General features: G+C 42.2%; 5 protein-coding genes across 12 annotated transcripts; 3 read left to right on the top strand and 2 right to left on the bottom strand.

The window, feature by feature from the left end:
* The first annotated feature begins 8492 nt into the window (after positions 1 to 8492).
* DHX32 (DEAH-box helicase 32 (putative)) lies at positions 8493 to 35995 on the top strand. Of its 3 annotated transcripts, none has more exons than XM_062635192.1 (11): positions 8493 to 9482; positions 12218 to 12411; positions 13660 to 14032; positions 16305 to 16550; positions 18924 to 19023; positions 19135 to 19293; positions 30021 to 30212; positions 31870 to 32019; positions 33165 to 33355; positions 34202 to 34383; positions 35693 to 35995. In XM_062635192.1, exons 1-11 carry the CDS (start codon positions 9213 to 9215, stop codon positions 35877 to 35879), a joined length of 2244 nt encoding a protein of 747 aa, XP_062491176.1. In that variant the 5' UTR covers positions 8493 to 9212; the 3' UTR covers positions 35880 to 35995. The 3 variants fall into 3 exon arrangements, with proteins under 3 accessions (XP_062491176.1, XP_062491177.1, XP_062491178.1); XM_062635193.1 differs by having other exon boundaries at positions 31906 to 32019; XM_062635194.1 differs by lacking the exon at positions 12218 to 12411 and having other exon boundaries at positions 9325 to 9482.
* Positions 35849 to 47625, bottom strand: BCCIP (BRCA2 and CDKN1A interacting protein). 2 transcript variants are annotated; one of them, XM_062635195.1, is made up of 7 exons: positions 47442 to 47625; positions 43915 to 43989; positions 43202 to 43282; positions 41996 to 42085; positions 41267 to 41454; positions 40388 to 40565; positions 35849 to 36511 (listed from the first exon to the last, which is right to left on the bottom strand). In XM_062635195.1, exons 1-7 carry the CDS (start codon positions 47577 to 47579, stop codon positions 36341 to 36343), a joined length of 921 nt encoding a protein of 306 aa, XP_062491179.1. In that variant the 5' UTR covers positions 47580 to 47625; the 3' UTR covers positions 35849 to 36340. The 2 variants fall into 2 exon arrangements, with proteins under 2 accessions (XP_062491179.1, XP_062491180.1); XM_062635196.1 differs by lacking the exon at positions 47442 to 47625 and adding an exon at positions 45830 to 45934.
* Positions 47626 to 47776: 151 nt separating this feature from the next.
* Positions 47777 to 60237, top strand: UROS (uroporphyrinogen III synthase). 2 transcript variants are annotated; one of them, XM_062635239.1, is made up of 11 exons: positions 47779 to 47916; positions 48770 to 48837; positions 49424 to 49513; positions 50306 to 50389; positions 51263 to 51359; positions 53054 to 53128; positions 54538 to 54612; positions 57670 to 57753; positions 58232 to 58317; positions 58933 to 59031; positions 59443 to 60237. In XM_062635239.1, exons 3-11 carry the CDS (start codon positions 49451 to 49453, stop codon positions 59587 to 59589), a joined length of 810 nt encoding a protein of 269 aa, XP_062491223.1. In that variant the 5' UTR covers positions 47779 to 47916; positions 48770 to 48837; positions 49424 to 49450; the 3' UTR covers positions 59590 to 60237. The 2 variants fall into 2 exon arrangements, with proteins under 2 accessions (XP_062491224.1, XP_062491223.1); XM_062635240.1 differs by lacking the exon at positions 54538 to 54612 and having other exon boundaries at positions 47777 to 47916.
* Positions 60238 to 61317: 1080 nt separating this feature from the next.
* EDRF1 (erythroid differentiation regulatory factor 1) lies at positions 61318 to 89355 on the bottom strand. 3 transcript variants are annotated; one of them, XM_062635216.1, is made up of 25 exons: positions 89242 to 89355; positions 87761 to 87969; positions 86250 to 86316; positions 85240 to 85365; positions 83909 to 84033; positions 83300 to 83459; positions 81790 to 81891; positions 81377 to 81498; positions 79955 to 80066; positions 78757 to 78904; positions 78574 to 78682; positions 78175 to 78286; positions 76120 to 76380; positions 75393 to 75464; positions 74614 to 74764; positions 71334 to 71522; positions 70099 to 70299; positions 69531 to 69753; positions 67966 to 68185; positions 67255 to 67413; positions 66835 to 66984; positions 65842 to 65995; positions 65467 to 65582; positions 64286 to 64449; positions 61318 to 62139 (listed from the first exon to the last, which is right to left on the bottom strand). In XM_062635216.1, the coding sequence occupies exons 1-25, from the start codon at positions 89305 to 89307 to the stop codon at positions 61968 to 61970; spliced, it is 3690 nt and encodes a 1229-aa protein (XP_062491200.1). In that variant the 5' UTR covers positions 89308 to 89355; the 3' UTR covers positions 61318 to 61967. The 3 variants fall into 3 exon arrangements, with proteins under 3 accessions (XP_062491200.1, XP_062491199.1, XP_062491201.1); XM_062635215.1 differs by having other exon boundaries at positions 67966 to 68189; positions 69535 to 69753; positions 89242 to 89349; XM_062635217.1 differs by lacking the exon at positions 81790 to 81891 and having other exon boundaries at positions 67966 to 68189; positions 69535 to 69753.
* A 2004-nt stretch (positions 89356 to 91359) lies between these two features.
* TEX36 (testis expressed 36) lies at positions 91360 to 98248 on the top strand. Of its 2 annotated transcripts, XM_062635243.1 has the most exons (4): positions 91360 to 91505; positions 92608 to 92736; positions 95785 to 95865; positions 97409 to 98248. In XM_062635243.1, exons 1-4 carry the CDS (start codon positions 91455 to 91457, stop codon positions 97655 to 97657), a joined length of 510 nt encoding a protein of 169 aa, XP_062491227.1. In that variant the 5' UTR covers positions 91360 to 91454; the 3' UTR covers positions 97658 to 98248. The 2 variants fall into 2 exon arrangements, with proteins under 2 accessions (XP_062491227.1, XP_062491228.1); XM_062635244.1 differs by lacking the exon at positions 95785 to 95865.
* The last annotated feature ends 45082 nt before the right edge of the window (positions 98249 to 143330 follow it).

Raw genomic sequence — 143330 nt, forward strand, 5'->3', positions numbered from 1 at the left:
ATTTAATTCATCCAATTATATTCTGATGTGCAAAAGAAAATGCCACCTTTACAAAGGACACTGTATTTGCCTCCCATTTTAGAGGCTCTAATTTATTTTTATTGAAGTATGTATTGTTATAAGAGCTACCAGGCTTCATTACCATGACCATGTAGCCCTTCCTAACCTACTGCAAAAAGGTTCTAGTGCTGCAGTTTGCTTTAAGCACTATAAAAGGGAAAAGTCAAAGTTGTCTTCCTGGAAACTTCCAAAGTTAAGGTGACATAAAAGGTGACATTTTCTCAGAAGAAGCAACATAGTTATTGAGAATGAAGAAAAATAATAAAGCAGATACATGTGAAATTGTATTTGTTTTCTTCTACAGAGGTAAAAGGAAATTCAAGATCAAGAGATCACTCATTATCTAATGCTTACTTGTTTTTCTTGCATCTGAAAGCTATAACCCCTCATAAAGGATTATTCTACCTTGAGAAAATAAGCTACATTTCCACAATTCTTTTAACCACACATAATTCTTTTAACTTACAGATGTATTAACAACATTTTCTAGAAGAAAATTTGGCTTGATTTATATCAATGGCAAAAATCCCATTAAATTCAAAGGCCAAACGTTTAGTTCTGCATTTGCAAAGAAGCAGACATTCATATTAAATATTATCTTCTTATACAACAAGAAAGACTTGATTTGGCAGGGTATAGCCGTGCCAATTCGTGTTGACTTCCCTAATATTTTGGCTAGAATAATGACTGTAGGGTAAGAGCCAAAGAATGAAGACTGACTACATTTATGTCTGCAACAAAGCTCCTATTGACCTGATTTGGGCTGGAAAACTGTAACACCTCAGGCAAAATCAATGCAAAATGGTGGCCAAAGCAATGACATTGGATGTTCTGGGTCTCAGGTCAACAGTTACAGCATTACAACAGCTCTGTAATGAAACCCAACAGCGGCAATGACCAAATGCAGCTGAGAGGCACAAAGCCAGGGCAGTGTCACATGAAAACAATCTCCTGATGTCAAAACAAAACCAAGTTTTATTTGGGAGCACATTGATCCTTGCCAGTTCCCAGTGACAGTAACTGTGTGACGAGAGGAAAACAGCCCTGTCAACTCCAGCTCAAACAGTACTTGAAGAAAAACATTCAGCCCCAGTGAGCAGAGTCAGCCCTTCACAAAGGCAAAGTTCTCATCCCGTTGCCTCAGGTTTTATTTGCAGTACTGCAGCATTGTGTTTTGCGGGAGCACAGTATTCATTTCTCGGAAGACATTCGTAATGCGCAACACTTTCACATCTCATGCTTCATTAAGTAAGTTATTAAGTTACAAGTTCCTTAAATGTTAGTCAGGATAAACAAGGAATAGGTACAAGTTACTCCTGCGAAGATTCTGGTTGGACATCATTAGACGATAACTTTTCACAATGAGAACAATCAGCCACTGGAATGGTTTCCCCAGGGAAGTGGTGGCCTCCCCAGTGTTGGACTCTTAAGATTTGACTGGACAATCCTCACCTAAAAAACATAACAAAGGCTGCTGGGACATCTAGTCTAGATCATGTTTTGCCTTAAAAGGTTGGACCACATGATCCTTGAGATACCTTCCAACGTGGTGTTCTGTGATTAATAAATGGAAAATTCTGGAATGTGAAACAAATCCATAAAAGTCGTCTTAAAAAGTAGCCACAAAAATATATTTCCTTTTATAGTAAGAAATAAACCAGATGAATTTATGCATGCTTTTTCCATTCCGCAGGCTCTAAAGCTATCGAAATCTGTACCCACAGAGAAAGGAATAAACCTCAATGTAGAGAAAGGCAGACACCTGTGACATAAAAACACTTGGGGGGTGTGTGTGTAATATATTTTATGGGGCAAATATAAAACCCAGCCACATCAATCAAACCCTAAAGAGGTGCTCGGAATACCTTAGAATACAGAAGATTAATTCTATGAAGAGACTTCTCATTCTCTCATCCATCAGAGCAGCAATGACCACTCTGTTTCGCGCCGGCTGCCAAATGCTGTAAGCCATGAATTCACACAGCAGCAGCTCAGGCACACTCTGCTGACCCAGCAGCTCTGCTCGTCTCTGCAGTAACCTCTCCTCAGTCACAAACATCTCCTGAGTTTGAGGCAGGTCATTTGAATAACCCATATAGCTCCTTCTCAGCCTCTTCGGGTTAAATCATGGCTCCTTTTCATCACCTGCAGAAGCCTGCTGACTGCTGGGTGACTATAGGTTTGCCTTCCACTTGATCCCCTGTCAGGTGCCCATAAATCTATCACTACCACTGTTTACCACTATCTCTAAATGCTTCACCTTGTTCATCTTCCATTATATCACACACCTTCCTCTTTCATTGCTCAACATCCCTTCCATATGCTCCATTTGACCTCCCCAAAATCCAGAATTCATATTCCAAGCCATAAAAATATTTCAGCCGTCTCATACAATGGAAATATAACCACATCACCAGTATTTTCACACACACAGTTCCCAGCTTGTTCCAAGAGACTTTCCAGAGAGCATTTTCATCAGCTTATAAAGCAAAAGCACTCTGTGACAAACAGCCTGATGTTCGTCTATTCCCTGCACTGCTACAGCACTAGTTTTTGTTGCCGCCCCATCAGACATTCTGGCCTCTGCCCAATCTTCTTGTCTGTAGCTCCTTTCATCTGGAACAAACTGTACTAATACTGTCTAGCTGACTCTTCATCTCATTTCAAATCCAAGTTCTAAATATCCTTTATTCTCTTCCATGAGAATTATCTCTATTTTTTCTTGCTCCTGCTGTTCCAGCTCTGGAAAGTGTTAGGTATACAGTATTCATGAATATTACACTAATGAATCGAAAAAAGAATGCTGGTCTTGCTTTTCTAAACATCATCAAGTGAATAGAAAACAGATGAAGATATCCCATTGCATCAAAAAACACTAATAAATTAGAATAAAAATCCACTTAGGCCTCCCATCGTCTATCTTCTTAAGATGTATGGGCATTTAAATAACACTTAAAGCCATTCTCTGAAACAGCTCAGGAGAAAAAGTACTTGCAAAAGATACGTATGGCTACTACTTTGCTTTCCATATCACCATTCAAATGAAGAGTAAACAAACAGATCTGATGCCTGGCTGACAGTTTTGTGGAAGATGCCCTAACATAGCTATAGTACAGATGAGATAGGCAATGGTGTTAGTAAGCGCATGGGGATGATAAATACGGCAATATACAAGTAAAACTTGGTTTGGGCTGTCTTTTCTTTTTAATAATAAAAGTTAAGGACATTCAGCCTGTGCCTCGTACCAAGCAAGGCCTTTGCTGGAGATGACCTGGGGACACAGGGTTGTACAGTAACCTTCCAACCTCTTCCTTCACCACCCCATCCCCTAAAGGGACCGACAAGAAACCTGGAGAGGGGCTTTGGACAAGGGCCTGCAGGGACAGGCCAAGGGGAATGGCTTTAACCTGCCAGAGGGGAGACTGAGATGAGCTCTTAGGCAGAAGCTCTTCCCTGTGAGGGTGCTGAGGCGCTGGCACAGGGTGCCCAGAGAAGCTGGGGCTGCCCCATCCCTGGCAGTGTTCAAGGCCAGGTTGGACACAGGGGCTTGGAGCAAGCTGCTCCAGTGGAAGGTGTCCCTGCCCGTGGCAGGGGTTGGAACTGGAGGAGCTTTGAGGTCTCTTCTAACACAAACCAGGCTGGGATTCTGTGATTATACTGAGAACTTGCTGGAATGGTAAAACAGCTTCTGACCATTAAAGACTCCACATGAAAAGTGAGTATTTTCTTGGTTTGAAACCTGTAGGTTTATGCTAATCTGAAACCATCCTATCATGTCATTAGCCCACACTTCCTTGTCTTAATAAATCTGAATGGAATTGTAAAATATTTTAATTTTCTTATTATATTCAATATTATTTAACTATGTAAATGTAAAACAATTACATTGTGATTTTAAATAAATTTCAATTTCATAGAATCATAGAATAGTTAGGGTTGGAAAGGACCTTAAGATCATCCAGTTCCAACCCCCCTGCCATGGGCAGGGACACCTCACACTAAACCATATCACCCAAGGCTCTGTCCAGCCTGGTCTTGAACACCACCAGGGATGGAGCATTCACAACCTCCCTGGGCAACCCATTCCAGTGCCTCACCACCCTTACAGGAAAGAATTTCCTCCTTATATCCAATCTAAACTTCTCCTGTTTCAGTTTGAACCCATTACCCCTTGTCCTGTCACTACAGTCCCTAATGAAGAGTCCCTCCCCAGCATCCCTATAGGCCCCCTTCAGATACTGGAAGGCTGCTCTGAGGTCTCCACGCAGCCTTCTCTTCTCCAGGCTAAATCCACAATTAACATTTCAATCCACAATTAACAAACAAGAAAAAACAAGAGCCTTACATAAGTTTCCTTCCCACTCACATAGATGTGAAAATAACGAATATCAAAACAACTAAATATTTTGCTTACACACGCACAGTTTCAGCTCAAAACCCACAACGCTTTCATTTAATCCTGGGCAACTGGTGAGTTAAAACTTGATTCTTTCTATTTTTATTTGGGGACTTGAAAGCGTTTGTTCTACACCAATCTATCACTGACTGTCAGGAATTTTAACAGCAGTAATGCAAAACTAATAGTATTTTACCAGCCAACAAAACCCTAAGTGGAAATTAAAACACAATAGGAGTGTGACTCCTCCGTGCTGCTACAGTCTTTCTACGATGGAAATTCTCTGTTTTAGCTTTCCAGTTTGCTCAATAAACAGTAATATAGTTACAGTATAACCAAGGTTAAATGTTGCTGTCAGTAGGCTAACGGAGAAGCTGTCTTCATATGAGAGGGCCTTTTATTTCCCACGTTTGCTGCCTGTTGGCCAGGCAGCAAGATTTCATATTCATAGCAGTATAAAAAGCAACCAGAAAAGAAAAAAATCCTGCCGAGACTATTAAAGTGTCATTTTTAGTAATAGGACTCTATAAATCATGGTGATGTTCTCACCTCCAGATTCTACTAGTGCTTGGCACTGCCTCCCCCCGCAATCTGCTGCAGCGGGTTGATGCATACAGGTTAGGTTTCAATGTTTATTACAGACAAGGACACTTCTGTCTCCATCCCCTGCCCTACTCAGGTCTTCAAAGAGGATTTAACTTGGGTCAAAATCTAGGTATTGCCCAGTTGTCTTTCCTCCAACACCTGCCCTGGCATGCGGGCTGCCCTTGGTGCAGCACCACAGTATTGGGGATGGTCCAGGGGCAGCCTTTGTTTCTTCCTGTCCCAGACATGTTTGTGACACTGGAATCCCACAGCTGAGGCCACCAGCCTCAGGCCATGGGAAACCAGAGGTGGCTCAGAAAGATAATGCAGTCCTAGGGAATCAACTAAGCTATCTGCACGGGTAAAAGAGAAAGATGTCTGCTTTTGGAGGCTGGCTGTCTTCTGAACTGCATCAGCTCCATATAATCCTCATTTGGTCTCATTAAGAAAAACAGTTCAAACAGATCATAGAATCTTGGAATGGTTTCTGTTGGAAGGGACCTTAAAGCTCCCCCAGCTCCAACCCCTGCCACGGGCAGGGACACCTTCCACTAGAGCAGCTTGCTCCAAGCCCCTGTGTCCAACCTGGCCTTGAGCACTGCCAGGGATGGGGCAGCCACAGCTTCTCTGGGCACCCTGTGCCAGCGCCTCAGCACCCTCACAGGGAAGCTCCTCACAGTGAAGCACCCTCAGAGCCCCTGGTCTAAAGGGTAGGGGAGAGGAATAATTGGGTGTTTTACCAGCATACATCTTTCTTTATGCTAAAAGGGAGAATTAGAAAACCACCAGGACAAATGGAACTCAAGGTTAGGAACAGTCCATCTACTTTCAGCTGTAAAGATGCAGTTCCATGTCCCAGTGGACATACACGAGTGCTGGAAGGATTTGGTATCAAAAGATTTTGTGCTGGAAAATAGGGTAGAAAGAGGAACTGTTCTTGACAGCATCTGCTGGTTCTCATCTACCAAGAATAAACTATAATTTTGCTTTTCCAAATGTCATATATTTCACGTTCATATTTCATAGGCTTCATTTGCTTCATTATGAAGCAAATTTAATCTGACACCCTCTATTTAAACAACGTTCTTGGGGAAAAAAGGAAGTGATACCCTTGAATTCCCACTCCTATTGCTGCCAAAATGGGGGAAGAAAAATGGAACAGAGAAGAAAGAACTCTGCAATACCACTGATATTACAAATCCAAATTCTGTATAAATTACCCATAGAAAATCCTCCTCCTCTGAAAGATTTAATAGCCAAGCTGCATAGAGTACCTATATATTAACAGGGCTTTATTAAAGACACAGAATATGTTATGTAGTATTTACTGCTTTCCTACAGCACATTATCATAAGCACTTGCACAACAACATATAATTTAAATCAATAGCAAAGTTCTCATTGATATCTTTGAAAGCAGCTTATACCCTAATTTACTAAAAGCACTCATTTGCAGTGAGTGTTTCTGTTATTTGTTGGAATTAATTAAATCCTTCTGTATTATGTTAAAATGTATAGCTTGTAAATCCCGAGGGGCTGGCTATAATGACAGCAATGAAGAGATGATCAAGAAGCCTTGTCACGAAAAGGTGCAACACTCCAAAGGGAAGAAGAGATCTTGCTCAATAGCAAAGCCAAAGCCAAGAACAACTGCATGGGCACTACAGGTGACATTCAAAGGCAGGCGGAAGGACCAGGATAGACAGAGATCATGAGGTCAAAATCAAGGACTGAAGGAGGCAAGACTAGAAACTAGTAGTCTGGAAGAAAATGGCAGAGGTAAAGCAATGAGGCGTATTGAGTAGCACAGGGCTACAGCTTTAATGTCTTCATTTACAAAGGCAATGCTCAATCATGCTCCTAACCCAGTGCTTGGCTTAGCTCATTAGACCCCTCGATTGCCAGAGAAGATGCCTGCAGAGAGCTGTTGGGCTGATGCTCTAGGAAGAGGCTCAAAGTACTCAATCACATACCTGGCTGAAGATCAAGATAAAGCTTGAACACAGCCCTTTTTAGCAAAGATAAATAATGTAAATCACTTAACAGCCTGTTCTGTTAAAACATTCATTAACACGGAAGGAATTTCAGTTTCATAATATTTAGGTGCCAAATAGCAAACATCCTTCTTGGATTGGTAACATTTAAACTGGCTCTCTTCCATCACAGGTACCAAAAGGAAAAACAAAAGAATTGCTGTGTTATGACCATTCATATTTGTTTAATGAACCAGAAAATACTGCTGTCCAAGTCTTAATGTTCTGAAGACAAGCCTATACTGCAACTGAGGAAAGCAGAGAGCATGTACTGCTACTAAACACGGGAAAACCAAGTAGAACACAGGATAATAGCAATTCACCTGTTTGTGCCATGTCGTTTTAAGATGAATTTCACAGAAGACATCCTCTGTAGGACTGCACTTTCAGTCCTCTCTTGACATTTATGCCCTGTTGAGGGATTTCAACCACATTTGAGAAAGGCAGAGACCTCAATGGCAGTTAACTTACAACAATAAATCAAGAAGGATGTAACACAGAATCAGATAAAACATTACGTATTAAGGGATCCACCAAGGTCACTGGAAGGAGTGTTTTCCAAGTTCAGCTAAATGTGACCTAATTCAGTGTTACTGAGCATGAAAACCAGACTCCTGCCATCTTCACAGGTATTATAGAACCCTGGAATGGTTTGGGTTGGAAGGAACCTTAAAGCTCCAGCCCCCTGCCAGAGACAGGGACACCTTCCCTAGACCCATCAGGTACATCCCCACTGGTGGTTAATCCAGTGTGTATTTTGCAGTACCATAAGACTAGATAATGGGCAAGTAAGTCCCGTGGTCCTTTTGCCTTTCAGAAATGCTCTTCCAGAAGATCACGTTTGGTTTTGGCCTTCAAACCGGTCAATCTGTCAGTCTTTGCTGCCAGCCACTCTAAGTGCCAAGAATCAGCCTGTTTTGTGAGCACCATGTAATTAGACTTATCTCATTTGGATTTAGATATCCAGACTGCTGAACAAAAGAGTTTCTCCTACTTCTTTTTGATGGTTTTCTATGCTGCTGTCATCAGAGAATTCATTAATAGCACTGCAGCCAATATGGTCCAAAGCTACGAAACAAGAAAAATCTGTAAGAAGAGGCAATAACTTTTATTATATTACTTAGTGCAGAAAAAGCTCGATAAAGAAAAAGCACACAAGCATTGTGCTCACAGTCTGTTCATCAAGACATGATCAGAGCCATTGTTCAAGAGGACACTTGCCTCTGGAACTAAAATAAACGATGTTATTCAATACTTGTGGTACAGCACAGATCAGTCAAGACCAGGAAACTATTTTGCTACTTTTGAGTCCTAAGTGTTGCCGTTACTTTACGTCAGTAGTTTTTTCTTCCCTCATCTTTCAAGGCCACTTCTGGTGCCCTTGAAGGGTTTGAATTGGCCTCGCTCTGCGATGTTTGAATGTATTAAGTGTATTTCAGGTTTTTAATCGCAGCAGAAGCTGTTAAAATATTTCCAAGTAGAGTTGATAGAGGATATAAAATGACTCTTTACCACCCTGTCTTTCTAAAGCACCGCAAAGAACTTCAGATAAAGAGCGGCTGTTCCCGATGGACGCTTTCACGCAGCCGCCACCTCCCGATTTCACTGCACCCAGGAGTGAATGCCATTGTGCTGGGATTAGCTGGCCACGTTAACATCTCTGCAATCACAACAATCGCTCCAGAGCCTCCTATTCAAGCAGCCGGGAGTGATAAAGGTCAGGCTCAGCGTGCTCTTTCCCAATTATTCTCCAGCCTGGCCGAGCAGTAGCAGCCAAGAGCAAACACACTGGCCAGTGCTCACGGGCTGGCTTGAACGTGCTGCTAGAGTGCAAAAGCTGCTCAGCTTCTCTTTAACATCTTTCAGTTTAATCATTGCTATTTTTAAGAGTTTGGATGATTGTTTAAAATCTATTTCCTCGGGGCTCATTTTGGTGATTGAACCACTTGAAGGGTGACAAACAGACCACAAAGGAGGCAGCTGGACTGAACTTTAAAACTGAAGAGCTGGGAAATACTAATCCTAGAGCAAGCAGAAATGGATTTCAACAGGTTTAGGGGGGCTGAATGATCAATCAGTGCACAAAGGACTCTTTCCATCACTAATGTGGTTTTGCTGGGAATAATATATGTAAGAAAAATGGAGGTTTTAAGCCTTTCTCCAGAGATCCACTGCTTCTCAGAATTGCTTGACTGCAGCGATGGTGATGAAGAGGAAATACTAGTATGTGGAGAAGATTTTGAGCTTAATCCTTTTGATGGCTTGCCTTACTCTTCCCGTTATTATAAACTCCTGAAAGAAAGAGAAGAACTCCCAGTATGGAAAGAGAAACAGACTTTTCTGGAAAGTTTGCTTCATAATCAAGTTGTGATTGTGTCAGGACATGCTAAGACTGGCAAGAGCTCCCAGGTCAGTACAACACACTTGGCTGGGGGGGTGCGTTTAATTATTACTAGAACATTTAATGTTGCACACTTACTATTATTATTTCACTGACATTACATATTTTGAAAACAGCAAAACCTTTTTGCCATGAATTCACTATTCACAGCTGTTGTCCTTTACTTGTATCAATATCTAGATTTATATTCTACTAGTATCTGCTTTCTGTTAGAAGTGGGCTATTGCTATGCTGAGTACAGTATGGTATTGCCCTACAAGAACCTCCAGTTAAGAGTTCAGCCACCGTGTATGTACATACTGACTTCAGGAGATCTCAGTGTAGAAACAGATGTGCAGCCATTTGTTGTAATCTGAGGTATTAAGGCCAGAGAGGGAAAGTGAACTACAGAAGGTGAACAAAGATTAATGTGGACAAAACCAGATTTAAAATATAAGAGCATGTATTTAAATAACATCCTGCAAATTCTCACCAACAGTTGACACTGACTACATTTTTCCCTTGCAAACCATTTTTATTTGGTCGATGATGTCTTCTGAGCTTAAGGGCAAGCTGAGCAGTGAAGAATGACATTTCTCAGGCTCGAATTGTCCGAAACAGTGTCATAAGCCACCAACAAAAATCTCAAACTACAACTTCTTTATTACTAAATACTAAACTTACAAATCTCGACCCTTTTCTGAACACTAAAGACCAAATGCACTAACTACTACAGCTTAAAATTCAGAACCAAATACACACATAACCTGAGAAAAATCCTGTATAAAACATTATTGCATCTACCTGTATGTGCCCTGTACATTTTTGCTCGGTGTACCACATCACATCTCAACTTGAAAACCTATCCAACACATGCTTTCAAGTGTAATACAGAATGTATCAGCTGAAATCCTTCTCGACTGAAATTACAGCTGTGTTTCCTTCAGAGAGGCCAAGGCTAAGTGTAAAATATTCAGGACTCACTGGTAAAATAGTAATGCAACCTGAAATAAATCTTTCCTTCTACATTTGGCTGGGCACTATTTTGCTCGTTTGGAGAATTTCCTTGCCTTCTCCTTAACAATGACAAGTCATAGAATCATAAATGATTCGGATTGGAAGGGACTCCAAACATCATCTAGTTCAACCCCCTTCCACAAGCAGAGATACCTTCCACCCTCATAGTAAAGAGATTCTTCCTAATGTCTAAACTTCTTAAGTGTAAGCTTGCCATTTTATCCTTTTTTTGCCCACCATCACCCTGAACCCCGAGTGCAAATTATCAACTCCGCAATGCCTGTCTTGGATTCAATACATACTCTTAATTAGAAAGTGTGTTTGGGTTCTGATTAATGCTAAATCAGGAAAGAAATACAGTGGATTTGCAGGCAGGTCATAAGAGAAGGTGAAAAAAGTCCTCAGGAAATGAAGGACTGAAACCAGTATGGCTCCTTCGCAGGGAGAAGTAATGGCCTTTCCCTCACTACAGCCAAGAGCAAATGCTTTTTCAGAGGATACACACTTTACAGAACTCAGGTTAAAAGACATCACTGAAGCCAAGATCTCAATTTACCCTAAACACACAAACAGCCACTAGGACTTATCAAGTTCTGCTGTAATAATATAGAAGAACCTAAGTCTGTTACCATAGTAAGCAGAGAATTCTCAAGCGTTGTAAGTTGGAATACTGTTTATGAGTGGGATCAGGAGAAAACTTCCCTGCAGGTAAAGCTGCAGGATAACTACTGCTGCAGGGCATCTCATATCTGCCAGAGACTTTGTGCTGGACACTGCTAGAGATTACATATGGAACCAGAGACATCCATCTCACTGGAAATTCTGCATTCCTATAAAATGGATACACACCTATCTCGTGCTGGGAATATTTTTTGGAGTGCAAAGTCTTCACCCCTTGTAATTGACTTTAATTTATACAAAACAAACTTTGTGTAACACTAAACTCCTTGCTAAGAAAGGGCAGCCATTTAAATCATCCTTAAACAAGTTTAACGCATTGCTGGCTGAGTTTTAGACATTTCTAGAAACATAAGTAGCTATAGAGGAATAAGTGATATGTGACTCATGCACTCAGGTTATGTATGTTGATTAAGTCAAGGATTTGAAACCTAATGCTTTCACTACAATAATATTTATAATGTAATTTTACTTTCTCTTGACACATTCATATTTTCTAGTGTGTATTTTCTACTGTAACTATATAAGTTAGACAGCCACTCTATGCATTTCTGGAGCAGCTCAGTTTAAGCTGTCTTTGCTTAGAGAGTAATTAATCCGAAGTTACATATATTTCCTATGGCATTTGTCAGTTTAAAATCCTCTTCTTCCCAGGACATGTTTCTCATGTCAAGCACCTGAATAGGATATGGCACAGGCAAATTTACTGCTGAGCCAGCTGAGAAACCCCCGATAACAACTGCACTAAGATTGCTGGATCCATCAGCAGATGCTTAAGGATGACACTGCCAGTGCTAGATGCTGCTCAGAGGCCAATTCTGTCCCTTCTGCTCTATATTCAAACTAATCTGAGTCCAGCTGAGAAATAAGAAATTCCCAGGAGAACCTCCAACACTTGACTACGGAAGAAAGTCTAGGTCTTGACATGTAACAGGGCAGATCATTTCTGTTAAGTGCAGCAGTCACACAATGGGAGCTCAGGTTGTTCTAGTTCTGTCTACTTCTTTTGCATTACAGTCCCTGCTAAGCACATCAAATAGCAGATATATCTTTTCTTATTTATTCCCAGATCCCTCAGTGGTGTGCTGAGTACTGCCTCTCTGCCTGCTATCAACACGGTGTAGTTGTATGCACCCAGGTTCACAAGCAGACAGCGGTGCGGCTGGCGCTGCGCGTAGCTGATGAAATGGATGTCAATGTTGGCCATGAAGTGGGGTATTTCATCCCGTTTGAAAGCTGCTGCACAACAGAAACTATCCTGAGGTTTGTGCTTGGGTTTTAATTCAAACTAACCTGTAGCTTAGAGTTGTTTGCAGCTGACAGCACTCCAGCCCTTCATTGCACTGCTCTACTAACGTGGTCGGGACAGACAACCTAACAATCATGGGGGAACACTGCTGCAGCTGCCAAAGATCTTTGCATACAGTATGAAAACAAAATAACCCCCCAACATTGCTTTGTAAAGTTGTGTCTAATATTGTAAAGTGCAGATACTGAAGATCTAGTGATGAATCATAAGCTGTAAAAGGCTTGAAGGATGTATTCTGTGCTAAACTGTAGTAGAGATTTAAGTGGGCAAGGCTATCATCTGTGCAAATCTTCATTAAGCACCTCAGTAACCCCCGTATCATTCTACTTGTGTTTTCTCTATTTTCCAGGAGTCTTCATTGCCATAAGAGAACATGGGATAATCTATCACTAAGTAAAGCTGGAATTTAAAAGTAACCAAAAATCACAGCTAGAGAAGGGTATATTCAGTAACAAGGGGAAAAAAAATCATTTAGGAGGATTTTTAAGAGATAAGAAATGCACTTCATATATTAAATATAGGCAGGTGACAGCAGCAACAGAGGGAGATTCAGATTTTTAGCTTCTCTGAAAGTTAGGAGATTCATTTTCCCTGCTTCCTTAATATGTCAGGCACAAACTCTAAGATCTAGGTCCTAAACCAGCCACTGATTACCAGTGGAGAAGAGGATACTCACCACTTCTGAAAGCTCAGGTTCGACTGCTCTTCCTTTTGTGTGTCCTTTACGAACCACTCTGTAAACCTCATCGTGCAGCACATCTTCTTGCAGCTGCTCCTGATATGAAAGGGAAACAAATCCTATCCTCTCACGCATCGCAACCCGGTTCAAGAATCCAAAATCCTGCTGAGCAAGAGCAAAAAATATTAGAATTAAAACATTTTCAGTATCAGTGGGAATAAAAAGGATAAAGTGAGGAGAGCCTTACGGTGTGAGAATGATTTGGGTTGGAAGGGACCTTAAAGCTTACCTAGTTCTAACCCCTTGCCAGTGGCTGGGACATCTTCCATTAGACCAGGTAGCTCACATTTAAACACGTAGTTGAGACTGTGATAACATCTACAGAATAGACTCTCTGTTCTTAGCAAATCTTTCTTGTTGAACAGAAAGGACCAAACTGTCTCCAAGATCCTGAGTTAATTTCTTACAGCCACATCCGGATATTCCAAGCAACTTTGCAGAGTTTTCTGTTTGTTTGTTACAGATACTGTACAGATGATATGCTACAAAGGGAAATGATGTCTACGCCTCTTCTGAACTATTACGGTGTTATCATCTTGGATGATGTGCATGAAAGAACTGTTGCAACAGATGCGCTACTTGCCCTCCTTAAAGATGTCTTGCTATCAAGACCAGAACTAAGGCTGGTAATACTCACTGCCCCTCACATGTCCAGCAAACTGCAACAATATTATGGCAGCATCCCCCTCATAAGAGTGGAAAGCAAACACCAAGCAGAGGTTGTCTACTCTTGCAGCATTCAGAAAGACCCCTTCCTGTCTGCACTAAGACTGCTCTTTGAGATACACCACTCAAAAGAGAAGGGAGACATTGTCGTCTTTCTGGCATGTGAACGAGTAAGTTATTAACCAATTCCAATATGTCCGATTTTAATCAGGAAATTATTTACATCTGTGTTTTTATAGGATCTATAATATTTGATACCAGTATGGAAGACACCAGACACTGCCAGCAGGTTTTATCATTTCAGGTTTTTCCTACAAAGAAGTTATGGTATACATAACAGTGTATTATCTGTACAGAATACATTAATACAAAGAACTATCAGATTTTCTGTAGCCTTAAGGAAACACCATCAACCTCCTGTGTGATAAAAAAAGCAGCAAAGTCAATATACAGGGACAAGGGTACAGATGCAGGAGTTAATATATTGCAGCTATTCTGACATTGGGCATAAGGCACTTCTTGTTATCCCTGTTCTGCAGGAAGGGACACGGGTCCAGTTTGTACAAATGTCCTTCTGCTCAGGAATGCTTTTACCTTACACGTGCCTACAAGGATTTTCCGTGTGTATTCTCCTTTATGGCTGCAAACTTCCCAACCATTTGTGTACACAACAGCAGGAGGCAAATATCACTTTGGAGGTGCTGCAGATGATCCAGGAATCTGCATGGGCTTGACTATTCTAAATAAGAGCATCCCTGAACCCCTAAAGACAGCACTGACACTCTAAATTCACTGCTGCCAGGACTGCACAATCAGGTCCTTTATAGATGTCAAAGCAATCTGCCCATCAAGTATATATTTTAAGACTTAAAATTATGATAAATTTAACACTATTATTATCTATCTCTTGATAGTGATCTCCAGCCTTCCACTTTGTATTATTGAACCTGCTTTAGAACAACAAATTCACCTTAGCTCCAGTAGATAATGACTTTTCACAAGCAAAGATAAACTACCATAAACAACCCAGATACTATTGTTTTTCATTGCAAAGAGGGGGGTGGGTATGTAGCACTTGTAATAGTGTTAATAATCAATTGTAAACTTTATAGACACAAATTTTACAGCTGATAAACTAATACATTTTCTGTATCTGTTCCCCTGTTTAAAATAGGGGTAATGTTAGAGAGAAAACAGTCTTTCCACTTCAAAGAACTGGGAGGAAAGTTTTATTTCTGCTTCAACTGATGGGCAAATCCCCCACAATACTAAAATAATAATTCCTGTCTTGTTGTTTGTTAAGAGATTACATAGTTTTCTCTCTCACAAAGAATAGAACAGTCATTATGAACTGTTACCACACAGTTCACATCCCGTGCCTTCCTGCTGAACTGTGATTTGAAGTTTCATTCCGCTAACGGCTCACTGTTCCCCAGCACTCAGCTGTCTTTTAAACTGAACAAAGATATGAATAAACTAAGAACATAGAATCATAGAATAGTTAGGGTTGGAAAGGACCTTAAGATCATCCAGTTCCAACCCCCCTGCCATGGCCAGGGACACCTCACACTAAACCATGGTACCCAAGGCTCTGTCCAAGTCGGGCTTGAACACTGCCAGGGATGGAGCATTCACAACCTCCCTGGGCAACCCATTCCAGTGCCTCACCACCCTCACAGGAAAGAATTTCCTCCTTATATCCAATCTAAACTTCCCCTGTTTCAGTTTTAACCCGTTACCCCTTGTCCTGTCACTACAGTCCCTAATGAAGAGTCCCTCCCCAGCATCCCTATAGCCCCCTTCAGATACTGGAAGACTGCTATGAATCCCATTGCCTCACTGGGGCGCACTATGCACATATAGAGAGCTGCCACTCAGGGCACCCCATGTACCTAACTTTGGTTAGGTACAGAAGATAAATCACTTTGGGCACACCAGTGTGGCACCTGACTAACTGCTACAGCATTGATCAGCCCTACACGCATATAAACTTGCACCAAACTCCTTGGCACTAAATCACTGATGTGGATGCATCCTATATGTCTATAGGTGTAAAGTTTAGTGCCTGTTTCATCATTTCTCAGCCTTGCTACTCTGGCACTGTGTTTGTAACATATCTATCTTCACCTGGAGGTTGGTTTGGATATGATTAAAGCTAGAGAAGACTATGTTTTAACTTGCAGAAGGAAAAAAGACATTTCATAAAACAGTTCAACTTTTCCCTGGTCTATGGTTAGGGGATACAGCCAGTAAATTCTCATACGTAGTTCTCTTCCCTTCCTTTTTTCCCTTTAATTATTAATCAGGTAAGATTTAAATGTTATAGTTTGATACATAGTTAAAATTAATTTTAGAATAAAAGAGTTGCTTTAAAATTAAATACTGAGATTTGCTTTTCATACTCACGAGGAAACTAAAAATGAATCTTTCTCCTGATTACAGGAAATAGAAAAAGCTCACCAAATGATCAGGCAGGAACAGTCCAATTTAAACCCTGACCTTGGAGAACTCATCCCAGTTCCTCTATACCCCATAAAACAAGACCTAATTCCCAAACCACATCAAGACAAGCAGAAAGCCTGCAAAAAGTACAGAAGGAAAGTGCTGCTCACCACAAGCTTTGGAGAGTCTCTGATTCGGATTAAAAATGTAACCTTTGTCATCGACGGCGGTGTGGGGACAAGGAAGGTTAGTTGAGTTAACCAGAATCAGTATGCCAAAGATGAACTATGCATAATGTTTGTTTCAGGGTGGGGGAAAGGGAAATGTGCAGCTGATAGATAGAATCAAATGGTTTCTAGAGGACCAAATATGTCTCTGTTCTTTCATAAATCAGATTCTATCACATTTTTAACATTCAAGTCAACGAAATTGAAATCACTTTAATGGGCATCTCACACACACAAAAAAAAACCAAGCAAGAAATCACAGTTACTTCCTAAATTCAGTAAGAAAGAAAAATTTCAGGTTTCTAAACCCCAATTAACCCTCCCAGCTGAAGCTGTCACTCATTTGGGCACCAAACCAATGACATTTCATTTGCAAACTATACCTCACCTTAATTTTGGCCAATCAGTCCTCATTATCTCTACAGTATCTTACAGATAGCCAAGAACCAATTGCGTTTTGCTCTATCTCTTGGCAGACTACCTGGTTTAATAGACTAACTTCATCCTTTGTTTAATAATTTAGTAATCAGTGTAGTGCCACAGCTCATTTAACATCAAGGGATGCTCACACAGGGAACCACTCCCTTTTAATGCTGTTTGTTCTCCTTCCATCCAAGTACCTCAAAACACTGCAATTGATCTTGATCTTTTACAGTTCATTTTAAGTATTATAAGTGTGTCCTCAGTTCTTGTTTCCTACTCCATCCTAGGAAGGATTATTGCTGCTGTAAAAACAAGCTCTCTCGCTTCTTTCATTTATACAAAACTGATGTCCTAAAGAATGAGTAATTATGTAGGAGCAAGTCATTACTTAAATCAGAAAGCTGCACTACTACAGGCTTTGTAACTGTCCTATGTGTTTTGCTAGTCAAAATAAATATTCCAGTAATGGGCAAAAGAACCAATATAACAAAGTTTCATGATTTAATCCAGAACGGAATCACCAAAATATAAGTTAAGTCTTCCTAAAATTCTGGATCAGGGATCATTAATCCTGATCAGCCTTGAAAGAAGTTCAGGAGAAGGCTTGGGAACTACCAGTACTTTCCATTTTCATTGCAAGAAATCAGTGCCTAACGCTGATAAATTAAAGGTTCTCATATGGGGGTTATAAACTAACTCGGATTCAACTAAAGGAAAAAAACTTGTCTTATACAAACAAAAGACTACAAGGGTTTCAATGAGACCATGCATAACTCCACTTACCTGTGAAATGACAGTCATCCTGGGTGATGGAAATGAATCTCACTTCCATGGTAACCTGAAGTCAAAAGTAAAATTCAGTGCTTCCAGTCTCCTGTGAATCAGAAATATGAAGTAATAGGAATAAATCAGTTTCAAGACAGTCCTGATGGACTTCAAACCAAATCACCTCTATCAGTTATGCAATTTTTACACTTTAATTCAATTAAATTAATTAGGTCCTAACAGCTGAAATGTAGTCCCCTCACATTCATTCCTCAACAGGTCAAATTCACATCCAATCTATATGGATGTGGAAGTCAGCTGAACACAGAGGGACCAGGAAAAGTTTTGTGCAGAACAAAATCCTACATAACTCTTGCAGCTGGGATTTATCATAAATTTATCTGTAGGAAAACAAATTTGTCCCCTGAAACACATTTTATCTTATTTATTAAAACCCTGATTAAAGTAGACAAAGTTGATTCAGATGGCATAACCAGATGCCTTATCCAGAAGTTATATTTCTATCCAGAATCATAGAATATTTTGGGTTGGAAGGGACCTTAAAGCTCATCCAGTTCCAACCCCTGCCACAGGCAGGGACACCTTCCACTAGAGCAGCTTGCTCCAAGCCCCTGTGTCCAACCTGGCCTTGAACACTGCCAGGGATGGGGCAGCCACAGCTTCTCTGGGCAACCAGTTCTAATGTCTCACTTATGAACATCATGGTGGTCAGAACGATGACTGAATCAGCTCCTCAGCTTAATTACAATAAAGTACAATTAACAAGAATAAAATGGGGCATTGTACATCTTTGATACAGTCCTCGTCTCCTGCACTGAAGTGACAGATTTCAGTATTGAGACAAAAATCTGGAGTAATGGAACAAAATGTTATCAGAATATGGAAGAAATATATTATCTTTTTTGATGCTATACATTTTGTGCTCTGGTAAGGTACATTTCTTCAGAAAAACACATTTACCTTTGAGTCTACTTACAGAGTTATCGAAAACTTAAGTGTCTATCGATTGATCAAAGTGCTGATTGCTCTCATTTCCAAGCAGGTGACATAGGCAGTATAAAAAGAAATGAACCTGTTACTATGCTTTCTGTAAAATGACTTAAACAAAAATTCAGTACAGACCATTCTTATTTTTGTAGTCTTCGCTTATTTATCTGATGCTTGATATCTCTTTCATTTAAAGGTGTACAATCCTAGAATCAGAGCAGACTCTGTTATAACGCAGCCTATCAGCAAAAGTCAAGCAGAGATGCATAAACAAATTCTGGGCATGTCTTCATCAGGTAGAATTATTAGCTCAAAATTTACATCCATTAGCTCAAACTATTCATAGAATCAATGCAAAGCAAAAAAAAAAAAATAAAATAAGGTGATTTTCCTGAAATCTTTTCCAGGAAAAATCTTCTGCTTGTACCCTGAAGAATTTACATACAAAGAAATGAAACCGCATCTACCGGCCAAAATACAGGAATCAAACCTAAGGAGCACGGTGCTCTTCCTCAAGAGGATGGATATAGCAGGCTTTGGACACTGTGACTTCATAAGCAGGCCAGGTAATGATGTTGCACCAATTTTCCATGGTTTTATTATTACTTTTGCAGTTAAAGATTAATTTTTTCTTGTAATTCCCATTACTGTTCCTTACTGAAGGACTTGTAGCAACATTGCCACTGCTTTTACCACTTACCTGCTAGAACAGTACACAGTACCACAGTTGCACTTAGAAAAATGGCAGGGTGTATGAACTGTTTGCTCAGGAAAAGGCCATAAAGTATCTGAACGGAATTGGAATAAAAAAAACCTCAAATTTAAGAAAATCAATATTCCAAGTATCTTCTCATCGGGGTTTTGATATTATTTTCTTTGGACCAATAAAGAAAATTTGTGCCCCGTTGTACAAAGCCTCATACAGATATCTAAGAAAATACATTCCTTTAATCAAAAGTTGACAACACAAACAAACTACTGCTGTTACCTAGGAGATACACTTGGAGGAAATCAGCTTTCTTCTTATCCTCCAGCATCTCCCACCTCATACTGACAATAAGCTGTTACTTAGGGACAATATTGCTCGTAACATAAACCCGAATAAACTTTCAATGTTAGACAGAGAATAATATGTTGAATTTTGAGAGGAGAATGTGAAGAAAGTGGTTGCTTATTTTCTTCATTTTTCTGAGTTAATATTTCAGGGCTTTTCCTATAGTAAGGTATTCTCCTCTGTTCTGACCTACCACAAAACCTAAGCAAGTCCTGCTGTTGATTTGAAGCCCATTAAAGCGAAGGGAATAGCACTGATTTCACTGGTTTCATGTGACCTATTGCTGCCTTCATTTATGATGATTTTCCAGTGCAAATAGGAATAATCCTTATATTATCCTTCCTTTCCTCATCTACATACACGAAATTAGAATGATCGCTTGTCTTCGACATGTTGTGCACTGCAATTCCTGATAAAGAGTTTAATCCCTGCTGTTGTGATAGATTGTAAGTGGAATTTTTAAGTAGAATTTATTCCACTTTTCCCTGTCTGCCTGTTTAGCAGAAACATTCCCAAAAGAAATGTGAAAATACGTTGCCGGTCTTAGTGGTAACTAATCCATGATGATGAGGATCAGAGTAAATGGGCCTTGTGAGTGTCACCTCCTGTATTGAATTTCGGAAACCTTCATGGAAAATGGTTGTGGAATACAGTTGGCTTCCACTCAAATGCATAAAGTGTGCTACTAAATGAAAGAAAATATATTTTAAGATGCAGTGCTTTGATTGGATAAAGAAAGTTGTTCTTTAGAACGAATTAGTGAAGTTACATTAGGAAAAGCATGTGGTGGTTTTGGATTTAGAAGCATAGAATAGTTCGGGTTGGAAAGGACCTTAAGATCATCCAGTTCCAATGCCCCTGCCATGGGCAGGGACACCTCACACTAAACCATGGCACCCAAGGCTTCATCCAACCTGGCCTTGAACACCACCAGGGGTGGAGCATTCACAGCTTCCCTGGGCAACCCATTCCAGTGCCTCACCACCCTAACAAGAAAGAATTTCCTCCTTATATCCTATCTAAACTTCCCCTGTTTAAGTTTTAACTTTAAGTTTAAAGGCACAATGGAGGCAGTTGGCATTCAGAGAGAATGAAATGTTAGAGGCACTTGAGGATTTCACAGATGTAGGAATTCTCTCTGTATTTTTGAGATAATGCAGCTGAAGAAAGCATCTTGCTGACACGGACAAAACTGTAAAGACATATGAAAGCACCGGCTTTACTTGGATGGACATCAGATATGAGAAAGTTTTTGCTAACCAAATCAAAAGTGTAAGGTCAGGGTACTGTAAAGTGTGAGGAATTATTGAAACAATGTGAGGAAAGTTAGACAAAGTGCTTGAACAAAAAGTCCCACAAACACTGTAGGGGGTCCACAGAAAGGAGATGAGAAAGTACCCAGTTTCCTGCTCTTCTCCCCGTCTTAAGGCCCCACACCATTAAACATTTGAAAGTGTCTAGTACAACTCTTCCTTTATCCCAGGAGAGATCACATATGGGCTTTCCTTGCCTTGGGACTTCCTTTTTCCACTTCCAAGCAGGCAACTTCTTTCCTACTAACACTTAAGCTCTATCCCTACCCCAGTTCTCCAGAGATGACCATAAAGCTCACACTATCAGAATACACAGTTTGAAGTACCTGGTGTGAAACAGGTTTGAAAGAAACAGGAATGCTGAAGTAAGTGAATGCATAAGGGGAGTTAGTTATTGTACTAGGCCAACTTACAGAACTCAAAACACATTTCAAGCTTTCAAGCACATAAAACCTCCTTTTGGACTCTTCAACCTCCCGAGAGCTCTGGCCCAAGGATCTCAGCCAGGGAAAGCCCAGGTTTTCTCATTCTGTGCTGAGATAGACCCAACCTGCTGCACACACTCAGTGGTGCACTGGTCTCCAGGGGCTAAAGCACAACATCCTCCAGCAGAGGCAGAGACTGACCCTAAAGTCACACCATGAAGCCCCTGCTGCCCAGCTCTGGTACCCAGTTGAAGGGTAGCCCTGAAGTTTTTCTTTGCTAGTTGTAAGGTCAAATAGATGTTACACCTTTCTGAATCGTGTACTGCAGGAGTATTGCAGAGGAGGCAAAGAGAAGAGCTTTCAGAGGAGGAAAGCATCCTCTCTCAAGCAAGAGATTTCAGCTTTCCAAAAGGCTTCATTATCTTTGCTGCAGTCAGCTTAATTGCACAAGCCTCCTTTAACCTGATGAAAAAGGCTGAGGAAGGGTCTCCGAGATGGTATACAGACCTAACTGAAATAGATGAGCAACCGAGCTCACAAAACAAGCACGGTGGCTTTTCTGACCCTAAGAAAACTCTTGGGCAGAACAGTTCTTACATTTACCACCAAGGTATACAAAGCCAATTTGCCCACTCTCAACCAAACATGGCACAAGATCAGCTGGACGAGAAAAAAAACCCCACAAACAAGCAAACAAGGCTTTCTGTGTGCTCTGGTTTGACCTGGCCTAACACCAAGTGCTGTTCAGAGCATACAGATAATAAAACACCACAAATTATCCTTTCTGTTTCTCACCAGCACAGCTTGTCCTGGGCTTGCCTATTCCGTATCTCTTTGCCTCCTTGGACTTCATTTCCCTATGAGTAGAGGGTGTAAACGCGTTGCAACCTGCCCCACGTGCCACACATCCCACAGGCTTTCCTATGCTTGGTAACCCAGTATTTAAAGTGTGGCCACAAAGAAGATGAGGCTCCCTTTACACAGAGAGTCCCATGGAAAAGATGAGGGGTGATGGGCACAAGTTACTCCTGGGGAGATTCCAACTGGACACAAGAGGAAAATTCCTCACAATGAGAACAACCAATGATTGGACAGTGTTAAGATCTGGCTGAACAAGGTGCTGGGGTATCTAGTGTAGGTCCTGCTTTGCCTAGATAGGTTGGACCAGATGATCCTTGAGGTCCCTTCAGCCTGGTTTCGATGACTCTGTGCACCGTTTCTGCTCAGCAAACATTCTCAAGTTCTCTTTGCATTGAAACAGGTGGAGAATTTGGGGTTTTCTTTTAACCCAAGTTGAATTTCTCCTAAGCAAAATACTGTCTTCACTGAGATGACAGAGTCACATATGGCCATGCACAAGCGAGCAAACATACCTGAAGTACACTGAAATTCATAGCAAGAATCCAAAGAGAAATGTACTTCACGGTCCGTTCCCTGCACATGAAGGAGCGAACACACAGCAGATAAGTAAAGAAACAAAACTCACATCAGTAAAACATTTTCTTTCTGCTCAGCAACAATGTCCATGAGGGGTTTTTCCTGATGCTCTTTGAGGAAAAACAAAAGCCTGGGTTAACTCTGACTCACTACAGCATTATGAAAGCAACAGACGTGTCAGGCTTACAGCTGCTGTGTTTAATTCACGCTATCATCGAGATGAGTAAATGCAGCAGCCCTGTTCCCCTTTTCAGAATCCATGAGCCATAGGAAACGTATTTGGCTCTGCAGTTCTGAAGAGCATCATTCGAATTCCTGTGCCACTGCCCTCAGGATGTGGTTAAGTTTTTATCAGTTAATCAGCCACGTCTTTACTGCGTGGTATAATGGGACAAAAGAGCTCCTTTCCCCTGGATGGCAGCAACATTGTGTGGTTTTGTAAATCACTGGAAAAGTCCTTATTTAAACTATGAAAATCAGTACAAGGATGAAGCCACGGAAAAATTCTGTAAGAAATCAAGGTGAAGGCAGTTTGCAGCTTCTGCATTTGTGCAGATTTATCTTACACAATTTTCAGCTTAAACAATCAGTGGATGGTCATGGGTACCGTGACATTTGAGAGCTATGCTATTATAACGCCACTGAGAACAATATCCATAATAATAACAGTTGTACAAACAGGTATAACTTCAAATGGTTTCAGCAACAAAAGTCATTTGTGTATTTGTTCATTAGAAACAGACTGTCAAAGACAGAAAACGTGCTGTGTAAGATCTGCTCACCAGAGATCAAGGCAGATTTAGTATCTTAAGTTCACTTGTTGATTCTGTGATGTTTTAATTTCTCAATTTAGTGCATTAAATTGTATTATGTATCTCCCAATGAAAGGCTCTTTAATAGCATGGACATGGCCACGTACTTCATAGTCTGTACTGCACAAATTAGTGGAAAAGCATAAAAGGAATTGAATAAGATAAGAAATAGACAGCAAATATCCCTCAGGAAGCAAACTATAGGCTGGACACCCTGCCCTTTAGCAGCAGTCCCATATCCATGCGACGAGGGGCATCAGGAATGGGAATCAGGGCAGTATGTATAGCGCAGTAGCTGAGCACATACCACACTCAACATAGCCAATTGGTTAGAACAGGGCACTGGTACCATAAAGGGCATCCCTAAACTGAGAAGGGGTAGCCCAGTGCTGTTAAAGCTGGACTCTCAAGTCATTTACAAAGAGCAATAAAAGAAACCAAACTGATTAAAAATATCTTTTATGCTATTTTATAATAATCTTTAAATGTCAAGGCCAGGTTGGACACAGGGGCTTGGAGCAAGCTGCTCTAGTGGAAGGTGTCCCTGCCTATGGCAGCAGTTGGAACTGGATGAGCTTCCAACTCCATTCCAACACCACAACCCATTCTGTGATTCTATGATGAATGTAAAGACTGCAAAGAAAAGTAATTTTTAATGATCAACGATAATGTCAAAGAATGGTTATAGAATTGGTGGCTTCAGAGCATGACAGACTCCTAAAAACCCTACCTCAGAAGATATAGGGGGGGAAAGGAGAATCGAGATGAAATCGGCGCACAGAAGCTGGTCCTTGCAGAATGAAAACCTTTGGCACTCAATTTCGCCATATCTTCAGTTTGCTATCCAAGCAGCAGTGTTAAAACACAGTAACAGAATAAGCCATTCCCCTTACTTTGGCAGTTCCTCAAGCTGTTAAGCCTAACAGAAGCTGGAAAAACCTGTGGTTTGCCAGGCAGTGAATCAGCTCTTTAAAGACAACATCCTTTCACCTGACATTCATGTCAGCTTGAACTTTATAACAGTTATTTCTCTGGAAAGCAAAGATCCATCAAAGAGAAGGTATTTTACAAACTCAACATTTTCATAAGGTAGGAGACCAGAACACAGGACCTATAGACCTATGTATAGCACAATGCAGTGGTTGAATGGATTATTAAAAAACATGGAATTCATGATCATAGAATCATAGAATAGTTAGGGTTGGAAAGGACCTTAAGATCACCTAGTTCCAACCCCACCTGCCATGGGCAGGGACACCTCACACTAAACCATGGCACCCAAGGCTCTGTCCAACCTGGCCTTGAACACCGCCAGGGATGGAGCATTCACAACTTCCTTGGGCAACCCATTCCAGTGCCTCACCACCCTAACAGGAAAGAATTTCCTCCTTATATCCAATCTAAACTTCCCCTGTTTCAGTTTTAACCCGTTACCCCTTGTCCTGTCGCTACAGTCCCTAATGAAGAGTCCCTCCCCAGCATCCCTATAGGCCCCCTTCAGATACTGGAAGGCTGCTTGAGGTCTCCACGCAGCCTTCTCTTCTCCAGGCTGAACAGCCCTAACTTCCTCAGCCTGTCTTCATACAGGAGGTGCTCCAGTCCCTGATCATCCTCGTGGCCTCCTCTGGACTTGTTCCAACAGTTCCATGTCCTTTTTATGTTGAGGACACCAGAACTGCACACAATGCTCCAGGTGAGGTCTCACAGGAGCAGAGCAGAGGGGCAGGATCACCTCCTTGGACCTGCTGGTCACGCTCCTTTTGATGCAGCCCAGGATATGGTTGCTTTCCGGGCTGCGAGCGCACACTGAAGCCAGCTCATGCTCATGATCTCCAATCCCTGTCTCCAATATTCACGTATTACAGAACTTTGGGCAAAGTCACTGAATCCCTTGGTTCCTTATGCACCAAGAATAATACTTCTGTATTTATTTTATGACACCTTAAGCACTTCAATTTCAGCCATGTAGGATGTGATACTGGAAAGACTAAAGGCACAGCTACCTGCAGAAACATAGTTGTCATGTCAAAGTTACAAGGAACTGTGAAATGAAGAGTATCATTTTAAATCAGCTTGAAACTTTCAGATAAACGATTTGAGCCCTAATATTTAGTTACATATTTGCTTTAGTAAGCCGCAGAATGACCAAGAGTAGGATGTGTATATAGAAACTGGTTGGGTTCCCTGAAACAAGTCCAGAGCAGCCCAGTCTTAACCAGCCAAAGAACACAGGCAAGGGAAAGGAAATATCAGATAAGAAGATACCTTTTAAACTCCCAGGGATGTGACAGTTTCTTGTTGAAAGCATAGGATGCATCTTCAAAGCTTGGTTTTAACTCTGCTCCCATGAAAGCAGCAGTCAATTCGCAAAGCCCTCTATGGCAGCAGTAGCTGGCGTTGGCAAGGACACCTGAAAATGATGATGCTTGCTAGAAATCATTATAGGAGAATACAGGTTTCTGTTATTTGAAGAAGAGCTTTTCCCACCTAAATATTTGCACTACTTTTGTTTTATCACAGTTTTGATTTAAATAGGAACGATTCCATAAAGAACTCTCAAATGAGCGCTTGCTGCTCTTACAATGCCTTTTTATTGACCTAGTCCCTCAAAAACACAGACCCATACTTGAAAGCTCTATTTCTTTGTTACTGCTCCTTCACCTGCTCTAATCTTGCTTTACTATCTTGTCCTTTCTACCACAATAAAACACCAGGAGTCTTCTTTTCCTTTTCTTTATAACACTCACAGCAAACTAGGGAAGTAATTTGTGCTTATAAATCTCAAGGCAACCAACTCTAGGGCATAAACACGCAAATTACTGATGCTATCAGGGGACTGAAATTGGCTGCCATATAACCATCTATTTTGTGAGTTCTAGCACAAACCACTCTGTTGGTTTCTGGAAATTAGCTTCCCATGATTTCCTAGTAATTACTCTATGTCTGAATGACTGTTCTTAATCTCCCTGTATTTTCACTCACCGATACGCATTTCCTGTCACTGACTCTTATTCTTCATCAGCTGTTACTTTTAATTCCTTTAAACTCCCTCAGCATTTTCTTCTCAGATGCCTTAGTTTTGGCAAGGGCCCATCTTTTATCCCACTAAACCTCGTGTGCATGGTAACGTTCTCTCTAGACAAAAACCCCGCATGCTGTGCAGGCAGAGATATAAACTCTAATAAAGAAATGAAGCAGATCCACAGTTGTAACAGGAATTTACAGACTCCTGCGAGAATTTAGCTGAAAACTAATAGGAAGTGTTTCAAAATCAAGTGAAGTCACAACACTAATAGATTTACACACTGGAGAAGCTCTGGAGAAGCTCATATAAGGAGAATTAACAAACTATCTTTTCCCTTCACATTAGTACAAGGGCCTGCAGGGACAGGCCAAGGGGAATGGCTTTATGGGGAGACTGAGATGAGCTCTTAGGCAGAAGCTCTTCCCTGGGAGGGTGCTGAGGCGCTGGCACAGGGTGCCCAGAGAAGCTGTGGCTGCCCCATCCCTGGCAGTGGTCAAGGCCAGGTTGGACACAGGGGCTTGGAGCAAGCTGCTCTAGTGGAAGGTGTCCCTGCCCGTGGCAGGGGCTGGAACTGGGTGAGACTTAAGGTTCCTTCCAACCCAAACCAGGCTGGGAGTCTGTGAAAAGGGTTAAAACCAGCAGGTCCTTCCTTGCTTCCCATTTACTTTTGTATTGATTTCATTATAAGTAGTCGATTACAGAGTGATGGCAACAGACTGCCAGTTCACTGCCAACAAAGGAAAAACCCAAACTCAAGACTTTCTTGCAGGAAGGCAGAGTGCCTGAAGCATGGCGTTATGGTTAAATGTGACCTACCAGCTCCTTACAGGCTTGATTTGCTTTTCATCTTCATGATGCTGGAGTAGCCTGCCAAAGAGAGGCTCCCTTTCATAATTAGCTCAAGCAAGAACTTCTTCCTAGCCCTACGCTAACGAAGATACAAGAACAAACACGCACCCTGCCTGGGGGGATAGCTGTGGCTGTGGTTTGATTTTTTGTTATTAGACTTTTTGGACAGTAATATGCAAATTGAAGCAGCCCACAGAAGCCTGTAAGATTGCCAGTGCCGTCAGTAGTATCCCCAGTGCTGGGTATGACAGGCTGGGGATGAAGCCAAGTCCCGCTGTAGTGGAATTTTTGCTACCAATTTCAATACTAGAATTTAACTTGTTAAGAGAAAATATCCAACAGTTCCTGAAACTGGAATAAGGAGAAAGTTGCTGCAGTGATAGGAGAGCAGTTATGAATTTAAATGAGCTGGCACCCCTTGAAAATATTGACCATTACAATGAGAACTGGCATAGAAATCTACCTTTAGAAAGAGCTGGGAGGAAAGAGCCTTCACACTTCAAGAGTTCCCAAGCTTCAATCAATGTCTTCCATGCTGTAGCTACACTTCCAAGAGTGTAGGCTTGACAACTTCTACTCAGCTTTCAGGTTCACCCTCTGTAGTCCCAGGCCTGCAGCTACCATGGTTGTACATAAAGCTCTTCTATGCTTGTTTTGCCAAAGGGACCTACTTCCATCAACAACATATTTCATGCAGACCTGCTCAAGTTCTCATTTTAAGTACTGATTCGCTTAATCCTGTCCTTTCAGACATGTTTTCTTATCATGCAGTTGTGAAGGAATGTTCTTTCAGTAGAACAAAGTGTGGCTGAGAAAACACGTCAATTAATTCCTTTCAAAATCTGAAGAAAAATCATAGAATAAGGCTTCACATTCTTCTGGCACCATTTACCAAAAGAAAAAGCAGTCATTAACAGTAAAGGGCTAGGGGATACAATAAGCTGATTCTGTCTGCAACTGCTTCAGATGCAGCAAAGCACGAAGCAGTGGGAAAAAGGTGGTAAAGGAGAAATTCAGGAAGATGCTTAATGAGAAAGAAGAGTGTCAAACTCCTCTGTTATTTACTCCCATCCAGTTGAGAGATTCAGAAGAGCTATTACAAATGCCACCTTTTGGCATACTGAGAAACATCTGATGAGATGCAATGGTGGCTGATTAAAAACACGTATTCATGTCTGTGTGTATAAGCCATTTTCTTCAAATCTTGTTGATTTCATTCACCCTCATCCGTGAAAGAGGAAAAAAATACTATGACTTATGGACTCATAGAATAAACTAAATATACCATTGATCAAAACTGAATCAATTGCACAATTAACTGAATTCATTGCTGGTACTCCAGCAGTCTTTAGAGAAAGCACACGTGGACCACTTTATCCTGAAAGCTCAGTGTTCAACGTGTGCAGAAGATCTCCCTACTCAATACTCCTGGCAGGCCTCTACTTGGGTTTATCTAACATCTAAGATACAAACCTCATCACTTCAGTCTTCATTCTCCTCTGCTTTCACTGCTCAGACGCCCATCTTTAACTCATGATTTCCTTTATGTTTGCCTCTGTTCAGTGTCTCTTACTCATGCTCCTTGCACATTGTGTGGCCCAAATTCATTTATTTCCTACTTTTTACCCAAATTAGTCTCTCAGCCTACCTAATTATTTTCCTGTATTCACTCAGTGTTTTTTCTGCCTCACTGTTCTCACTTCTACCTATGGATCTTGTAAGAAAGTTATAACCTATAATAAGGGAAAATGGAACATTGAATTTTATGCAGTGAGAAAGTACAGCCACTTGCTGGGGAGAGATTGTCTTTTACTATGTCCCCATTCTTTTCTGATATCATGAGAAACTCTGTAAACCAATAATAACTACAAAAAGGCAACCAAGTGAACTCCAGACACCTGCAAGAACAATGAGACAGCTACAAGTGCTGCAAATGGCTGTCTTCTGGATATAATCCTCTTTCCTAGAGCTGTTGTGTATCCCTCAGCCCCCCTCAAATGCGACCACCCCTCTTTAAACAGAACGAACATGCACACACAGAAATACCTGGAGAATGCCAATAGTGGGAGGAGGTTTTGACATGGGGTGCAAGTATCCAATGCTGTGTCTGACTTCAGACAGAACCTGCTCTGACACAAAGAAGACCAACAAAGTTGTTTGCAGCCCTGTAATTGTTACCCCTTATTTTCTTCCTCCAAAACATTCCCATCCCATTCATCTCATTTATTACTTTTCATCTCGCTCATTGTCAAATGATAGAAGCTGACTTTATCATTTTCACACAGGAATTACACAGCTGAAAAACTGCAATGAGAATTCGGCCCCTCATTCATATGCAGTCGTTCTCAAGGATTTAAATGATCTTTCCTTTTCATCAGCTCCTGAAAGCCTGATGCAGGCTCTGGAAGACCTCGATTATCTTGCAGCCCTGGATAATGATGGAAACCTCTCTGAATTTGGAATTATTATGTCGGAATTTCCTCTGGATCCACAGCTGTCCAAGTCAATTCTGGCTTCGTGTGAATTTGAGTGTGTTGATGAAATGCTCACCATCGCGGCCATGGTAACAGGTAAATCACATCTTACTGCTTGGCTTTTGTCCCCTTCATACAAGTGCAAGCCAAAGACTAACTTCTGTTATTCACATCCTGCTTATTTCAAGTAAATTAATATCTTTGGCTGTTTAAGTCTTGACTTTAAGCATGCATTGAAAAGCAAGTAATGAATTTATATGTAGCACACCATTTCCATGCTCTGGCTGCCCCATTAGCTTCCAGCCATCTGTCAGAAAGCACAACATCCCTTCAAAATGAACCTTCTTATCTCATATTCATGTACATTTGTTACTGACTAGAGCAGCAAATTAGAGGAAGTTCTAATGATGAACAACATTGAACTGTTGACCCACAAAGAATTACTTTGTGATCTTGTTTCTTCACATCAGATATTTTATACAAATAACACAACCTTAAGCATCCATACCATTCCTTCCTGATGGATCCTCTGCTCTTACACTGCGAGACAAACAAGCTGGCCCCAAAGGCTGCGCACATGAAGTCTGGGTAGGGTTGTTATCTATAGAGCTTTCCATTAGATGTGAGAGAGCTTTCAAACCAACACATAAACCCCACATATTTATAACTTACTCGTATTGCAAATGCTGCCATTGAAATCTTAATACATCAAAGATGCATAAAATCAAAGATTTTAGGATAACTGAGAGGACAATGGCTCCAGAAATTCAAACAGCAAATAATGATGGTGACCTCTTGGGATCCCACCAGACAGTGCAGGACAGCGCAGACAGAATCCCAGCCTGGTTTGTGTTGGAAGGGACCTTAAAGCTCATCCAACTCCAACCCCTGCCACAGGCAGGGACACCTTCCACTAGAGCAGCTTGCTCCAAGCCCCTGTGTCCAACCTGGCCTTGAACACTGCCAGGGATGGGGCAGCCACAGCTTCTCTGGGCACCCTGTGCCAGCGCCTCAGCACCCTCACAGGGAAGAGCTTCTGCCTAGTATCTAATACCTGAGAGCTATTGACTGCTCAACACCCACTTAACCTTGCCTGTATTTTGGTCTGGCATTACTTTGCTCTACCCACATGGGATATCCTAGACCCAGAAACCAGTCTTAGGCAGCAAGGACATGAACCTGCAGGGCACCAAGCTGCTTTAGCTGTTTTTATGGAACAACTTGGTTCTATGCCCAAGCTGGCTTGATTTTCAACAGTGGGGCAAAACATGTATAATGTTTTTAAGCACATACAACAAATGTCAATGACTGTGCACGGGCACACCTCGGTTTTCATAAAGCCAAACTATCTTGAAAGACACAATTATGCTGCACAGCACTACATGTAAAATGCACTGAGAGGCACAAATTTCAACACACAGCCCCAAATTAAGGCGTTACATCCATAGATTGTTTCTTTCTACATTAAAGAAACCACATGCTTGGATTATGCATAAGTTGGATCATGCCATTATGAAGCATTTTGGCAGGAGAAAGCTGCTCACCTTCATTTGTGTTTAGGGCACAAATTAAGATTGAAAGGACATCCATATAAATAAGACCTTAGTGAATGCAACAGATTCAGCTCTCCATCAGCAATCCAACACTGAAGGTTAAAAGGAACTGAGGAAGCCAAATAAGAATTCCAGTGGAGTTCGTCCTTGTGCATGCACCTATGTGCCTTAATAACCACTGCTTTGATGTTTTTCCTAAGCTCCTCACTGCTTCTTATACGCACCTCCTGGAACAGAAGAGATTGCTCTTACTTGTTGGCGAAAGTTCTCCCACCCTGCAGGAGACCACTTTACTCTCATCAACGTCTTCAACGCCTTCAAGGAAGCCAGCACAAACTCCACAAGCCAATGTAAGTGTACCCAGAGCATTCGACGTGAAGCAAGTTGTAAGCAATTTGGAACAAACCCAAAACCTGAGCTGTCATTGTTGGCACTTAGTTCATAGGCCCTCTTTGAATGACTCCATCCAGAATTGCTGACTTGCAGGGAGAAACCAAAGATAGAATAAATAGAACAGTTTGGGTTGGAAGGGACCTTAAAGCTCACCCACTTCCAACCCCCTGCCACAGGCAGGGCCGCTTTCCACTAGAGCAGGTTGCTCCAAGTCCCATCCAACCTGGCCTAACCAGTACAAAGGAATATTAGTTTCAGGTTTTTAACTAGCTGAAAATGACCTAGGACAGCATACATCACCCAACAAGGATACCTAAACACTATTACAATGGTCACTTGAAGTGACATTGTACAAAACCAGAATGATGGTTCCTCTTGTAACAGCAGATAATCCAGGTTTAAAATGTAAAACACCACAAACACAGTTGAGGAGGGGCTGGATTCCCCCAGCAGCTGCACAATTCTGGTGGCTTTCTGATAGCCTTCAACTTAAAGTTTAAAGGGTAAAAAAATCAAAGTTCAGATTTACAGGAAACCAAATAGAAGTCAGGAGACAGAAGCTCTTCACAGCATTTCCCTGTGTGCAAGCATCTTGCTCAGGTTCATTTAGCCTAAGCCCAGTAATTAGGCAGAGGAGTGATGAATTTGCCTATACTAAGCAAAAGCTTAAAGGACAGTAGGGTTCCTTCATGTTCAGTCATGTTAAATGCTGGAGAGGTGCAAGAGAACCTGTCTTTTCCCAGCATGCAGGATCATCACTAGCACTATAGGTGCGATTCCAGTTCCATACCCTGAAAGCCTGGAAACACAGCTGCTACTCCTTTTACCCTTTACAGACCAAATAAGAGATGTTGCACAGTTTTATTCAAAGATATAGTTTCAAATCAGTAAACTTAAGGGTATCAATTACTGCCCCTCACTTCACAACATCAGTGAACCCAAGCTGTCCATACAGCTCTTGCTACCTTAATATTGCCAGCTCTGACACAGCCACTCTGTTTTGATCTATTGCACCAAAGAGCATTTCACAGAGCAGTATCTCTATGGATAGTACCCATCACAAAGACTTTGCTTTAAGCCAAACCTCTTTGTTCCTCCACAGACTACAGCACTGAGAAATGGTGTCGTGATTATTTTCTAAGCAGCTCTGCCCTGAGGATGGCAGAAATTATCAGAGCTGAACTAGTGGAGATAATGAAGCGAATTGAACTTCCCATCTCAGAACCGGACTTTGGATCCAAAGAAAATATACTCAGCATTAAGAAATCTCTCTTATCTGGTTACTTTATGCACGTAAGGAAAAATGCTGTGGTTTCATCTTACTGCATTATGTTAGACAGAATGCTTTCAGAGAAGTTAAGTTAGGTAATGAAACCTTGCTCAGCAGAAAGGATAAAAGCCATTTTTTCCAGCGTATCAAACACTTGTGCCAATTCCAATCTTCTCTCTGGGGTTCAGCTATCACAGCATGAAGCCCACACACTTCACTGCAAGAGGAAAACTGTCAATATGCCTTTCACTCAAAGAACTATTTTCCTTCAGAAACCTCTTTGACTTGTAATATTCTCTCAGACGTTGAAAGTTGTTGCTGTGAAAACACCCTGGAAAACAAGAACCAACTTAGTATGTTTAGGCACACGTAACACACAGCTTTCTTCATCTCAGCCAAAGGAGGTACACTAACTGTAACTGAACACATAAATAAGATTGACTTATTCCCACTTTAAGACATGCTTTCCTTCACATCACTACGCTCCACCTAATAAAATGACCCGTGCGACCTACCCTACTACAAGGGCTGCACATTGTATTTTAAAGCCTTCCAATCCTTTAATACATCAGTTTCCATACAGACCCTTCAAAGGCAAGTTCAGATACTTACTGTATAAGCCTGCCCTCATCTACTGCAGTTTCAACTATACAGATGAACAATTTCTTTAACTCCAAGCCTCATTTCACAGTATCCAGATATTTCTTTCCCACAGATATTTGGGAAGAATACTGATATTGAGGCTCTCTAGTTCAAAGTATCTGAACGCAAGTTTAATTCCTGGTTTTAATACAATAGGCAAATACTGATCTATGCATCTTGTACAATCAATGAAGTAATGGACAACCCCTTGCATATTTGTTTTTTAGATTGCTCGTGATGTGGATGGCTCAGGCAACTACTTAATGTTAACACACAGACAAGTGGCCCAGCTTCATCCTTTCTCATCTTATTATAACAGCAGAAAGATTCCAGAGTGGGTTTTGTTCCACGAGTTTAGTATATCAGAAGACAATTCCATCCGAGTAGTCTCCGAGATATCACCTGATCTGTAAGTTAACAATGATGAAACTGTTTCTTCAGCCATACCTCTAGCACAAAAGCACAACTTAAGTCACAAAATTGTTAAAGATATGTGCTGTACATTGAGAACAACGCTTGGAGCAAGCAGCTCCCTTACCTGTCATAAAAACTACCCAGTCAGAATCCCAGCCTGGTTTGTATTGGAAGGGCCCTTAAAGCTCACCCAGCTCCAGCCCCTGCCACGGGCAGGGACCCCTTCCACTAGAGCAGCTTGCTCCAAGCCCCTGTGTCCAACCTGGCCTTGAACACTGCCAGGGATGGGGCAGCCACAGCTTCTCTGGGCACCCTGTGCCAGCGCCTCAGCACCCTCAGAGGGAAAAGCTTTTGCCTAAGATCTAATAGCTAAGCTGTCATCACTGGAGGGATGAAGAAATGGTTGCTTTTCACGCTTTTCATATTCCCTAGTGAATATATGTGGGATAAATGTAATTTCATTGTTGCCAGTATTGTTCTGTCACTGTGTGTAGCTTTGCTTGATGTCTGTCTGCCCTGTCATTCAGAACACTCACTGCATTAGAGCTCACATCTGTTAAAAAAGGGAAGAACTGTGATCTCACCCCATCACTATTCTTTTCATGCAAACCAAAACATCATGTAAGCCAGCCTTTTGTATTTCCTAACGTGCTGATCTGTTCAGGTACTGCCACTGCAACTGTAATCAATGCATCCACTGAATAAACACCTGACAAGTGGCAAAAGTTACTTAGAAGGTAAAATATAAGGCAAAAAAAAAAAACATTAAGGAAGAGTTAACAGAGCTGTGTACTCATAGATTAATCTTACTGGAAAACTCTGTTCCCTGAAAACCGATTTTGCAGCAAATCTTTCTCTTGACATATCTTATGTACCCAGCCACCTAAATCATTCCGTATCAACTGTTTATGGATTCAAGAGAAGACTACAGTCTTCCTTCTGAAAAAATCTCTTTACATCAAGAATATACATTTCACTGTCCTATCTTTTCTATTTCCAATGCCTCTAAGAAAGCCTTTTTCATCATTTTATTGAACCACAAATATGTTCAAATGCAGAAAAGTTACTATTTAATTCAATCTGCAGCACTGAGGCCTGAATGAACGTCACCTGAAGTATGGACTGAGTACATTGCCAGTCTCCCAAAACCACACACTATTACTACATCTTGCAGATTCTGTGTTTGAGTTGAAGCGCCAGCACCATGCTGCTGCTGTCTTTTGTACAAGCCTGGAAATAGCTATTCAAACATTTCCAATTCAATTAAAAGATATTCACAATGTTTTGTCTTATTTCCTCACCAGGTTCGTGGAGCTGGTTCCTCAGTACTACTTTAGCAACCTTCCTCCCAGTGAAAGCAAGGATATTCTGCAGGAGGTGATCAATCACTTGTCACCTGCTTCAGCCATGAAGGAGGAACAGAAAACTAATGATGACAAAGAAAATGAACAATTTCCCACTCCCACTGAACAAAGATGTACTATTCAGTGAATTTAGACCGAACCATCATACATCAGACAAATACAAATAAAAGCAGTACATGAAATATCCATCTCCATCTTAACCAAAGAAATCATTTCAAACTTTTGAAATAAATGTATTTAACAGAAGAAACATACAGAAAAAAGCTTTTTCTTCCTTATGTATGTGTTATTTCATAACAAAAATATACAATTTAGTTTTGGTTAAAAACATATTGAGCAGATCTTGACATTTTCTTGTTACACTTTTTTTATTGACTGTTTAATGGTGATAACAATATATCATAAAACAGAATATTTAAAAATATTAATTTCATAGATATTTTTATTTGTACCATCTCCTTGTCTTCTAAATGTACAGAGGAAGCATTTGAGCAGCAGAAAACCATTAATACCACAGCAGCCTTCTGAAAACCCTAAAGTCATAGTTCTGCATGGCTGCTTTATAAAACCCAGTGTTTATAGGAAATCTCAGACTGAGAGATAGTCTTTCAGTTTATCCATAATGGCATGAATTCCATCAGCTGGAACTATCATAACAGTACGCAAGGGTTTCATTGGTACATCATCAAAGGACCATCTGCCACCCAAACAAGTGTCGCTTTCCTCTTGCACAGAGTAGTTGAACTTCAGAAGGGCTTTCTAAACAACAGAAAGAGATGTGTTAGGATCCAATTTTGTCATTGGAATGAAGATAATACATCATCAAAGTAAAAACAATGACCCTATTGATGCACACACTTATTAAGAAGTTATTTTCTTCCCTTTCAGAAGGTCCACCAAAAAAACCTTCAAGAGAACCCACTGTTAAGTGTTTCAAACTATTTGCTTTCCACAGGATTTATATCATTCATACTAAACTCTAAAATGATTGCTATTATTATAGTTTGGTATCAGAAAAAAGACCTAAGGGGCAGAGAGAAAGCCCCTTCATTATGCTTACTCTGCCTACTTTTAGGTGGTTTTAATACAACATCTTATTCCCTATTATCACATTAAGAAACGCTGACCCTTAGAAGCTTTTGTGCCAACTAGCAGGTATCCTTGACCAGTAACAGGAATATCAGGCCTTTAAACAGACCTTCAGACCCAGAACACGAACAAATCAGTAGCTGGGTAATTTTGAGCCTTAGGAGATCAGCCAAAAGCCAGATAAAAGGAACAGGGAGAGAGTGAACATGGAGTAGAGCCTTCCCTAAAGATGACAGCTTGGTGTGGGTAACAGAGGTCTGTAGCACCGAACAGGCTCTGCTATTTCCATGGCCTATTCTAAAACTGCTCCTAAAATTAATGTTATCTGTAAGAATATGTGGTACAGCAATCCCCTCTTTCACACTGCCACTAGAAATGAAGCATTAAGGGAATGGGCATTGACATGAATCCTGAGTGGAATTTCGAAAGCTCTTGTAAAGCCTGTAGATGGCTGGAGCCACCAAAAGACATATTATAAATGACGATGCTTCAAATAGGTAGGTGTCCATAATGTGCATTATTTCATTCCAGTGATACATACTGCATACAGATCTAACAGTCCTTTTTTATTAGCTTTCCCAGGCAAAACGCCTGATGGAGAAGAAAAACTTATCTAACAAACGTTTGTAGTTCTCACACAAGTCAGATTAAGAAGCATGAGCTGAATTCCTAATTAGAAGAACTTATCTAACCTCTTCCCTTGGAGGGTAAGTTAAGCTCCAGTCTCCTTTTAGGTTTGCTATTTCCCAACAGTATCTCAAGGTTGTAAATTTGATTTCGGAAAACCCATCACGTTAATGGAGTGGCTTTGCTCAACAACAAACAATCTGAGCAATGGAGGCCCTAAACCTTTAATCAATTCCAGTCTGGTTATAGCAGAGCTTTTCTTCTGCTCCCTCAATAATGTTTTCAAGAACAGAATAAAGCACAGGGAACTGACAAGTGCAAAAAGGCTTCTCTCTGGTTTATATGGCTCCAAGTGTCTGCCTGACTGCACTTAATACTATTTTATTGCAATCTAATTAACATTATGCATGATCAGGGAGGATATACACACCAACACTAATATAACACATAAACATTATAAAGTCCAGAGAGCAAATTAATCTACTATCCTCCATAACATTCAAAATGAATTTGTTAAAAACACTAGAAAGGCTGTTAAAAAGAAAAGCATGTTCAGTTTGTGTCTACCCATTTGAGCTGAAAATTACTGCAGTTTAGATAAAAGTCTTTAAAATACCATCAAAATAACAAAACAGATAAATACAAAACAGGCCTCCAGGAACATAAGCCATAAGGACAAACGGGCATCACAGGCTTCTCCCCTTTTAGTTCTTCAATAACATGTTTACAGAGTTCAAGTCCAGTTGATAAAGATGCTGGGGCAGGAAAACAGAAAGCAAACCCGGAACTTGTTACTGCATAGAGGCTACATCAGTATTCCCTATAGCTAACAAGGAATTCATCCACTTCCATTTTTCTTCTTCCCAAGAAATAAAATTACAGCCATATCATAGCCTCCACCAGAGAATGCCGTGAATGATCACACAGAGGAAGCTTTGCCATTAAACATGATGCATGTGCAAGTATTTTATCCTGTAGGCACCGCCAGAAATGAGAAACAAGTCTCTTGACAAAGCAGCAATATTGTAGAATAATATTTTTAGTTCCATAAAAAAAAAAATCAAGAACAATGAAAAACTCTGTGCATTTCAAAGTATATTTTTGATTTCATTTCCTGCATCTTCCCCTCTCCTGATCTGACTTGGGACCAGTAGAATTGTGTAGACACGTTGCCTTAGGAAACAGGAAGTAATATTTTCATCTCAGTATTTTAGTACTTTTTATTAATATATTTGTCCTGAGTAGGATAGAGACAGGAAAGGAAGGTGACAGCTGCTTCTTCAGAGAATCAGCAGTTTGTATTCCGAGCATTTTTTGAAGGTAACTGGTATCCAAAAGAGAACAGATAAATCATCTTTCCACAGCAAAGAAAGTTGGGGCTGTTCAGCCTGGAGAAGAGAAGGCTGCGTGGAGACCCCATAGCAGCCTTCCAGTATCTGATGGGAACTACAAGGATGCTGGGGACGGACTCTTCATTAGGGACTGTAGTGATAGGACAAGGGGTAACGGGTTAAAACTGAAACCAGGGAAGTTTAGATTGGATATAAGGAAGAAGTTCTTTACTGTGAGGGTGGTGAGGCACTGGAATGGGTTGCCCAGGGAAGTTGTGAATGCTCCATCCCTGGTGGTGTTTAAAGCCAGGCTGGATGAAGTCTTGGGTGATATGGTTTAGTGTGAGGTGTCCCTGCCCATGGCAGGGGGGTTGGAACTGGATGATCTTAAGGTCCTTTCTGATCCAAACCATTCTATGACAGTGACAATAACACAAATGCAGAGCTTTGCATCTATTCAGTTGCTTAGGAAAAGATCTCAAGAGAAATGTGTTTAACTGCATTACCAAAAAAAAAAGCCTCAACAGCTGCTTTTTTTCTGACACAGGACTAACTATGTAGGGGCAAGCAAAAGAGATCTGTGTATTTAAGTATTACCATGCAGTGAGGATGCTGATGGAGACTCTAACAACAGAAATCCCCTGTATTTTTTTCCAATCTTTGCTCTTCTAAGCGCTTGAAGCTGTGACACATGATTAAGTTAGAGAACCCTGGCAAGCTACTACCTGTTGTTTGAGCTGCCACTCTCAAACACTTGTGTTGTAAACCACATTAGCTTGAATCCCACTGACAGATACTCAGCTAACCTGCACTTCCTGCAATTCACACACCCAGTCTTCTCTGTTCATCTGACACAGCAGTTTAACATGTCTTTCGAATTTTTATTATTCAGATTAAAGAAGACAACAGCAGCTCCCCCCATAAAAGGGATTTCAGACTTCTGTAAACTCAAAAAGCCTGAGACATGCTGCTAAATTCAATATCCAGGTTTATTACCAGTTGTTCATTCTAAAAATGTGGATATTCCATTCACAGTGTTTCAACAAGTCTGACCGTTACTACATTCAATTCAATCTCTTCAGCACTGCTATATGTGTAAAGAGAGATGAAGTTTCTTAATTCTTCAAGGCCAAGACACTGGCCTCAAACCAAAGTAAAACCTGATCTTTCCCCTGAAATCTCTGCTTATTCCAGGCATTCTCTGAAATTTTCCATTATCCTCATAGCACTGGAGACTCTATCATGTAGGAACACTGCCTGTGCCACACCATCCCATAGTCAGGTTCATTGTGACCTGATACAAGTAACATATTAGTAAATTCATGCCAATATAGAGGATCAATTTAATCATTTGGACTTATGGATGTCATACCTCTCCCTCATTCTCTAAATACAAAGGTGTTGGGTTCAATACAGAAAAGTAAGTTGCCTGCCCATCTCTCAACACTGCTCTAAAAAAAGATGGATCTAATTGAAACAATATGTGAACACACCTTTAAAAATCCTTCCCTGAATTATAAAGGGAAACACCTTTTCTGCTGACACGTAAAAAGCAAATAACCATTTTAAATTAAAAGAATCACGTTACCTCATAAAAGAATTCTTCCTCTGCATTTGCAAACATTAATTCCTCCTTTTGCTGATGTCTCCCTCCCTTCTTCTTAGAATTGCTCTTTGTGGCTTCTGTAAAGGTCTTGCCGATAAGGAGATAGTAGTGGCACTTTCCACATGGTTTGTTTGTTCTCTGTGCCTCACTCAACTCCTTCCTAAAGACAAATAAATGTTTACACATACTATTTAAAAATACATCTACATACACAATTCATACCCTCAACAGGAGTGTAACCAAACCTTACAGTGCATCAGAAGGTACATCACACTGTCACTTCATGAGGAACTGTAACTGAAGAGCCAGAAAATACTCTTGCCCACCCTTGTGTTAAACATGACACCACTGCAACACTCCAACCCCTGTAAGACAGAGGCTGAGATCTGAATTTGAGTTGTGACAAGTGTTGTACTAGTGGTAAACCTCAAAGCTAAGTTTCAAGCACCTAATTTATTTCTCTAAAAACCTTCCTGACCAACCCTATCTACACGTTTTCTTTCACTATCAGTGTGTTAATTCCTTAAAGGTCTCATTATCAGTATGCTATAAGAAGTTCTCAGTTTTAAGTTTTCCTAGATCAATGGGAAAACAATCTGCAAGACAAACTACAACATACACACAGCTATTTCTGCAGCAGAACAGCACACATTTTTCAATGATTCCCTGTGTCTTAAAGAGTTTGAAAAGCCTAAAGATATAAACAATTTTAAGAAATTAACTAAAGACCTTACATGAGATGAAAATACTTGTGTTCGTGCATTATTTATAGCTATACTATCACCTATCTTAACATAGTTCTACATACATAGATTGCTGAAAAAATATGAAGAAATCATGTCAAAACAACCCCAAACTTACTGAAGCTGCTGGTGCATGGGCAGAGCAATCTGTGGTGGTACATTAATGAATCTTTCACTCAGTATAAGACCCACAGGCTTAGTACTATCACTTAGGAGCTTATTCAGTTGTTCAACTACGTGCTGTTCACAGCTCTTCTCACACCGACTTAGAACCAGCTCTTTGATTTGTTCAACACACTGTGTATCCTGAAAGAAAGACACATGTATCTTTATATACTAAAATGTATATTTTCCTTACATTATACAACAACTATTAACACAAAGAAACTTGAATGTGAACTTCCAGGGAATACTCTACAGACCTACTGGTGATTTCTTTAAGCACTCTGTACAAGTTCTCTGGAATTATTTACCAACCCTGAAGCTGAGGGCACACAAAGGTTCTCAACTGACAGGAGAGCAGTGAGGAGTTGCAACACCAGTATACTCACCAGCAAAATTCAAGCTGCAAAAGATGACAGTGAAGAAACACAAGAGGCTGACAGCTCAGTTACCCTGGGCCTAGGGTAAGACCTAGTTTTAACTCTCTATTCCATTCCTGGCCTTATGTTTGACCTTGACCAATGAAAGCAAGCTATGTGATGTGCAACTTTTACGACCATAGTCCTCCATGGTGGAAATCAAAATCCTGATCCAGCTGCCCTAGGCTTGTTATACAAGGCAGAAAAGCAAGACACAGTCTCATTACTGTCTAGATGTCAATGAGGAATAACTAACCATAACATACCTTCCTTTCTGTTAAGTTTAAGCAGCTAATGAAACCAAAGACTTCATCATCATCTTCATCATCATCACTGTCTTCTTGGACTTCTGCTTGCTGTTTAATAATAGAAACAGAATGTCAATATGAGTTGTTGCTATTTCTACTCTGCAGCAAAAAATGGCTTTCTTTCCAAAAGATGCTCAGCAGATGAGAACCATCCACATAATCTCTACAAACACACAACCTACACATTCTGGTTACAGTCATTGAGCCTGTGTACTTAGAGCCAGCTCTAGAGACAGCCAGTTCATGTATCTTCCACAGCAGGATTTTTGGAAAGGCACTAAAATTTGATAGCTCACATTTAATAAGAGACAACTTGGTACAAGGCACGGCAATATCTTAAGCAAAACCAATTTCCTTCAGTTTCTAACATAGGGAATTAAACCTGCAAAGTCATAAAACCCACAGAGCAACAGGGCTTTGACAGTGAAACAAAAAGCTCCACAAAACTCTGCTGTGAAAAAAGCTGGGGAAAGAACTGGGGGTCATACAGCTGTAATGGAAGTGGGTGGAAAAGTGTAATGAATGTGGGTGGAAAAAACATTGTCACAGGACAAAAAGGGAATGTACAGCAATGACACCAAGCAACACGGTACAACAGCACCACTGTGCCACAGGGGTTGTCTGTCTGGGTTTGAAAGCAACATGGCCTTCACATCTTGAGCACTGTACAGTACTGAACAGCTTCCTTAGACAGGAATAACTCAGGAGCCCTGCAGAGTGCTCCACTGCCTTAGCAGAACCTGACCAGGACTCATTTTGGAATCCTTTCCTATATCCAGAGAATTCTGTGCAAAAGGAAATGGCATGCAGGATATTTCTTGTCTATATCTCTATACATCCTGAAATGACAAGGTCCTATTTCTTATGGAGATGACCACAAACTTCTCCATAACACTGTCAGCATTATTATTCTACTACACCAAAATTCAGAGGAAAAAGTGAAAAGGCTTCCACATGTAAAAAAGAAACCAGCCAAAATAATAAACCAAATTCCTTGTTTGGTTGAAAGTAGGCATGGAAAATTTCAGCTCCTAGAGAAGAATTCCTCTCAAAGCTAAAAAGAAAGCAAGCATACAAGGTACAGATCCAGAGTCCCCTTCTGAATGTTTGTTGTGTCATTTCAACATAACAAGTATAGTACTCCATTTACAAACTCTTTCTTACCTTGATAATACTTCCAATATGATTCTGTTGTATTAATATATCAGTTAATTCAGCAGTGTTAACAGGCGCTTTTAGAAACAACTGGAAAACAGGAAACAAGTATTAACAAGCTTTAGGTACTATGATACATCATGGGCCACTCTAGAAATTCAAGTCAGCAATTTCTCTAAGTAGAAATATTCCATTCCACTTTTAATTTCCATTTAGTGATATAATACTTCAATACAATACTGTAAAGACTAAAAATCAGCTTCTTGAAGCTCCTCAACCCTCCATACACTAGCATTTTGCATACCTGCTATCCTTTGAATTTGCTATGATCTGAATGCTTGCTGAGCAACAGAAACAGTCAAAAGAAGACTGGAAGCTGCCACATTAAGCAGACACATTACTTGTTTGTCTCTTTTTAAGGGCTGTCACCTACAGGAAGATCTCCAAGAAGTTGATTAACACTGAACAAGGTTTTCTGAGCAGCAAGCAACACAGTGAAGATGGAAAGATTATACACACTATGGAATAACAGCCCTACAGCTCACTGGGTAAATTTCTTGAAACTGTGGTATAGGAGACACGTGTTGACTATGGCTGTAATTCAATCTTCATCAGCTGAAGTACAGTAAAACTATGACACAAAACAGATTATGTGAACCGGTGACTTTAGATATTATTTATCAATGGCTATATCAACCAAGCTAACAAGAAGTCAAAAGTACCTGTTGTAGTAACTTCCTTATCCCGTTATAGTCACTGTCTGATATGGAATGTGCCTCAAATTCAATATTCACTTCCTGGGAAGAGGTAAAATAAGAGAATATCAAACATACTTGGCAAGAAGTTATATCAAAACAAAGCTAAACTATAACAAACCTGAAAAGAAGTATTAGTCAACATCAGAAATAGAACTTACTTCCATCTTTGAGTAATCTCAGCACCAGCTAGGGATTACCATTTCTTCTGCAATCTTTAGAGAGCATCTGTAAAAGTAACTTTTTAAACTAACTTACAAACTGTGCTGTGAACGAGCCTTTAACACTTAGTTCCTGCAATGTGGTTCACACAATTATGCTGACTGTAGCCACTTAAGACTTACTGTAGAGGCTTGATCCAGGCAGTTAAACTCTTGAAACTGTGGGATGGGAGTGTAATGCCTTGGCTAAAGATGAAAATTGCTGCACGTATTTAGGCAACTGCATCCAAAATGATGCTTCTGCTGTTTCCTCAAATCCTAATGGAAGTCTGCTCAGTAGCTGCATGATGAGACCCAAGCACAGCAAAATCAGAATGTGAACTCCTGCTTCTCCTTCCAGAACAAATGCTGTGCCTACAAAACATTTATACTGGTGTTCTGTACTAACAGTACTGCCTGCCAAGGTGGCTCTGCCTACCTGGTCTTCTGAGAACCACTGCTCAAGATGATCCAAATTTTGCCTTAGAGCTGGCAGTTAGTATTCCACTTTCTGACCAATCTAGACAACTGAACCTTACTTTTACCACCAGTTCAGACTCATAACTCTCTTCAACCCCATATCGTGGCCACGGTCTTTATTGTCCACTGGGAGAACAGCTTTAAAGCCCTGTTTATAATGTAGAAAACAAGTATATAGCCACCTGGGAGGGAGTAATAAAAATCAGGGGAGATGTTTGGATATTCTTCCATGGTCTAGCAAAGCAAGAACACTCTATAGAAGTAACTGAGAGCGTATGATTTATAAATGCAAGAAAACAGCTTATATCTTTGGCATATACAGCATTCAGTCCTAGCATCTAGGAACTTTCCAAGTACTTTAAAATCCAAGGATCCCACTGAATGATTAAGCCAGTAAATTCTGAACGAAACACAGCTTACAGTGGTTCTGAATACTGTGCAAATCATAGCCATAAAATCGATATAAATCGATTAATAAATCTGAATACTGTGCAAATCATAGCCATAAAATCGATGGGAGCAATAGATTTGCTAATACTGGTCTTGCTTCATGGCTTTTTCCACTACCCCAAATAATAGCTTGGTATGACAGAGTTTACAAACCCTCCATCTTTCATCTATTAAAAAACAAAACAGGCAAATAAAGACCCATCATATATTGTGGTTTGTTCAGTCTTGCTGCTGTGGGCTTATTTTCTTCCCTTCTGTTGCATCCAAAGCAAGAGCCTGCAAAGCAAACAGTAACATGCAACAATACTCGGCTACGTACAACACAGCAGTGAGCAAAGATCTATCTCAACAACCAAGCCCTGCCTGGCAATCATACTGCTGTCAGACTGGCAACAGAACCACATGCCCCCTTTAATGATGAGAACATCTGCATAAAAGAAGAGATTTTCCTTTTTCCACATGACGTGGGAAGTGGTGCAGGGAAAGGCTAATATGGCAAAAATAAAAAGGCTGAGAATTAGGGAGAAACAAATGGCCTTTAGCTATATGGCTTTACAAATCTCTGAGTTTCTACAGCTATGTCCAGTACATTAATACAGTTTGGAGCCATGTAGTCTAGGCCACGCTTTGCTGAGAAACGTTGGACTACATGATCCCTGAGTTCTCTTCCAAGCTGGTATTCTGTGATTCTGTGCATATTAGCAATGCACACCTTAATGCCTTACACAAGAATCTAGGAAAACCCAATATACCTTCAGATATCTTCCCTGTGAGGGTGCTGAGGCGCTGGCACAGGGTGCCCAGAGAAGCTGTGGCTGCCCCATCCCTGGCAGTGTTCAAGGCCAGGTTGGACACAGTGTTCAAGGCCAGGTTGGAGCAAGCTGCTCTAGTGGAAGGTGTCCCTGCCCGTGGCAGGGGTTGGAACTGGATGAGCTTTAAGGTCCCTTCCAACACAAACCATTCTATGATTCTATCAAGACTTCCAAACTGAAACATGTAATAGTACTACAGCATCCTCAAACATTGGACCACTAAGTTAAAATTAGCATTATACTGCGAATTTATCCAGCATACAAACAACTGTAAAAAGCACAGTCGCACATACCAGTGCAGGACACTCAGAACCGCCCCCAAACCCCATGACTGAAGACTCAAGAAACCCTGTCCGCAAACACAATGAAAACCACTGTCCTACCTACATTACACAGGAACACTGTGCACTTAAAGGAAAAAAAAGGGGCGGGGGGGATATTATTATTGCCATTAGCTTTAATTTCACAGTATTTACACAGTAATGCAACATCTTTTACGTGTTTATAAACACCGAACCGTACAGACAGTACCAGCAGTGGTAGTCAGCATCTTCATAAACAAGTTAGTACCCATTTAAAGCGGCACATGTTTATAGCCCACAGTAAATGCTCTTTTCCATCAGGGTAGTTTGACTGATTAACACGATTACCTCTCACTTTTCATCACGAGATAGTTTTTTACAAAGGCAGGGCTTGCTTTGTTGATCTACTAACAAAAGCTAAGGCTTCAGCTAAGAAAAGGGAAGCCCATGGACTCAAAGTGAAACCCTAGGGAAAACAAGTTAGCAAAACACTGAAGTTGGAATGTACTCAGTTAAAACAATCAATAATGCTACCATAGAATCACTGAATCCCAGCCTGGTTTGTGTTGGAAGGGACCTTAAAGCTCAGACAGCTCCAACCCCTGCCACGGGCAGGGACACCTTCCACCAGAGCAGCTTGATCCAAGCCCCTGTGCCCAACCTGGCCTTGAACACTGCCAGGGATGGGGCAGCCACAGCTTCTCCATTGACTCTTTTTGAGCCCTGTGAAAAATCAGAGATTGCTTTACCACCCGAACATCTTACTAAGAATTTACAGTCAGTGCGTATCTCCTCGTAGAAAAAAAAAGAGACTCCTCCCTCAGTGTCATGCTCCACAGCTAAGTAATGCATTTTCCCGCATGTCCGAAAGAGAGCTCAGAAAAAAAGACGTTAAAATCCTATTTCCGTGAATTCTGATGCTTTTTATTCTCCTTCCCCTCATTTTTCTCTTTCCTTCCTCCCCTTCCCCTTCCACACAAAGGAAACCGGAGCAAACCCTCTGCGGTGAAGGCATGGCATTCCAGCGTGCCACCGGCACACTCGGAAGGGCCCAGCCTAGGCTTGAGCACAGGAACCCACGGCCCCACGCTGGGCCCCGACCCACGACTGCCTCGAACGGGGTTTACAAAGGGAACCCCCCCCTTCGCCGGCACCTCCGCCACCACAGCCGCTTGTTTGTTCTCTTCAGCAGCCGGCTGAGGGGCAGCCGTGAGGGGAGGGCCCTGCTCCCCCCCCCCCACCCCGCTCACCTCATCGATCGCCTCCTCCTCCTCCTCTTCTTCCTCCTCCGAGTCCGACTCGCTCGACTCCGGCTCAGACCCGGACTCGGAGCCGCTCTCCTCGGCTGGGGGCTGCGGCTGGGCCCGCCGCTTGGCCGGCGTGGCCATGTCACCGCGGCGCGCAGGCGCTCGGTACCCGGAAGGCCGCGGCGGAGGCAGGCGCGGGGAGGCCCGGCTGCCGGCGCTGTGCGGCCCTCAGGGCCCTGGTGGGGCCGGGCCGGAGCAGCGCGGGGTGGGGGCAGTGTCCGGCACAGCTCTGCCGGCGGGAGGTGGGGTACGTCCGCAGGGAAAGGCCGTGGGGAGCTGGGAACGGGTCTGAGGCTTGCGAAGGGTGTTTGGGGCGCGGGGGAAGGGGGGTCCCGTGTCGCCCCTCTCCTAACCCTAACCTGGTGTAGGTGTGCGTCAAGTGTTGCAGCTCCCTGCCTGGCTGGAGCATCTGTCCTCGGTACATTAAACCCATTCCCCTTGGCCTGTCCCTACAGGCCCTTGTCCCAAGCCCCTCTCCAGGTTTCCTGCACCCCCTTCAGGCACTGGAGCTGCTCTCAGGTCTCCCCTTCAGGAGCCTTCTCTTCTCCAGGCTGCCCCAGCCCAGCTCTCTCAGCCTGTCAGTGCATATTTGAGCTTTAACTTCTTCGCTGTTTGAATGCATATGGGCATGGTTTTGGTTTGAAGATGTGCTTTGTCCCTCTTAGGGATGTTGTCAGCCTTCTCACTGCCTGGTGTCATTTTGGCTCGATCCCCAGTGATGTGTCTGCAGTGGTAGGGCGCACTTGCTAAGAAAGTGTTGGGTCTGAGGACCATTGGAAATGGGTTTATTCTACCCATTTTGATTTGGTCACATCTGTCACCAAATCTGTGTGAACCTTGTATGTGGAAAGGACAGAACAGTCTGGGAGGTTTATGGCTTGTAAGAAGTGATTTTTTCAGCAGTAAAACCAAAAGCAGCCACAGAATACTTGCAGATTAAAATACCTATTATTTGGGAATGCGCAAACTTAATGGATTCCCTGGGTCAAATCTGTCTTCTCATGGACATTGCAGCCCTTCTGTGGACTTGATAAACTCCCCAAGCCGAGTCTGTTTTGCCCATGCTGGTTTATTGGTGAGTGATCTCTCCCTGTCATTATCCCAAGCCACGAGTCTTTCCGTGTGTTTTCTCTCCCCTGTCCAGCTGAGGAAGGGAGTCTATAGGAAAGTAACAAGATAATTCAGGTAAATGGGCAGTTGGTGGGTTTCTGTTTATATTATTGCAGGTGTTTGCTTTGATGCTTGGTTTATTTGCTTATGTGTCCTTACAGGCTTTGATTTCAGCACCAAAGGCAGCTTTTAAGGAACTGAGAACAATCATTTTCCATGTAATGGCAGAGTATGTATTTTTCAGGCTTGTCTTGTTTCCTGTAGATATGTAAGAGAAGGCATATGAATACTGTATATATGATACTCCGATGTATAAATGGGTGTACATATACACATGTACATTTGTGGTTTTTAAACACTGCCCGGCGTGTTTTCCCCTTTGAAAAGGGGGAGAGCCAAATGCATCAAGTGAAATCCCTTGATACATAACCCCTTGTGTACTTGTTATGATGAGCATAAGGTGAAAACTAGCATGAAATGACTGAACAGAGTAAGTTTTTACAGATAGGAGCTTATTAGGTTGCTGCTCATGGCTGCATTGTAGGGGTTATTAATTCTTTTACAATGTATTCTCCTTGATGACTTTCATTACAGTTTCTCCCTTAAGCAATATTATCTAAAGGCAGCATGTTATTTGTTGGTCTTATCAGGGTGGATATTCCTGCCCAGAGAATGTACGTTAACTGCTGACTCATTGTGAAGAGAGCAGTGCAGCTGTTAGCAGCCCAGTTTCTTAGGAGCTGAGCTATTAAAGTCATTGTTCAGTAGAAAGTCCTCTAGATCTAATTTAGATAATTTCCATTATTGTATTTCAGAGTTCTGCTGCAATTATTTGGTAAACAATGAAGGTTCTGTTGCTGAAGGATCCCAAAGACAAAGAGTCGGGACCAGATCCCTATATTCAAGTGAGTAGACTTCAGGAAAAGTAAATGTGTCACTTCGCTGTTATCATGCATTCAGCAAGATGGATGGATTTAACTGTTTCAAATGAAAAACATGCTTAATCGAAATGAGGAGTGTGTGTCTGAAATGATATTTCATAGGAAAAATAATCAAAATGTATGTTTAAATAATCAAAATGTATGTTTCAATCATGCCAAGGAAAAAGTATGCTATAAAATTTGCTGTTACTGAAAAGATATCTTAGTTATAGGCCATGCACAATGAATTCAGTTTTAAAGTTCTCAGCAAAGCACTGATATTAAACCAATCTAATGAATTAATATTGGTTATGTTCATATGGATAGAATTAAGAATACACAATGTTAGTAATCTTACTGGGAATGTAATGTGAAAAAGAGGTTACCTGTTGCTGTGTTTCTTTGTGCTATTGCCTTTAGTCATGGGAGTAAGTCTTACTTGGAAGATTTAAAAGCACTTCAGGGAGGTACAGGAATATTTGCAGGACTGAGTGATCATTTGGCAATTAGGGACTTCAGACTTACATATGTAGTACATAACTCTATGCTGTAACTATTCAGTAGGAGGCCTCAGGTCCACAGCTGTTTGTATAGTATTCTGTTGCAATACTGAATAACTAGCAAAACCAACCTCGAGTCACTAGTAAAAGCAAATAAGATGCCTTTGTATCTTATTTTAGTAAAAAGGTATATTTGTGCTTAATCAGTTCTTTGACAAAGAAAAAAAAACCTACTGTTTGAAATCTATTTTAAAAGCTGTAAACCTTCTTTTGATAGGCGTTAGGATTGTACAGATTTGAAGCCACTTTGATTCCAGTTTTGTCATTTGAATTCATATCTCTTGAAAGCTTATTTGAAAAGGTAAGTTTCAAATTGTTTCATTTGTCTTATTTTCTACAGGGTTTGGTCATGGTTACCAAGATACTGTGTCTTATTTTGATCTGGTAGTGCCCTTTGTGGTAGCTCCTTTTGTGTTTCTACAAACACAGTTGTAAAAACCACAATATTGTATACAACACAAGACATTATTGTAGACAACATCAAATATGCTGCTCATACTTGTTAAAGAATTATGCTGGCCAGATAGAATTCATGTTTAGCTTGATGGACCATGGATCACCACAGGCTTTGGGGCATTTTGTCAGAATACAAGATTAGAAGAAGCTAGTGATGACTAAAGGTTACCTGAGGTTTGCCCTTACATTGTGCTGAAATTGTGCCCTGCACCTCCTAGTTACATGCAATAAAATTGCATAGTGCGTGTTCTCTTTCTGTTGGTTCTTCAATGTATGTGTTTCATTTTAAAATGAGGATGGTGAGGGGCTGGAGCAGCCTACTCTAGTGGAAGGTGTCCATGCCTGTGGCAGGGGTTGGAACTGGTTGAGCTTTAAGGTCCCTTCCAACACAAACCAGCCCAAGCCCCATCCAGTCTGGCCTTGAACACTGCCAGCGATGGAGCATTTACACTTCCCTGGGCACCCTGTGCCAGTGCCTCAGCACCCTCACAGTAAAGAACTTCTTCCTTATATCTAACCTGAACTTCCCCTGTTTCGGTTTAAACCCATCACCCCTTGTCCTGTCACTACAGTCCCTGATGAAAAGTACTGTCATATTTGCCCATTTCAGGCATTTATTGAAGCTGTTCTGTTCTTCACAAGATTATAAAAAATTGATCAACTAGATTTTTTAGATTTATTTATTCATTTATTTCTTAAATTTACTGTTTTTAAGTAGCTTTCTCATCCAGAATGCTATGGAGGCCTAATTTTTACTAGTCCAAGAGCATTAGAGGCCATCAAGATATGTTTAAAAGAGAAGAATAAAAATGAAGGTAAGCACATGTCTGTATTCCTTGGTCTTTCTGTTTCAGTATTTTCTGAAGTTTGTAATTTTATTTCACCCATAAGTAGGTGTCACAGTATACCTATATTAAAAAGCTGTTTCACAGTTCTTTCAGCATCATAAAGACCTCATGCTCAATTCAGCTTTTAAGGGTTGGGTTTTCTGCCCTTGTGCTGCTGTTAAAAATGAAAGGAAAGAGCTTTTGGTACAAACCACTCATTACTGTGAGCTTTTCCAGTTGTGCTTGTCTCATGTATAAGGAATACCTCGCTGCAGTCCCTAGTTTTGCTTGCTGACTACTTTCCTCCCTGAAAGAGAAGAACATGTTCAGTGCTCCTTCTATGCCTATATAATTCACATGAAGTCTTACAGAAACAGACATTTCTGTCTTGAATATAACATTTCTCAAGTGAATAAAGTATCAGCTAAAAAAGCAGTGAAGATACATTGAAACATAAAAGCCAACAGATTGGTTGTAAGAATCCTGCAGAGTGCTAAATAGAAATTACTGTACCAGTGATCTATCAAATACTTGTAAACTCTTCTAAATTCTTATGCTAAGTGATAACTTCTGGCCTCGAGTTTCTATGTACACTTAAATTGTTTTCTTACTTCATCTGCTCCGTATTTGGGCTGTAGGCATATGCAGTAAGGTTATGCTCACACGTAAGCAGTAATACACTGAGACTGTTAGCTTGCTTTAGCATTTTCAGCAGCAGGATTTTTGGTCAGATGTATCTAGAGTTCATCCCTAATCTTGATTAGGACTTTTAGGAGCTGCTGAAATACCTATTTTAATCAGTAAAATTAGGCTTTAGTTCCTATTTGGGTTCCTTTCAAAGGTACTTTGAATAAATCCTTAGATTTTTCTTTCTATCGAATAGTTTCCTCTAATTGCTTATTTTACTGTTGTAGTTTGTTTTTTCCCCCAAGAACACTGGAAAGGAACACAATATCCTGTGCTGCACTGTTTTAGAGCAAGATAGTAAAAGGCTTAGTGTATCTGTTTCTGACCCATTAGGATGTCAGGCCTAGGGATCAGGTAGCTGGAACCCTAACTTACTGCCTGAAGGAGGAAAACCATTTCCTAGTAATTTTGTTTTGGTCTTGGGTACATTTGATTTCTGAGTTGATAACTTGGTTTTGATGTATGTTCAAAACATAACCGGTTTCTCTTTTGTCTTCTGTAGGAAAGAGCTTATCGAGAACTGTAGTGCATGGATGTAGATTCTTACCCTTTTATTTGTTGGCATAGAATATTATATTGGTTGTTTTGCCTCAACCTTCAATGGCAAACCACCAGTTTGTATGCCTAAATCTCCCTTTGTACTACGTGCCTTTTCTCCTGTGAGTTTTGTTGAGTTCTTAATGCCAAAATATAAATGAACGTTGCAAGTTGCACGTCATCCACCATAGGGCAAGTGTACATTAAAAATGCTGCTTAACAAAAGCAGCTAAGAACAGTTTACTCAAATGAAGCTTTTAAAAACATGTTATAGACTGTTTACATTGAAAAAGCACATTAAAAATTCATGTAGTGCATCCAGATTTGCTGGAATGTAGTGGAGTATTAGTTGTTCTTATTTAGCTGTATTTGTAGATTTAACTGAAGTCCAGATACTCATTTAACATTCATATTTTGTTGCTACATGCTTAAATTTAATGTAATTTAATATTTTTCAGCCTGGTCAAAATCCCTTAAACAAAAGTGGGATACCAAACCAGTGTATGTGGTAGGAAAAGCAACAGCTTCTTTAGGTAAGTTGGGATTTAGGAATAGAAGTCTTAAATAAATCTCTCTTGTAAGTATGATTTTGTGAGTATTAGCTGCTGTTCGGGGGTGCTAAGAAAAAATACAGTGATAGGACATGAGGGAATGGGATCAAACTGAAACAGGGGAGGTTCAGGTTAAAGAAGTTCTTCCAGTGACGGTGCTGAGGCGCTGGCACAGGGTGCCCAGAGAAGTGGTGAATGCTCCATCCCAGGCAGTGTTCAGTGGACAGAGCCTTGGGCAACATGGTCTAGTTGAAGGTGTCCCTGCCCATGGCAGGGGGTTGGAACTGGAGGTCCTTTTCAACCTGAACCATTCTATGATATTATAAAGGGGTAATTTTGATGACAGGTAATTGTGTACAGATCAGAACTCTACGTGCCTACTTCAGCTAAGGACCCACCTTCTGGTTTCCCACTGGCTTTATTGTGATGTGGTGGTAACAACTTTAAAGATTTGGTCAAAAAAATGGCAAAACCCCCTTTGTACTTAATTTATGTGTGCTTTTTTTCTCATTCACTTTGGAAATGAAATTGGATGATGAGAATTATGACTGTATAAGGTTAAGTGCACTGGCCCTTCTTACCCTCAGTGTTCTTTGAGTTCTTTGCCAGGCAGAAGGCACCACTCTTACTTCCCATTCACTTCAGTGGTCCAGCTGCCTTGTTTATCTCAACACTGATTTTCATCTGGTGCAATACACCTTTTTGGTGCATAGCAAACATGCAACATAGATTGTACTTCATGAAAGCCTTTCTTGCTGTAAAATTGCATTGTAGCTTTAGCTTCCACTGAACTACACAGGGAATACCATGGAAAAACTGGGAAAATCTGGATGTTTTTCTGCTTCTACAAGAAGAAATATGGGAATGTCATGGTGTGTTTCTTCAGGCAGGCTGGTAGCAGCACTAGATCACCAACTAGTGACATCTAACATGCATCTTGAATCAGTCAAGTCCCAGACTAGTTAATTTCTAAGGGATTCATCTTATCCCCACGGATGTGCTTAAATAAGAGCAGATTTTCCAATTGGATTTCAGCCTTCATTAGAGAGGACAGTGATACTGCTCAGTGGGAAGCTACAACCAAACCATGCCAGGAACTGCAGCCCATGCATAGCCAGACAGTGCTTTCTGTTTCACTGTTTCAAGGACAAGAGTTTAAAAAGTCTCCCAAACAGCTTAGTTATCCCCAGAATTCCTCATTTCTACTTTTTCATGTATGTCTTCCTAGAGCAAAAATCACATTTTTCATAACATATCACTACTATTTTTTTTTTGCTTTTCAAAGAAGTATTTGTGTGTTAGGATCAAGTTGTGTCTCTGTGTTTCTGTGACTGTAAATGTGAATTGCTCTCATTGATTTCAATAGTTTTCTTTGCTGCTTCTGGTTCTAGTGGAAGAAATCGGCCTTACTCCACAGGGAGAAAAGTCTGGAAATGCTGAGAAATTAGCTGAATATATTTGCTCAAGTAAGTTTCTCAGATCTGCTTAAATGAAGCTTATGTACCTCCCATTGGTTCAGAACTTACTGTAAATACCATTGAGCACACACTGGAACAGAGAAGTACATACTACATATATATATGTATATATCTTGTGTGTAGGTCCTGTGAATTCAGCTTCTGGGAATGGGGGTGACATCTCTAAAAGATGATAAAAATACTTTTAAATACCTATACAAAGTACTAATTTGCATGAAATCTTATACTCTGTAAATGGTTACTAATACTGTATGACCCGGTAGGCAGAGTATTCTTGTACTGAAAGATCAGAGCTGTAATGACTGGAGATTGCTGCTTAATCACAAGATTTAAATGATCATGACAACAGGTGTGCTGGTTCTCTGGGAACTTCAGGCTGACCTGACTGTCCTTGCTTTAAACCAGTTGATGCTGGGGATTTTTTGCTATGCCATAGCTGAAAGTCAATCAGAGTTGCTCCTTTCCTCAGAATTAACATGTGGCTTCAGAGGTACCTATTTTTCAGCACCTTCAAAGTGTACCTCTCTCTGCTGGGGGGAACAGTTAGCAACAGAAGTCAGCAGAATAGCCCCCAAGCCCTCTGAAACTGGCTGCTCGAATAGGCTTTGTACAAGATGAAAATCACACTTAAGGTTCAGTGTCTCTGCAGCAACCTGATAGTTGGCAGAGCTTCTTTGTACTTTATATGGCCTGGGATGCATTTTCCATGGGGAGCTCAGAATGAAATGAGAGGGTAGCTTTCAGTCTGATACAGGTATATATATTCCGGTATATATTTCATTGAAGGACTTTCTGCCCCTGATTTAAAAAGGGAAACATCTAGAGGCTGATTCAGGGTCCACTCATTGAACAGAGCTTGTGGCTTTGAAAAGCCCCATCTTTGAGCCAGTCAGGTAAATAGTATGCCTTTGGCTCACCCTGGTCAGAGAACAACAGAGACAATTGCAGTTATTCTGGATGTTGGGTGAATGATTGTATCTGCTGTTTTCAAAGCCCCGCTGCTGACCACACTTTGTGAACCTGCTGAATAAGGTGCTGGGTGCTTCAGGAGTGGAAGTGATGTCAAGAACCCTGACACATTGCTTTTGGCTGTTAGGCATAATGTTTGATGTAGAATCATGGACCTGTAAAGCTTGTCGAGTCCAACCCTTGCAATGAGTAGGGCCATCTTCAGTTATACCAGGTTGCTCAGAACCACATCCAGCCATATGAAAGGGTCTGTTGGTTAGCAAGGTCTGCATAGTAGCAGAGAAATAGAAGTAAAATGTGATAGGAGCTGGCAAGTATTGTTTTTTGTGGGTGCTCTGTAACTCATGTGCAAATAAGATATTTTAATTATATGGAATATTTCAGGCTAAAAGTGATAGTTGCCAACACAAGATTAAATAATAAATACTAAAAAATTAATTTTCAACGCAAAAATGCCATTAAGTGAAAAATAACCAAAGTATCCAACAGATACTTTAAACCAAAGAAAGGTTTTAGCTGATATTTTAGTGCTAGAAAGTCTGCTTCTGGTAGTGAATTAGTGATTGCCAGTTTGCAGATGAAGGTTGGTTGCTTTTTAGAGAAGGAAGATGAGAAAAATACCTGTATCTTCCTGTTGTATGTGAATGGGAAAGAACCTAAGATCAGGTCTAAGGAAGACAATCCATGTAGTACCAGGAGCAGAAAAACTTGATCTTGGTGAGCCTGTGGTAGCACAGTTACTGCATTGTAACATCTTAGTTATTTGGAATCCCTCTGAGGATCAGCCTGGCTCTTCCTCCTCCTATGGGAGCTGCTGGGTTCACAGATCCAATACTTAACGGCTGTGTTTGATCCTGAGACTGTTCCCTGCTTTGCCTGCAAGTTCCTGCATAGTTAGGAGCTGGCGGTCACAGAGGGAGCTGGATGGGGAACAGCACTTGATGGTGAGAGCAGAGGTTCAATCCAGAGCCAGCAGCATTTCTGATACCCAGCACAGAGAATCATAGAATCATGATTTGGGTTTGGGTTGGAAGGGACCTTAAAGCTCATCCAGTTCCAACCCCCTGCCATGGGTAGGGATGCCTCACACTAGACCAGCAGCTGTTTAACACAACAATGCAACATTTCCATTATCCTTGGAAAATGCCTGCCTTTGAACACCCTTCAGTTTTGATAAGCAAACAGTGAACTTCAGTCACTGGGGACTGCTTCTTCTTGTTACCTATAATCACACTCCATGATTTATTGGATTGGACCTATTTATACGCTCTCCATTTATCACATGGTTTATGACAACCCCTGAAGTACAGATTAAATTACATCATGTTCCCTGTTATGCATGTTATATTTGTTTATGCATAAAATTATAAGTAAATGAAAAGCTCTACATTGTTTATACCATTAGGATTTGGTGTCAAGAATTAAATCTGAAGTAATGATATAAAATGAAATCTGAAGTAATGATATTTCTTTTGTTATTCACCTCTTGTGCTTTGGTCCCCACTTCAACTTAAGTGGGAAAAATAAGAGTTTTATTCCTTAACTACCTGCATTTACTCTCTTTTCAAGGCAAATACACTTTAGTTCTCTTACAGTGTAACGTTGGTGTGGGTTATGGATTAGGGGATACCACAAGGGCCAATGCTGCTTGTATTGTTCAGGCCTACTAAGGACTTCTGTGCTTCATAAACACAGGTTAGAAAGGATTAGTGTTTCCTTACAGGCATCACACTGACATTGCAATTAACTGACATGAGTTATAGGAGGTTTAAGCTGAAGTATTTAGGTTTTATCTTTGTATTTTAAAATCTCTTTTTACATTCTGTCCCAAGTTCATTCTTCCTTCCTGTAATTGATTACAAGCATCTTATATTATTATAGTTATGGAATACTTGTACATGCTAAATACCTCTGTCCTCTGAATTGCGGATGCACTGCAAGTTACCTTAGGGCTGTGTCGGTGATGAAGCACATGGCATGTACTGCAGTGTTCAATGATATCTTTAAGATGTATTAAATGTATCACATTTTATTAAAGATATAAGTTAATTAAAGTTCTTGTTTGTGTGTTTACAGGAGAGAAATCCAGTTCCTCAGCTCTCCTTTTTCCTTGCGGAGCCCTGAAAAGAGAAGTGCTTCCTACAGTACTTAGAGAAAAAGGTGGGACTTCCCTTGGAGCCTCATTTTAATTCCTCAGCTGTGAGAAAAGCTGGATCTAAAGCTTGTGAATCCAATTTAGATGAGTAAAACTTGGATTTGCTGTTATGTTAGCTAGAAGTTAGAGGATGGGAGTGAAAACTGACAGGTGGGATTGCTGCCCCCAGCTCTGGGACTGAGCTGCATGGTTATTTGCCTTGTTCCTCACTTATGTTCTCATCTGTGGGATGGAAGGTAGCTCATGCATGGAAGTGATGCCAGATTTGCCTGGTATCCAGTGTGCTTTGAGGTCTTTGGTTTACAGATGCTTTGGGATATCTTGCAACTAGAAATACCTACAAATCCTTCACAGAATTTGTTTTCCTTTATGTTTTTAGCCTAAAATGATACACGTAAATCTGATTTATATGTGGAGTGTTTTACTGAAAGGATAGAAATTAATGAAGCCCTGTTTAATGATGGCTGTGTATCCTAATTGCAGGTATAACTCTGGAAAGCCTTACTGTTTATCAAACAACCCAGCATGCTCATCTGCAGGAGTCTTTGAGCAGTTATTTCTCACAACAGGTATTGGACACTGATAATACCTTGCAGTATATTCCTTGTGGGAATGGCTTTAACCTGCCAGAGGGGAGACTGAGATGAGCTCTTAGGCAGAAGCTCTTCCCTATGAGGGTGCTGAGGCGCTGGCACAGGGTGCCCAGAGAAGCTGTGGCTGCCCCATCCCTGGCAGCGTTCAAGGCCAGGTTGGACACAGGGGCTTGGAGCAAGCTGCTCTAGTGGAAGGGGTCCCTGCCCGTGGCAGGGGTTGGAGCTGGATGAGCTTTAAGGTCCCTTCCAACACAAACCAGGCTGGGATTCTATGATTCAGGGAAATAACTTGCTGAGTTTTAGGCTGAACAGAACAAGAACAGCTCCAGAACACTTTCAGTGTATTTATCTCCAAGCACTTGTGTGACAAAGTACTTGATTTTAGTCACACGCCAATCTCAGTGTTCTGTGGTGGAACTGGGGGGTTGCTGCCTGTACCACAGGAAACCATTTCTCTTGGCTTAGTTAACTGTGTTTTCTCATCAATAATAACACTTCCCAAACATATAAACACACCTGAAGTGATGTATGTGAGAAAGTGTACTGGGAAGAGTGAGGAATCCATGCCAACCTGTGGTTACTTTTACTCAGGGAATTCCAGCAAGTATTGTGTTCTTCAGTCCATCCGGTGTCAGATTTTGCCTCCAGCACATTCAGAAGCTTTTAGGAGATTATATCAATCATATCAAGGTATTGTCTCTTCAAAACTGGTGAGATACAACAGGGCGTAAGCCTGGGGTTGCGAATGAGAGATAGAAAAGCTGTTACACCTCTTACAAACCTTCATTTTCTCTCTTTGTGCTTATTTCTCTGCAAAAATCCCAGCTAACAGCAAATACAGATGTTATTATATAGCTGAGAGCCTTTATAAAAGAAAGAAAAAGGAATTTCACCTGGAAGTATTTTCTCCAATTAACTTACCCCATCTCCACTGATGGGTGGTTTTTAATACTGAGATTCTTCAACCTGAAATGGATAAAAGCTTTAGTAAGGTGAAATACAGCGACAGTGCGGCAGGGGAGGGAGGATGCATACCTCAGTGAGTCAGAGCTGATGCCATCCCTAACCTTCCTGTTGTAACTGTAAATACCATCATTCCAGTTTGCTGCCATCGGTCCAACGACAGCCGAAGCCATGGAAGCAGCAGGAATCCCTGTGAGCTGCACTGCAGAGAGCCCCACTCCCCAGGACCTTGCCACTGGAATCCAGAAAGCCCTTCACTTACACAACTGCTCTGGACCTGAATGAGCACAGTGTGACTTTGAAGGTGAATTCAGTGCTGTAGAAGGTTTGTTTGCAGACCTGTTGCTCTGCAAGGAGGTGTTCTTCAGGGATATGCAACACTGTCCTCATCTGGTGTGAGAAGCTGGCACCTAAACGTAGAAGAAATCTAGGATTTGTCCAGCATCCCTTAAAGTATCAGTTACTCCCCTTCTCTCATGTGTGCAGTGTAAATACTTCATGTGGTTATTCCTTGAAAGCTCAGTGTGAGAGGCTGATTTGCCTCAGAGCTCAGTGAGATAAGTTCAGTGTATGACCTCAGGTAGCACCTACACACCAGGTAAGGCTTTCATGTGTCTGTAGAATCAGTTCTACACCCATCCTGCTCTTTTATAGATGAAAACCATACACACAATAAGGTGGTTCCTGTTGTAAAGCTTACTTGTTCATTGGTCTGCTTTTCAGATGTTGATATTAAAATGATGATTGTAGATACTCAGTGGAATAGGACCATTCTTAGGGTGAAGCTGCACCATGTGGAGCTAAAAGCAGGTCAGCTATTACCATTCCCTATCCCTCCAGTACAGAGTCCTATAAATGAGGTTTTGGTTTCTATTCCTGTAAAGGAGGAGGATTTATTAAAGGCAAAATAAACTGACTTATCATAGTTAATAATGGTGTTAGAGGTGTCTGTTTTGGATGTGGTTTATGCTTGAGTTGTTTATCTGTGAAAGAGGAAACAGTAATCCCATTTAGCACCACTGCTACTGCTGAGGAATTCAGAGCAGATCTAAATCATAATAAACTTAATTATAATCCCCATGAAAGTCATTCAGTGCAGTGCTGAGGTTCAGAGACTAACAGAGAAATCCTCATTTGCTGTAAATTTCTATTAGCTTAATTCTGAGTCTATGACCTGAATTCCCAATTAGGTGAGATGCTCTGTACCAGGAGTAAGAGTTAATCTGAGCCTAATTATGTTACTGCAAACTGAAGTCATGTCAAACTGTGTGTGTGGATTCATCAGTCAGCCTGGACACAATAAAACAGCCATTTTGCTTTCTCAAGGAGTTCCATTTCTTAGGATGAAATAGAATCTCAGAAGTATTATAGACTTCAGAAGTATTTATGGACCTGTTGAAGCAAGTCTAGAGGAGGCCATGGAGATGCTGTGAGGGCTGGAGCAGCTCTGCTCTAGAGCCAGGCTGAGAGAGCTGGGCTGGGGCAGCCTGGAGAAGAGAAGGCTCCTGAAGGGGAGACCTGAGAGCAGCTCCAGTGCCTAAAGGGGCTGCAGGAAACCTGGAGAGGGGCTTGGGACAAGAGCCTGTAGGGACAGGCCAAGGGGAATGGCTTTAACCTGCCAGAGGGGAGACTGAGATGAGCTCTTAGGCAGAAGCTCTTCCCTGGGAGGGTGCTGAGGTGCTGGCACAGGGTGCCCAGAGAAGCTGTGGCTGCCCCATCCCTGGCAGTGTTCAAGGCCAGGTTGGACACAGGGGCTTGGAGCAAGCTGCTCTAGTGGAAGGTGTCCCTGCCCGTGGCAGGGGTTGGAACTGGATGAGCTTTAACATCTCTTCCAGCCCAAATTCTGTGATTCTATGATTCTCTGAAATGATACTTACTTCCAAAAAACAAAGCCCTGCACATTCTAAGACAAGACTTGCCTGTTAGGCACCTCATTCTGGTGAGCAGCTTGCTGCTTTGATGAGGGTGTTGCTGCCATCACCAGTAACCCCAAGGCAGACCCATGCAGCAGTCTGTATTTAATAAATAAATTTTATTTAAAAATATGCTCTCATTTATTCACAGTTTCAAGTCTGAAAAACATAATAATACTCTTCTTAATCAATCCAAACACAGCTAAACCCACTCAACTTGCTGGAGTGAAGCCCAGGGATGGCCCCTATTTGGCGGAGTCCTGCAGCACACCTGGAAAAGCACACATCTCTGTGCAGGATAGTAACTGCTAATAGCAGTGTATCCATATATGCAACAGAAACTTGCTTGTACAGCTCCAGGCTGACATTATGGGTTAAAGTGTTTCAATCCAGCCTTGCTTACAAAGTGTATTCCATGAAACATCAACTCGAGCAACTGTGAAATTACATTTGTATGCAAGACATTGATACCACTGCAAAGCCCCTTATCTGAAAAATAGGGAATTTCTCCAACACGAGAAGTGTTTCTGTTTCTATGCAGAACCCCAGTGTGGCACTTCAAACAAAGAAACACCATCGCAGAGGGCTCATGGGATAAACAGGAATCCCTGCTTTTCCCCCACACGTACAATGTAACGACACAGGCTCTATTACCACCTGCAATAAATAGGAATATCGCATGGGAAAAGATACAATACCACCAATCCCATGTGAAGCAAGGCACTGTTGGGCTGTTCCACAGCGTGGCAGTCACTGGATTCCTGCACTGCCAGTGTCTGAGTTCTGAGTGAGCTGCTCCAGTAAATTCAGGATCACTTCCACCCGCTCCAGCAGAGTCAGGCTTCTGTTGGCAGTTGCCCGCAGGAGAAGAGAGTAAACCTGCTTGTTGGTTTGAAGAACAGCTTCTTCTTCATTAATGACCCTAATAACAAAGCAGGTTATACAGGCTATTAACCTGACCACAGGACTGGATTCTGCAAGTTATCAGTTATTAAATGACATTGATGGCTATCCCAGTGGAAGAATATGACTGGTGTTTCCTCTGGAGTCTCTCATTTCCTACCATGCCACATTTAACATCCAAGACGGATAATCAAGTGAGCCAAACTAGAAAAACCCTAAAATACTGGCACTGGTGTTATAAATAAAGCATGGTTGTGTACATATTAATCATGTACATTAATTATACATCAGATTCCTTGCAAATGCTTCAAGAATTACTAAGAAATAGTGAAACACCATTAAATCCCTAACACTAGGCAGAAATCAGAGGGGTTTGCTTATTGATCAGAACAGGCAGTCAATAAAAGCCACTGAGGTGCAAAGTATTTCCAGGGTAAGTTACAAGAATTCCCAGAACCAAGTATTACTTTCAGTTACTTCTTTCCCCTGATATATACAGCCAAGTTCAGTTATGCTCATGCTTTTAACTTTTAGAGGGTAAAGCTCCGATTTCATCTGGTTTCATTGCTAGTCTGCAAGTTTCACTATCAAAACATTTAGTTTTACTACATGTTCTCTGCCAAAGTGCATCTGAAACCTGAAGTAGCATTTGTGAGCTCAACCTCCTCCCTTTCAGCCTGTTACTAAACAGAAGGCAGATGTTTTCTTCTACAAAGCAGAATGGAGGAAACACATGAGATGTACATGAGGTACTTAGGTAAAGCAAAAGGCAGCTTCAAGCTGAGCCTCAATCCACTATTGTTTAAACAAGTGTAACCTGTTGTAACAACAGTCCCATTTCACAGCATTCAGACTCTTATCACTTTCCCTGTAGGGAATCTTCAATAGAAAACCCTACTCACACAATGGGAAAACAACAGAGGGGAAACCCCCACAAACCAAAACCCCTTCTTTGACAACACTTAGGAGGCAACAGAACTAACCAATTTACACAGTTACTTGGGACATCTGCTGGGTTAGGTACCAATCTTAATGGAATCCTCTGCATTCCACGCATTCAGGTTGCCACCTTGTGGAAGCTTTTTAGAAAGGAAAGGAAAGCACCTAATGCTGTGCTAAAAACCAAGTACTCAGGCAGTGCACAGCTTCCTTGTGTCTCACATTTCTCTATTTATCCATCTTCCTCTAGCAGCAGAAAACTTCATGTGCAGAATGATGCCATTTCACACTTCACTGTTGGCAAAACAGCACTGGCACCAGCAGTGCTTCCATCTGAGAAGCTATTAACACAGCTTCCAACAATAGAAGAATTCCCTAGAAGGATACACTACCACTAAGGGCACATTTTCATACATTACCTTTACCTAACATTAGAAATTTCTTAAAGGCCAATGAGCATCTTCTCCACATCCATCCCTCTCTATTTACAGCACTACTGCAGCACCTACATGTATTCTGCTTGCTAAACTATACTGTCTCCAACATACTTTATTATCAAGACATGAAAAGATCAGCAATACACAGGAGTTACTCCCCCATTAACTTTCACATGCTCTGTCACAGATGAAGACCAACGTCAGCCAACATAAGGAACTCCATATGCACATACCTCATTCCCTGAACTGTTTGATGAACCAAAACCAGAGAGAACTAGGCCAGAAAATTATGGCAGTGCAAGTTATGGCTTAAAATTCTGTTAAAATTATGGCTTTGTGCGTGATTTATACCTATGAAGGACACAGGATTTATATCCTCTGAAGGATCAGTTGGATACCACCGAGCATTACACAGCACCAGGGACTCATAACTGTTCCATGCATTTCAGAGGATGATTAAACTATGATTTTCCAATCGTGCTGTGGAACATACAGCAATTCAAGTCTCACTTTTGTCCTCAGTCATGGATTGCTATCAGGAAAGAGGAGAAAAAAAGCTACCTAGACCCATGCAGAGATGATGTTTCTTGGTCACTGCCTCAGTTACACACAAACGCACAGAAAACATTGACAATTCAGACAGTTGAGGTACATCTCGGTTCCTTCTCTGCATAAGAGAAGCACCTCCATAAAAGAATACATACCACAGTTCTAGCAGGCTGAAGAGTCATAGTTATGGATTTATGGATGGGAAACACATCTACACATGCATATCATGGTTCAACTTACCCAATCTTTTTTTTGGTTGAAGTTAACAACTTAATGGACTGGAGGAGAAGGAATGACATTCTGGATTCAAAAATACTGAGCAGTTTCAACACTTCTTCTTTGTTAAGGCTGGTGGAGGAATCAGTAGGTGACATGTTCTCAGCAGCACTTTTACCTTCACTTGCCTATAAGAGAGAAAGCAAAAACCATGTCACTGAACTCACCATTTAAACCCAGTTCAGCTAAAGCCAGGCAGCCCCACCAGCACGTTAGTCGATTCTTTACTGGAATGGTACTAACATCAGTTTCTGTGGCACCCTCTTTATGGGGTAGTTACACTTATATCCACACTGTGCACAACTTACACCGACTGCCTGTGTTGTATATACACATTGGAGTATTTAGTTACAAAAGCATCAGGCAAATATGGACTTGATGACTCCATCTACTGCTCAAGTTGCCAGCAAGGGATGACATACATCAGCATATACTGCAAGTAATGATTTGTTTAGGCATCAAGAACCTGATCACACTAGCTACAGATAGCCTTCCACCTTTTGATATTAAATATACTATACAGAGAGTATTCCCATTAATATTGTACACAATTCAAGTTCTTAAGGGATAAGGGAACTTTAAGGGATAACCCAGAGCGGCACAGAACCCTGTTCAGACAGTCTAGATCCATATACATGCATGTTTAACAGGAAGCAGTGACAGGAAAAGGGGTTTTAACCTGCCAGAGGGAAGACTGAGATGAGCTCTTAAGGCAGAAGCTCTTCCCTGTGAGGATGCTGAGGCGCTGGCACAGGGTGCCCAGAGAAGCTGTGGCTGCCCCATCCCTGGCAGTGTTTAAGGCCAGGTTGGACACAGGGGCTTCGAGCAAGCTGCTCTAGTGGAAGGTGTCCCTGCCCGTGGCAGGGGGTTGGAACTGGATGAGCTTTAAGATTCTTTCCAACACAAACCAGTCTGGGATTCTGTTTTAATCCATCTCCAGATCATGTTCTTGATTAACTTTTTTTATCTACTTCCACATAAAGGCTAGAAGAGAACTGCAATAGATCTGAACCCTGTCCACACTATTCAAGCAACCAGCTCTATTGAAAAGTAACCAAGCAACATCTTAATTGCTAAATGACCATTCTGACATGAACATCGGAGATACAACGAGCAGGGAGTCACCCCACTCAACCTCCATTTACCTGCTCACTTTCTGCCACAAGCTCATTTTTGATAAGCTGGAATGCACCCTTGGTTTTTGCCATTATATCGAGTGCCCCAAACAGAGTCTTTAATTTCCCAGCACTGCTGTTCTGACCTAAAAAAGAAGTAAAAATGAAGGACACAAATGGCTTATGTTAGAGATTCCAATTTTAATTCCATCCAAAGATTTCAAGTAAGTACTGTCTTAGTCAACTGAAAACCACTAAGATAAAACTGCCTCTTCTCTCTTGAAGAAAATGCTATTCTGAGGAGGAGGTTACTCCTGCTCTCATATACAAAGTTATGTACAAATGCAGTTAAACAGAGAATGGTAGTTTGGAAAGCTGTTGTAGTAAAGCCAGAGCTAGACTTACTCGCCATCTGGAATTCTGCAAATGCCACTCTTTCCAGCTGAACACGAAGTAACTCACAGGGCGCATCCTTCAGGAGCTGGAAGAGGCGTACTGCTTTGCTGTAATGGAGATCAGCCAGGACACGGTGTTGCTTTCTCAGATGTTCATCACCAACCTGCAAACGAGGGGACATCATAAATCCCAGACAGTTTGTATGTTCATAAGGTAGCCATTAGAAATAAACCTGTGTAAGTTGGTAGATGAGGCGCCAACAATCATTTCCCACCTCATTCCATAACGATTCATCTAAATGTCTGCACTTCTCCAAAAATCACCATCCTGCCACCTCTGAAACTATTATAATTTCATAGCTACTGCTAACAAATTCACACAAACTGTAACTAAGTTAACTATAAAGAATAATATAGGGGGGTGGGAATCAGAAAGCAACATGTAAGTCTACACTAAGGCTTTATTAAATTATATGCAAAGTAGAAGACTGTCTGAAGTGTCAGAAGAGAGGCTTGGACACAAAACCAAACCAACGAACATATTTATCAATGGTTTCTGTTATGTGAGCACAGAACTACTTATAATAGAGAGGACCCCAAAGCTCAGAACACTCTATAAAGGACAGACTACACTTTCAAAAGTAACATTTTTAAGGCTGAGAGAGCTGGGCTGGTTCAGCTTGGAGAAGAGAAGGATCCCTAAAGGGAGACCTTAGAGTAGCTCCAGTGCCTAAAGGGGCTACAAGAAATGTGGAGAGGGGCTTTGGACAAGTGCCTGTAGGGAAAGGACAAGGGGGAACGGCTTTAACCTGCCAGAGGGGAGATTGAGATGAGCTCTTAGGCACAAGTTCTTCCCTTTGAGGGTGCTGAGGCACTGGCACAGGGTGCCCAGAGAAGCTGTGGCTGCCCCATCCCTGGCAGTGTTCAAGGCCAGGTTGGGTATCAATCTCCATATGCACACTGAACACACTAAATCTGGAACCCAACCAGTTTGTGCCAATACCTGGTTTCTCAAGCAACTGTGGTACATTGAAGCAAGCCTGTGGTGGATGGTTGCAGCCCGATACTGGCAGAGAGGTTGTCGTGCAGACACTGTATCAATGTCACAGTATTTCAAGGACTTCATCATGGCTTCACTAACTTCTTTTTCTATCTACAAAATGAAACAAAAAGATGTAGCGTGGGCACTTTGAAACTAGAACAGTGGCATGTGCAAGGCTTAAATCTGTTTGTCCTGCTTCTGTTTCATTAAGCAAAACTTTATAAACCACAAGTGATTAAACATTTTATGGTTTGCAAGAAATACTTCATAGAAGTTTTTCAATCTAATGAAGGTTTAGAATTTGCCACAGTACCAATTTTGCTCATGGTTCAGTTTTCCAGGAAGACAATAGCTTATGTAGTCACAAACACTCTTTATTACCTGTTCCTGAGCCTTTCTAGATAATGGAGCATAATCCTGCTGCAGAGTGGCCATAGTGAAATACGTAGTAGACAGCTCCCAGTTCACAGAATCCCAGACAGCTGGATGCACATCTCTCTTACCCAATGATCTTAATGCCTTCAGGTAGTAGTCAATAGCCTACAGATGACAAAGAAGTATAGGTACATAGTTACTGCCTGTATTTATAGCAACTAGAAATTAATTTCCCTTCACTCATTCTCAAGGAAGCATGCCAAAATATCTCTCTGAGCCTTCTTCAGTATTTTATTTACACTCATTTTGGTCATAGTTTAAATCCTGACCTAATTTTTATCTCCCTTATGTGAAGTATTGCAGTCTGTCCATACCAAGATCTGAATGTCACAGTGCTTTATATACCAGAGCAATGGAATCAAACCTTGACGACAATACTGAAGCCATTGCAGTAAGGATTAGGAAACTATGAAAGCTGCAGAGGTATCCCTAGAATGGTTTATGCTGGAAGGCACCTTAGAGATCATCTAGTTTCAAGCCCCTGCCATGGGCAAGGACACCTCTCACTAGCGGAGGCTGCTCCAAGCCCAACCCAAACTGACCTTGAGCGCTTGCAGGGATGATCCCATGTTATCACATCAAGACTTACAGATACTTACAAATATTCTACAGTAAAAGGCATATTAATGAGCCATTCTAAAATTAGTCTGATGTTACCTTGTTATAATAAAGAGCCTCTTCTGGAGAGAATTCTCTTTTGAAGTCCCCTTCAGCTGCACAGTGGGCCTGAGCACAAATCCGCATCAGCCTTCCCGTGTTGCAGAGCAGAAGAGCAGCATTGGTCGCGTCATCGATCGACTCGAAGTTCTGGATTCCTTCTTCAAAGCAAGAGAAGCTTTTCTTCCAGAGCTGCTGCTCTGTCGTCGATACGGTTTTACTCACTAGGGTTAAGACACAAGGTTTATGATCCCATGCAAGTTCTTCAAAGATAGTGAGCAAGCACAGCATCATGTTCTTTCTCTTATAAATGGCCTTTTAGAATTTAAGGGTGTAAATGATTCTGGAAAGTACTCTTAAAAAAATCCCTCAAATATATGAAAATCTCAATATCTCAAGTGCACTACTACATTTACTGTGCTTTCAAAAGAATTATGGTAACACAACACACAAAAACCAAGGGAAATGAACAGGTTAAACCAGATTTCACCCCCCCAAAAGTAATATTCAAGGTATAGTTACTTCTATGAGCTTACAGTATGAAACAACTAAAAAGTGACTTTTACAGACAAGTGAAATTCAGTATTTGAGCTTTGAGTTCAGCTAAAGAGCAGTTCTGCAAAAACATGGAGATGATCCATGGACATGCATCCAACATGCCATGCTGACTGGGGCTTGGAACAACCTGATCTAATGGAAAGTGTCCCTACCCATGGCAGGGGGCTGGAGCTGGATGAGCTTTAAGGTCCTTTCCAACACAAACCAGCCTGAGATTCTATGATGAAAAATGACAAAATTGGAAGACCAACCCAAATCCTTCGAATATTAATTGAACAAAGGTGACAGCAATCAGATGGTGGTCTTGGTAGTCCTGGGATAATGGTCGGACTCCATGATCTTAAAGGCCTTTTTCCAACCTAGTTGATTCTATGGTATTTGGGAGACTGGAGCTGTTTACACTGAACCACCAGCATCTCATTTGTTCTGGTTTACATAACTCTTACTTGTAGACATTGTTGGCTTTGCTTCCAAAAGCAAAACCCCAAACATCTTACCGTAAAAGAAGCTTAGGTAACCTCTATTTCCTCAAGACAAAACCACCAAAAATAAACCAGGAAGCAAAGGTTTCCAAGGATTTCTTTACCAAAAAGTTCATAGTATAGCTTTATTGAAGCTATTCTTATGTTTAAATCAAGCTTATGCTTGCTCCTGCTGGACTTAGCCAAACACATCAAGAATGCATCACACCCTCCCTTTTATAACTGAGTTGTCTTAAGTTTCCATCATGTTTTCTGAGGGCATTTTATACACTTCAAAGGAGTTTCTCCAAAGCTATAGATTCCCTTATTCAGTCTAGGCTCAATTAAGTACAATGTACAAGGCACAGTAACAGACAAATACTTAAAGTTGCATAACATCAATTATAGAGAAGTATTTACTGTACAAAGTCATTTAAATGCTGTCTTTATAATCAGAAATACTCAGGATTTCTTGCAGTATTAGTGAACACGATCACTGTTGTAGCTCTGTGAAATAAGAAGGGGAACAACGAATACAATGAATACTTGCCCACTCTCTCGGTCTGCACTGCAGCAGCCTGGTTCATGTAAAACACTCCAATCTCATTCCTGATGTTACCCATCCTCTTTAGTACCTGTACATGCTGCTCTGGGTTTTGGTTTTTTAAATTGCTGAAGAGTAAAATTTCATTAGCAGCTTCGTAGCATTTACAGCTGACAGAGAGCTGGCATTCCAAGTCTGTGGACAAGTCTGTAGCCCAGGCAAACACTAGAAAACAAAATACAAACCTGCATGTCAAACAGTATTTCCAAACAAACTGAAACCTGTGATAGTCTGAAGTGCTGAAAAGATGACCAGGTATAAAATCCATGTCAGAACATCTACTTAGTACCTGAACAATTACTGCCTGGAGCTATTTTACAGCTTCAGGCATGTCATGTATCTTGGCAACCTCCTTATATATGACAGGCATGATAAGCTCTCTCTGAAGAAAACACAACTGAAGCATAATAAACCCTCCTCCAGCAACATTACTAGCGCATGGCTTTGAGGAAGCACAATGACATTACTTCTGGCTGTCATATTAAGGCAGTTCTTGTATCAGCATCATACCTTGGCACCTGGATTCTCTATGAAGACTGTGTAGTATTTCCTGATCTTCTTTCGTCTGGTAATTATATTCTTCCAGATATGCTGCTCTGTTGTTTGCATTCTGAGCAAGCATTAGTTGGATATCTCCACAAAGGGTTAAGCACTGGCAAAGAAACACCAACACTTCAGGAAGCATGCTGGCACAGAGGCAACAATACGTATCTATTGGAAAAGAAACCCCATGAATGAGGGAAAGAAAAAGGATTAAACATCAAAAGGTTTGACACAGACTGACAATGTAATTAGTTTTCATGGTACCTGTCACCATTATTCTCTGTGTGCAGGCAACACATGCTCTTCCTAGAAGAACTAACCTATTTTAAAGTCATTGTTGCTCTACACAAGTTGATAAGTTTCAAAAGAGCAACTCTGTTGTCCAAGATGAGCAGTAAATCTGGTAATTCCAAATGCTCATCTCTGATTTGACTAAAGGAAAACTGACTTTCTACAGGTTAAATAAGATACAGCCTGAAATTTCCAAAAGGTAAAGATCAAACTCAACTCCCAAATCTTTGACCCACTGAAAGCTGAAGAATGTTTTATTAGTAAGCATGTTGATGCTTTGTATTAAGATCAAGTGGTTTTGCTTTGTAAGCCTCCACCCACCCCAAGCCCTACAAACATGGAAGCAAAATAGCAGCACTACAGTACTAAGCTACTGGCATTTGCCAGTTATTCTCATTATAGCAGTAATACTCTAAACAGCCTGATTTTACTCATTTTCTTTTGTAATACTTGAAGCTGTACTTCATTTATCTAACCCAGTTGATGAACAAATCTGGTTATTTCCGAGAGTCAAGAATACATTTAGATGAAACAGGAAGCATCATGCATTTCCAGGGACAAACTGGAAATCACTGCAAGCTATCTGCTTGCAGTGATAGCACTTAGACCACAGAACACCATCTTGGTCTTGGCACCAGGACTCAGTCTCCTAACATCAAGTTCTTTGAAGCTTCTAACCTGCACTTTGAGTTTCCCAATCTATCAGAAGGGGAGCACCTTTCTATCAGGTTATTCTTACTACAGGCTTCCCTCTTGAGTAACAAACTAGACACTCAGTATACTTAAAAACATAGCTGTCAGACTTGTTGCTGCACGTCACTAGGATAAATCACGCACAAGAGAAGTAGTTGCTGTCATGAAAGGTATACATGGACAATGGTAGAGGTGAGAAGTACATTCTAGGCACTTACCATGGCACTGCAATGCCAGCTTGATGTATCTTAAGGCTCTCCCATACTTCTGTAGAATCATGGCAGCATCAGACAGGACATAATAAGCCTTTGAGGACTTCAGAATGAGCTGAAGTTTCATTTTGTATTGCCACGATCCAGGAATCATCCCTGACTGACTGGAATGCTTCCCCTTCTGAAACGAGCCCACTGTAATGTGAACAGAGCCTCATCAGTAAATCTCATCTCTATAACATATGTCAGAGGCTGGGCACAATTTCATCACTGTACAGACAGAATGTAAACTGCCTTATTACAGGTCTGCACAAGTAGTTATGCCAACCTGTCTGCCACTACATTCTTCATCTGCAAAATGGACCCAACACTTGGAACTCTCATACCTTAAACAGCTTTTGAAACACAGTGCAGTTGTTATCCAGCAAAGAAGTAAAGATTTTATAAAGGACTATGTGTGTGAAAGCTTCAAAATCTTGAGTTTGGAATTCAATGTAGCAAGGGGAAAAAAAACCACAATGTTTCCTTATAAACTCACAGACCTTGAGAGGAGGTAAAAAACTGAAAAAAGAACAATCTGCAGGAGCAGAGTAACAACCAACTTCACAAAGATTAGGAAGGCAGAAGTAATTTGAAAAGCTCAGCAAACAGAAGATAACTGTGTTGCTAAAGGAACTTGGTTCCTTTTAATACTAAAAATCACACCCCTGGCCCTGGACAGAGCCTTGGGTGCCATGGTTTAGTGTGAGGTGTCCCTGCCCATGGCAGGGGGGTTAGTACTGGATGATCTCAAGGTCCTTTCCAACCCTATTCTATTCTACAGAGACCTTGCACACAGAACTCATTCTCTCATCTCTGTTTAAAGACACAGTATAAATACAGGACATTATATAGATGAAAAACCCCAATTCTCACTATTTGGAATGTATAAAAGTGGATGGCTGGCAGACTGAGGGTGTATACTGGCTTTGTGGAGTTACCATCCAGCACCCATCTCTGTGCAGACATGATATAAATAACTTGACACTCTATGATTCTATGTTAGTCAATTTGCTGCATACCAGGTCAAGAACCCTGATTTTAAAGAACCTCTCATACTTTATAGCTTTTAAAACATGGGTGCAATGGCCAAGACTATTCTGTTAGAGGGCAGTAGAAAAGAACAAAATAGCCATATGTCTTGGTCTCCACCAAATCCTTACAATACATGCTCTATTTCTGTAGGAACAGTCTCAAAGTGAGAAGACCTCTGTGTGTGGGTTTAGCCTCCAGCACAGAAGGAGCTGGATAACCTGGTCCTTCCTACAAGGCAAAAGTGTCTCTTTCACACTCATTTCAAGACATCCTGAGCATAAGATTATGAAGGTTCCTTATCTGACTGCCAGAGGGGAGATCGAGATGAGCTCTTAGGCACAAGTTCTTCCCTGTGAGGGTGCTGAGGCACTGGCACAGGGTGCCCAGAGAAGCTGTGGCTGCCCCATCCCTGGCAGTGTTCAAGGCCAGGTTGGACAAAGGGGCTTGGAGCAAGCTGCTCTAGTGGAAGGTGTCCCTACCCAGGACAGGGGGTTGGAACTGGATGAGCTTTGAAAGGTCCCTTCCAACACAAACCAGTCTGGGACTCTGTGATGCTGCAGTGGTCATGGATCCAGAATGGCCACTGACTTTAGGTGTTCCAAAGGACAGAATGTTGTTCTGACAACATCTGCACCCAGAAGTCTCTTGCTTACAAGTGGACTTGCAAGCCCACTATCTTTAGTAACTTCTAGAACCATACATTTACACTAAGATAAAGACAAATCTAATACAGCAACAACTCATGCAGTTAATGCCACAGCACACACATACACTGTATCCATTTACTATTCAGAAGAAGTTCTCTTTAAGCTAGAAATTGAATTAGGACCATTTACCCTTTCTATATGTCAATATAAACATGTAGCACAGGAATTCCATAATCTGCACCACAGAAAAACCCACCCACGGGAGGAACAAAAGTTTCTTCCTTATGTCAGAACTGTTTTTTACTGTGTTGAATTCAATCCTTATGTGCTAAACAAGTTGCTACTTCGGGGAAAAGCTCCAACATTGATCCAGATATCAAATAATTATTTTTTTTAAGCTCTGTGCAGTATTTCTCTGCCACATCCCCCAGGAAACACTTGTTTCTAAACAGAAGTTAACATGTGAACATTCTCCTTGCCAGCTGGCAAGCAGCTGCAGTGTGTCATCAGTTCCACATTGTGGAGGGAGAAGACAGAGCCTGGCTGCAGGAAAGCTGGAATCAGCACATTGTTCCTGCTGAGCTGAGGTGAAATTATTCTGTAGGCCTTGGTAAAAATTAGTCTAACAGCCATGTTAACAGCACTGTGCAGAATCTGTGCAAGCTGAACACAATGTAACCTGATGGAGGAGTTAAATTCTGTGGTCACCTAGCTGATAAAAACTAAATGCACACAAACACCTCCAGGTCATTGACATCCCAGAGACAATCAGAAAATTGGAAGAAAGACATGAGAACACTTAAATGAATAGCTCAAACCTGAATTTACTCATTATTTAGAGAACTTTAAAAGGGAGAGAGAATAACGTATTGTAAAAACATGCAAGACCAATGTCTTTCAAGGTGGTGCTTACAGGGCTTCTCACTCTGCAGAGGGCTCTGCTGCTGTAAGAAGAGTCCTTTCTTATACCTCTGTATGGGACTCCAGAGAAAAATAAAACAGACCTGAGTCTGAGACTTCTGGAGTCTGAGTACTTAAGCAAACAAAAGCATCTTTTATCTGCTGTTTCCTTCCACAATTATGGAGGCAAAGAAAGAAGACAAAATCCTAATTAATACTTTATGTGCAATTCAGCAGCAAGCATCATAGCAGAGAAAAACCTGCCAGAAGTGAGCTCTGCCACAAAACTTCCAAGTCACAAACCATACCCCCCCAAAAAAAGCCTGCAAAACCTGTAAAAACAACCCACTCAACTAGCAGTGCTCTACATACCAAACCCCAAAATACTAGGACCTTATGGAAATCATTTGCAAACCACATCTAAATAGGGTCCAGTAAAATTGTGTTTACTAATAGTAGATGCTATGATATGCAAAATATCCCAAATAAACTCCTCTCTTCATATTTAAAAGAGAACAGAGTGTCATCCAGTTTGTGGTATACTACTTTTGCTCAGGCAATTATGTCATTAGTGACTTGAAAAGTACATTCCTTTGACAATCAAAAAGTAGCAGCAGTCGGCATTGGCACTGGAAAGGTCTTACTTGTACCACAATACAACTTACTTTTGTCTAAAAATAATGCCATCTGTTTTTCCAGACACTCGGGACCACCACTGGTGGATTCATCTTCATATTTCAAGGGGATTGGAGTGCTGGGGTCAGCTGCAGGAAGGTCACTCTCTTTCTTAACACTGCTGTCAACAGACTTCAAGCCCTGCAAAAAGAAGTAGGAATTTAATTCACCTTGAGAGGTGAACTTGACAGGCCACCAGCACAAGAGGGATGTGGAGCTGCTGGAGCGCGTCCAGAGGAGGCCACAGAGATGCTGCAAGGGTTGGAGCAGCTCTGCTCTGGAGCCAGGCTGAGAGAGCTGGGCTGGGTCAGCCTGGAGAAGAGAAGGCTCCTGAAGGGGAGACCTGAGAGCAGCTCCAGTGCCTGAAGGGGCTGCAGGAAACCTGGAGAGGGGCTTGGGACAAGGGCCTGTAGGGACAGGACAAGGAGAAGGGCTTTAACCTTTAACCTGCCAGAAGGGAGAGCGAGATGAGCTCTTAGGCACAAGCTCTTCTCTGTGAGGGTGCTGAGGCGCTGGCACAGGGTGCCCAGAGAAGCTGTGGCTGCCCCATCCCTGGCAGTGTTCAAGGCCAGGTTGGACACAGGGGCTTGGAGCAAGCTGCTCTAGTGGAAGGTGTCCCTGCCCGTGGCAGGGGTTGGAACTGGATGAGCTTTAAGGTCCCTTCCAACCCAAACCAGTCTGGGATTATATGAAAGCTGTATTTAGGAAATGCAGCATTCAAGATTGGGTACTTGGTGAAATGGCATGAGAAAGTCAACAGCAAACTCACCTCCAGAACATAGTTGAGCACCAGCCTGCAGCGCTCTTCAGTGCCATGGCACACAGGAAAAGCACAGCTCGGCTTCATTGAGGGTCAGCAGTGAAGGAAAAGAATATGTGTTCAATTCATGAGATACTAAAATTACTGGCTAGAAGATGCAAATGAGAGCTGGCATTAAGAGAATGTGTTAATGGAACATGAAAACTCCACACTAAAAGAAGTCACAGTGTTTCTTTCCTTTATCTCAGTGAGCAACTCACAATCTGTTCACCTCTATTTGGTTTCTCCTGTCAATCCCAAAAACAATGCAGAGAGGAGAACAGATGATTCTATTCCATAACAGTAATTATGGAAGTACCCACACGTGGTCTGCAATGCAAACCCAGGAAAATAAGCACATCAATACCATGCAGAAATAATTTCTTCAGCCTATACATCAAAGTTGCACTTGCATCACCTCTGAACAACTCAATACCTTGGGCTTTTTCTGGGGGAGAGGTGGGTGCTTTTGTTTTCTACTGGGGTAAAGTAGAAGGAAAAGAAGAAAGAAAACTGAACCTGCCTTACTGTAAAATTCAAAGACTTCAAATTTATGAGCAGCCCATGAAAGAAAGTTTCTTTCCTTACTGTCTCATGTCCCAGTTAACCTGAAGGCAAATCCAATTTCAGTGACAAACTTTGCTGCACGAACTGGATCTTTCAAGAACACTCTTAAAAACCCCAGAGCTTCACTTACACGTATTCGATGAACAGACTTGTACTTCTCTGGTACTGATAACTCTCCAACAGATTTGATTATAGCCACCGCTTTATTGTCATCTGGTGGATCAGAGCTGTTACTGTAAGAACCATTTTCATCACTGTCTGGCATTTCTTCCTCTTCCTCACTGTAACTTTCATCAGAATTTCCACTGATAGGGAAGTCTGTACTGTCTTCTTTTTTAGGTTCATCCAACTGAAAAAGCTCTGACAACATGTAGTTGGCTGAAGCAATAATCTTTATAAAGAAGAGAAAAATAAAATCAGTGAGTTGCATTCAAATTACTGTTTGCTTTTGAGAGGCAACATAAACAGTCTTAGAATAAGGAGTAAAGAGCGCAAGCAAACTGGTGTTGGATAACCTGTACATACAGCCCATACACACACACATTGTACAACCATATGTTTGAGTACTGAATTTTTAAGGTTATTTAAGAAACAAGTATCTGCAGACGGGATGTTGTCAACTATACACCTTACAAGGTCTTCATCTCTTGTTCTGCAAGTATAGGGCATTAAGGTTAAATCTGGAGCACAGACCACATTGGCCCATGACAGCTTCGGGTTTTCTCCTTAACAGAGGAATAAATATGTAAGAGCAGCTCTTGATAATCCCATTTTCTTTTTTTAGCACCACCCTAAAACACTTCTTGTTTATTTGCATCTTTTGTGTTCTACAGATTCTCTCAAACCACAGCTGCCTTCAGAGAAGCTTTTGCTTCTCCACTTGTGTCCTAATTCAGGGAAGACAAGTAAAATCTGACACAAGATAAAAAAAGACCTTGTAGGTCACAAAGATGCAAATGAGGAAAATAATCTTATGCAAGCAAAAAATTTCAAGAGCTTCTAGTGTAGTTAATACATGCCATGTCTCCTCTTGTAAACCATTTTAAACATACTTTTGGCTCCAGTTTTCAGTTGAAGCCAGCTTAAACCTAGAGCAGACAAGGAAGTCGAGTTATATTTTGCATTAGATTTCAGGTATTTCTTTTTGAAAGGTAGGATGTGCTGCCTATAAATAGCAAACATGGTTAAGTTACCACGTTAGTGCACCATAGCCTGCATAAAGCAACTCAAGCCCACTCAACTTCCAAGCCTCCTGCAGTAGCCAAGTTTACATTTTGAGTTAACACATTGATACTCCCTTATAAAACTCTCAATTTAAGACAAGGAATAGACTCTGAAAATCCCAATGAGAAAGCAGCACACTCCATTACCTTCTGCAGCTAAAAAGGAAGCTAACACATCCAGCAGAAGTAATGCGTAAGATATCCACACCTTTACCTCACTAAAATTTAATATACTACTTGTCTTTCAGAGCACCTGGATTCCTTTTTTCTTAGGAAAGAACCAGTATCAAGTATCTGGAACAAAGGAGGTCAACACAGCTTCATCTCCTTTTCATTACTCTTCTTATTGATGCTGAAAGTGCAGAGCATCTTAAGGTACCCATGACTGATACAACAGTCCCATGAGGAGATCAAGAGTTTGAGGCTGTATTTCCAGCTCTTTCACCTACCATAGAATAGTCTCCTGGAGACTGTCCAGCCCAACCCCTTGCTCAAAGCAGGTTGCTCAGGACCACGTCCAATTGGGTTATGAGTATCTCAAAGGATGGAGACTCTATAACCCCTCTCATTGACCTGTCACAACTTTCAACCACCTCCAGAGTAAAAGTGTTCTTATATTCACAATTAACGCTAGCTAGCTAAGATCTGCTTCAGTGTCTGTACAGCTTCCAAACACAAAAGGGCACTTTGAGAATGACAGCAAAAGAGCAAATGTAATGACAAGTTCCTTTTTAGAGCAGAAAAGAAGACTCATGCAGCAGCGAGGGTCAGTGAAGGCTAGCAATTGAAAGTTATAGTCTATAGGGGCTTCTTTAAGCATAAAAGAATTTCTAAGTCTATAAATAAATCTGAATTCTGTCCTTTGCAAAGGGAGGGGAAAGCACCACACAAAATACTATCAGGTGACAGCATTTCTATTACATTTACACAAAGCTACAAGAGAGAGACCACATAATTCTTACTTGAGGATGTCTGCCGTTGTCCAGAAGCTTCAGACAATTAAGGAGCAATGTTCTGATAGTGCCATAGTGTTTCTTGTTCTGGTTTTTCTTCAACATCATATTGCAAGCAACCCTTAAAGTTGAACAAAACAGTAAATCCCTGGATAATTTGAGTTAGAAGGAAAAAAGCTGGAGAAGATACTACTGCAAAGGTAGGTCACCCAAACTTGATGATGGGTCTCCAAGACTCACTCAGTAAGAGTGTCATTTACATGGGAAAAATGGTGAAGAGGGGAAAATCTGTTTTGACTTAGCAAGACTGAGGTTTAGATGCAACAGATTTTCATTTCATTTTTGGTCTGTGTTCTTAATACAATTGCTCCAAGAACTAAGTATTATAACAAGAAAATAACAACTCACTTGTATAGAAGAATTGCCACTGGCATTGTAAAAGGGTTTTGGTATTTGTCTTCCGTCTCTTCACAGAGTGTGGTTAAATCATAGAGCTTTACTATATCACTCCCACTTGCTGAAAGGCAAAACCATCCATTAATCAACATGACATTAATACAAATCTTTCAAAAATTATCTAAATCTACTTACCTTTAAACAACCAGTATGTGTGGCCTTCTTTGGTGCAATTTGATTTCAGGAAAGATAAGATATTTTGAGCAATATCTTTTATCACTTTGGTAGAAAAATTAGAGTTTTCCAGATTGGGAATATCTTCAGTCTTGATCATTTCATATTTCTGCAAGAAATACATGTTAAAATTCAAGATTAGAAAGGTTTTCTGATACGTACTCCCCCAAAATCTATAGATCAGTGTCTGCCAATTGCTAAAAGAAACAAAGACTCTATTATGACAGCGTCATAATAAATTGAGTTAATTTCTATGATTTACTCCAAAAGCAAGCACATCTTGATTACACTAGACAATAAAAGCTTTAAAGAGGATTCACTTCTGTGACAAGCATGGTAAATGGAGAGCAGAAGGATAAAAAAAAGTGCTGAAGGTGCAACATCTAACTGTTACTTCAATGAAACCTAGTCAGCTTAGTAAGCAAATACATGCTACCAGGATATGCTACAGAGTATCATGGAATGATACTGGTTTGCATTGGAAGGGATCTTAAAGCTCATCCAGTCCCAACCCCTTGTCACAGGCAGGGACACCTTCCACTAGAGCAGCTTGCTCCAAGCCCCTGTGTCCAACCTGGCCTTGAACACTGCCAAGGATGGGGCAGCCACAGCTTCTCTGGGCACCCTGTGCCAGAGCCTCAGCACCCTCACAAGGAAGAGCTTCTGCCTAAGAGCTCATCTCAATCTACCCTCTTTCAGCTGTAAACCATTTCCTTTTGTCCTGTCCCTACACACCCTTGTGAAATGTTCCATTCCAGATGTCTCTGCTGGTATTTGTGGTCTACTATAAAACAGTAAAAACAAAGGTTTAAAACCCATGCATCTATCATGGCAAATTAATACTACAGATTTTAAGATGCGAGAACCTGATGTATTTCTACTGCTGTATTTCCTATTTTTGTCTTTGCCCATACAGAAGAGGGAATCTTGCATGCATGGAAGGAAAGAATAAAAATAACAGTATTCTGTCACTGTAAGCTGACAGTTTGTCATTGTAAGCGGACACTGAAGCATAGATGCTTCTCATTCTGCAATAAGGGATTTTGCTGTAATCTTTTTGTCAAAACAGTAAGATTAGAAAGAGATGTGTTACAATTGGATCAATTCTAGGAACTGAAGAATGGATTAACCTAGACATAATGCAAAGCGCCAGACTTACCTGAACAATTCCATTTACATGAAAGCACATCACAAGCTCTGGTACATTGCATATTAAGTTGTCCAACCAATAGTCAATTCCTGTTAGCACATTTATTGGCTTGTTGTTATCCCTAAAATCAAATATTGGTGGTGTTATTTAAGTCTTTATTTACTCTTCAGAAAATATTAGGGATGTTTACTAATGGGATTTAGATTTCAGTCACCTGAGAGTGGATGGATACTAAAACAAGTATTTGTAAATTGTTATAACAATGAGTTACAGCAAACAAAGCAGATGTACTGATGTCTCCAGTGGAATACACTCACATTCCCTCAGCAATCTGAGTTTTTGCCTACATTTATACTAAAACTTTAACAAGCTTCAGATATCACACTATTACTTAGATAACGAAGTACTTAAGTTCTAAAGGAAGAGCACTATTAACTGCAACTAATTCTAGCACAGCCCTTCCCCCAAACTTGCCACAGCGCCGTCCAAGCAAGGTGTTAACTCCTCCACGTGTCTTAAAAAGATGACAAATGCATCAAATGAGTTTTAAGTTTTGGCTCATTCTTTGCCTATGCATAGGCAGGAACAGAAAGATTGATAATCAAGCGATCAACATAAAGTGAACAGTAAGTCAGAATTTAGAACTACTACAGTCACAAGTTTAAAGTACTTATACCCAACTGGCAGTTACTGAAGTTCAGAACCCCTGTAGGAGAAGTATTATTACCCTCTCATAAAAATAGCAGTAGAATGAAACTGATGTGTAGATCTGCAGAAGTGTTTTAACACTCAACACTCACACTGAAATCAGGAAAGACCGCAAACCACCAGTGTGTTCAAATAAAAAATACAGAGGTACAAAAACCAGCAGAACATTTCAAGTTCTAGTGCTGGGACTTGCTGGGGATAATTATATATATGTGTGTGTAATATATATAAATATATAAATATGTATATATATTACACACATATATATAAATACATATATATACACATATATATAAATAAAATGGAAATGTAAAGGTTGTGTAGCAGCTTGCTCTTTTTTTAATAGTGTATACATCTATTTGTAGATAGATACAGTATATAGTTATAAAATATATAAACATAATATATAGAGAGATATATTTAGCAAAATGGCCACAGAGGAAACGTATTCTAGGAAAGGCAGTGCTGGTATTCAAATTCCACAGGAAGAAAATGAAGGGAAAAACCTGTAAAAATCTAGTATCTTTATTAGGTTTAAAAAATCCCACAGCACTGGGACTGTTTTCCTGCATATCATCCTTTAAGTCTAAAGCATGAATTTTATTCTTTAAATTGCATGTAAAAAATAAGAGTCAATCACACAAAATGCAGAGAGATAAACAGGAACCAAATCATGAAGTCTGACAAGCCTGGCACATTGATTTCATTAAGTTCAAACCTCACCTGAGACGCAAGCTCACGGCAGGGTATCTCCCACCTCCAAATATAGGCATATTTGATCCTACTAACATGTGGATGTCTTCAAAGGTCCACAAGATATTACGGACAAAGTCATTTTTGAGGCCCTTCATTAGGAGAAAAAAATTGGTCTGTAAATCCCTATAGTATAAAACCCGTTTTCTAGGACATTCTGTGGAATTACGAGAAAGCAAGAAGGAAAAGCAGCAAAGACAAGACAGCACATAATGCACTACGCTACGCGTTCACATTAACTTAAAAGAGAGATTGCAGATGCCACAAAAGCTACTTCTACAGGGGACTTAGTTTTTCTCTTGGTTCCAATCTAGACCAGATTGTAAAAGGTTTGATTAAATTGGGGGTTCAGTGTTGGAGCTCAAATTTCACAGATAGCATACCTGACTGTTTTCCCCGTCATTGAACAAAGTAGTCAGGTTTTGTTCTTTGGGGGCTGAGGCCACATGCCCCACTATATATGAGGGTTCAAGAGGCACACTTCCCTGTGAAAAGCACAAGGATAAGGAGTGATTCTGCTGCTGAGATAAAGTTAGGCCATTAAAAATAATCTGAACAACAGAAGCATATCAGGGAAAAGCCTTTACCTCTAGCATCTTTAAATAAATGCATATTAAACAACAAAAAGCCTCTGGTCAGTGACTAGAACACTTCTTTTCTATAGCCAGTCCCAATCTTTTGTACTTTATGATTTCTTTCTAAAGCTTCTGAGAAGATAAAGTTTTTATAGAAACTCTTTATTACCCTAGGGTCAGCACCAGATTATCAGGCTCCAGAAGTAAAGCCTCTGTCTTACAGAATCCTAGAATGGCTTGGGTTGGAAAGGACCTTAAAATCATCTAGTTCCAAACTTCCTACCATGTGCAGGGACACCTCACACTAGACTTTGGTGCCTTATTTATAAAATAAAGAAAATGAGACTGTACAAATGCACAAGAGTTTACTTATTACAGTCTGCTGTATTAGGCAACAGCTCACCAAGGAAGTGGAAAAGAGAAGCAACCCTTTTTCTAAAAGCTTTAGAGCACTGAAATATTTCCCCATTTCAGAGTATTTCACCACAACACATGCAGTTACCATTTTAGCTCAATTTTATGGATAACGTAGGTTAGAGCCTTTGTAAGTTAGCTGACCAAGTCATTTGGCATACCAGTTGATAAGACTGTCTAAGCACAGCTATAGCATCATTATTAAATTAGCATAGACTGAATGCATCAGATTTGCCAACCTCTCAAACACATAATCAACTCCTGTTTTATATTACTCAAACAACACAGGAATTAAAGAGTTTTCATAAATAAGCTTAGCCACAGGCGGAAACCCTGGATTAGGGCCTAATACTAGTTTGTTGCATAATTACTATGAACTTTCCACTTCTGTAATATCCTAGCAAATATTTGTAATTACTGCTTAACTGTTTTGCAAACATTTTCATAGGTCTTCCATCTTCCTCTTCACCTCATCAACTCAGGGCCACAACAGATTCATTTTAATGGCAGGTTTAAAAAGAAAGGCCAAAACTTTAGGCTATATACACCTTCTGAATATCACAGAATCAACTAGGTTGGAAAAGAGCTTCAAGATCATCAAGTCTAACCATTACCCCAGATTTCTCTACTTGCAGGTAAAGCCATTGATGACTGTTCCAAATGTTTTCTTTCTCAAGACTGCACAGATTAATGTCTTTAGCATTATAGTGACAAAAAATTAACTTCTGAAATTTAGAGCTCTGAAACCCTGGCATAAGCTAAACTGCACCTACTGCCAACTTCTTCTAATGCCTTAGTTCATTTCTTTCTGCAAAGACTACTGCAGCAGCATCTTCGATAAACCTTTCACGATAGATGTCTCTACAAAAACTAAGGTGCCATTTAAAACATTTTACACACTAACCTGGTTAGAGGCACCTGGATCTTCAGATAACGAAGAAGGCATTTCAAAAGGAGCTGGCCAGGAGGCCTCTCCTGCTTCATCACTCTCACCTGAAACAGGACCCTCCTGGTGCTGCTTCGAAGTGGAAGGAACAGGCTGTGCAGCTCCATCACCATTAATGCTGACAAAGCACCATTAAGAAGTTCAGTTGATGACATACAAACAGATCCACTTTAGAATTGTTCTATTTGATGCACTGCTCTTAAAGTACAATTTTATCAATACATTAAAAGATTGCTGTGTTGACAAGTCGCTCATTGCTTAAACTCTCATAAAATTACAGCACGCGCCACCACCTTGTATATTTTAAGTTGTTCTTCCTCAAATGCAGAAATACTGAAATATCCAGGTAAGTCATGCTGGTTATTCTTTAATTTTACTTTAAAATACTTCAATTTCTGTTAAAACATTTACACATTATTTCCTGATCTTATCTCTCAGTTTTCTCTGAGTAAGGATAAATCAGTAAATAAGACAGACCATAGCAGACTTTTAACACCTACTTCAAGACAAGAAACCAGACAAAAGTAAGTTGTGCAGAATTAGAGATTTATGTAGACATGAGGTTACCTGTAATACAAAAATTTAGAGAGTATAGCCTTCTGGTACCAGTGTTCTTTACTCTTCTTTTTTCGTTGCCACTTCTGATCAATCAGCCTTTGATAAAACTCTTTCAGCCATGTCCAGTCCCCTGTCTAGGCAAGATCATAAATACGAAATTAATACCAAGAAGCATCTGCAGAGTAAACCAAGTGCCTTATTAATTTATGAATAGTTATTCAAAACAATAAAAGAAGCCCCAGAAAATAAACCCACAGCTGAAAGTCTTGAACTGGTCATGAATTAAAATGCGTTTTCTGGAAAAGTTCTTACTGAAAAGTTGATTTCATTAGAAAGTCAGACTCATAGTAAGAGACTGCAGAGTAACAAATACTTATTAATAATACTTCAGTATTGCTGTACTATGTTATTACAGGAAAGTGGAATTTCAATCATAGAATCACAGAGTGGTTTGGTGTCCTGGGTTCAGCAGTAGCAGTCATTTTTCTCAGTCTTAGTAGCTGGTGCAGTGGCTTTTGACTTTCAGCCTGGGATCAGCGCTGATAACACACATGTTTTTAGTTGCTGCTCAGTAATGTTTACTCCCACTCATGCTCTTCCAGGGAGGAGGGGAAGCCAGGAGGAAGTAGAGACAGGACACCTGACCCAAACTAACCAAAGAGGTATTCCATACCACAGCACGTCATGCCCAGTATATAAACTGGGGGCAGTTACCCGGAAGAGCAAGCTCACTGCTTGGGTCAGGCTGGGTATCGGTTGGTGGTCCCTTGTTATTTCTCTTATTATTATTATTGGTGGTAGCAGTAGTGGTTTTGTGTTATACCTTAGATACTGGACTGCTCTTATCTCAACCCATGGGGGTTACATTCTTTCACTTCTCCTCCCTATCCCTCCAGGAGCAGGGGGAGGAAGGAAAGGAGGGGGACTGAGCGAGTGGCTGCAAGGTTCTGAGTTACCAGCAAGGCTTAAACCATGACATTTGGAAGGGACCTTACAGATCATTCATTTCCAACCCCCTGCCATGGGCAGGGACACCTTCCACTAGAGCAGGTTGCTCCAAGCCCTGTCCAACCTGGCCTTGAACACTGCCAGGGATGGGGCAGCCACAGCTTCTCTGGGCACCCTGTGCCAGCACCTCAGCACCCTCATAGGGAAGAACTTCTGCCTAAGACCTACAATACCATCAGATGCAGTTCATGGGTAAACCGAGTGCTGCAAACAAAGCACCTTTTGTATTTGCCTACAATTCTTAGGCATTTTTACACATATGTGCTTTCTTGGTGGCTACACTATCCTTGGAATAATTCATTTTGACCATACTTCAAAAACACATAGCTCACTTGAGATGATCTCATGAAGAGTTCCTGGATATCCAGCTCATCCAAGAGCAGCGTCCGCCCGATGCGATGTACTGCCATGCTCACGTGTGACTTGCTGTATGGAATCTTCAGAAGCTTTTTAATGTTCTTGCAGGAGAAATGAGAACAGAGACAATCAGTAGAACTATACTGCATTGCAAGACAATTCTTAGAAAACTATAAGCAAAGAATATACTACTAGTACTGAAGAGGCATGGACAGGCAAATAAAACCTTACAGTGTCAGTGACTTTAAAGCCATTCCACAAGAAGTTGCATTTCTTGAACTCAGAGAACATGAATGACAGCAATAAAGAGACCAAGCAGTCAGTATAAACCACATACGTGGTTTAAATTTGATCTCTCTTCAGACCATCACAAGCAGGTATCATCAAAAGTGACAGAAAAATGCAAGCGGATGGTTTGGATTTTAAAAGCTTTACCACAGGAATATCAACACTTTGTCAGATACCTAGAGGAATCTAAGCCTGAATAAAAATCTGCCAACATCAATACTAAGACACTAACTGGGTGTGTATGTTTCCTCTTCTGAATAGCCTCATCTGAATTCTACAGATATAACCAGCACCGAAAGAGCTGGCAAAAATCAGAGGAAACAAGACTGAAGGGGGCTCTCTTCTAGATAAGGATAAAGAGAAAAATAAATCATCCTGAGAGCAATGATTTACATGGAAAAAAAGTTATTTCAAACACACAAGTCAACTACATTGCAAGACTGATGTATTGCATTCATTCAACCACATATTTTAGCTGAACATTAATTACAGAAATCCATAGGAAAGATGTTTTTATCTCTGCATGCCTTATTCAGTGATCACAACTCCCTTAAATCACAGAGCAGAAATTCAATGACCCATTAGGGGATCTTTTACTTCTCCTCAAAAGACACAAAGATGACAGAAGCCACGGCAGTGTCTTAAAATAAGGTTTGTACAACAAGAGTTTGAACGATAGCACTTAAGTTACACCTACCTCTGAATCAGACACAACATCCACATCATTTCCAACTGAGTCAATGAAGTCATAGGCCATCCCAAAGCTATTTGGAAAATATTACAAGTTAAGACAAATGTAACATTAAATAGACAACTGCATGTTTTTAAGCTTATTAGATACCTAAAGGTTTTTTCTTTATATAAAAAAAAAGTGTATATAACATTACTAGGTGTAATAACATCTAAAGTTAATCAGCAAAACAATTTCAGTTTTACATTCCACATGTTTTTCAAAGCTCTCTTTCAAATTGCTTAAATCCAGTTTCAAGACACTCAAATAGGTAGCTTAAGTTTTGTGAAATGAAAAAAAACAGCTATTGAAGTGTTAAGACAGTTATGAGAAATTAGAGAAATTAAGTTTTAATTTTTTTACCACTAAAAACAAGAACAGTTTTTTTTTCAAAGAGCTTCTCTTTAAGTCATTAAACACCATAAATAGCTTAATTTTAGCTGCTGTCATTTAATTTTATCCCTAATTTCTGTTTTCTAACTGGCCTACGTGTTGTAACAGACACATCTTTGTATCTTCACCCTTATTAAAGCCTCTCTAAATTACAAGTTATTGAAGTTGGATTATTTAAATGTACAGATTATTCTTTACAATTAAACCAGGTATTACTATAACCCAAACAAATACATGATGTGCAAGTGTCTGAAGTTGTACTTCCGCTATTAGCTTTGTAATATTGACACTGGAGACAGAGACAGGTTAAACTATCAGCCTCTGTTTGACAAACAAACATAGTATCTAAAATAAAGGGGAGAAAATCATAAACCCCCGAGAAACATACTGCTCTGCTCAAAAATGTACATGTCCTAAAACAGATGATGAGGATTTAAACACAAACTGTTAAATTTCACTAACTAGTTGACTTGGCATGAATCTGCTTGTTCAGCACAGGATTTAAGCCTCCTGTTTCTAAACACTCTGAACTCCATTCATCCAACTGTTGAACAAACATCCATACTGAAAGGTAATGCTGCTTTTTGGTTCTGCCCCTTATTTCACCTTCTGTGTTCACTCCTGACATGACTCTGAAATTTCTTTTGACATTTGTTAGCCAGGTCTGTTTTCTAAAGATCCAGAAGGGCTATAAATTTCCTCTGTAACCTTCAAGATCTTCAATTTTCACCTGTTATCAGAAGCAGAAGGGCTGGCTGAACCAGTCTAGTTTGATTTTGGCCAACTGGCAACAGCCAACCAGGGAAGAACATGAAGTCAGTTTGACTGTCTCAGGCAAGGTGTCAACATGCACTTGAAAAGAATAATCATCAACAACATTACCAGCATCATTAATCATTTATAAAGGAGACAAGACAACAGCACACAGGCAAGAACTAAGGATAGAAAAGCAGAGAGAGAATGACTAAGAAGACCAAGTTGCTATGGCAAAGTCTGCACTTTCTACTTTCAATTACAGAGGGTCCAAGTTCACTACTAGAATTATTCTTAAAAGCCTGGAAAAAATAAAGCCTACTGTTATTTACCTTGAAAAGGGTTTACTCTTCTTGTTGTTGCCAAGAATGGTAGTACCTGCTGGTCCCAGCTTGGCACTTTCACGCAACCAGTTGGCAGGTGGAAGTTTCAGGTCTGTCTTCTCCTGAAGACGGGCAAATGCTGCTTGTGGTGGGGCAGATGAGTACTTCACCACAGCACTGCTTTTCACTTCATTGCCTCCAAGGAACAACACCGACCCCTAGTATTCAAAGAGAAATCAGTCCATTATTTCATGGAATGATGGAATGGTTTAGGTTGGAAGGGACCTTAAAACTCATCCAGTTCCAACACTCTGCCATGGGCAGGGACACCTTCCACTAGAGTAGATTGCTCCAAGCCCCTGTGTCCAACCTGGCCTTGAACACTGCCAGGGATGGGGCAGCCACAGCTTCCCTGGGCACCCTGTGCCAGTGCCTCAGCACCCTCAGAGGGAAGAATTTCTTTCTAATGTCTAATCTAAATCTACCCTAATTAAAACTTCCAGACTTGCTCTATAAGCTATTTTTAACTTAGGGAGCAAAGCCCAGTCTTACATTCACTTATAGCTTTCTCCTTCCTATACTTCTGAACATTTCAGTTACACGAATTCCAACACTTGCGTCAAGCATGCGCTCCACTTTGTAAGGCTAAAATGTCATTCGAGGCAGCTCCCACGGAATGCAAAATTACTCAGAAAGTCTGAAACTAAAATAGAATTCCTACTAATGCTGCAAAAGCTTGCGAAAATAAGTGTTCACTAACACCAACACTAAAGCTACACGTTTCTGCTTTAATAATCACAGAATCCCAGCCTGGTTTGGGTTGGAAGGGACCTTAAAGCTCCCTCCAGCTCCAACCCCTGCCACGGGAAGGGACACCTTCCACTAGAGCAGCTTGCTCCAAGCCCCTGTGTCCAACCTGCCCTTGAACACTGCCAGGGATGGGGCAGCCACAGCTTCTCTGGGCACCCTGTGCCAGCGCCTCAGCACCCTCACAGGGAAGCACTATAAATAAATACACCTTATGACTGCATATTTCTTTACAAAACACGCAGCTGCCACACTTGTGTTGAGAGCTTTAAACTGACGCATGTTAAGGGAAAAACAGATCCACAGGACACTGTTTATGTAAATACAACGCAGCACCCTGCACTTAAGCATAACAACAGAAACACCGCTTACAATTAAAGCTTAATCATAATTAGCACACTCCCTACTTCACTCCAGCCCTACAACAGCATTCCCTTACTCACCGAACTGGAAGGTGGATCCACACCTATGAGGCAACCTAAAACGTTACTGTGGGCTGTGTTTGCTGCCTGAAGCCCCACACGGTCCGGGCTGAGGCGGAGGGAGCAGCAACACGGGGCAGCTCCGGGGCGGCCCGAGGGCAACGGTGCCCCTCAGCCGCAGGACCCCCGTACACCCGCGGCTGTGGGGCACTGCGGAGAAGCACGCGGAGGTCCCCCCACCCTCACTGTCACCGCCGGTACCTGCTTGGGCTCCTCCACGTCTCCCCTTAGGGGCGCGGCGGCCGCGGCCCCGCAGACCTCCTCCATGTCCCGCTCCCCTCACGCGGACGCCGGAGGCGCGGCGGGGCCCGGTCAAGCCAGATCTCGCGAGGCTCCTCAAGAAGTCCCGGAAGGGGTTGGTGGGCGGGGAAAACGCGGACTGACCAATAGGAGAGCGCGAGGGGTGGGGAAGGAGCACTCTGGCCAATAGAAGAGCGCTGGGGGTGGGGCTTGCGGGAGGGGCGGGGCTGCGCCTGAGGGGAAGGCGGCAGTGGCGGGCAATGGCGGTGGGCTGTGGGGTCGTTGGGTTTGGGCAGGTTGGTTTTATGTTATGAGGTTCAACAAGGCAAAGTGCCGCGTCATGTATTTGCGCCACAGCAACCCCATGCAACGCTACAGGCTTGGGTGAGCTGCCCATGGAAAAGGACCTTGGGGTTCTGATTGGCGGAGCTGAAGATGAGCAGCTTGTGCCCAGGCAGCCAAGAGGCCACCAGCATCCTGTCCTGTATCAGCACCAGTGCGGCAGCAGGGCCAGGGCAGTGATGATGCCCCTGCACCGGGCACTGGTGAGGCTGCACCTCGAATCCTGTGTTCACCTCTGGGCCCCTCACTACAAGAGGGACATTGAGGTGCTGGAGTGGGGCCAGAGAAGGGCAACGGAGCTGGTGCAGGGTCTGGAGCACAACTGTGATGGGGAATGGCTGAGGGACCTGGGCGGTTTAGTCTGGAGAAGAGAAGGCTCAGGGGTTGATCTAAGGAAAGTAAGTGCCTGGAAAACATAGGGTTAAAATACTTTGAACTTAACTTAGGTCTAAGATAGAGAACAATGTTTCTGGTGTAAGCCTGTGGTGTGATAACGGAATTTAGTAGTCTTATGAGTGAATTATTTCTTTCCATCCTTCTAATGAGTCAGTTATTTCTTACCATCCTTCTAATTATGAGATAGTGAGTCCTGAACATCTGCTACCTTTGGATACTCCTTGTCTGCCCATCCTGTTCTTGTTGAAATAAATTCTGTACGAAGGTCACACTGTCCTAAATCTTTGCCAGCTATCACAAACTTACAGATATGGCTGGTTTCAGCTGGTTTTGTGATTACTGGGGCATCCAACTGTGGAAAAGTGCACTATGAGGAAGACTGCTTACTTCATCTTGAAGACCCCTGCCCACTACCATCAGAGGGCAGTGCACAAGCGCCAAAAGGGAGGAGACTTATGATAATAAGTACCTAAACTAATTATAATACCCCCACCAATCTGTCGGGAACCTAATGAATATGTGTGTTTGTGTGTAATAAATATCTGCTTGCTTAACCACTCAGTGTGCAAGTTAGGAGGAGCGACCCCCCTTGCACCCAGTAATAAACATACCTGCTTTATAACTCTCTCTGAGTTGTAGAGTCTGATTCCGTGCTTCAGGGGCAACTTGTCACTCTCTACAACTGCCTGACAGGAGGATGGAGCCAGGAGAGGACTGGGCTTTCCCAAGGAACAAGGGATGGGACAAGAGGTAATGGCCTCAAGCTGCACCAGGGGAGGTTTAGATGGAGATGAGGAACAATTCCTTCCCCAGAGGGTGCTCAGGCATTGGAACAGGCTGCCCAGGGTAGGGCTGGGGTCACCGTCCCTATAAGCGTTCACACACTGTGTAGACAAGGCCCTCAGTGGGTTAGTGGTGGCCTTGGCAGTGCTGTGGAGCAGTTGGACTTGATGAGTTGAAAGGCCTTTTCCAACCTGGTTGATTCTATGATTCCACAGTTGTAAAAAAAGTTACAAAGCACTACACATAAAAAATATCTGCTACCTCCACTGTAGGGACTATGTCTGTAATAGGGGTGACCTCTCTTCATATATTACCACTGAGATTGTGAAGTGTCATTGGAGTGATTGTGCAGAACTAATTAATATTTAAACAGAACTCTATTTCTCCTCCACTTTAAGACAACATTCAGTGCTTCTACCGACTCGTTTCCCCATTTCTGCAGCAGGCAGGGAAGAGCCTGCCGTCGGTGTTCTGGATCCTGCTGGAACACCCGAATCACCAGTGATGCCGTCAGGGAAGCTGACGTCACGGCGAATGTCTGACGTCACGGAGATGACATCCACCCCTTCTGTGAGCTCGGCAACCAGTGGCAACTGAGAACCGCAGGGTCGGGGCCGGGAAGGGGCAGAGCAGCGGCAGCAGCAGCCGGAGCCATGCACAGGGACCGGCGGGTCCATCCCAGCGCGCAGCGCACCCTCAACTGGGTGAGAGGGCCGAGGCGGGGCGCTGCTGCTCCCTCCCTGTCATCCCTGAGCTCTGCGCTAGGGGTGATCGTGGCTTTCAGCCGGGAAGGGGGTTCACCCTTCCTAATGATGATGAGGAAAAGGTGTCCCCTGCATTCAGAGGGAGTAAAGCCAGCTCTGGCAGTGTGTTTTTTCCACTCTTCCAACAGTGCTGGAGGTCTCTTAGCCCAGGATGATTATCGTCTGGAAAATGCCAGCTGAGGGAACTGGAAGGGTTTAGTCTGGAGAAGAGAAGGCTCAGGGGGTACCTTATAGCTCTCTACACCTACCTGAAAGGGAGCTGTAGTGAGGTGGGAGTCAGTCTTCCAGGTAACAAGTGATAGGACAAGAGGTAACAGCCTCAAGCTGCACCAGGGGAGGTTTAGACTGGATATTGGGAACAATTCTTTCCCCAAAGGGTGCTCAGGCATTGGCACAGGCTGACCAGGGCAGTGCTGGAGTCACCATCCCTGGAAGTGTTCCTGTGTAGACAAGGCCCTCAGTGGTGGCCTTGGCAGTGCTGGGGAACAGTTGAACTGGATAAGCTTAAAGGTCTTTTCCAACCTGGTTGATTCTATGATTCAATGTTTGCCTCAGTTGTTGCTCTCAGAAGTGCCACAGCCCCTGTCAGGTCCCTGGGCTGGAACATCTCAGCATTGCAGGGCACTGTGACCCACGCCTGGCACCGTCCATTCTTCCGTCTCTGAACCCATGGGCCTAATGTTTGGCTGATCTGTTCCTCCCCAGTTCGGTGTTTTCAAACCTACAACAGCGTCAGCAGCATAGGCAAAAGGAAGTGTTATGGCATAGATGGATTATCACTGTATAAACAGTTTTCAGAAGGTTCTTGGAGGAACAGTATTCTTGTCTGGTGACGTTGTAATGTCCTCATTGCAGCGGTCGTGCTGTGTGCTTGGAAGCCCCAGATTTTTTCCAGAGGCCACTAGGTGCTGCTGCAAGCCAAAGAATAAGAAATAAGTGGGAAAAAGCAATTTTGGCCGCATTTCTGATCAGATCTAATTGGGGTTTTGTTGTTGTTTGGGGTTTTTGTTCTAAATGGGTCACAATTGTTGTTATTTTCTAGTTTGCTTATATTGGAGTAGACCAGAATCAAGCCGAGCCAACTACAAGTTCTGCACAAAACCAGGTCCAGAACAAAGCAGCTCCGTACATTGAGGAGAAACTGCCGCTAGCATTCAAAGCTCAGGAGCAGGTGAGTTACTGTGGCAATACAACTTAAAAAACTCCTTTTGCAGGACAGCACTTGCTAAGTAAAGTGTGGTAGTTAGTAAAGCAGTTGTAGCAGAGTGGCAGACTTTGTGCCTCAGGGAGTAAAATGATGGCTGCTTGTGCTAAGGCAGAAACATATTTCATCGTTAGTTCTAATTTGGGGTACTCAAGTCCTGCTGTAGTTCTTGGTTGCCAGCATCAGTTACTTTACTCTTTTAGTAGCTACTCTACCTACTTGAGACATATCTATGTGTCAGAATATATCACAGAATCAGTCATGAGCTATCTCAGCCCAAAGCCTGTGTGTAAAGCCATATAAGACAGTTTAAGTGAAATTTGATGATCTGTTTTGAATTGAATGTTAGCAATTCCGTATAGTCAGGCAAAGGATTACTTTTTTGATCATTAAAAATGCTTAAAAATGAGGAGATATGGGACAGTTTTGGAAACAAAATACAGTATTTTAAAACCTTGAGGATTTAAAGTGTTACAGTTTCATAATCACATTTTTATATCCTTATTTTATCATCACACTGAGCTCTGCTTTACCCACCCACCTTATGCACAGAACATTTTCTATTTCCATTTTCTATGAGCATAGCAATTATATTGAATTCATTTCACAGATTTTGCTGTACCAAAAAGCAGGAAGGACTATTTAAAAGGGAAGCTGGGGGCTAGTGAGAAGGAGAAGATTATATTGTACCATAAGTGTACATTATGTTGATATTATGTATACCTTTCTGTGAAGCATCTGTCCTTAGCCACTCAGAAAGGAGAACCTGGTCACCTGGACCTTTTATCAGCACTAGTAGGACTGTTCATCTGGTTTATATCTTGCATTTACTGGCATGTTACTGTTGAAAGGAATTAGTGGAATTTCTCTCTCTCATAAATCAAGAACTCAGATGAGTTCAGCAATGAGAGTACAAAGATTTGAGCCTTTAAAGGCTAAAATGTGATGTCCCAGGAGCAACCTGTGGAAGTTTGTTTCTGTCACAGTTTTAAGAAGCGCTGATAAAGTGTTGGAAGCTGCATGTGCAGCTGGATGTCTGTGATCTCTTAGTATGAGGGGGTTTGCTGCCTGTGGGATTAGTTTCCTCAGAAACACAGCGCTGTATAAGCTTGTATTACCTCCTTTTTCATACTTCCTTTTGTAAACCATTAGTTAATCTGGGGAATCCTTCCAAGAGATGATATTCAGTATTTGCCACCTTGGTTTTCAGTTTTCCTGCAGAATATAGGCAGTGGCAATAAACACTATTCCTAAAATGATGATTGGTAATTGGAGTCAGATATTTTAGTGAGTGCCACATTTTAGGGACTTAGAAGGCGCTTATTTTTAAACGCATGTATGAGAATGTGTCTGTTGAATTTACTTAACCATAGAACTACAGTCTGGGTGAATCTGGATGAGAAAACAAGTGAACGTGTGGCACATACCTAAAAAAAGGCAGAAAATCTGTCTAAGACAGCAAATGCCCTCAGATATAATTTTGCAGCTGACTCCATGCAGGCAGATTTAGTATTTTGTAATGCTGGATCAGGCCTCCTGTAGCATTTAGCTTCAGAACTGATTCAGGTTCACTTTTGAAACCTATTTTGTTAAATTGCACATTGCACATTGAAACTTGCTCCTCTTTTTGGAGGTGAAAATCATAGTTGGGAGAGGGAAAATGTATTCCACAATGGAAAAAGTAAAAATTGCTAGAGCATTTGCAGTTAAAAACCATAAAGCTCCCAATATGAAGCAACAGAATAGTGCTTGGGGAAGAACAGAGGCAATTTAATAATCCAGAAGAGATTTCAGTGTTTCAGTTTTTAGCTATTTTAATAATATTGCAATGATATGTAGTCCCAGACTGGTTTGGGTCGGAAGGGAGCTTAAAGTTCATCCAGTTGCAACCCCTGCCATGGGCAGGGACACCTTTCACTAGAGCAGGTTGCTCCAAGCCCCTGTGTTCAACCTGGCCTTGAACACTGCCAAGGATGGGGCAGCCACAGCTTCTCTGGGCACCCTGTGCCAGGGCCTCAGCACCTTCACAGGGAGGAACTTCTCCCTTATATCCAACCTAAATCTACCCTCTGTCAGTTCATTCAAAGCCAGTTAAATTACTTTTTAAAGGGTTCTTTTGCAGTTGTCCTTATTTTCTTCTAAAACAGTAGGTTCATTTTGGGAACTGGCTTAACATTATGTTAAAGAATGAGATTATAAATGAGTTATGCAATTAATACCTCCTCCACTTCCCCTGCAACAAGCAGGGTACATGATGTTCAGTACATAAATCATAGACTAATTCAGTTTCAAGGTCCCTTTTGTAGTTCATTTTAATTAGCTTTAGCCTTACTGGTGAATCAAACAGGACGTGCAGTATTTTGCTGCTTGCAGACAGAAGGTCTTTCTTATTTGGGAAGTCACACTTTTATATTAATTGTGTATATATTCAAGTCAAGGGAATGCAAATCCTTCAGATGATCCTGTAAATAAAATAAAATACAAAGGGTCCACATTACCCCTACAGAATTGTGTGCAGTTAAAAATGTAATATGTGAATATAGACCTCAGAGGAGCCTTCCAATCTCTGAAGAGGGGCCTACAGGGATGCTAGAGAGGGACTCTTCATCAGGGACTGTAGTGATAGGACAAAGTGTGATGGGTTCAAACTGAAACAGGGGAAGTTCAGCTTAGATACAAGGAAGTTCTTCCCTGTGAGGGTGCTGAGGCGCTGGCACAGAGTGCCCAGAGAAGCTGTGGCTGCCCCATCCTTGGCAGTGTTCAAGGCCAGGTTGGACACGACTTGGAGCAAGCTGCTCTAGTGGAAGGTGTCCCTGCCCGTGGCAGGGAGTTGCAACTGGATGAGCTTTAAGCTCCCTTCCAAGACAAACCATTCTATGATTCTATGATTTCTGTGTTAGAATATAGGCAGCAGTAATTTTGGCATCTGGCAGAATATAAGAAGTAAGACGCAAATATACTCCAAACCAGGTGTATGAAGGTTGATATTTATTTGCTGTTGTTTCTTCTTTTCAGACTGCATTGAAGAACAATTTCCCATTTTCCTTTCATGACAACAAGCACTGTTTGCGGAATGTAGGAGAATATTTTGATTTTGTAAGTACCAGCACTGAGCAAGATCCAGCAAGTTCAGATCTCTCAGCCTGCCAGAGATGAAACACAGGGTTTTTTTCTCCCCCCTGCATAAACTATAGGTTTGCTAGAAGAGAAAAATGTAAACAGCAAAGAAAACCCCATGTTTCATTAGGATTGGGATGGGACTCCTCTGGGACTGGCAGAGATGGTCTTTGAGGGTGGCAAAACTCAAGGAGAACAACCCCCCTGCCATGATCTGGGTATTTGATAGGCATTTTCTAGGGGTCCTAGCAAATGTTTTTCTTGTCTTAATATGGTTTTCTAGCTGGTGATGCATCCTATTAGTCTGCTAAAAGGGATTGGCTTTGTGATGAACTTTTGTAGGGGGCTCAGTCCCGCTTATTTGGTTCAAGCTCTTTTTTGTCCTAAATTTAAGCAAATTCCATTGGACACCCACAATGTATCTCCAAAATGTATTATTTTCCAATCCCACCTCTATAAAATACCTGTTTAAATATAAGTTGCAGAAGACACAACTTTGAATAGAATTTATATTGGTTTGGGCTTTTCTCTGTGTGTAACAAGTTCATGTTTTTCCACTTTTCTTAGATTGTTGACATATCACAGAATCATAGAATCAGAGTGGTTTGGGTTGGAAGGGAGCTTAAAGCTCATCCAGTTCCAGCCCCTGCCACAGGCAGGGACACCTTCCACTAGAGCAGCTTGCTCCAAGCCCCTGTGTCCAACCTGGCCTTGAACACTGCCAGGGATGGGGCAGCCACAGCTTCTCTGGGCACCCTGTGCCAGTGCCTCAGCACCCTCACAAGGACAACTTCTGCCCAAGAGCTCATCTCAATCTCCCCTCTGACAGGTTAAAGCCATTCTCCTTTGTCCTGTCATTAACAAAAGCAATAGGGCAGTTCACCAGATCACAAGTAGAGGAGGAAGCAGTGAATTGTGATAGTTCGTCTGACTCTGAGCTCTTTTAGACCTGCATTTTTGGTATTCATTATTCAGGGAGTGACCTCCATTTCTGTGCCCTTTGTGCAGTGTCTCATAGCTTTAGAGATACTGATCAACCATAATTCCAAATAAATTTGCTGCAAGCTATGGAGTGTGAAAATCAGTCTGTGTCTCTCCGTGTGTGGACACACAAGGGACAGCTTTGAAGATTCAGATTTCATGGTCTGTCTCAGTTTCTTTATTGCAGTCCAGACATAAAATTATTAACCTGCTTCTTTGGGTTACTCTGCAGATTAATTTAGCTGAGTAGAACTAAATAGCCTGGAGTAGATAGTGTGCTACAGAAATGCAAAGTTGAAGTGGTTTATTAGTACTAAGAGGTGGAAGGTCAACAGATTTCCCATTGAATATATATTCATCCAGGCAAGTCTGACAATCCTATTTTTAACTTGCTAAAGATGAACCCTGAGTTCTGGGAATCACTGTGGTAACAGCTTCCTTAACTTCCCACTGGGGTAGTGACTGTTGCAAGATGAATCTGTGAAACTGTGATTGTAAATCATATGTTTTACATTAATTTGTCTTCCTATTTTTTCCTTAGGGTTTGGGCCGCAGGAAGGTGGAACCAGAGAGACGGCAACAGAACTCCCAGAACTTCCTCCAATGGGCTCATAAGCCAGTCCCCAGCAAAGAAGATGGCTTAACCATTTATCAGACCTCATTTATGAAAGATAAAAGCTCTGAGAGCCCAATTTATAGGCGGTATCCAAAACAGCACACAGAAAAGCAGTGCACTGAGAAACCCATTCTTGAGAAGGAAAAAAACCTGCAGCCAGACAAGTCATCTTAATTATCAACCCACCTTTGTAGCACCAATCTATCATCATCATCAGAGCCTTTACTTGAGATCTAAACTATTTCTTACTCAAATGGATGATGAAATAAACATGCGTGAAGTGAATGTGTTGTGCAGTTGAGAGTTCATTGAAATCAGCACTCGTGTTACTCTGAAGACATACATTACTATAAAAATTGTAATGAAGAGAAAAAGCATGATTGTGCATAGTTTCAGCCATACCTCTGTTAGGAGAACAGAGGTAGTGATTGTACATGGGTTATTTGATACTGGTTGACCCTGATCTTGATACAAAAGCTCGTTCAACTTCCGAATCAGCGGTGGGGCTGTACCTCAAGCAGCTGACAGTATCTGTGTTGAAAGAAGTATATGATGGAACTGGAGCCTTGAGGATTTCCACACTAGGGAGTCAAAACTGTGTGTTCAGAAACCTTTTCTGAAAGGTGTCATGGCTGTGAGGGCAGGTTACTGCCCATGTGAGAAGCTAGATAAAAAAGCTGCACATTAGACTGCTGTGCAAAATAACTGTAATGTTTGGTTATAACACAGCAGTTGCATAAGCAAAGAAAGAAAGGATGTTGTAAACAGTGTGTGCATTCCTGTGTATGACCCTTACAGGGAAGAACTGCCTAAGAGCTCATCTCAGTCTCCCCTCTGGCAGCTTAAAGCCATTCCCCTTGGCCTGCCCCTACATCCCTTGTCCCAAGCCCCTCTCCAGGTTTCCTGCAGCCCCTTTAGGCACTGGAGCTGCTCTCAGGTCTCCCCTTCAGGAGCCTTCTCTCCTCCAGGCTGACCCAGCCCAGCTCTCTCAGCCTGGCTCCGGAGCAGAGCTGCTCCAGCCCTCGCAGCATCTCCATGGCCTCCTCTGGCCTCGCTCCAACAGCTCCACGTCCCTCTTGTGTTGTTGCTGCAGACTGGATCAAGACTGCTAGGAAGGGTCTCCCCAGTGTACAGAGTGTACTCTCTGCACTGCTCTGGGGAGTATGTGAGCACTCACATGTGTGTGTCCGTCATGGCACAAGGGGTAAACCAGCTCAAGCTGACAGTGGAAAGCTCCATGAAGGTTTGTGTTTGAGGTGGTCTGGCTCTGAAATGAACGTAGGATTTTACACTTACATGGCCCTAAGGAAGGGAATTCAGCACCAATCCTGCAAGCACTCTGCTCCCAGAATTCTTACTGCTTTAGGATATGGAAGGCATTAGAGTCAGACCTCCAAATAACATGTTTTCCTTTTCTGGATCATTTCCATTAACATCAATGCAATAATAAACCAAAGCTTGTGTCTCAAAATATACTAGAAATAAACTTGTTGCTATGCAAAATGATGTTGACTAAAATAATTTAAGCATAAGTTTATGGGATAATTTCCTTTGTTTGCAAGATAAATGGAAAAATAAACCCTCAACCCTTAGAATTCCCTACATTGTAAGAGATGCCGTGGAAATGAGTTATGGTAAGAAATGATTTCTGCCTTTCAGTGAACAGATACATCTTTTTGTGTCAGCCTGCACTGGCTGACCTTTTGTGTGCCATCCAGCTAGATTACATTAGACAATATCCCCAAACATGCAGCTATTTTACTAGCACACACTGAAATAATAAACTTCTTTTATGAAGTTCCCCCTATGCAAGTTCTTGGGGGGTGGTGGTGTGGTGTGTGTGCACAATCTGTAGAAATGCAAAACATTAATGAACAATGTAAAAACAGAGAAAAAGCCAAGGAATATAGTGCTGTTTAAAAGAATGAGTCTTTCTCAGCCTGACAACTCCAGAGTCAGAGTTTCCAGAGTTTTAGCCAACAACTTCATCTCCAAACTGATTCAAAACTCAAGTGTGTGCCAATCACATGGTAAGTGAAGTACCCCATGCTGTTTGCCATACTCAAGAGGGCAATCTTGGACCTCCATCAGAAGGAAGAAGCACATTCCTGCTCAGTTAGTAATGTTTATCTGTGGTTTAGCGTTACAACTGGATATGGGGAAAGAAATTGCTATAGTTTGGTATGTCTTAAAACACCAACAGAAAGGTTTCTTTATTTTTCCCTTCACTTTTCCCTTCACTTCCCCCCCCCCCTTTATTTTTCCCTTCACATTTTGACTCAAACATGGATTTTTTTAAAGGAACTCTGGTTTAATACATGTTTACAACTACATTATAATAAACATTCCAGAGAATGAACTATGGAGATCATGAAACCTGTATTCAAACTGAAACCCACTGTGCTGGCTTGAACAGAACAGGTGATTCCCACAGATCTCAGGCTCTAGGTGTGGTTCCTGGGTAAATACCATGAGCTACAACATATTGGATTTTGAAATGAATACTAAACACCCCAGATCAATTCTGGAAAGTCAGAGCTTTGTGTACTTTGGATAGAAACCATCAGGTTTGTTTAATCTTGGGATAATAATGGCTCTGAAGAGAAGACCATACTGAGTGAAAGTAATATGCAATATGGAGGTTTTGCTTCCTTCGGGCTAGAAAGGAGGGGAGAAAGGCTGGTAACTCCCAAAAAGGTTTCCTACCCAGTACTCTCTGCTGGTGGATATTAGGATGAGATGGGTGTAGGTGAGCTCGGCAGAGTGGGCATGCTATGGGTTAACTCAGCTGAGTACTGTTGTGGAGAAGTAGAGGTTATGCCCTACATGGGGCTGGTAAAGATGGACTTTTCGGTGCCTTCTTTTATTAAAACAGAAAAAAACAAACGAGTTTGTTGCAAAATTTCCTTGGACAGTGTCAACAACAACTTGAACGCAGCCAAAACCTCTGCTTTGAGGCTTCGTACCACAGTCTTGCTGAATGAGTAGGTAGTGTTGCTGTCTGGTTTTAAGCTCGAGCCAACATCAATTTCAGGACTGTCTGTACAACTTTGTTAAGTGTATTCCATGTTATTTTATAAGTGCTTCCAGTATGTGAGCTACATTCACAGAACTCAAGCAAAATTGCTTAAAAACAAAGGGCTGGGCAGATGGCTGCAAGTTCCTTTGGTTTAAAGAGTTGCTGAACCCTACAGCAAGCTAAGCCTGGTGATTGATGTGGCTGAGCTGAAGAGTTTTTCCATGCTCTGGTTGAAGACAGCTTGCTTCATGGGTTGCATCACTTCAACTATGTGGGAACATGGCCTTCTGCTGGTGTCTGCATGGTTATGTCCACTTACTTGATGTGTGCTTGCTCTTCCTTCTGCCCTGGTTGCTGATAATTAGATCTGAAGAACTGGTCTCACTCAAAGCTGCTCTCTCTTGGCCTGTGTGGACTCCTGGTAAGCTGGATATCAGCTTTTATAGCTGTTTCATTTATGAAATGTGACCTAGGAAAAGCTTTTAGTAGTCATCTTGACCTTGATAGACCCTATTGACATAGTTATTGATGGTAACAGGTTGGGTTTGGTACAGGTTGAAACGTTACCTTTTGTTTGCTCAGTGTCTGAAGAACCTTAAAGAGATGCTCAAAGCCTTGAAAGGGGAGGGTTGGGTGGAAGGGGGAGTTGTTGAGAGTAGCTCCATCAGTTGCTGCTCTTGGAGCTGGTAATTCAATGGGAATGCAGCAGCGTGATTTCCAAGTCATCTGCTGCTAATCTAATCACTCTGTGTTCATAATCAAATCACTCCATGTAGCTGAGATGTTGTTTCTTATGTGTACTCTCAAGGATAGGCTGAATGGAGTAGCTTGACATAAACGTGGTGAAGATGAGCCCTTTCCCCTCCCTGGGCTCTACAGTTATTCAGTAGCAATGCTGGTGGAGATGTGGCTACATCCGGAACTGGTGCTGCTTTATTTACACTGCTACAGCTCAAGTGTGGATACTGTTGAGCTTCTATGAAAGCTCTTCTACTGGTTTAGCTTTTCCCTGGTTGAGCAGTACTGATGTGATGGTGCTAATGTTGAATTGAGAGTATAGGCCTGTAGCTGACAGAAATGTCGATACAGTGGCCATGCTGGTTGATAAGAAATAACAGTTCTGAAATGAAGTAAAAACTTTGTGTTAGACATCTCTGTTAAATCCCAGCCTGCAGGACTTTTAAAATCATAGCACATGATAGAATCATTCCTTAACCTCTCCCCTGCTGCTGTTGCGTTATCTAAAGAGCAGTAGGGGGCAAGTACAGAGTCCTGGTCCACTTTGGAGTAGGAAAGGGCTACATAGAACTGCCTCACAGAATGGTTTGGGTTGGAAAGGACCTTAGGATCATTCAGTTCCAACCCCCTGCCATGGGCAGGGATGCCTCACACTACACCATGTTGCCCAAGGCTCTGTCCAACCTGGCCTTGAACACCACCAGGGATGGAGCATTTACCAGTTCTTTGGGCACCCTATGCCAGTTCCTCACCACCCTCACAGTAAAGAACTTCTTCCTTATATCTAACCTGAACTTCACCTGTTTCAGTTTGAACCCATCACCCCTTGTCCTATCACTACAGTCCCTGATGAAGAGTCCCTCTCCAGCATCCTTGTAGGCCTCCCCACAGTAATAAAATAACAAGCTGATAAAACATTGTATTTGGAGTATCTAACCAAAGGGAAGTCTATTCACGAGGGAAGGAATCCCAACTGACCTAAATACAGATGTTTGGCAATAGTGGGTGTGAGTGAACCATTAAAGCACCCAGTTTATGGTCTAGGCAGGCAGCTGTGTGGTGTTTATGGGAAGCATGTTACCAGCTCACTCTCATCTGATCATGGTTTGTTATACTTCAGTATATTCACCTGAAAGGGAAATACCTCAAATTATCCTGTCTTTAATGGGGTGTACAGAAAGAAATGTAGTTTGAAATAGGTATGCTTCAACCACATAGAATCAATGAACTGATGCTTGGAGGGGACCTATGGGGCACATCTAGGCCAGCTTCCTGCTCCCAAGGACTATAGGATGGGGTAGTCCTGACTCCTACACTTTGCTGTACCCAGCACTTCTCTCCCTGGGCAGAGATTTGCTATAGAGTATTTAGAGCTTCATTAAGGACTTAGTTACCTGCCAGTGGAGTATTTGAAGAAACTAATGGCTGTGGATATGTTTTTATGATCCTTTACATAATTTGTCTCTCATTCCGTAGAATATTGAAACTGGAAGCATGCTATTTCTGAAATGGAAGTGCTTCTTAAATACCAAATTAACATCCACTCTTTCTGTCTCATTCTCCCCCCCCCGCCAAATAAGTCATGTTTAGACTGTCCAGTGTATTCTAACACCTACAAATGGCAGTGCCTACTGTGCAAAGAGACCAACAGCAGTACCAAGTCTATAAACTCTTGTGGGCTCAGGCTCTATAATACTAACCAGTCATCAGGCCTCAAATGGCATTTTAGGTATGCATTAATGACCCTCAGCCCCAGACCTTCTCGTCTTATTGCTTCATTCATCAATGGCCCAGTGGCACATTGGCAGTGCTCTTTCTCAAGCTGTGCCTCCCCTCAGATGGCAATCAGATGGTAGATGGCTCTATCTGCTTATGGGAAAGTCATAGCCCAATAAATAAAGTGTAATTTCCTGATTCCCCTGGGATGCAGTGATTCTTTTTAACAATGCTTCTTCAGTTGAGTTGAAATTAAAACCCAGCGTGATCAACATATTGGGTAATATTTCATGGATGGGGTTAAGTACCAGGTTTAAAGACTTAAATAAAAGCACTGGTGGAGAGAAGGCAGTTGTACAGAAGCGGAATGTTTTCCATCAAAAATGGGAAAACCCTGGTGTCGTTACTGAGGTTAAATTACATTGTCAGCTTTTAAGCATTACTGCAAAGCTTTTCTGTGGATGCGCGATGCTAATTGTCTTTCTAAATGAAGCTTGCTATCATTTGGCATAAAACGAACATGTACTCTTAGAACTACTGGGTAACATGCAATACAGTTTGGTGCCATAGGAGGGCAGAGGCGTGGAACGGCTTTATTTTGATGCGAATTACATGAGTGTAAGAGCTGTCGCAATGAGTTGAATTGTCAGATTTATACGGGTATCGGTGGGCTCTCAATCATGTCAGAGAAACACAACAACTCGATTCAGACACGGATGGAAATATGTAACTCGCACGGGTTTATGGCTTTAAACATCTTTTCCAGTTGTTAATTTTTGATGTTTACACATTTCGGATACTTTTTCAAGCCGCAGTTATTTTGTTTTGCCTTTGAGAATCTATAATCTTACTCCAGTTACGTACTTAATCACTGACAATATCTAGCACATTAACAAAATGACTTCTTCAGTTTACTACTTTGATTTAATTCGACTTCCTGTTTTTCTAGCATCAGGCTAATTTATGCTACAGTTTTCTTTATGCTTCAAGTTAAATTCGGGCTTAAATATAAAAGAGCTTTAGCCTCTGGGTGAAATAATTCCTTAGGAAATTTGAAATTCCATTCAATCTATAGCTGCCTTTTCAAATGCGTGCAGAAATGAATGCAACTTGCTTTGTTAGAGGAAGAAATGTGTGTGTATGTGCACTTTCATGGCTTAGAGGACCCCTTCTTGCAGAGTAATTAGGAGGGACCCAGGTACAGTGATGGGCTCCTGCACTCTGAGCTTATGCCAACGTCCCCATTGACAGCCTGTTACATTCAGAAAGAAGATAGCTGTGATCTCCCCAGTGTCCCTTTGGCTCTGTTGCTCCTGACCTGTAAGTACCACAAAAGGGAGATCCCTGCGGAGTTGTTAAGCAGAGGCTGTCCTGCAGCCTGGGCGTCCTGCTTTGCTGTAATGGCTGTAGAAAGGAGCCTTTCAACGGGCAATACTCTTTCTTCTGAAAGCGGAGAAAAATTTCCAGCATCTTGAGCTGAAAGAGTCAGATGAGCGTTTCATCTGTCTCCTATAACGATGTCCCTGAAGTGGGAGCAGCCTTGTTAAGCAGTGGAGGCATTAAGAGGCCCAATTTCCAAGATAAATCCAGCCCTTCAGATGCAGCAATGGCTGTGTGGCAGCCTGACCCTTTCTCGCTGTTCAGCTGACCCCACTTCTTCCCTCTGAGTCTCTCTCCAAACACACAGGAGCACCTGCAGAAGGGATCCTCCTCACCTCCATTCCCTTCTTTATTCTCTGGTTGCTCTTATGTTTAAACTCTCTAGACTCTGATCCTGCAGCCAACGTAGATACGTGGCAGCTGCCATGCAGGCAAGGATCCTGCTGAGATCTGTGAGAATAAATCATGCGTCAGAACACAGGCCATCTGATGGTCTTCTTTATCTGGATGTGATGGTGTCTTGTTGGGTAGATTGAGAATAATCTCAGCCCACTGCCCAGTGCACGGTCTAAATTGTGATATCCAAGACACGAATAGGATCTGTCGCTGTTAATGTCCTTAGTATACCACCTATAGGAAGTCTGTCCCTACATTTTCTTTGCACTCTAATAACAAGTATCTACAGCTTTCTTTAATGAAGACTTCACCCATTTTCCTGAGTGGTTTGACTGAAGGTTAACGTGTCAATATTGATCTCTCATAAAGATGCCAAAACTTTTATATATGCATATTTTATATGTATAGCCATCTGGCAGTGTGTGCTCACAGTGCAGAAACCACCCATGTCCTGGAACCACCTGTGTCATGGGCTGCATCAAGGGCAGTGTGACCTGCAGGTTAAAGGAGATGATCCTGCCCCTCTGCTCTGCTCTGGTGAGACCTCACTTGGAGTATTGTGCACAGTTCTGATGTCCTTAACATAAAGAGGACATGGAGCTGTTGGAGCTGTGGCTGCCCCATCCCTGGCAGTGTTCAAGGCCAGGTTGGACAAAGCAACTTGGAGCAACCTGGGCTAGTGGAAGGTGTCCCTGCCTGTAGCAGGGGTTGGAACTGCATGATCTTCAGGTCCCTTCCAACACAAATCATGCTGTGATCCTATGATTCTGTCTTTTCTTATTCCTTCTCTTCTTCTCCCCACTCCCTTTTAACTCCCCCGGTAGGATGTTTGCAGTACATTTCTTTGCACCCTGACACAAACCAATATCTTCGTCAGCAATAATAAATTAGGTGCAGTGGGAATTGAAGCTTGTTCTTTTGTCCAAGGTAATATAATAGAAGTCATTCATAATGAAGAAAAAAGTAATTGTTATGCAGTGTTTTTGTGTGAAACATGCCTCCCCAAATTACCCAGGGTATAAAAGAGAATGGTTTTAGAGCTTTGGTACAACCATGGTTGAGCAAAATGCATGTGAATGTCCTCTTATTTGCATAAATAGGATTTCTGATACTACACCCCATTTGTATTGTGTTCAGCTCCCTCAAGCCTTCCTTCCTCACATGACGTATCATAGCTTTATCATTAATCAAAACAAACTCAAAATCAATAAACATGCATAATCAGGAGCCTCCCATTCCAGTATGCAAATGCACCACATATTGATGAAATGTTTCTGAATCTCAAATAGTTTTTGCTCTTTTTTTTCCCCTCTCAGAACTCCCTGAGCCTTTTAATTTTAATATTTTATGCATTGCAATACAGTGTAAGAATGAGCTTGTGTATCGGAGATAACAAGTGAAAAGATAAATGCTGGATGAATCTCCTCATAGTTCCTGTTTACTTTGTTGGCTTTAAAGGCAGTTTATGCCTCTGAGAGGCCAGTAATTACCTGACCCTTAGAGGCTCTGTCCTGCAAAGCAGTGGCTCTGCCATGCCCTTCCCAGCCAGTACCGGAGCATGGGCAGACAGTCCCTGTGCCCTGTGCCAGGGATGTTTGTTAATGAGTGATAATCACTTGTTCCTTCTGTAGAGGGCAATCAAAGCATTGCATTAGAGGGGGACAGAGATGATATTCAGCCAGGAGAAGTTTGTGTCCATGGCTAAGACAGTGATCAGTACCTGCAGCTCCACAGAGCAAGGGCACTGTCTGGGGGTACGAGCTCAGCTTCTAACAGTGGTCAAACCTCAGCTCTGTTCACACACCAGCAGGTCATGCAGATCATTGCTGATGTGTTTTTAGTGCTGCCCTCTGTAGTTTTAAATACATAGAACGGTTTGTGTTGGAAGGGAGCTTAAAGCTCATCCAGCTCCAACCCCTGCCACAGGCAGGGACACCTTCCACTAGAGCAGCTTGCTCCAAGCCCTGTCCAACCTGGCCTTGAACACTGCCGCTCTTAAGACCCTCCATCAAGGCACAGATCAAATTCATGCTTCAAATTGCTTTAATCTGAATCCCAATTTCTAACAAGTGAGCTGTGATGGGGTAAATGTTACCAGCAGCTATTGCTTCCCTCATTCGGAAGCTGTGCATCTCCATAGTACAAAACACAGACCCACAAACCAGGCACAACAACCACCAAGGGATTAAAATAAAACAAAACTCTATGAAGGCTAAAGGAAAAGAAGGATGGAAAAGATCAGTGGTAGAAAAGCCAGGCTGCAATTAAGTTGAAGAAGTTCCTTGTTTGCTAGTCAAATAATAAGCTGTGTCAGAGCTGTAGAATTGGATATTCCAGCTTAATTGCATCTCTTGTGTATCTGTGGGACTCTGCTAACCACAGGCATGAACCTCTCGTGAGAGCCATCCCCTCTCAGCTGATTCATTAGCCATGCAGAAAGTTTAAAGGTGTGATCTTTATTTTATATCGTAATAAAATAAATGTGGCAGCCATCATAGATTAGGAAGCACGGTTTCAAACCATGAGAGTCCTTTAGGCTTATTAATTTGCTGTGGATGGGTTTCGCAATGGGTAGGTCTATTTGCCAAGTCATGCTGCTTCACATTTGCTTGATGCTCATTTTTACAACCATGGGGTGTTGAAAAATTCCTCTGCTTTTGGTGGGACTGGGTGCTCACCTGAGAAATGTGGGTCCTACTTGCAGTTGAACTCCTTAAGGAGTGGAGGTGTGCACAGGAGGAATGTGGAGCCACTGGAGAGAGGCCAGAGGAGGCCACGGAGATGCTGTGAGGGCTGGAGCAGCTCTGCTCTGGAGCCAGGCTGAGAGAGCTGGGCTGGGGCAGCCTGGAGAAGAGAAGGCTCCTGAAGGGGAGACCTGAGAGCAGCTCCAGTGCCTGAAGGGGCTGCAGGGAACCTGGAGAGGGGCTTGGGACAAGGGCCTGTAGGGACAGGCCAAGGGGAATGGCTTTAACCTGCCAGAGGGGAGACTGAGATGAGCTCTTAGGCAGAAGCTCTTCCCTGTGAGGGTGCTGAGGCGCTGGCACAGGGTGCCCAGAGAAGCTGTGGCTGCCCCATCCCTGGCAGTGTTCAAGGCCAGGTTGGACACAGGGGCTTGGAGCAAGCTGCTCTAGTGGAAGGTGTCCCTGCCTGTGGCAGGGGTTGGAGCTGGGTGAGCTTTAAGGTCCCTTCCAACCCAAACCAGGCTGGGATTCTGTAATTCAATTTCTCTAACCAGCAAAAGGAGTGAGAACTGTTTGTCTTTGTTTCAACCTTTGCTTATACAGACCAAGGTGGAACTTAACCTCTAACCTTTTGCTTCCTGACTTTGGTAATTGTCCTGCATTGCTGATGGACTCTATCAAGCTTATGGTGCCTCTGTCTGCTTTGTCCACTTTCACTCACTACATTGCATATATGGATGTAAGATTGAGTCTTCTATGCACTTTAATTCGTTATTTTGGTAGGTCTGAGGCTAATGAGTGACATTTATGACCTGATGGACCTTGCCCACAAGTTCTATTTTTGCATCTTTTTGTGCTTAGTATTTCCAGAAAGGAAGAAGAAAATTGCATCAGCCAAACCAGGAGAAACAAACTACAAAGCTGTCTGGTTTTGGCAAGGATGGTAGAGGAAAATACAACGGAGGACATTTCCTTATTGCTTGTGGAAGTTACTCAAATAAATAAGAAACTAGACAGAATGAGAGTAGTGATGCAAGTGATTAATGGTTTTAAAGCTCTTATTTCTTTGGCTGAAACTTTCTGCAGGAGGATGGAATATGAACATTAATCACAAGCAAGGACCTTCAGCCCGCAGAACTGTCAGCGTGGCTCCTCTTCCCATTGTTCCCTTCCTAGGATGGAAGGAATCAAACAAATTGCAGGAACATTGCAGAGAGTAAAAGGCTGGGGTAGAGGAAAGCGTGATCTTCTCCAAGTGTGAGGGCTGCAAGCTTTAACATCAGCATGTGCTTCAACTCAGAACACTGATGCTCACCGGGTTTGCTCCCCTCGACCTGCAGGGCCTACCAACCACTTACATTTAGACTCCTACAACGTTTTGTGTTTCGAAAACACTTTTCAGTTGAGCCTTCTGAAGTGCATCAAAGAGAATTAAATGGTCCTCTCTCTACCTGAAGAGGTAGAATTGACTACTGGTCCCCTCTCCACCTGGAGAGGTAGAATTGACTACTGGTCCCCTCTCCACCTGGAGAGGTAGAATTGACTACATGGCAAAGAAAGGAGTGGAAGTGAAGAAAACTCCCTTTGCCTTTATCTCCTGCTGGAAACATCATCATGACCTTTTTTGGGCAAGCTGTTCAAAAGTAATGTCAAACAGAGGACTTTTTTCCCCATCTCCTCCTCTGTTTTGTTGCACCGTGTGGTCTGTTTTAAATAAGCTCTCCAGCGCAGTCATTTAAGGAAATGAAGATATTTCATAGCATGCTTTAGCATTTCCATTTGAAGATAGGCCACCCTGCTGTGTGATTAAACTGGAGTTTAGGCAAACTCCAAGACTGGAGGTTCATGTGCAGTGCAGTGCTTCGCACTCGCATCGCAAAGGTTGTTGGAGGGGAAAAAAGAATGATCATATCCTTGGAAGTACATGACTAATGAGAATATATATAGCACTTCTGAGACAGCTCAAATATATAATTATTGTGAGGATTTCACAGACACATAAATATAATGATCTTCAGCTAAGTAAATTGCTACCTACCAATGAAATAAATACGGTCCCTTCAGAATTTGCAATAATTCAGTGCTGTAGGTGGTGGGAAATGATTCACCTTAGCTGTTATCTCTGGAACAGTAATACAGAAATATATCTGCCAGGACTGTTACATTTACATTGTTCTTCATATCCTGTGGAGTTTGTCAGAAGATCTGCGGTCCCTGCTGATTTCCACCCCCTTATTTTGATAAGGCTCCACACAGCATGGCTCGACAATGCCTTGGAGCAGCTAATATTGTTTACCACAGTAGGCATCTCAGCCATAATATTTTTCCAAGAAACACTGATGTGTTTAAAGGTCAGGTTGGTAGTGATTTGACTGCTAAGCATGAATTCATTTTTCTAGGAGGAGAAGGGGGTACATGCCTTGGGATAAAGGTTAAACTGTTGTTTATGCACTCGATAGGTGGAAAACACGGGGTTTTAATACACAAATCATAATAACCTGTTCTGGTCAGTCAGGGGAACGTGGTGCTTTACAGTTACATGGAAGCTTTGAAGCCACAGGCATCTTCTGACTATCACTGGAGAAGAAAACTCACTGGAAACTTCAGAGCTTGTCTGGATGATTTGGACTTTGCAACTGGTTTAAGCTTTTTTTCTGGGCACAGAAACTCCTCCAGGTCTTGGTAAAATTGAGTTTTGCTGCCCCTGATGAGGTGCCAAAAACTGGTGCCTACTGCTGTACCTTATGGGACTGAAAGGAGGGCAGAAGGGAGAGATGGACAGCCCTGTAAGCTTGGATTTGCTGTCTTCGGTTGAGTGGGAGTGATGTGGTGGTGTCTACCTTTGCCAAAAGGCAGGTCCTCCTCTCCTCTCACAGCTTCCACCTCTCCTGTCCATGTGCCTCTTTCCATGGCAGTGTCATTGCGGTCAGTAAGTCTGGCTTAGCCATGGATATTTAACAGGCAGCTGCTCAGGACACCTGGGTTTAAAGGAAGATGTGGTATGTTCCAATAGCGTCAGCTGGGCTGGCTGGGCTCCTCAGGAGGGCAGAACTCAGCCAGGACATGCTCAATTCCTGATTTCATCAGATGGAAGTGTAGGCACTCAGTACTGAGCTGTGCTCTATCTCCAGTTCCCTCTCTATCCATGGTGTTCTCCAGGCAAGGGGAAGGGGGTGACACATCCCAAAGCCGAGAAGGAACCTCTACAACATGAGTATAAATAGAGAGTGCAGATACACATGCACATCCCCATAGGTGTCCATCTCATTGTTCTTTCCTGCCTGCCATTTTCAAGGTACTTGTTCTTAGTCTCGTATCATTTTCTCCACCCTTTAAGAAATTATGCTGCTCCCAAGAGAGATTTTAACCAACCCCAATGGCTGCTTTTTGTGCAGAGTGTTTTCTGCTTCCATCAAAGAGTGGTTTTGCCCACAGCCTCCTTTCTTTCTTGCACTGTGCCCATGTCAGTCACCCCCTCCTTTACCATCCCTCTGCTTTTCTTGTCTTGCAGGTCTGAGTCACCTCATTTACCCATCTTGTTTATACCTTTCCTTGTCTGTCTTTCTGTAATGAGACAATCCTTATTGTCAGGTTAGGAAGAGGCAACTAGAGGCATGTGGGAGGATAACAGGCTTTTCAAAGAAATAACCAGTAATAACATTAGCCACAGCTTTTGGTATATTGGGATAGGGCTTTGGGGCTGTTTAGGTACGTAGAGGGGGTTGTGTCACACACACAGGTAGTTGCCTGGTGCTGGTTTTAATACAGTATTCAGCTTCTGTCTTCACTGGGGCAATGGGATACCTCTGCACCAGACCAACACCAGCTCTAAGGATGTATTTTAAAGACTCAGGCTTCATTACCAGTGCTGACAATCTCTGCTGTTAACTTTGCCTGGTGAAAGGATCAGTTCTTTCCACTGTTTGTTTTAACTTGCATCAATTCCTTTGGGTTACAAACTCTGTATGAAAGCCTCAAAATCCAACCAGGATTGTTCCTATTGAATTACTGTATAAATGTTTTCTAGATTCGTTATCTTACTCTATTTCTACAGATTTTGTCTCTGCAGAGGCTCCAGTCCTGGCACAGCAGCTCAGGCCACTTCTTTGATCCAATTTTCAGTGGGATGCTCTGACACCTTGACCATCTTGGCATTTGTTTTGAGAACAGATGGAGAAAACAGTCCATAATATCCCTGTTGGCCTAAAAGCAGAGGTTCTCGTAGTGCCATGAGTGACTTGCTGGCTGCCATCAGTGCAACCCAGGATGCTGTATTTGATTAGCTCTGCTTTCACAAGAAAGACCCACTGCATTGTTTTGAGGAATGTGTTCAGTTGCTTTAGCAAGCTACAGAATCCCCCGTGGCTGCAGGAATGGAACACTCAAGTGAAATGGCTGCTGTGTCAGGGATTAAAAGCCTCACAAAACGTTCTGTCTACACATCACCCTGCATCCTGAAGCTCTCTCAGTTCAGAAAAGCTTCTGGATATCTTTTTTCCTTTCATCTTCAGAAGACGGATACATCTAGAAACCCCACAGGAGGTGTCTGACTTAGCAAACCGCTTCACTGGCTCTTGGTTCGGTATTTCAGCTCAACGTTACAAATACGCGTGTCAAAGAGCTTGGCTTGAATCCTGGAATTATTTCAGATGCGATGATGTGATAATAAGAAGAAAAGTGCTCCCAAGGCTTTTGTGCCTGCCTCTTCTTTGTGCCATTCCTCCCTTACTGAAGAGGAGTTGGAAAGCTGATGTACTCCTGAGGTGTCTTGCGGGAAGACGATTTCCGTGGACATTGTGTAAGGAAATGTCTTTACTGTTTTAAAAGGGAAACATGGCGCAGAAGAGCAAAAAAAGGGTTCACTTGGGGAAAACCAGCCCCGGATGGAAATGAGCGCTTCCATTTTCCCCCTGCAGTATGTTTTTCTTCTTCCAGCCCTGCTCTTCATGCCAACAAGTCCCATGCCCTGTTTCCTGTCCTCAGTATTAACCATTCCCCTGTGCTGATAACTTCTAATTGCTTTCTTAGAAAGCCATCTCTGACTTCCTGATCAGTGATGCTTTAGCCCTTGAACATTGGGCAGTTGTGACAGCCACTTGTTAGATTAATTCCAGATATGTATTTTATGAGGGTGAGTCCATATTCCTTAAATATTTCCATAAGTATTTAAAATACTGTAAAAAATAGATACTGTATCTAATATCTACTCTTGGCCTACTTTAAAGGAATTTGAACCATTTTACATTTGGTTGTTTTAGAACTATAATCCTCCAGATATTGCTAGAAAACAGAAAACAGAAAAATATGGGATAAATATAATTCCATTATCTAATTGTATTATAATTATATTTTTATAATTATAAATTGCCATGGTTGTTTCAAAGCAGAAAGAAGAAGTAAAGAAAGCTTAGTCTACTGAAGAGAAGCTGGATTTCTTTTTCTTTTCAACAGTAACATGTATTCAACACAAAGTGTTAGCTTGAAATATTTATTGTATAAGATAGAGGATACAGTTTGATTTTCTGCTCATTGGTGAATTTTACATCATCCTCATCACCATAGTGTCTTTGAGTTGCCCTTTAAGTGACATCTGTCACAGTTTTCATGTCTCTTCTGATGGAGATTTGTTTATGCACTTCATCCTTTGGATAGGTACAGTCTTGATTAGGTACTTCTCCCTCCTCCAAATGTACTCGCCAAGCAAATGAACCACGTTCCATGTACTGAAAGCTGTCTGTGAAGTGGGTGATGAAATTTTGGATCTTGAATTGCTGATCACAGTAAGTTGAGTGATTCTTCAAGTTTCAACAGTTCTTAGCTTTCCATCTTGTTTTTACCAGAGCATTTCAATTGCTGGATGAGCTCTATCTTTAATAGAAACATGGTATAAGCATAATGGGTAAGGAAGGTGTAAAAATGCAATATAATGCATGATTGTATATGTTGAGACCTAGAATTGCACTGCCACATTGAAACTGCCTTGAAAGAATCTTGGAATGGTTTGTGTTGGAAGGGACCTTAAAGCTCCTCCAGCTCCAACCCCTGCCACGGGCAGGGACACCTTCCACTAGAGCAGCTTGCTCCAAGCCCCTGTGTCCAACCTGGCCTTGAACACTGCCAGGGATGGGGCAGCCACAGCTTCTCTGGGCACCCTGTGCCAGCGCCTCAGCACCCTCACAGGCAAGAGCTTCTGCCTAAGAGCTCATCTCAGTCTCCCCTCTGGCAGGTTAAAGCCATTCCCCCTTTGTCCTATCAAGGGATAGAAATAGAAACAAAGGCACTAAAAAGCCCAGTGCTTTCTCAATAATAGCACAATGCAAACCTTTATTTATGAGGAGTTGCCTTGGCAAGTTTAAGTAAAAGGAAAACAAACATTAAAATAAAACTAAAGCGGAAGAGAATGTGGCTGTCATTAATAGTGTGAGGGAAGGATTGTAGACATCTTCGGATTAAAAAAGGCAATTAATATTTATTTCATATCAAAGAAGATTGCTAATTAGGACTGTGCTCTTCCCATCCCCTAGGGAAATAATCAGATGAGTGAATCTCATCTGGAAAGTTCATGTATGGCAATGAGAAGCAGCAAAGAACCTGGACGACCTGAGGAGATGTTCAGGCTATCTCACAGACTTTGCTCTCTAATGGGGTTTAAAAGACCAAGTATTAATGAATTTATTTTACTGGGTTTCTGGTGACACCTTCTAAAAGGCTGTGATTATATATAGTTCAGGCACTTGTCTGTGTCCTTTTATTAACATGCATAAGAACCTTAATTGCTCAATGAAAATAGCAGATATTTCCTCTGCTGGTGGAGTTTAAGAGGTTATTCAAGCCAAACAGAGAAAATGGAAATGCTGCCCAAATGGATCCAATAGAAAGAACAGACTATTGGAAGAAGTCAAGCAAGACGAAGAAGGAAATTGAAGAGCAAACAACTGAAGATGGGAAGATAAACAAGAAATTATTCCAAATCCACCAAAAACAACAGTGTTGTAAGGGGCAAAGGAAGCTCTTGATATTGATGTGTCAGAAAAGCACAACTGAAATAGGCCAAAAACTGAAAAGCAAGGGATGAGCTAAACCAGATGGGCTTCAGCATTTGAATGTCTGAACTATTAAATGAAATATGCAGCCTTTCCTACCTGTTGGGTTCAGTGCTGTATTGCAGGTGTTCAGGATCACGGAACCCCATGGTGGAAGGGATCTCGAGGATCATCTGATCCAGCCTGTCCAGGCAAAGCAGGATCTAGGCTGGATGTCCCAGCATCCTATCCAGCCAGATTTTAACAGTGTCCGGCATTGGGAAAACCACAACTTCCCTGGGAGATTATTCCAGTGGCTGGTGGGTCTCATGGTGAAAAGTTTCCTCTTGTGTCCAGTTGGAATCTCTCCAGGAATAACTTGTACCCATCACCCCTTGCCTTTTCCTTGTGACTCCTTATAAAAAGCGAGTAATAGGAATTCTTTGTACCTTTAAGTATGCACCCAAGTGATTCAAAAAGCCTTTGGTACAAGGGTATCCCTTGAAATGATGAGTAGGAATGATGTAAAGTTTGCTGTTAATGAAGAATTGTCCTGCTTTGACAAAATCTTATCTCTGTGTGCACAGAAGCAGTTTGGTTTCCACTGGAAAATGTCAGCTCTTGCCAGCTTTCCCAATAGCACCACCAAGGGTCCTCTCCTCTGAAAATTGGATGCTTGGGGTTTGGATGCAGAGTTCATATTTCTGCCTTTATAAAGCTAAAGAAATTCTTGAGGAAAATTCCTGTTTCCAACCAGATCTAATCATAGCAGCGCTGTAAGGCATTTGGGAAAACACAGCTACTTTGAAACCCTGGTCTTTCTGTTCTAGTAGAATTACTTTCTTATGGTGAGCTAGTTAAGATAACAAATTTGGACTTTCAGATGTCAATGCTAAGCTGGTGGAGGAACTGAAATTGTCAGGAGGGTGCTAATTTTTCTTGAGTTTTGTAACTGCTTTTAATCTGGGGGAAAAAAAAAGCAGAACAACCATCAAATTCTAGAGTGACAAAAATTAGCAGAGCTGCATCCCAAGGATTCGGATTGCATCTCATTCCATCTCTTCACATTCAGGATATGGTGTGAACAAAAAGATGCTATAATTTGCAGATGAAACAAATGAGTTGCTTACAGGAGACTAGAGAAGTGATGGAACTTGAGGGAAATAATACACTGGTGTTTGGGCATCAGAAAAGAGATGAAGCTAGGTGTGAAAGTTGCATTGGTTGCAACTTTAACATCAAACCTGCAAGGTACTAATGCAACTAGTTGTATTTAAACAAAGCATATTTAATAGAATCATTATGATGAACCATGGTTTGTAAATTCAGTCCAGAACCTCAGGAGAAAGATCCAGAAGTCCCTGTAAGAAGATTAATGGAAAACCTTTCAGATGTGTAACTTTCAGTAGTTAAATCATAGAATCCCAGCCTGGGTTGTGTTGGGAGGGACCTTAAAGCTCATCCAGTTCCGACCCCTGCCATAGGCAGGGACACCTTCCACTAGAGCAGCTTGCTTCAAGCCCCATAATGATTAATAAACAACAATAATAAAAAATATTAATAAACCAATAATAAATAATAATGATTATTAATAAACTCAAACAAAAAGCCTTGAAAATAATTCAGATTAAAAACTGGTAAATTTAGTAAAAGAACCATGTGTTTTTCATGATATTTTCCTGCCTGGGTGTGTGTTTAAACTTCTTCAACTGAATTCTGTGCTGTTTTGTAGATGCTGTTATGTGCTTGGAGGTATTTGTGTGAGGAAAGGTGGATTGTTTCCTTTCATTAAAAGCCCTGTTTGCTCTTTCAGATTTGACTGAAAGATAGAGGTTGTCTCCTAAAGATTGTTATTAAATCAGCAGTGAGATGGCTGACATGGTTTGCTGTTGTTCTTAAAGATTCATTAGACTGTGTAGTGGAGTCAAGCCCGGTGGAAGCCAGGTATATCTGCTTGCTAACCTTTAAGACACGAGTCTTAATGACACCGTGGCTATAGTCACTTTAGCACTTCAGACCATTTTGCTGTGTGTTGACATTAGTAAATTATCTCCTGCTCTAAATGCAAAGCAGCTGATTTTTTCCTAAATGCATTTCTTGGCAACCGCGAGATAAATTGGTCTGGTTCCATTCTTAAGAAGGGTTTTGTCCTTTAATGGTCCTTAAATTAATCCTGATAATTCCACCTGAGAGGATGGCACTTCTAGAAAGCATGCGTTGCTTGCACACATATACAAATAGTCTGTGGTCTGCTCCTGTTCACCCAGGAAAGAGTTTTCTATGGTTATTTAAGAACCAAGATATAAAGAGATGACTGTCATTCAAGAGCAGCCCTCCTGCCTTTAAACTGAATGGTTGAGCTTCAGGTGGAGGACAGCTTGTCCTGGAAGAATGCAGGTTTGATTTCAGCAAGATTTGAGCCCTTAAATGAGGTGATAGAGATTCATTTATAGGTACACATCATAAGAAATTTTATGCGCCTCCAACCCACGTTCCTTAGGCCATCAGTCTTAATCCTTAGACTGATCCTTTAGAATGAGAGATTTAGTAAGCTGGCTTACATAGCAAAGCTGTAAGAATCAGTGTCTGGGGATCTATATCCTATTGCCTTTGCTCCATTACATAAGGCATTTTTTTAGGTGCAGAACTTCAGGGGCTGTTCTGAGATTTAAAGAGGAAAACTCTGCTTGAGGATCCGGAGCAGAACCCAAGGCTGTCCCTCATTGCCAGGGTCTCTCCACAGACCTCACAATGCTCTACAAGTATTACTTTGGAGAAAAGTGGACACTGCATTTAACAAAAAGGAAGCAGCAGCTCAAGAACTGTTAAAGATCCAAACCTGCAGAGTACTAAAGCCAGTCTGAGTGTTCCCACGTACCTGGTGCAGCCATGCCTTCTCCTTTCCTCTATGGACATACCCATACCACCTCTACCTGCACCTCAGCAGCCTGTCCTTAAAGCAAAGCTTGTCTCTCCACCCTGCATGCAGGGAGAGGACGCTGTGTCCCCTCTCTCTTCCTTTCCAGTGACTTGAAGGACCAAGAGTGGGTCCAGTGATGGGCAGCAGCCTAGAGGAGAGATCTTTGTGTAGCACTGATTTCATGAGGACCCCTCTCAGCATCAAATACGGTAGTGGACGGTGTCTACTGCTTGAAACTGTCGTCATAACTTTTCCTTTCTTTGCTTTTCGAGGAGGTGGTTGGAGGAATACACAGCGCAGTACTCAAAGGGCTCTCCGGTAGATGGTGCTGCTGTAAACTTTTCCGTAACGCATCGCAGCTCATCCCTCGGGAGATGCAAAGAGGGCACAAGCTGTTTGATACGTGGACGTGTACCACAAATTTCCCAAACAGGCTTTTCCAGCTGAAAAGACTCCCTAAAACATACCTGCCTTTGGTTAACGTGGCATGATGTATTTAGAGCACCATAATTACAGCTATGTATGCAGATTGCTAAATAAAGCAAGGCAAAAAGTTACTCAGCAGTATGCAGCACCATCATTTAAGGTGAGAAAGTCTTGGTGCCTTCAAGGACACACTTCATTTACTGAACAAGAAAAGGAAAATAATCAATATAAACTATGAATAAATCTGTAATAGTGTCTCAGCAAAAAGAAGGGATTATTCATGTGCCCTTTCACTTGGTTTTGGTGTTGAAAATCTATACTCTGTGGTGTACAAAATCAAGTAGTAGAGGGCTTGAAGTGCGCTGGTAATCCTTTTGTCTGATTTCTGTAAAGGTAATTATTTACAGCTCTGTGATTCCTGGCTAAGACAAATGGGTCAGTTAATAGCAATAGTTCAGGCTCTCTTCCCAAATGCCTTTTCTCTGTAAATTTTAACAGTAAATTTCCATCTTGGCCACACAAGTGATGAGGAGGAAAAGAGTTCTTAAGAGTTAAATTCTTAATCCTGCAGCCTTCCAGTGTCTGAAGGGGGCCTATAGGGAGGCTGGGGAGGGACTCTTCATTAGGGACTGTAGTGACAGGACAAGGGGTAACGGGTTCAAACTTAAACAAGGGAAGTTTAGATTGGATATAAGGAGGAAGTTCTTTACTGTGAGGGTGGTGAGGCACTGGAATGGGTTGCCCGGAGAATCTGTGAATGCTCCATCCCTGGTGGTGTTCAAAGCCAGGTTGGACAGAGCCTTGGCTGACATGATTCAGTGTGAGGTGTCCCTGCCCATAGCAGGGGGGTGTAACTGGATGATCTTAAGGTCCTTTCCAACTCTAACTATTCTATAATTCTATGATTCCATGATTCTATGAACCAGTCTCTTAAAACGCAGTCAGTCAATGTAAGTGTTAACACCGTCTTTAGTCAGTGGGATCCTGTTCCTTCTGGAGGCCCCAGAGAATTTGGGTTTGAAACAGGGAAGTATTTATCAGTTAGAAGACGAATAGTAGATTAATGTGTCACCTGCACCAGACTTCTGCAGTTATTGAAGATAAAGTGAGCGTGATGCTGCTTTGAAATGGGTACAGCTTCAGGTCTCATCATCCCTCGCTGTGAACAAACCTCCTGTCAGAACCTGAGCTGGACTTTCACCTCTGCTGCAGTGCTCATTGCAGTGAGGGCAATTAAGTAAAAAGCAAAGCCACAGCACTGTTTTCACCTCTCTATTCCTGATTTAGAGTCCTGCTTTGATTCCTTTGGGAATGTATGAGTTTATATGGAATGGCTTCAAGATCTGAGAGCAGAGACCTGCTCACATGGAATAACACAGGCAGGCAGAGCCAGTGCTCCAAAGAGAGCTTTGTGAGTGTGTGTTTGTCCTCCTGGTTATCTTTGATGGGATCAGTGCAGTTTTGTAAAGTAGTTAATGATGAATTTTGCAACTGAATTGGAATGGTTTAAGTCCATGATGCTGCCAAAAGGAGGGCCTGGGCTTTCTCCTGGTTCTCATGCTCGTGGTCCTGGTCTGTCTAACACTGACAGCAGAGCTCGAGTAATTATGCAGCCACTCAGATCAAGAAGCTGATGCTGCTGGGAGCACACAGGAAAAGGGAAGTTCAGTTTCCTGCATGGACAGCTAAAGCTGAAACACAAGCAGGCTGCACACTTTCCACACAGACACCTAAACATTAAGTAAAATTGACTGGCTATCTCCAAAATGAAGTTCCCAGAAGCATTAACTTCCAGGCTGTGTAGACCTGAGGATGCCCAAGTCTTTAAATCCTTTTGTCCCTTACACATGCTTGCTGACTGCCTGAGAATGCTCCTTGAGCTGAGCATCAGCTTTCACAAGACCAGGTAAAGAGCTGCAAGCATCACTCAAGCCTGATCCCTAGAAAGATTCAGAGCTGTAGCTGGGGAAGGATGAAGGGGCAGCAGAAGGAGGGAAGTGATCAGAGCACTTAGAAGTAAATGTAATGTGTTGCATAGAGATGGATGTTCAATTGCTTCCTTTGAATAGTGAAATTAAAGTCTCATCTCTCAAGTGAATTGAGTTATAGATGGATGGGGCAGGAGCACTGCTAATTTTTCCTGATCAAGATTCATTAGTCCAGTGCACAATAGGAGGAAGAGGAGTCCACAACCCAGTCCACAGAGCACTCAGTTTGCAGGGGGAAAGGCCTGAAGCCTTACAGGGAAGAACTTCCTCACGATGTCTCATCTCAGTCTCCCCTCGGGCAGGTTAAAGCCATTCCCCTTGTCCTGTCCCTACAGTCCCTTGTCCCAAGCCCCTCTCCAGGTTTCCTGCAGCCCCTTTAGGCACTGGAGCTGCTCTAAGGCCTCCCCTTAAGAAACCTTCTCTTCTCCAGGCTGAACCAGCCCAGCTGTTTCAGCTTTGTCTTCTTATGATGACCTGTAGTGGTCTCATCTGACTAAGAATACAGCAAGCCCTTGGACAAAATGCAAGCTGTCGTTTAACTTTCTGCTATTGTGTGTGAGTGGGTCTGCACTGGAACTGAATTAGCCACTCACCAGGACAGTAGGGAGCTGGAAATCTGGAGTTCGAGGCAATCCCACCTGAGAAGAGCACACAAATGGTTTTGGTTCATTCTGCTGAACGATAACTTGGTTCAGTCTGACTTCTTTAAAACCAAATGTGCTTTGGAAGCATTCTGGAGAGGTTGAAGTTGGAGGGCTGCTTGGTTTCATTTACGTGATGTAAAGATAGGAGAGATTTTAGGAGGGATGGCAGTATGTGCATAAGGAAATTCTTTCCTGTTAGGGTGGTGAGGCACTGGAATGGGTTGCCCAGGGAGGTTGTGAATGCTCCATCCCTGGCGGTGTTCAAGGCCAGGTTGGAGGAGGCCTTGGGTGCCATGGTTTAGTGTGAGGTGTCCCTGCCCATGGCAGGGGGGTTGGAAGTGGATGATCTTAAGGTCCTTTCCAGCCCTAACTATTCTATGATTCTATGTTGATTACAGTGCAAACTGAACTCTGTATCTGCTCCTGGGGGATAACAATGAATGGGACTCTTTTCCTGTAATTGTAGTTAAATAACTGCCCCGTGGCTGCATTTCTGGGGTCAAAATTAGCTAAATGTATTTTACATTGCTTTTATTGCAACTGGCAAGTGAGCAAGTCACTAATAGTAACAAAGCTGTTGTGTAATCAAAGCTAATCCTTACTCCTGGTTAGGAAGCCTATAATCCTGTATGCTACATTCCTCTGTAGGTTTCCTCTTAATATCTTTTACTGTTTGCTCCTTGTGAACTATTTTCTGTAGTTTTAGATTAAATTCTAGACCTAAAATTAGTATTCTTTTGATTTTGGGGTATTTTTATCATGTTCTTTGAGTTTGCCTCCTCACTGCATCATGCTCACTGCATATGCATAGTGAGTGCCCTCCTCACTGCATAGCACTGCCTTTATAGCTCCAAAGACGATCACAGTATTGGCAGTGCCTACCCATGTCACTGCAAGCCTGGCCCTATTTGCTGCACTGCTGACATTCCAGATTCTTAAATTCCTTTTTTATTCCTGAGCGTCTCAGCTTTGATTTAATAGAGCAAGAGGAAATAAAGTCTTTGTGGCTGTAGAGAAAGGTCTAACCATAGAGGCCTATGAAAGAGAGGAAAACAGAAGACCTTCAAATTTAGTGCAGTGTTTTTGCAGAACTGATTGAGGAGTTTCAAACAGTTCCAGCTTAATATCGTAACATTTGGTTTATGGTGGCTAAAAGGGACACTTGCACATGCACCCGGAGGTGTTTGCAGAGGCTTTCCCTCTTTTGCCATCACTGAACAAGTGCATTGAACTCCTCTGCGCTAAAGTGCTCGTTGGTGAGTGGTTCTGGTACCAGTTGCTGGAGATTAATTACAAGTCTTTAGTGCCTTATGTGCTGATTTCCTGATGTACTGAGTTTATTAAATCAGTAATTAATGACTAAGAGCTGTTCTGTGGCTTCTTGCACAGTTATTTCTTCGGAGTAACTTATATCATTGTGATCCCCATCTTTAAGGTATGGCTTTGGTGCCTGTATCGGAACGAGTGTAGATCCATTCTGTTTGCTAACCAGTCCCTCATACCTAAAACTGGAGAACACAGATTGCAGGCAAACCACAGCACTCACAGACTGCTTATTCACCAGCTCTGTGCATGGATGTGTGGGAAAATTCCTCCCTGAGACCTGCTGGTGATCATCTTACGACGTGGAGCATGAGAGTGAATACTTGTCATTGTCTTGGTCTGAATGGACCCGGCTCTATAAAAGGTGGAGGAGTCCCCCACCCTCTCTTGCCTGTGTGTCTGACCTATGGATGAGGGCTCTCTGAGGGCAGTCTGCCCCTTTGGGTAATAACTGCCAGGGAACAGTGAAGAACAGCACAGCAAGGCAGCCCAAGCGGGTCTCATTGCACTCTGCTCTGAGCGGACGACTGCTCTGCCATAGGTGGTGGTGCTAAAAAGGAGAATGAGCCAGAAAAAGTGTTGCCTAAAATAAAATGGAACATCGTGTGTGCAATTTTTTGCTTATTCCTTTCTCTCTCTGTGCCTCTCTGATTGACTGATCCAGGCAATATGAGTAATCCAGCCCTGAAGTGGCAGCACTGACCAGCAGAAGGGTCACGTAGCAGCCAAAGCAGCAGGTTGCTGCTGTGTGTCTGTGTATATGATACAACCCAGGCATCAGATCCCTGCTCCCCTGCCCCTGGAGGCAGCTCTCAGAGGTTATGCCCCAAAGCTGAGGCTCTGCTCCGTTGTGCCCTGCTCTGAGCCCAGTGCTGCTGCTTTAAGCTGGGAAGTGGATCCCTGAACAGGAACCTTTGTGTAGGGGTCACAGTTCCTGCCTTTGCACTGGCTTTGCTGTTATCATTGTTTGGGCTTGGTATAACTTGTTCTGAGGGAAGGAGTCACAGCATGGCTTGTGTTGGAAGGGACCTTAAAGCTCATCCAGTCCCAACCCCCTGCCACGGGCAGGGACACCTTCCACTAGAGCAGCTTGCTCCAAGCCCCTGTGTCCAACCTGGCCTTGAGCACTGCCAGGGATGGGGCAGCCGCAGCTTTTTTGTGCCTAAAGGGGCTGCAGGAAACCTGGAGAGGGGCTTGGACAAGGGATGTAGGGACAGGCCAAGGGGAATGGCTTTAACCTGACAGAGGGGAGACTGAGCTGAGCTCTTAGGCAGAAGCTCTTCCCTGGGAGGGTGCTGAGGCGCTGGCACAGGGTGCCCAGAGAAGCTTTGTATTGGACTGAATTACTTTTGTATCAAAGTATATTCTGGTGGAGCTGAGGTCAGTATCTGTTCTTCTTCCAGTAGTTTTAGATGAAAAAGAAGAATAGAAAAACATTTATTTAGGAAGTTTTGAGCTTGTCTTAGAGCTTCAGGTCCCAACCTCTGATGCGGTGTCATAATCATTCTTCAGCCTATAACAAGGAACACTTCATTATCACTTGCCTTATAATCTGGTAACTTGGTTGCTACTATTAATTACCACCACTGAGCAACAATTTCCCATCGCTTCTTCTTCCCTAACACAATAGATGTGCTAATCTCCATGCTCAAGGTAGAAATGAAGTGGAAAACTTTCCATGGGGTTTCAGAGAGGTGGTTTGGGTTTGTCTGTTCATTACAAGTGCCCTGTAATGCTGCGTATTGTTACACACTGCCTCTTCTGTTTCCAAATAGACTCTGGTAGTGAAGTGTGAAACCAGAAACACTTGATACCCCATGTCTTGAAGTCACAGGGAATTAAAATGAAAAGCTTTATTGTCTAACAAAGAATGCTTATTGCTTGTCATCAGCAACAATAGTTTTTTTTCCTTGCTTTTAGAGTTTGAAAATCTCTGCCAGGACACAACTATGAATGAAGAGTTTTTCACAGAGCAAATTCTTTTCGGGTTTCCCTTTTTTTGTGTCTCTATTTAGTAAGAGTTTTGTCTGTTTTGAAATGCAGGATTGCACTTGAAGCTGCAGTTTAATCTAGGGGATTTTAATCTACAGGATGAGAAGAACGCAAATGTTGGAATAGATCTAGTGAGGTTGTGTGTCTCTGTCTGTGGAAGCTGGTTGGACTTAGAAGTCATTAGGGATCATGATCCTGTTTGGGATGAACCAAATAACCTCAGAAAGCCCTCAAAAATCAGTTAATTTGTGATTAAGCAGTAACTTGCTGAAGTTTACTCTTATATGTATCTAGTATAAACCCAAGCTCATGGCACTCCAGTCAGATAAGGATTTATACCAGGATGTTTCAGAATCAAATCAGGGAACCCTGGAAAAATCCAATGGCAGTTTTGTCTTCTGGAACCACATGTGCTTTTTGACTCCACAGTGCTAATGAAAAATATAGAAGACACAGAACTATAACTACAAAGGCATCAGAGAAGAGAGGCAGTGGATGAGTCTAATGAATGGCAGAAGATGATTCAACAGGGAGGAAATGTCAGTGTATATTATACATAGGAGATGAGTCTCTTTTTAGTATCAATAGTTTATTTTGCTGAAGTTTGTTCACTGCAAACATGTAAAGGATCAAAAAGAGTTGGAATGCATTTCATCTCTGTTAGCATCTGATAATGAAGATTGAATTGGTGAATATTGTGGTGAGATTCCACGGGGTCAGTTCACTGCCTTTTCTTTCACATACATTTGATCACAAAATTGGGATTCTGAGCAAGCCCCTCAATGTGAATAGATGTATTTATTTTGAAATATTAAACTGAGTTACACATCATAGATCTCTTTTGCAAATGGAGGTGCTTTGGATAGCAATAACATCCTCTTCCTGCCATCGAGACTTTGGCCTTGTGATCTGTCTTCAACTTGTAACTGTCTTACTCTCGGGTAGTGGGTGAGAGGAACTGGTATTTACTAACGCTGCAGACAAGGTGAAACACTGAGATCCAGCAGAACATGGCAAAAGCTCCACCAGAGACTTTGCAGCATTTACAAAGACTTTCTGGTGCACAGTGGTGTTTTACTCTCTTCAGGCTTTCAAGAACTGACTGAAGAGTAATTTTGTATTTAAACTAAGTAGACATTTTCAACTGGCCAAACCACTTTATCTGTCAACACTGGAGGCTCCTGTCAACTGGCTAAGCCTTGCCCTCCAGTGTGCTTGAAATTTCCTTTTAACCAGCACGTGTTTGAGGAAAGTCAATGGCCCATGTGCTACTTCCTGCAAACCCAGTGCTTCATTCAAGCCAGAAAGGGTCATTAGCTCTTGTTTAGTCTTGCATGCAACACCTACTCCAGGTTTTCACCTGGCTGTCTTGGGTTTGAGTGCAATCGCTTTTCTTTGAGGAGAAGAACCTGAGTTCTATTTATTAAACCAGTTTGGTTCTCATGTGGAAAGAGAGTGTAATCAGAGATAATCTTTATCTCCCAGTCACTTGATATCACAGAGAAGCAGCTATCTTGAGAGCTGGCTTTCAAGTAGGGTGGGAAAAATCAGGGTTTTTTCCTAATCAAATTTCATTGTAAGTTTTTAAGTCTTGTGAATTATGAACAAAAACAATCGGAGGAGGTTGTGTTTTGTGATCAGTGCAAATAAACCTGAAATAAATCACAGATGGCTTTTTTATTAGCTAAATATTCAAAAAGCCCCAGTTGACAAATATATTTATCTAAAGTGTATGGTAAAGCGATGAGAAAGTCCACAAAGCAAAGCAAAAAGAAGAGATTATTCTCCATGTAGAGGACGCACACAAATGGCAACCATTGGTAGAGGAGCAGAGTCATCAGAACCAGCAGATTCATCTGCACATAACGAGGACAAGGCTCAACGCCTGAGGAAAAGTTTCAATGACAACAATGGGAACATTGTTGGGAAAACTGAGGAAGACCCATCTGCTGAAGACATGTCCCTGAGTCATACACAGCGATGCAGAGAACAGGGCATCCCGGAGCAATCTGGTCCTCAGGTGAGGGAAGATCCGAGCTGGAAACAGGCTGGACCTTCCTTCTCAACACCTTGATAAAGGGGAAAAAAAGAGGATACTAGAAAGAAATGCCAAATGAAAAGTGGATGGAGTGAACTTTCCAGAAACTCCTACAAATTTCCAGCCTCAGAGTCTTAGGTTTGAAATATGAATTCAAAAGTGGGGGGAAGGATGTAGAAGGGGAGTGTGTCATTTCTTTTGGTATTTTGTTTCCAGCTCTATCTTTTGATCTCTGCTGCAGTGTAGTTCAGACAATCTGTAGAAATATTGCTAAACCAAGTTACTTGGTTATATTTTACTTCAGCCATTTGTCAGCATATGCCATAAAAATTTTAGCTTTCTCTCTTGATCTTTATCAGAGATTGCTGTTTCTCTTTGATGTCTCCCTCCTTATTTGACATTTGGGTCTGGTTTCCCATTTAATTATCTAACTCTCTATTGCTATTTTAGTTTAAAAGTTCACTGCAATATTTTACTCCTCCCGTTTCTCAAGTCCCTTCCTCCCTGTGCTCCAGCTGAGGCACAAGGAAATGATGAGGGTCATCATCATGTCAGGGAGCTTTGAGCCTGAGCCCTCCTGTGAACCAAGAGGAGCAGAGACCTGATGGTCAGCGGGATGCAAATGTGAGCTCAGATGCTGGGTCTCCTAAATCACAATTTCCAGGGGCCATTCTTTAATTAAATGGTAAACTGAGCCTGATTCATGGAAGTTTGGACGTCTGAAATGTGAACAGGAATGCAGTCAAAATAGCTGTAAAATATGTCATTTAATACAGCCATGGCTCCTGCAGACCGTCTTATGAAAATACCATCCTCACTGGCTGGCTGTGTCAGAAAACAGAAGGAATTTCTTACAGATTGTAGCCTAGCCAAGAAGATTTGTACTCAAGAGAGACAAACTGGAGCAGGGTGGACATTTTACCTCCCCTCTGAACTTATTGGAGTGGACTGAACTGGTGAGGAGCTGAGCCTCAGTGAGACAGTTCAGTGGACATTTGGTGTTTCTTGTAGGCACTTATTCCAGAAAGATGTCTTTTAATAGCTGGAAGCTCTTCAGAACAGCTGGTTCTTGAGGTTGTCTTGAAAGCTGTAGGCCACTGAACTAGGTGGGGATGACCAAAGAGTGAATGATGACTTGATCTACTCAGTTTATTGCTGCATAGTGTGGCTACATGAATGTGATCTATGAAGAGTTCTCTTCTCGTCTAGCATGGCTGGAGAAGTGTGTGTAAACTAGTGAGGTAGCCATACTACGCCAATGATGTGATGAAGTCCTGCTAAGCTTCTACAGGGTCATCAAGTGGAGTAGAGAATCCCAGCCTGGTTTGGGTTGGAAGGGACCTTAAAGCTCACCCAGCTCCAACCCCTGCCACGGGCAGGGACCCCTTCCACTAGAGCAGCTTGCTCCAAGCCCCTGTGTCCAACCTGGCCTTGAACACTGCCAGGGATGGGGCAGCCACAGCTTCTCTGGGCACCCTGTGCCAGCGCCTCAGCACCCTCACAGGGAAGAGCTTCTGCCTAAGAGCTCATCTCAGTCTCCCCTCTGGCAGGTTCAAGCCATTCCCCTTGGCCTGTCCCTACAGGCCCTTGTCCAAAGCCCCTCTGCATCTCTCCAATAACATCTTCCTAAGTTTCCTTTCTTTTATCATAGGGGAAAAAAGAGAGCCAAGCATTAAGGACTTTACACTCTCAGGACAGCAGCAGAAAAACAAAGGAGCTTAATCTGGGATACACAAAGAAGTGGGGAGGAGCATGGAGTGGCTATAATGAGAAACAGTGGCATTGACATGAAAAAGATGGGACAGGCAGCAGAGTATAGATAGTAGCTACAGTTTATTTGTAACTCTCATTTTTAGGAGGGGGTGATTGACACATGGATGGGCTGGATGAAGGCAACCTCCCTGATCTTTAACTTGCAGGTCACATGGAGAAAACTTTGTGAAAATCCTCCAACATGTAGATGTCAAATTGAGTGACAGCCGCATGTGAGGTGAATTGCATTTACTGGCTTCTTTACACGCATCACTTCACAGAAATGATGGCTTCCATTGGAACAAAAAGGCATCCTTCCCGGCTGGGGTCAACAAGCTGACAGTGCCCACCCATTAAGAGAAAACGCTGTCATTTCAAATCAGATGCTGGGGAGAAAACTTCAGAACTCTATTAGCCAACACAGCAGAGAGTGTCGGTGTATGCCCAGGAATGACTGGATACCATTCCAGCGTTAATGTACAGCGCAGTGTGTGGTAGGATTTTCATCTGTAACAATATATATAGAATGCCATATGGCTGACAGCATGTACTACACATGTCAGGCTCTTCTGTTTTCTAGCTCTGTACATCTTATTTGCTTCTGTCTAATTATCTTGTTCTGTTGAAGGGAGGGAGAGAAAATATGGAAAGCCAATGAGGATTCAGCTATCAAAGGCAACAAATAGTGCCAGTTACTTAATTCCAGTGTTAATGTGGTTCTGCAATCTTTCTTCCAAGATGCATTTGGACATCCGTGGCTGGAGGTGGAATGTGGTGCTGTAATGAAGGCTCTATCTGTTGTATTTCAAACAAAAAGAAGAAAAAAAGGCAAATGAAGAGGAACAGCCCTGCTTGATGTTCTCTGCTTATATTATTTAATTCTAAGCATCGGTTTTCCAGCTGGAATGTGCCCATGTTGCTTCCTCTCCTTAACTCCCTGTCTAAAAGTAGTATCTGGGCTTCTTTTCCCAGCAGAAAAGAATCGCTATAAATTGGACCGCTGGATGTGCAATGGTCTAAGGAGCAACTCAGATGTTTAAGCCCTGAACTTCGGGGTTTTTATTGAGGGATTTTATCTTGTTTAAAGGTCAAAGCTCCAAGATTTATCTTCAGAGATTTAGCCTTGGCTCATGTCAGTCACTCTTACCATTGTAAAGGCCAGAGACAACTGCCAGTGCTCCGCACTCGCTGCACTCCCCTCTTCTTCAACAGTTCAGCCCTTGACAAATATCTTGTCCTGGACTGGAGGGGAAAAGCTCCCATCTGTAACATTAATGCACAGGCCAGTGTAATGGGAACTGGAGGTAGAGGAGGAAAACCTGGCACTGACACTTACTTTGCAAACACCATGAATGGGGCAGAACTGCTCCCTCTGCTCAGCTCCTCAGCAGTGGTTGTAGTGGTGGAACGCAAGGTTGTCAGGGAGGTTGGAGCATAGCCACGGAGCTGCTGAGAGGGGATGGGGCTATGGAGGTGCCAGGGAGCTGCTGTGGTTTTCACCCATTTACAAAGCACACTGAAGCCGGGTCATGGGGAGCTTCTCATCAACCAGCACCCCAAGTCCTTCTCCTCGGGGCTGCTCCATCCATTCTTCACGCATCTTGTGTTTGTGCTGGGGATTGCCCCAAGCCGTGTGCAGTTCCTTGTACTTGGTCTTTTGATTGTTATTGTGATTAGTAAATTCCTTGCGATGCCCTTAAAGAAGGGCAGGTATTACTGTGCTGGGATGGAAATGAGTTTGTATTGCATGTGTGAGGGTCTGTCATATGCTGAGTGTTTCTAGGCTGCTCCAGTGGGCCATGGAAGGGACCATTGAGGCTGGGGACATGTGGCTGCTGCAGCCTTTAGGCTTTGTGTTCTTACAGGGCTGTGAAGCAAAACCCTTAACTCCGTGGTTAGAAATGATTGGTGGGTCCACCATGAGCTTAAAATAGTAACATTTTTGGGTCATTAACTTTTACTAGCTGCTGCTTTCAAAATGAAGCTCAATGCCATGCTGAAAAGTCAATATAGTTAGAAATGAATTAGAAAATTAGTGAGAAAAAGCAAATGACACAAACAACAGGCTTGGTGCACTGACAGGCTGACAGATGCTAAATAGTACTAGTTAACATTAGTCTGTGTTTAATGCGTTCATGGCTTAGGGGCATAAAGTGAACTCCATTTTTAATCCACCTAGTGTGATCTTCCAAGGAGGAAAAAAGACTTAATTCATTAATTTATTCTTCCAATACCTAAATGGGCTACAGGAAACCTGGAGAGGGGCTTGGGACAAGGGATGTAGGGACAGGCCAAGGGGAATGGCTTTAACCTGCCCGAGGGGAGACTGAGATGAGCTCTTAGGCAGAAGCTCTTCCCTGTGAGGGTGCTGAGGCGCTGGCACAGGGTGCCCAGAGAAGCTGTGGCTGCCCCATCCCTGGCAGTGTTCAAGGCCAGGTTGGACACAGGGGCTTGGAGCAAGCTGCTCTAGTGGAAGGTGTCCCTGCCCGTGGCAGGGGTTGGAGCTGGAGGAGATTTAAGGTCCCTTCCAACACAAACCAGTCTCTATGACTCTATGGATGTGGTGTTCAGAGCTGCCTCAGTGCAGTACCAGTGGTCCATGCGATTGGGATATTCCAAAAGGTGGCATTCTTTGATCACAAGGCAATTTCCCCTCAATGTTTTCAATGGCAAAAAGGTTTTTTATAGTAGAAATCTCATTGGAAATTCAGGAAGCAGCCAAAGTCAACAGCACTCTGCTCTGTTGTGTTAGGATCCCTTGCCATATTTTCTCTTAAACCTAATTAAACATGACTATCCATTAAGGATAAGAACCCCTTAATATAATTTTCCTAAAGTTTCCTTAGTTCAGCATATTATAACTTTATATCATGACATTTTCCTTAGTGATAGGGCCATTTCTGCTAAACTTACAGCATGGTTGCAGCTGGAGTTTCCTGCTCCCAGAAACGTGTGTTCTTCCTATGAGTCTCTGTGATCTTTGTACCGATTCCAAGTACATGATATTTCATTAACACACATTTCTTCTTGTTCATATTTTTGTTGATTGTGTCAGATTCCTTCTGCACAAATTCTCTGGTAATTATGAGGAAGAAGCGTGTTCCATGCTCCCATTTTGGTGTGAAACCTGTTCCAGCAAATGCCATCTAATTCCTCTCTCCCAGCTTTAAAGAGGAGGTTTAATTTTCACACCAGAGGTGTCTGAAGTTCCAAAATAGGGGTGTAGTGTGGTGAGGCAGAAATAGAAAACATTTAACATAATACAATGAGGACCAAAACCCACTCTGAGCAGTGTTTGCTTTCCCCACTGAACATCTTTGGGGTGATTTGAGGCTCTCTGGAAGCTTTAGAGACAGTAACCCCAGTCTCAGTGATGGAGAGGCTATGCCAAGAATTTCCTCTCCATCCTACTCACTGCAAATACTCTGGTGTCGGGTAGGGGTGAGGCAAAGAAAAGGTTTCTTATGGATGGAAGGAATCCTGGCTTTAGTTTTTAGGTAGTTGCTACAAAGCTGAGAGAGAGATTACAACAGCTTTGCAATACTTTGGAGGGGGGAAAGGGCCTGGGGCAGGAAAGTAGGGACAGGGTGGCCCTGGAGCCCCAGAAAAGAGGATTGAGCTGTGCTCCCCATGTGTGTGCTTGCTCCAGGACACAAAGTTACCTTTTCTCTACGTTTCTATTTTTCCCCCTAAATAAGGGATAATTTAGAAAAATCAAAGTATCACTCCATGTTTGAGCATCTTGCTGAATAACCACATTGTAATACAAATTCTTTTATAAGTGTTATATACAGTGAGTTAAATTCAGCTCTTCTGCCCACAGTCATGGATATTCAGCCTTCCCAAAGTGGATGGTTGACAAAGACATGCTATGAATGGACAAAACAGCTCGTTTATCCATGGCAAATTACAGGATCAAGTTGCACTGTTTCATTAGTGCGACCTGTAGTGCTTCAGTTATTTGAGCATCATTTCTCTGGCTTTCTACCAGGGCAGCTTAAGCAGTGGAGTACCCCCAGCTCTAGTGTCTGTCAGACTGATGGGGCTGAGGAGGGTTTTGATGTTGAATAAAATCTGTTTCTGTGCTATTATAAATAACACCAAGGCAGGTTCGCCTCCAGGCTCAGGCAATTGAAGCCATTGCCTGGAGCAGGAGAGCATAGATGGCCATGGCCCTTATCCACTGCCTGCTCTGTTGCAGCAAAACCCCTGGGTAGCCAGAGCATCTTCTGCTGCTGAGCAAACCTTGATCCTGGAGGGAAAGAACAGCGTGGACAGCCCATGGGAATAGGGTGTAAGGTGGCCTCCTAACAGCAGAAGTAAATCTCTTTCTTTTCCATCCCATGATGGAGCCAGCACATTCCCGAGGGCCTCTGCTCCCCTTCCTGTACCCCAGTTCTGTTTCAAATATGCTTTTGCCCTTTTTCCTTCTCTCTTGCTCCTCATAGGCATGGCCCAGCTCTGCCAAACCTGTGCATGGATATGGACATTCCGTATTGCCTGTGATGGCTGTGATGCCTTCATGATGTCATTTTGTGACAGTAATATCCCAATAAACTGACCTGCAAGAATAATATCTCCAGTTCCTCTCCCGGAGATTATATACATACCTCCTGTAGCTAATGTTGCCTACCTTAATATTCCCTCCTTGTTAGCTGATCACACTGGGTTTCTCCTTCCCTCCGGTCTATTGCTGTGAAGAGACATTCCAGAGCATCTCTACAGAAAATGACTGTACACATTGGTGTTTGGTCCAGGGCTGGCTTCTGGGTAATAATAATCATTAATTTTAATGAAGTCAGTGGTTTGAGTGCCCATTTCTGTGTTGCAGTTTTGTAAAGAACACTTATATTCTTAGGATGACAGGTTCAGAATGAATGTGAGGTGTAATCTGTAGCGGGTATGAATAGCTCACTTATTGAAAACAGTGTGAGTGATCAGCTTTGGCTGCTTGGTCATTAATTTTGGTCAGAGGCACTTACAAGAAAACAGAAAGCCTGCAGGGAAATCGCACCATGCCTTTGCATATGCCCTTTCCATCAGAAAAGACATTCTTGCTTCCTCTCCTTTGTGACTACGGGAGGTACTCCATACCTAGGATGAGTTTCCATATGGGTAGATTCTATTTATGTGATTTGTTATTTCTGTGTATAAAGCATGTGTAGACTTCAGTGGCTTCCTCTGCTGCTGCCACATAACTCAGTACTGACATGGATGGGGAATGAGGAGCCCGTGGGACTGCAGGTGTCCGTATCTTCTGCTTCTTGGGAGAAGCTCCTTACCCCTATAAACACTGCAACCCGGTCAAGCTGTTTCCCATAAAACCTCTCCAAGCAAGGGAGATGCTGTTGCAGAAGGGAGGAATTGCCTGTCTCACAGGATCTGCAAACTGTGGGAGCTCATAGGAGGGAAGCAGGCGACAACACCTGAAAGGAGTCTGCAGGGGTAGTGTTGGGTCCATCCAGTCTGGAATCCATAGTCCTTCTCTGGCACTTCATATGGAACATCCAGAAACTGGATCCTGCCTCAGCCTTTTCTCCAGGTCCAGTGGCTCAGACTTTCAGATGTTCAGCTCAGTTCTTTACGTTTCACTCCTTCAGGGCCATGTGTCTGTTTTAAGACAGGAGGTGTATTTGTGCTTCTGGTTCTCTCTACCCACATTCCACTGTGTTTCTGTTCTTTCCTTTAACGTTTTATCTGCTGTTGGAGCTGCCTGCCCTATGGTAATATTTCCAGCCTTGTGTATCTGGCTACTCAGTGGGAAAGACAGTTCCCAGAGCAACAGCTGCAATAAATGTTTTTTGGCATCCAGATGTGTATCCTCTGGTTCCCCATGCTGTGCATGGGCTGTCTCTCGCATCCATGCATCAACAAGTGTGGACAGGTAGAGAGGCATCTGGGGGTGTTATTTCATTGCTGACACTGAAGAGGAGCTTTATCATAAGAAAAACACAACTCACCTCCACCTGTGTTGTTGTGAAGGAGACCAAAGCCTGTTCTTTGCTCCAGTATCAACTGGCTTGAAAGTGGGCAACTTGCCTTTCATTTCAGCCACAGATCCATCTGGAAGCATCCCACAGAGAGACTGTATGCATGCACTGTGCTCTTTGTTAAGCACAGTGGTGATTCCCAGACAGGTACACCAGGATAGGAAGTTCATCTTGATCTGACAAACAGGGTGCCCAGAGAAGCTGTGGCTGCCCCATCCCTGGCAGTGCTCAAGGCCAGGTTGGACACAGGGGCTTGGAGCTGGATGTGTTTTCAGGTCCCTTCCAACCCAAACCATTCTGGGATTTTATGATTCTATGGTTAATCCTGCTCTGTGTTGGGTTCCAGAGTGACCCTGCATTACAGAAGATCTGCGGTTCTTGGTGGTGTTTTATGCCTCATCCTTAAAACTGCAGAAAACATTTAATCCATTTTATTCCAGCTAAACGAAATTTAGATACACAATTAAGAAAAATGCCTCCCAAGGGGTTTCCTGCAGCCCCAATAGCTGGATTTCCTTTCTGCTGCTGAAATTGTACAAAGGCTCTACAAATTGAGAAGCTGTAAAGGGGGACTTGTAGCTCTTTGAGTTACTTTGTTATCCTTCCTGTATCTGTACCATATGCTAAATAATGCTGTCAAATTTGGCTTTGATTTTTATTGTTTTACAGTCTTGTAACATTCATAATCTTGGCTAATCCTTAGAGTGTTTGTTTGGGAGCCTTATTCATTATTTAGGCCAAATATTAAAAATAGTCTGTCAGTTCTGGGGCCTTGTTTTTTTGTGAGTTTCATTTGGGTTTTCCGCACTTGTTTTTTCTAGCAGTGCAGAGCATCCCACCTCCACTGCCAAGAGCAGAGACTTCAGAGGAGTGATCCTGTCCTGGAAAGCAGAAGATGCCTCTGCACCGCTCTGAGTGCCATGGGCACAATGGCTCTTTAACGTAGGAGATGTGAAGTGACCTCTTGTGATTGCAGGACACGGGGGCACACTTTAATGAGAAATAAAAAATAAATCATAGAATTGTCACAGGATCCCAGCCTGGTTTGTGTTGGGAGGGACCTTAAAGCCCCTCCAGCTCCAACCCCTGCCACGGGCAGGGACCCCTTCCACTAGAGCAGCTTGCTCCAAGCCCCTGTGTCCAACCTGGCCTTGAACACTGCCAGGGATGGGGCAGCCACAGCTTCTCTGGGTACCCTGTGCCAGCGCCTCAGCACCCTCACAGGGAAGAGCTTCTGCCCAAGAGCTCATCTCAGTCTCCCCTCGGGCAGGTTAAAGCCATTCCCCTTGGCCTGTCCCTACAGGCCCTTGTCCAAAGCCCCTCTCCAGGTTTCCTGCAGCCCCTTTAGGCACTGGAGCTGCTCTAAGATCTCTCCTTAAGGAACCTTCTCTTCTCCAGGCTGTACAAAGAGGTTGCAATGTGCTTTTCTTCCCCTGCAAAGCAGCTCTTGCAATACACTGTGCAGCTGCAGCTGTGAGATGCTGCCATGTGCACTCAGTCCTATAGATGAATAAATCCGAGTAATGGAAGTCTCCTGTAATGACAGGAACTTGAGTAACCCTACAGCCAGCTTTGGGAAGCAAACTGCATTTACTTCTCACCAAGAGCTCAAAGTATGGCAGTAATCCTGGACATTAAATATATAGACTTCCACACAGCATATGTTCTTGCAAGAAAAGGGCATCTATTGCAAAATTTATACGTAGCCAGTCCTTCCCATGAAGGGGATGAATATTTATGCCCTGAATGTAGAGTGGAAGGTGGCATCTTCTATGATGAATGTGGGGCTAGACGCCGTGCCTACATTGTTTAGACCACTATAAAGGGGTTACAATTTTTATTGCTTGTTGCAAAGCAGCTAGGTACAGTAGATCTTCCCAAAGATCAAAGTGTGTCTCTAGGGCAGCCAGTAAATTAGTGGAGATTGTAAATGAGAGCATAGTCATTGATGTCTTGAGAGCTCGGCTCATGAGATCAGAGAGTATTCTTTCCCCCTTTCTGTTCATAAGTCTCTTTCTAGAATAGATTACTTTCTTTACACTTAAAAGCCATATTCATGGACTTCATAAGAACAAGTATTTTGGTAGGACATGCTCTGATCACATTACTCCCTGTTGTATATGGTCTTATTATGGACTGATGCTTCCCTGTAATAGAGTCATGGAGACTGATGTCAGAGATGTGTGTTTGGGGAATCGCATCGCTTAACTAATTTCATCATATTTTATAGCAAGCACAGCCTCTGTAGGAGCTTTCTCAGCAGAATGAGAGCTCTTGGAAGCTCTGTTGTGAGCTGCAATGGGTGTACGAAGCAAAATAAAAGCAAATTAGAGAACTCTTCACAATCCTGAAAGAGGAGATTATAGCTATGGTGGGGAAAAGTAAATACAAACCAAATCACACTATGCCAAGAACTGCAAATAAAACCCCCAGAATAAACATCCATTTCATGGAGGGATTTGAAGTTAACTTTTAATATCCAAGCTGGGAGAAAAGTCACAATTGTGTCTTTGTGCAGAAGATGCAGCAGAGCTCTCATTTATTTTAACAAATCTGGAGCCTATATATTATAAGAACAACCTCAATATGAAACATTTAAAAACTTGTTTTAAAAGTTTCCCTGTGTTCCTTGAAATGGAAAGAACAAAATAATCCCAAACCGGAGTTCTCTGGACCTTTCAGCTTTAGAGAAATGCTTTGTGTGGAAATTACCACTGAGGACATAACCAAGTAGGATTATACTATCAATACAGGCTATTCTCCAGCTTAGTGAGTGAGATACCACCAAGTGACGTGTAGCATCGCTTGTGCAACATGCTTCCTAAGCACTGAAAGCTTCATTTTGGTGAGCATCTTAACCTGTAACATCTGCTCAGAAGTGTAGCAAAAATAATGTTGTTGGAAATTCCTACTCCCCATGTGAATTCCTTTGGAATTTGTTTTCCCGCTCTGGATGCAGAGGGTTTAATGAGTGACAAAATACCATGTCAAGAACAGGTCTGATTATTGATGCTTTTTCATATGGAGAGGAGTGGGTTGTTTGGGGAATTTCTTGGCTTGAAATGTGGCTCGTATTTTCTAAGGTGATTCCAGAGGGATTAAACTATTGCCATTACGGTGCTGTGATTTTGCGCCTACCCTTACAGTTTATTTATACTGAATTTTGAGACTTAATATGATACTTTCTTACATGTCAGTTGGTACCAACTTTGATGACATCTTAGGCTCCTTTCTGTCCTCCTTAAACTCCAAACCCCTTAGTTTCCTCTCTGTCTTTGTTCAGGGGTCTTGATTACCCTCTCTGGTTGTTACACAGTGTAGCTGTTTGCTTTATTGTTCAGATCCATCAGAGGACAAGCTAAGTTGAATGGCCAATGCAGTGTAAACATGTGTGACTAATCTGTCTGATATGGTGCCGGCTGGTGTTTAATATTCTGGGCTGAAAGATAATGTCTGAATGCTGTCAGATGGGGTGGGGAAGGGACCAGAAGCGGCTTCCTTTGGATCTGAGGAATAATCTTGAAAGGCTATCAGGTGGTAAACTGAGATTTGACCCAGGCATTAAAGTATGTTTAACTTCTGGGGGGTGATTGTGAGTCAACCTTCAGGTTTGAGGGTTCTGGATATGCTTAAATAGCTAAATTACCCCTTTCATCTCTTGCAAGGAAGAGAAAAAGACACTTAAACATTTCAGTTTTTAAAATATGGGGAAAATATCTGTCCCTGCCTGCTGTGGTGGAAATGTGTGGGAATCCTACCTGAATCATCCAACGTGACATGTTTGCTCCCTGTCACTGGGTTGCTACTCTGGTTTTTAGTTCTTTCCGGGTGAGGAAACATCCCCATGAATCACAGATTGCACATGAATGTTAAGTGTTGTGGGAGCAGGTGAATTGACTCAGGAAAAAAGCATTTGGCCTCAGAAATGTGAATGCTAAATGGTACTACTCGAGGGTAATAACATGCTGTGAAAAGAGATGTAAAGAAGTTCTCCCTTGTGAGGGTGGTGAGGCACTGGCACAGACATTATAATCTAAGAATAATTGGAATGAATGGGAAGTGTTCAAGGCCAGGTTGGACACAGGGGCTTGGAGCAAGCTGCTCTAGTGGAAGGGGTCCCTGCCCATGGCAGGGGTTGGAGCTGGATGGGCGTTAAGGTCCCTTCCAACACAAACCAGGCTGGGATTCCATGATTCCAATAAGGAGACACTCAGAGCAAAAGCTAACACCTGTATCTCAGTTCAGAGCTCTGTGCAGGTGGAGAGGCTGGTCTCCAGCACGTCTGCATCACCACAGCCACTGCATCACATCGCGGCGGCTGATGGGCCGTGAGCTGATCCACATCGATCGGGATGCTGCTGACACCCGCTCCCATCCCCATGGCAACCAAGAGCCCGGATACTTGTCCACGTACTTTAGGAACCTCATTAAAGCAGGCAGCAGGACAGCAGCTGTGGTCTCAATGTGTTCCACTGACAGCCGGGGACTGGTTTTATGATGCTCAGGTGATTTTTGGCCTTCTTTAGGCCAAACTGTTGAAAATGTGGGGTGAGAGGGACAGATGGCAGCACAAATAGACATTGCCAATGCGGTTGATGTGCGCACATCTTCTGCAAGGTGCAAAGCAGCTGTGTAAAGTTTTATCAACTCCAGTGATTTAGAACAAAGCATAAAGGATAAAAGAGTAAAGAGGGGGGGGGAGGTAAAAACATTGTTTAGAAGCTGATTTTAAGAGCAAATAGGTTGAACTCAAGGCTTGCGGTAGAGCTCATAAAATGTTGCACAGGTACAAGTAATTAAAGTTCCCTGATTTTGATATATAATCATGGAAATTCACCAAAGCAGGGCCCATATCAGGAATTCTTACCACTGCCTTCCCTGAGAGGGAAAGTCAACAGAGTAATACCTGCTATTTCTATAGGCAGAGGTTCTTCTCATGCACCATAGGAATGAAATAATCCAGCCACCCCCAAGTCTGGCTCACGACTGGCTCTGTGTTGGGTTCTCCTCAACTGGGGCCTGATGATTCTCCCCATCTATTCTGTTCTGGGGAGATCCCCCCTGCAGTCCTGATCCAGCTCTGGGGCAGCAGCACAAAAGGGACTTGGAGCTGTTGGAGCGAGTGCAGAGGAGGCCATGGAGCTGCTGCGAGGGCTGGAGCAGCTCTGCTCTGGAGCCAGGCTGAGAGAGCTGGGCTGGGTCAGCCTGGAGAAGAGAAGGCTCCTGAAGGGGAGACCTGAGAGCAGCTCCAGTGCCTAAAGGGGCTGCAGGAAAGCTGGAGAAGGGTGGAAGGTGTCCATGCCCATGGCGGGTGGTTGGAACTGGCTGAGCTCTAAGGTCCCTTCCAACACAAACTAGTCCAGGATTCTGTGATTCTATGATTACTAGTGTAAATGGGACCTTATACCATGGGGCTAAGCTGAATGTCGATTTATCCCAAACCCAGTTTAAAAGCACATAGAGTGTTTTTACACGATAGCGAGTGCAATTATTTCACGTTCTCCATAGTTTGCATATTTTGACTTGGGGTGTTGGGAAGCAATAGAATCAGAATGTAATTAGATGTTTCATGTCCTAGTATACTGCAGAATTTTGAGTTGATTTGGGCTTTACTGTACAAATAATGTGGAAAAGTGGTGGCATAGAGTTCTCATTCTCCTTTTTAATGCAAATAAAATTGGTTGTGCTACTGAGGAATGATTCCCCCTAGTGAAAGGTGGTCACCCAAAGGATATTCATGGTTCTTGTCATTTCCAAAAGACCAAAGAAAGGAAGGAAAACAGCAAACTGTGTAGAATGAGCGTGTTGCAAATCCTGATATCTCAAAACCAGCATCTCTCAACAAGAGCTAAAAAATAGCAATACTGTCATCCAGGTGCTTTAATATTCCCTGAAAAGAAATGACAGATGCCTCAGACCCTAAACCATTATTGGTAGATACTAAACAAAGAACCTCAATTAACCACTAGTAAAGCAATTATTAATACTGGCTTGGATCCATTCTGCCCAGGGTGTTAGCCTACAGTCCAGTCCACTTGGCTGCCCAGGACTGTCTGACCTGGTAGACACCTGAATTCCGTGGATAATCCCCTACATCCTTTGAAATTGCTCTGAGCCATTTACCCAATAGGCAGGACTGGGCCCTTCATTTTGAATGTGGTGTGTTTGTAGCCATTGATGGTCTCATATAAACCAGACGCATATTGTAGGACACATGGACTAAATGGAAGGGTTTTGGTGGGAGGGAGATGTTGTCTGAGCTCCTCTCTGGCTGCCTCATGGGCCCTGTGTGTGTCCACCTGCAGTGCTGGGAGGAAACGCATTGTCCTCTCAATCTCATTATCTCCTGGAGAGAGCATATTCTTGTGAGGTCGATTCAATTGCCCTCAGTGCCCAGGACACAGGGCCACCTTCTTTTGTCCCTGGACTAGAATGCAAACATAGAGCCCCACTGCTGCTAAAATGATTGATGAGCACAGTCAGAGGTGAAGAGAACTTGAAGACCTGGATCCATGGTAGGGAATGGCACTGAATGTTTTCTATTGCTTCCCTCTAGCCTCCAAGAGGCAGGCGTTCATCTCCTGTAAACGAAACGCACCAAGGAGTTTGTATATCAATAAAACCCACCTCCTGCTCAGAAAGTCCCTCCTCTGCAAGCAGCGATGGAAGCACTCATCTGGCCACTTCAGAACACTGCTTGGAGTGGACCTGTGGTCTCATCTCAAGTATGTCCATTCTTATGGTTAACTTTAGTGGACTGGATTGCTGTCTAGAGACAGTTAAATTTTGTAGGTAGCTGTTGGGAAGAAGGAAATGCATTAGAGTGGATTGCTCTCTGGGATTCTTCAGGTTTTTCCTTTAGCTGCATCGAAGATCAAGTAATTGTACGAGATGAACCCACCTGCCCCTGCTCCCAGTGCCGGTGCCTACAATCTCAGTCAACAATTGAGACAGATACATCAAAGGGACCATCAGGATATCCCCCTTAGAATAATATTTTCAGACTATTTTAGGAATGTGATCTGTGTTAGGCATGGAGAATTGGACCCTTTCTTTTTTTGGCAGGTTTATTTCCTCATCCCCTCTCTTACTTCTTTTGTGTACTTTGAATTCAAAATAAATGCACTGTTTTATATAGTCCCTGATCCAGGGCACTTAATCACACAGCGCTGCACCAGCTACTCTGAAGGAGAAAAAATGACTGCTACTGCTGAACCCAGGACAAATATGCAGCTGATTTTATTCCATCCATTGTAAAGAAAAATGATACAAACGCCTTTTTTTTTGACTGTGTGAATAAGGTGACCGAAAAGAATCTAAATTTAATGACCAGATCTAGGTTGTCTTTCTCCCGCAGTAAACTCAAGGGAATCTGTGTACATTAAGTAACTAACGTGCACAGAACCAGCCTTTAGATGTGGCTGGTTTACCTGAGAGAGCTGGAGGACCAGCTTGATGGCATTTAGCACAAGAGAGAGATAATGCCACTTCATATGCAGATATTATGTGACCAGAAACTGCAAGTAACTGTGATAAAAAGAGCTATTGCTCACCAACACAGCCCATACAAGCTGACGGAAAGCAACTGGGGCATTTCTATGGCCAAAGTACTGCACGGCATTGCTGGTGAACAGCCTCTCATGGGCCAAGTGTGGCTTTTCCAAACGTAGTGCAAAATATTCCTGACACATGCTTGTCAGGATTGCTCACCTACATTTCATGGGTAATTTGTAACTGTGTGGGTGTTGACCATGGGAAAATACATTGGAGTCTTGGCTTTGGTGGGTAGAATTATGCTCTGTGTCAAAGATAAAGTATTTTAGCTGTTAATCTGTACAATGAATATCCAAAATAATATATAAGAGAAGGGAAATCTTATTTATAATGAACAATCATTAGTTACTGACACAATTATGGTAGTGTCAGAGGCAATCCATTTCACAAGGATTTTGTAGTGGTGTTTGATAACTGATAATGCCTTTATTCCTTTCCTGCATTCATTTTATGGGTGCTTGCTTAACATATAAATGTTTGCATTGTGCAATTAAAAGGAATTAATGGATTCCCCCCAAAACCATGTATTGATTTCAAACGACTTTTAGTAAAACCAATTAAACAGCGAGCAATTATTTCATTTAGTCTCAGTAGTTTTAAATCGGCTTTTTAAATTGAGAAGCAAAATATAGCACAGTGGGATCACCTGTATTCCTGGTCAGGCCCTGGAAAAACCAAACAAGAACACTTTGAACTGATAGCAAGTGAAACCCAACTCAGTGGACATATCAATATTTGTGGTGCCCAAAGATAATGTCTGGATTTCACCAACTTCAACAGTTTTAAGATTTCCATATATAATATCAGACTTTGTGGAAGAGTTGACTTACATTACAGCCTGTGACAGGCAGTAATCCCACGGGAGTCATCGGAGTTACATTACACAGGAGAAAATAACCTCTCCTGGTAATCCAGGTTTCACTGGCACAGGGTGCCCAGGGAAGCTGTGGCTGCCCCATCCCTGGCAGTGTTCAAGGCCAGGTTGGACACAGGGGCTTGGAGCAAGCTGCTCTAGTGGAAGGGGTCCCTGCCCGTGGCAGGGGTTGGAGCTGGAGGAGCCTTAAGGTCCCTTCCAACCCAAACCAGTCCGGGATTCTATGATTCTATGTTACCAGGTCATGCTGCCAGGACTTTGTCTTGGAGATGTTGCCTTCAAGGGATGTGTCCTCATCTGTAGAAAGGGATTAAAAGCAGATTCAGGTTGAATTTATTCTTTCCAGAACTTGTATGACTGGGAAGATGATGTATATTTGTTGGCTTTCAGGTGGGCACATCTTGGGGGTAAGGGGTCAGCCACTCGGCAGTGCCTCTTTGTGAGCCAACAGACTCAAATAGACTTTTGAACCCTTGTTAGCAGCATCACTTGGGCTTATTTGGGTACAGATACTGGTGAATTAGGAGGTGCAAGTATTCCTCATCAACTGTGTCATTTCACAGAGCCATTTTCAAGCACTAACGTACTTTAAATATTAATCTCTTTGCAATGAAATGTTCATTTAAAAATGATGTTTAATGAGGTCTAATGCACCCTGAGATGCTGGCAGGAGAAGGTTTGTTCTGCAGCTGATCCTGACAAAGGAGGGTGGGCAGGTAATTAACGAAGACACTCAAGCTTCCATTAGGCTTAATAAAACCTGCAAGTGAAAATGTTTTGGTGCAAACAACTGCTATTTGTGTTTCCAAACACCATTCTCTTCTCTCTGTGCATCTTTTCAAGATGCTTTATTGTGTGGGTTCCTAGTTGACACCGCTTGTAATAGATTTCCTGGAAACTGAGTTTAACCATTAAACATGAGGATGTGTGTCATTATTTTCTACAGCTAAACGCCTGAAGGTGAAGCTGAGTGAATTTAATGCATTAAGAAAGGTAATTATCAGATACTGTTGATTGCCAAGATTCTTCCTGCTCCAACAAAAACTGGTGATGGCATAATCTGTACACGAGCATCTCGTTTTTCCCTTATGACTTTGATTTAGGTGTGACAGCAGCACACAGCAATGTTTCTCCCTTATTTTCCTAGTTTTCTTCCCATATATCTCCCGTATTTCTCATCTGTTTCCTTGTTCATCCCTATAAGTCACACTCCTCCTACCAACCCCTTTCCTTTAAGCAATAATTGGATGGTCAAATGGATCGCTGCGCGTTAGGGGCTAGAGGGGAAAAACTGGCCAATTTTCCAGTAACATCTTTTTCTTCCCCTCCTCTGAAAGCCGAGGTGCAAAGTTTGTCCCAGCTTTTGCAAATCTTCTCTCTCAGCAGTCGTGCAT

Source organism: Pezoporus occidentalis, unplaced genomic scaffold, assembly GCF_034315485.1.
Source record: "Pezoporus occidentalis ecotype Australia unplaced genomic scaffold, CSIRO_AGI_Poc_V1 ctg45, whole genome shotgun sequence".
Taxonomy (NCBI): Eukaryota; Metazoa; Chordata; class Aves; order Psittaciformes; family Psittacidae; genus Pezoporus; species Pezoporus occidentalis.

Coding starts and splice junctions, on each gene's coding strand:
- DHX32 (XM_062635192.1), top strand. CDS start 9,213: ATGGAGGTTTTAAGCCTTTCTCCAGAGATCCACTGCTTCTCAGAATTG. Junction 19,294..30,020: donor TGACTTCATAAGCAGGCCAG/GTAATGATGTTG, acceptor CCTTTTCATCAG/CTCCTGAAAGCCTGATGCAG. Junction 33,356..34,201: donor TATCTGGTTACTTTATGCAC/GTAAGGAAAAAT, acceptor TTTGTTTTTTAG/ATTGCTCGTGATGTGGATGG.
- BCCIP (XM_062635195.1), bottom strand. CDS start 47,579: ATGGCCACGCCGGCCAAGCGGCGGGCCCAGCCGCAGCCCCCAGCCGAG. Junction 41,455..41,995: donor TAAACTTAACAGAAAGGAAG/GTATGTTATGGT, acceptor TCTTTCTTTCAG/GATACACAGTGTGTTGAACA. Junction 40,566..41,266: donor CCCATGCACCAGCAGCTTCA/GTAAGTTTGGGG, acceptor ATTTGTCTTTAG/GAAGGAGTTGAGTGAGGCAC.
- UROS (XM_062635239.1), top strand. CDS start 49,451: ATGAAGGTTCTGTTGCTGAAGGATCCCAAAGACAAAGAGTCGGGACCA. Junction 57,754..58,231: donor TACAGTACTTAGAGAAAAAG/GTGGGACTTCCC, acceptor TCCTAATTGCAG/GTATAACTCTGGAAAGCCTT. Junction 58,318..58,932: donor GCAGTTATTTCTCACAACAG/GTATTGGACACT, acceptor ACTTTTACTCAG/GGAATTCCAGCAAGTATTGT.
- EDRF1 (XM_062635216.1), bottom strand. CDS start 89,307: ATGGAGGAGGTCTGCGGGGCCGCGGCCGCCGCGCCCCTAAGGGGAGAC. Junction 86,317..87,760: donor AAGAGTAAACCCTTTTCAAG/GTAAATAACAGT, acceptor TTTTCCAAATAG/CTTTGGGATGGCCTATGACT. Junction 84,034..85,239: donor TCTTCATGAGATCATCTCAA/GTGAGCTATGTG, acceptor GATCTTGCCTAG/ACAGGGGACTGGACATGGCT.
- TEX36 (XM_062635243.1), top strand. CDS start 91,455: ATGCACAGGGACCGGCGGGTCCATCCCAGCGCGCAGCGCACCCTCAAC. Junction 91,506..92,607: donor CGCAGCGCACCCTCAACTGG/GTGAGAGGGCCG, acceptor GTTATTTTCTAG/TTTGCTTATATTGGAGTAGA. Junction 95,866..97,408: donor TAGGAGAATATTTTGATTTT/GTAAGTACCAGC, acceptor TTTTTTCCTTAG/GGTTTGGGCCGCAGGAAGGT.